The sequence below is a fragment of the Pinus tabuliformis genome, chromosome 9 (genome assembly GCF_031772625.1).
Source record: "Pinus tabuliformis cultivar Carrire ecotype Pingquan chromosome 9, CPIR1, whole genome shotgun sequence".
In the NCBI taxonomy this organism is placed as follows: Eukaryota; Viridiplantae; Streptophyta; class Pinopsida; order Pinales; family Pinaceae; genus Pinus; species Pinus tabuliformis.
The window spans coordinates 1,121,859,608-1,122,003,786 of NC_142307.1; positions in this window are offsets into that span (position 1 = coordinate 1,121,859,608).

The following is a 144,179-nucleotide window of genomic DNA, read 5'->3' on the forward strand; positions in this document are numbered from 1 at the left end:
TTCTTTTTACCATTTCCAGGGAAAATGGTTCTACTTCTCTACATCAGGGCTCTCATGTTTCAACGAGTCTTGCAGTGGATAGTCTCACTACAGTCTTCAATTGGTGCACACCCCTTCTAGCTAATATCAAAAAACAACTTACTTATATCCAGAAGGGTCAGAAAAAGAACTTTAGATACGGAACCATCTTATGTTCCTTCTTCTTTGAGAGAGTACCTGGGCTTCGTCCGAAGGTATTATCCACCATCAGTCACCCAATGGATCCATGAATGGGTAGGTGGGCTCATGTAATGAAATGACTAGGGGGCGGTGAGGTCCCTAGGTATACATTTGATGATGAGTTTTTCCTTTTGTGGGAACAATAGGTCATTGCAATAGAAGGCTACCCTTATGCTGGAATGGATTTTACGGTAGATCCAATCTAGTGTTGACACCAGATGCAGCATGGGGCACCATAGGTACAAATATTTTTTAATTTTTTAATTTTATGATTTTTTAATTTTTTTATTTATTTTAAGTATAAATGAACTAAAAATCTTTTTAATGAGAGAAAATACTTACAAAATTATTGATCATGACATAGATGTTGGACCAGTGAGAACTGATGGTCTACCTCAACATAGGCGTTGTCGAAGAAACACAGAAGGTGTTGTAGCAGAGACTGAGAGGATGCTCCATTGAGTCTAGAGAAACATGGTGAGGTTAACTCACCAAGTACCTATGGTGGCTATAGAGGACCTACCAAAGGAGATGCAAAGACGGATGGTGGGAGTACCATGAGATTGTGTGCGGCTATTTTTGGCGGGTGGAAAATTCCATCATTTTCTTTCTTGCTCCTCATCTCGTGCAAGATCCCTAGATAGATGATCAGATATATTTTCATTATAAATGATGATGGGCATAAGCCCTAATCTTGTAGGACATTTTGTTCTCATTTTGTATATTATTTTGGACACAAAACTCTATCTATGTACAGACAGTTTATCATGATGATCATATATATATAGATGATACTTTGATTACTTTTGCTTTTTTAATGTGATGAATGATTTATATGCCAATATAATGCTTGATTAGCGATATAATCTGCTAATGAATTTTTTGTTTGTGGAATATGAATAAATGTGATATAAACAAATGATATTTGTAATAAATGCACTCTCAGAAATTGGAGATATAAATAAGTATCTCTAACACGATAGATGTTATTCAGTTAAGATACCACCAGTTGTGAATCTAAATAAACTACTATTGAATCAATACGAAGATATATTTCCTCACATAGTAAATTAATAACAACAGTATATTCGATGACATTATTTGAAGCGGGATCGATACATACGCCTCTCAAAACCAGAAACTACCCAGATGGATAATAAATCACCCAAGCTACGGAAGCAAGGTTTTGGGTGTGTCTACTAGCACCATCAATGAACTCTAGATATATCAAATCTTCCATCAATACCTCATAAAGAAGATAAAACATAAATTGACATCACTAGAAAATTGATAGATATATAGATATGCACAAACATACAATATTTACAACCAAGCAAATGCTAGGATGAAGCCTAAGAAAAATACATTCTTAAGATAGAGCCCATTTCTGGGCTCTGCCAACTTGTTTCCCTCGAAATCAATCAACTCATAAGCTCCATTTTTCAAAACGTTTTTGACAATGAAGGGATTGTACCACATAGATTTAAACTTTCCTACTCCCAAGCCATCTTTGTCTTGGTCATAGACCAGGACAAGGTCACCTTCAGAGAAAACTCTAGGATGGAAAACCTTATCATATTGATTTTTTACTCACTTTTCATGAGCTTAGATAATTATGGCCACATATGGACGCTGCTCGTCGAGATGTTGCAAATGAACGAGGAGTTCTTAGAGACTAGACGTATCGGGAAGAAGTTCAACAACTAATTTAAGGGAAGGAATTTCACATTCCACAGGAAAAATGGATTCCAACCCATAAACTAGTTGAAAAGGAGTAAAACCAGTGGCAGTCTTAAATGACATTCAGTATGCCCAAAGTGTCGGATATAACAAAATGTGCCAATTGGGTCGATCTTTAGTAATTGTCCTTTGCAGGATTATTTTTAGGGATTTATTCACAGCTTCAACCTACCCATTGGCCCGAGGAGAATACGAGATGAGTGCTCCTACCGGAAACCCAACTTAAGAGCCAATTCAAACATCATTTGATTTTGGAAATGACTGCCATGGTCAATGAAAATCTCTTTTGGAATACCAAATCAGGAAATAACTTGATTGAAGAGAAGCAAGGTTAATGTTTCACCGTCATTCTTGAAAGTAGGCATAGCCTCAGCCCACTTAGTAAAGTAGTCTACGACTACGATGAGATACTTGTGCTATCCTGCTAAAGGCGGATTACAAGTAGTAAAATCAATACCCCACTTCGTAAAAGAACCGATGGTGATCACAGGGAAAATAAGAGCTAGATATGCGTGCATTTTCTGAGTATACAGCTCACAAGGATGACATGGCTTGACTGATTCAATGCAATCGTTGAAGATCGAAGGCCAAACGTAGCCTGCACACAAAAAAATTTGGGTTGTTGCAAGCCGAGATAGACGATCACCACAAGCTCCACTGTGGAAATCATTAATCATAGAATCATCTTCTTCTAAGGTTAAACAATGTCTAAGGATTGAGTCAACCCCGTGACAATATAAAGTATAGGTGACATAATTTTCTACGTTCATCCTTGAAAATGTGAGTGGAAACTTCGAAGTCTAGAGATATATAATAATATCTACATACCAGAAAATAAGAAAAATATGTTCGTTAGGAAAAGGTTCCTCGTCAATGATTTCTTCCTCACAAGGCAACTCTGAGATCAACTCTGCAAATACTAAATATTTATTAGACTTAGACGACATGAATTCAAGATAGAATTCTTGTAAAATGACAATCCATCTATTGCATTTTCCCCCAATCACTCGCCTCCTGGGAAAAAACTGAAATGGATTGACGGCTGCTAAGATGAAAGTTTTTCGAAGCAGAATATAATGTCTAAGTCATTGGAAAACATGGACATCTACCAAAGCTAATTACTCAATGGGAGAATAGCGCAGTTCAAGACCTACTAAGTTGCGACTTAGATAGTAGATTATGTGCTCACATAAAGCATCATCCTCCTCAACCAGAACCATACCAGTAGTTGATTCTGATGTAGCGAGATATAAAAGGAAGTCTCTGCTATAATCAAGGAGCAAAGGTTAATGCTTTTTTCAAAGCATCAAAGGAGTGTTGCAGGAAATCATCCCATAGAAATGGGACCCCTTTCTTAAGAAATCTCATAAATCCTTTTGTGATCTCGGCATAAGTAGCTATAAGTCTCCTCAAGAAATTGGCATTTCCTTGAAGACTCTGAAATTGACAAATAGAGGATGGGGGAGGAAACTGAGTTTGGATCTATTAGCCTTGATAAGGCATTTGTGGTATAGTAGTTTTACCAACAGGTATTTGTGGAATGCCTTGGAATGGTTGCCGGGATGGATTTTGTATCATCCCAATATTGGGTTGACTAGTTGGTACGTGTGTCATGCCATGCACAGGTTTTTCTAACTGCATATGAGTTACATAATAGCCAAGAAGTGGAGCTTGTAATGCACCCTAGCGAGACTGGGTAGGTGGGATTTGAGAATTCCAAGATACTGTTGGAGTAATTTGTATTTTAGATACAACCTGACCAAGTTGACTCACTTGAGGTGGAACTTAGGGAGGTTAAGATACAAGTTCATCATGTTGGAAAGTAGGAAGCTGGGGCATATCCGAAACAATTTGAGAGGTTGGAATTTGAGTTAAGACCAAACAAGGTTAAACAACAAATGTAGGATTCCAAGGATTAGCAGCCATTCCTAGAAAATAATGACCCATGGGAGGAGGACTCGAATTGGATGGAGCAAAAACTTGTAGCATTTGATTAGTAGATGGGAACATTTCAGTAACATGTTGTCCCCTTGATGGGGAATAAAGAGTACATGGATGCAACTTCCCCCCAGGAAGAGGGTACCCAGTGTAGGACGGAGTAGGTTGTTGTAGATGCCATAATCCACCATGAAATGGGCCATATTGTTGCTCCAAATAAGGTTTGGGTGCAATAGGTGGAATATGTTTTGAGGTGCTCATTAAAGAGATACCAAATAGTATTCCAGATGAAGATGATAAATTAGACATCCGTGGACAAGTCAACGCACAAAAAAATGTTCCACACAATGACTCATAGCTAGGTGGTACTAATGGACCACCATACAAATGAGTTTCTCATGAAGTTAAAAACATATAGTTTGTTGCAAATTCGGTCGACTCACTCATGATATAAGACATGGGTTATTAGGCCATCATTCAATTAGTCATGGTTAAAATTCTCGAAGGATATTTCAAAGGGAAATTCAAAGGTGAAATAAAATTAGGAGTCGTAGGTGAAGGAGCTTGTACTTGAGTATGAGGGGTAAGAAAAGGATGAGCTTAATAAAGAGGAGTCCCTCTTAAATGGATAAGAGGTGAAGGTTAGACCCTTCTTTAATAATTTCCTCAATACTCAAAAGACTAGGTGGAAGTCATTCTCCATCAGGACCAAAATTTACAAGTTGTGATTGAGAGAAATGCTTAGGAAGAGAAGAATCAATCCCTAAAGTAGTCAGTCAGTTACCTAAGGTTCCTCGTGTTGTATGACCTTAGGTTGTAAAGTATATGAATCTGGAAATTTAGTTCAATGACCTCAGATTCTAATGTTTCAAGGGCTTCAGTTTTGACTATGTCAGACCCACCAGCTGGTAAGGATGTAATTTCGGGTTCAATACTTATGGGAAGTGGCGATTTTAGTTAGTTAACTTCAAATTTGGTTCCGGAAGGGGTACCTTCATAAGTACCAATTTCAATAGTTTTCATTTTCTTATTCTTACGACAACCATGAGTTTCCTTTTTCTGTAAAGGAGGAAATATTTGTATTCTACATGAATGATAGGGTTGCTGAGGGTGTTCTTCGACGATGGATTAATAAATTTTAGAAATTAACAACACAAATAAAAAAATAGTGGTAACTAGTAAAAATGATTTACTAAGTAACAGTGGATTGAAATATATGTTTCTTGTATGTGTAGGAAATATCCCTGAATGATTTTTTCAGTGTATCATAGTAGATAAGGTGGTCGAATTGGTTACCTATGGAAGAATAAAAAACCTATAAGGGACTTCCAACATATACCTAGAGGTACATGGAAGTGCAGTTTGTGGTAGTGTTGTCAAATGTTTCCTATGCGATAAGAAGTATTTTAATATACTTTACATATAGGGAGCACCATCTAATGTACCTGAAGGTACATGGAGAACGATTCAATATACTTATGTATGTGGAATAACAACTACCCCTAGAATGTAACACAGACAAATAATTACAACTCCTACATTTAATCACACACGAAGACATCTCTAGCCTAGAAATCTATGTTTGTTGTTAATGTTCCAAATGCACCTTAGGTTAATTGAATAAATTTTAAAGCTTATCTTCAATTAATTTTTTAATTCAAGGCTCATGGTACAAATTCACCTAAACTTCTTATGATGAAAATAACATGATGAAAATAACTCTTTCATTTAGATGAAGATATATCTACAAGAAGGAAGAAACAAAAAATGATGCATCAATCAAAGACACAACAAATAGGAGCTTCCCAAGAAAATATTTCAATGTATTATTCTAATGCAATTTGAAAAACCATATATGTAATGAAAAAAGGGAATTTTTATTTTCTTTTCTTTTCAATTTCAAATGCAATGAAAATGAAAATTAATCTAGATCATTAACCAAAAGAACTTAAACAAACTACAACTGTGGTATGAAAATACTTTTATATAATTAACAATCAATCCAAGTGTTTTCAAACCCTAATTGACAAGAAGAAATAAAAACCAAACAAATTCTCATCAAAAGGTAATCAAACCAAAATGTGAGTAAACTAATGGCTTTTGCAGAGACAATGACTAGTTGAGAGACTCTGGAAAATTCAATGGATAAAATAAAAACTCAGAGCAAGGCATATAAATGCATTTCTTTAATCCTACAAGAACTAGTGTGATGCGTCACACTTACAGAGAGGGATAGGTGCACTGGGTCACTCTATCTCAGACCAAAAAGTGCATTGGGGCCAATTTTATTCAAAAAGTGAAACACAAACCCTACCAAGCTTAGTCTAATAATTTCCCAAGATTAATTACTCTGTAAACAAGTAAATTTCATTCAGATTAAAAGTTCTAAAATAAATAAGCTACGGAAACAACTATAGGAACATCTCGTTCGCTAGTATGGTTGTCAAGTTTCTTCTACGAAAATAAGTGAATCCCCTAGATCTAGTGTCCTGATTTACAAAAATAAATAAAACACTTATTCTTTCATAGACAAAATAGAAAATGGAGCACAATTCCTACCTGGATTCCAATGCAAGTCCTTGTCTTCTCTTAGCTTGTAAACCTTAGCTCCAACTCTAATTACTATAAATGGGACATCGAAACAATTACATAAAGCAAAAAAATGACACTATATACATAACATAGACTAATATCTCTAATAAATGAGCCAAGAGGGCGTTGAAAGACTATGCATCAAATAGACACAAGTATAGGAAAACAAGGATTTTTGTATTAATGAAATGTAGGAGGAGATTACAACCCTTTTGGAGTTTTTGACAATGTAGATGTCTCCCACCAAAACTTTTCCTTCCTTAGCCACAAAAAAATCCTTCAATCACAACTCAAGGACGGTAATGGATCCTTACGTAAAAAGCAATAGCATTAGTGAAAACTTGAAGTATGCAAAATCCAACCTAGGCTCTATGGGAGGCAGTGAATTTATAGGGTAAATAAGGTAGTTTAAGATTTACCAATCTAGGACTTAGATCTACATATGAGGGAGGCTAAGCTCTATGGATAAGAGATAATACCTATAGGATAGGAATTCAATATCTCAATCAATAGTAAATGGTTAAAATCACCTTAGAAGCTTCTAGACAGAGAAGTTTCATAAATTTTTTTCCTTTTCCTCAAATTATAGAACCATCGCACCTGCAAAAAAGGAAACATGCACTCGTCAGTGTTGGTTGAGTTACTAGTCCTAGTAACCCAACCGAAACATGTTTTTGGCGTACACAAGATGTATCTAACACACGATAGAAACCATATGAACCAACTAATAATTAAAGTTGACACAAAGGTGAGGAATCCACCAATAGGGTCAAATGGAAACCAAGGTACTACACGAATTCTAATGTGTGATAATGAAAGCAGATGTCGAACACAAGGGAAACCACTCAATCAAAGACCCATGATATTGATCAATGCTGAGCACAAGGTGACCTATCAATAATGAAGATAGGGCCAAGGTACAGCTCTAGATCTGCTCTCAAAGAAATTTGACGTAGTTAATAAGAGCAAGACCTTCCATCAAGTAGTTAGTGGAGACCTTCTCAAACTAGCATGAGCAAAGGACCAAATAGCTTATGTGATAATGAACATGATGCTGACAACCAGGGACGACCGACTGAAAATAGGTCAAGAGACACTGTAGAAATTCCGACTCAGGTTTACTTCCCTTCAACAAAAGCACGACTCAAATGTGACTACATGGCAGCATATGATAACTTTGTATAAGTTTGTCACACAGGAGGCATAAGAAAACTCTCCATATGATTGGTAGAGGCAACCAATCGGAGGAGTACTGACTTAATAACAAGGTTAAAGCTCTCCTAATTTAAACTAAATCCCATCCCAATGGAGGAAAGACTTATTTTGAGTGCTTTGTTCAAGGGCGACACAAATGACTCTAGTTGCCATTAATCATGGAAATAATGTCCCGTTCCCACTCTTTTTGGAAGGTATAATTTTTTGTATTTTTCATATTTAGAAAGCTTGAAAAATAATAAAAGAATACCTACAGTACATTGGAAAGAATGAGTGTCGAAATACATATGTACTATTTCCTAGGAGGGCAACATTCCTATGCTCAATGCAAGGTGATGACACTGGTTTGTGACACTCAAAGAAATGTTCTTTCCATGGGTAAGATGTTGTCAAGTTGCAGAGGCAAAGTAATTGCAAGGTTGATTTCGCAAAAGACATGGTCAAAAGGTGGCTTAAACATGAGTCCAAGTGAAGTCAGCTTAAGGCCAAAAGGTACAAATGGTGAACATGCAATGCAACAATACAACTCAACACAAAGGAGCCTCTAGGGTATAAAGCTAGAAAAATAGTGGAGAAATAAGAGAATGATTCTTCGTCGCACAAGTCATGGCAAGACTAAAGAGGAATCCTAAGCCTACGCAATATAGTAGCATGGGCAACATATGCTAGCAAGGTTCTAAGTAACATGTCTATGTAAAGGTTGGCTCTACCACTGTATCATGATTTTACAAGTCGGAAAGTGAAAATGGTTTTAGAACCAAGACATGATGGGATCGACCCTATGGCAAAAAATATCGCAGTATGGAGGCTAGTATGCAAAATGCAATAGAAAATGATATCCCTAACGTATATTCCAGTGAAAAAATGATATGTTCCATGATGGTTTTGCAATCATGGAACCGAAGCAATTTCTCAAAAAGTCTCAAAAGTATCCAGTAAAAAAAACCCATCCCAACACTCCAAGCCAAAAAGGTAAAAAATCCCACGAAAAGGAAAATAAACTTTAGAAAAATTAATTTTCATATGTCAACTTATATAAGGAATTTTTGACTCACAATTCTGCATTTGTGTTTTGAGCAATTGGGTGAAGGAGATGTGGAGAAAAAACAAAGCAAGCTTATTCCATCAAATTCATCTGTTCAAACAGCCTCCAATCTTCCAGGTAACCTTCTAACTGAGATTTTAATAAGTTTTAGTGCTTTTTAAATGATTTTGTCACAAAATTGACCACGGGAATTTATTTTAAAAAAATTCACTCTGCATACACGCAGGCTGGACACATGTGAACTACGTATAGAAAGGCCTATACGCAACTATGTTAATACCGAACCCACGTGTGCACGAATTCAAAATTTGAAACACAGTTTTAATGATTCAAAACATCATTTTTTTGTAGAATGTCGATTACTTGGCATGAAATAGAGCATAGAAATATTGATACTGAAGTAATGGAAGATAAAAATGCATTAGATTCCTTACGAGGATGCGGATTGTTAAAAAATTTCAAAATTCTGATTATGAAGGGAAATACCATGTTGCTTGAGATGTTAATCCACTACTAGATTCTAGAAGAAGATGCTTTTGTTATTGATCAGGTGCCCCTGAGGGTTGAAATAGAGGATATCTATTTCATGACAGGTCTTTCCTAGAAATGAAAGAGGGTCCACGGAACATGAAGAACAAGAGGTAGTCTTAGCGTGGAAGACTACATACGCATCCATTGCCCCAGAAACATCAAGAAGATTGGAACCTGGATTCCAATCAAACATGTAAAGAGTCTATCACTGGGAATCCTTATTTTCACCATTTCCAGGGAAAATGGTTCTGCTTCTCTACATCAGGCCTCTCATGTTTCAATGAGTCTTGCAGTGGATAGTCTCACTACAGTCTTCGATTGGTGCACACCCCTTTTAGCTAATATCAGAAAACAACTTACTTATATCCAGAAGGGTCAGACAAAGAACTTTGGATACAGAACCATCTTATGTTCCTTCTTCTTGAGAGAGTACTTGGGCTTCATCCCAAGGTATTGTCCACCATCAGTCACCCAATGGATCCATGAATGGGTAGGTGGGATGATGTAATGAAATGACTAGGGGGCGGTGAGATCCCTAGGAATACATTTGATGATGAGTTTTTCCTTTTGTGGGAACAATAGGTCATTGCAATCAAAGGCTACCCTTATGCTGGAATGGATTTTAGGGGAGATCCAAATCTGGTGTTGACACCAGATGCAGCATGGGGCACCATAGGTACAAATATTTTTTAATTTTTTAATTTTACGATTTTTAATTTTAATTTTCTTTTATTTTAAGTATAAATGAACTAAAAATATTTTTGATGAGAGAAAATACTTACAAAATTATTGATCATGACATAGATGTTGGACCAGTGAGAACTGATGGTCTACCTCAACACAGGTGTTGCTGAAGAAATGCAAAAGGTGTTGTAGCAAAGACTGAGAGGACTCTCCATTGAGTCTAGAGAAACTTGGTGAGGTTAACTCACCAAGTACCTATGGTGGCTATAGAGGACCTACCAGAGTAGATGCAAAGACGCATGGTGGGAGTACCATGAGATTTTGTGCGTTTATTTCGGCGGGTGGAAAATTCCATCATTTTCTTTCTTGCTCCTCATCTGGCGCAGGATCCCTAGATAGATGATCAGATATTTTTTTATTGTACATGATGATGGGCATAAGCCCTAATCTTGTAGGACATTTTGTTCTCATTTTGTATATTATTTTGGACACAAAACTCTATCTATGTACATATGGTTTATCATGATGATCATATATATATAGATGATACTTCGATCACTTTTGATTTTTTAATGTGATGAAATATTTATATGCCAATCTAATGCTTGATTAGCGATATAATCTGCTAATGAATTTTTTTATTGTGGAATATGAATAAATGTGATATAAACAAATGATATTTTTAATAAATGCACTCTCAGAAATTGGCGACATAAATAAGGATCTCTAACACGATAGATGTTACTCATTTGAGATACCACTAGTTGTGAATCCAAATAAACTACTATTGAATCAATACCAAAAGATATTTCCTCACATAGTAAATTAATAACAACAATATATTCGACGACATTATTTGAAGCGGGACTGATAAATATGCCTCTCAAAACCAACAACTACCCAGATGGATAATAAATCACCCAAGCTGCGGAAGCAAGGTTCTGGGTGTGTCTACTAGCACCATCAACGAACCCTAGATATATCAAATCTTCCATCAATACCTCCCAAAGAAGATAAAAAATATTGACATCACTATAAATCTGATAGATATATAGATATGCACAAACATACAATATTTACAACCAAGCAAATGCTAGGCCAAAGCCTAAGCAAAATACATTCTTAAGATAGAGCCCATTTCTGGGCTCTGCCAACTTGTTTCCCTCGAAATCAATCAACTCATAAGCTCCCTTTTTCAAAACTTTTTTGACAATGAAGGGATTGTACCACATAGATTTAAACTTTCCTACTCCCAAGCCATCTTTGTCTTGGTCATAGACCAGGACAAGGTCACCTTCAGAGAAAACTCTAGGATGGAAAACCTTATCATATTGATTTTTTACTCGCTTTTTATGAGCTTCGATAAATATGGCCGCATATGGATGCTGCTCATCGAGATGTTTCAAATGAACGAGGAGTTATTAGAGACTAGAATCATCAGGAAGAAGTTCAACAACTAATTTAAGGGAAGGAATTTCACATTCTCAAGGGAAAATGGATTCCAACCCATAAACTAGTTGAAAAGGAGTAAAACCAGTGGCAGTCTTAAATGATATTCAGCATGCCCAATGTGTCGGATATAACATAATGTGCCAATTGGGTCGATCTTTAGTAATTGTCCTTTGCAGGATTATTTTTAGGGATTTATTCATGACTTCAACCTACCCATTGGCCCGAGGAGAATATGGAAATGAGTGCTCCTACCGGAAAACCAACTTAAGAGCCAATTCAAACATCATTTGATTTTGGAAATGATTGCCATGGTCAGTGACAATCTCTTTTGGAATACCGAATCAGGAAATAACTTGATCGAAGAGAAGCAAGGTTGATGTTTCACCATCATTCTTGAAAGTAGGCATAGCCTCAACCCACTTAGTAAAGTAGACTACGAGTACGATGAGATACTTGTGCTATCCTACTGAAGGCAGATTACAAGTAGTAAAATCTATACCCCACTTCGTGAATGGACCGACGGTGATCACAGGGAAAAGAAGAGCTGGATGTGTGTGCATTTTCTGAGTATACACCTGGCAAGGATGGCATGTCTTGACTGATTCAATGCAATCGTTGAAGATTGAAGGCCAAACGTAGCCTACACGTAAAAACATTTGGGTTGTTGCAAGCCTAGATAGATGACCACCACAAGCTCCACTATGGAAATCATTAATCATAGACTCGACTTCTTCTAAGTTTGAACAATGTCTAAGGATTGAGTCAACCCCGCAACAATATAAAGTGTAGGTGACATAATTTTCTACGTTCATCCTTGAAAATGTGACCAGAAACTTTCGAAGTCTAGAGATATATAATAATATCTACATACCAAGGATCTTGTGAGGAAATAAGAAAAAGATGTTCGTCAGGAAAAGGTTCCTCATTAATGATTTATTCCTCACAAGGCAACTCTGAGATCAACTTTGCAAATACTAAATATTTATTAGACTTAGACGACATGAATTCAAGATAGAATTATTGTAAAATGACAATCCATCTATTGTATTTTCCCCCAATCACTCACCTCCTAGGAACAAACTTAAATGAATTAACGACTGCTAAGATGAAAGTTTTTCGAAGCAGAATATAATGTCTAAGTCGTTGGACAGCATGGACATCTGCCAAAGCTAATTTCTCAATGGGAGAATAGTGCAGTTCAAGACCTACTAAGTTGCGGCTTAGATAGTAGATTATGTGCTCACAAAAAGCATCATCCTCCACAACCAAAACCATACCAGTAGTTGATTCTGATGTAGCGAGATATAAAAGGAAGTCTTTGCTATAATCAAGGAGCAAAGGTTAATGATTTTTTCAAAGCATCAAAGGAGCGTTGCGCGAAATCATCCCATAGAAATGGGACCCCTTTCTTAAGAAATCTCATAAATCCTTTCGTAATCTCGACGTAATTAGCTATAAATCTCCTTAAGAAATTAGCTTTTCCTTGAAGACTCTGAAGTTGACGAATAGAGGATGGGGGAGGAAACTGAGTTTGGATCTATTAGCCTTGATAAGGCATTTGTGGTATAGTAGTTTGACCAACAGGTATTTGTGGAATGCCTTGGAATGGTTGCCCGGATGGATTTTGCATCATCCCAATATTGGGTTGACTAGTTGGTACGTGTGTCATGCCATGCACAGGTTGGTTTAATTGAATATGAGTCACATAATAGCCAAGAATTGGAGCTTGTAATGCACCCTAGCGAGACTGGGTAGGTGGGATTTGAGAATTCCAAGATACCGTTGGAGTAATTTGTATTTGAGATACAACCTGAACAAGTTGACTCACTTGAGGTGGAACTTAGGGAGGTTAAGATACAAGTTCAACAAGTTGGAAAGTAGGGAACTGGGGCATATCCGAAACAAGTTGAGAGGTTGGAATTTGAGTTAAGACCAAACAAGGTTAAATGAAAAATGTAGGATTCTAAGGATTAGCAACCATTCCTAGAGAATAATGACCCATAGGAGGAGGACTCGAATTGGATGGAGAAAAAACTTGTAGCATTTGATTAGTAGATGGGAACATTTCAATAACATGTTGTCGCCTTGATGGAGAATAAAGAGTACATGGATGTAACATCCCCCCAGGAAGAGGGAACCCAGTGTAGGACAAAGTAAGTTGTTGTAGATTCCATAATCCACTATGAAATGGGCCATATTGTTGCTCCAAATAAGGTTTGGGTGTAATAGGTGGAATATGTTTTGAGGTGCTCATTAAAGAGATGCCAAATAGTATTCCAGATGAAGATGATAAATCAAACATCCGTGGACAAGTCAATGCACCAAAAAAGGTTCCACAAAATGACTCATAGCTAGGTGGTACTAATGAACCACCATAAAAATGAGTTTCTCGTGAAGTTAAAAAGATAGAGGTTGTTGCAAATTTGGTCGACTCACTCATGATATAAGACATGGGTTATTAGGCCATCATTCAGTTAGTCATGATTAAACTTCTTGAAGGATATTTCAGAGGGAAATTCAAAGGTGAAATAAAATTAGGAGTCGCAGATGAAGAGGAGTCCCTCTTAAATGGATAAGCGGTGAAGGTTGAGACCCTTCTTTAATAATTTCCTCAATACTCAAAAGACTAGGTGGAAGTTATTCTCCATCAGGACCAAAATTTATAGGTTGTGATTGAGAGAAATGCATAGGAAGAGAAGAAGCAATCCCTAAAGTAGTCAGTTAGTTATCTGAGGATCCTCGTGTTGTATGACCTTAGGTTGTAACGTATCTGAATCTGGAAATTTTGGTTCAATGACCTCAAATTCTATTGTTTCAAGGGCTTTAGTTTTGACTATGTTAGACCCACCAGCTGGTAAGGATGTAATTTCGGGTTCAATACTTATGGGAAGTGACGATTTCGGTTTGTTAACTTCAAATTTGGTTCCAGAAGGGGTACCTTCATAAGTACCAGTTTCAATAGTTTTGATTTTCTTATTCTTACGACAACCATGAGTTTCCTTTGTAGGTAAAGGAGGAAATATTTGTATTCTACGTGAATGATAGGGTTGTTGAGGGTGTTCTTCAACGATGGATTAATAAATTTTAGAAATTAACAACACAAATAAAAAAATAGGGGTAACTAGTAAAAATGATTTACTAAGTAACAATGGATTGAAATATATGTTTCTTGTATGTGTAGGAAATCTCCCTGAACGCTTTTTTCGGTGTATCATAGTAGATAAGGTGATCAAATTGGTTACCTATGGAAGAATAAAAAACCTATAAGGGACTTCCAACATATACCTAGAGGTACATGGAAGTGCAGTTTGTGGTAGTGCTTTCAAATGTTTCCTATACGATAAGAAGTATTCTAATGTACTTTTCATATAGGGAGCGCCATCTAATGTACCTGAAGGTACATAGAGAATGACTCAATATAATTATGTATGTGGAATAACGACTACCCCCAGAATGTAACATAGACAAATAATTACAACTCCTACATTTAATAACACAATAAGACGTCTCTAGCTTAGAAATCTATGTTTGTTGTTAATGTTCCAAATGCACCTTAGGTTAACTGAATAAATTTTAAAGCTTATCTTCAATTAAGTTTTGATTTCAAGGCTCATGGTACAAATTCACCTAAACTTCTTATGATGCAATTAACATGATGAAAATAACTCTTTCATTTAGATGAAGATATATCTATAAGAAGGAAGAAAAAAAATGATGCATCAATCAAAGACACAACAAACAGGAGCTTCCCAAGCAAATATTTCAATGTATTATTCTAATGCAATTCGAAAAACCATATATGTAATGCAAAAATGGAATTTTTATTTTCTTTTCTTTTCAATTTCAAATGCAATGAAAATGAAAATTAATCTAGATCATTAACCAAAAGAACTTAAACAAACTACAGCTGTGGTATGAAAATACTTTTATATAATTAACAATCAATCCAAGTGTTTGCAAACCCTAATTGATAAGAAGAAATAAAAACCAAACAAATTCTCATCAAAAGGTAATCAAACCAAAATGTAAATAGACTAATGCCTTTTTCAGAGACAACGACTAGTTGAGAGACTCTGGAAAATTCAATGGATAAAATAACAACTCAGAGCAAGGCATATAAATGAATTTCTTTAATCCTACAAGAACCATCCCAGGATAAACACAAGAACCAGTGTGATGCATCACACTTATAGAGAGGGACAAGTGCACTGGGTCGCTCTGTCTCAGATCGAAAAGTGCATTGGGGCCAATTTTATTCAAAAAGTGAAACACAAACCCTACCAAGCTCAGACTAATAATTTCCCAAGATTAATTTCTCTATAAACAAGTAAATTTCATTCAGATTAAAAGTTCTAAAATAAATAAGCTAAGGAAACAACTATAGGAACATCTCATTCACTAGTATGGTTGTCAAGTTTCTTCTACGAAAATAAGTGAATCCCCTAGATCTAGTGTGCTGATTTCAAAAAAAGAAAAAGAAAAAAGAACACTTATTCTTTCATAGACAAAATAGAAAATGGAGGACAAATCCTACCTGGATTCCAATGCAAGTCCTCCTCTTCTCTTAGCTTGTAAACCTTAGCTCCAACTCTAATTACTATAAATGGGACATCAAAACAATTACATCAAGCAACAAAACGACACTATATACATAACATAGACCAATATCTCTAATAAATGAGTCAAGAGGGCATTGAAATACTATGCATCAAATAGACACAAGTATAGGAAAACAAAGATTTTTGTATTAATAAAATGTAGGAGGAGATACAACCCTTTTGGAGTTTTTGACAATGTAGATGTCTCCCACCAAAACTTTTCCTTCCTTAGCCACAAAAAAATCCTTCAGTCACAACTCAAGGATGGTAATGGATCCTTAGGTAAAAAGTAGTAGCATAAGTGAAAACTTGAAGTATGCAAAATCCAACCTAGGCTCTATGGGAGGTAGTGAATTTATAGGGTAAATAAGGTAGTTTAAGATTTACCAATCTAGGACTTAGATCTACATATGAGGGAGGCTAAGCTCTAGGGATAAGAGATAATACCTCTAGGATAGGAATTCAATATCTCAATCAATAGTAAATGGTTAAAACCACCTTGGAAGCTTCTAGACAGAGAAGTTTCATATTTTTTTTTCCTTTTCCTCAAATTATAGAACCATTGCACGTGCAAAAAAGGAAACATGCACTAGTCAGTGTTGGTGCACAATTATGAAACATGAAACCATTGTAGGTGGCACAGAATATAGGTTGCAATGGGTCCAAAAAATGATTTTTTAAGATGATAAACCCAAAAATATTATACTTTTTGGAGAGATAGTTCTTGAGGCTTTGTAAAGGGATGATTGCAAGGTGTTAAGGATGTTGACTGATATGGTTTCCAGGCCATTTGAGTGAATGCAAGAAAATGACCTATAACATTTATCTCTACATGCATCTATCAACCTACTTACCTCAAGAGTTAGTTTATCCATAACCATCACCACTAACTCAAGTTCGTCTTTAACAATCATAACATTATTCTCATCTTGACTATTCACCTAAACATGGATATCATCAGATCCACCTAAAACATAACTCAAAAGCAATTCATCTTTACTCATACCTTCAGATCTACCTTCTTGGATCACACTTGGTTTTGTTGAGCCTCCATTTTCTGATTTTTCCTAATCTGTTGTTGAACTGAGACTTGGTGGATGGACCAAATTAAGTTGATAATATTTGTTCTGAGATCCATTTTTATCTTCTTGCTCTTATTCTCTCCATTGGTGTTGATACTATTTTCTCCTGCATATAATATCTGCAATCTGGACCATATCTCTTTAGCAGATGTCTAATCCATATTTTTCTCCAGATCCGCATTGTGAATATTTTCATATATCACACACTTGGCTCTAGCAATCTATTATCACCAAAAATTGATCATCTAGCCATAACCTACTAGATGGATCGAAGTACACCATATAGGGCCAATTTTACCATAGTCAAATTGCTTTCACTATAAGAAATTACTTAATAAACCACATTTGTTAAGTTATTTCTAGTTAAACCCATGAAGAATAATTAAATAAATAATTATTTATTTAATTATCTTCTAGGAATAATTAATTAAACCATTGTTTAACTAATACTTCTTGTCATATTTGACCCAATCATGAGAAATAATTAGATACGTCATTATTTATCTTATTTTTCTCTAGGAATAATTAATTAATCGCTATTTAGTTACTATTCCTTGTCAAGTTTCACTACATCCTCTAGGAATACTTAAACAAATCATTTATTTATTTATTATTTCTAAATAAAAGTATTTGACCAATTTAAATACCTCTTCCCTCCAACCAAATATAATAAAATACTCCAAATGGTTAATTCTAGAATTTGGTTAATAATATTTTATTATTTTCCATTATTCAAGAATAACCTAATATTTTGCTATAAATTGTAGGGTTTTACATCCTTTTTCACTTTGGATCAATTTCATTATTTCACTCACTATTGTAATCTTGATTATCATCATTGTCGCTTACCATTTCCTTTTTTGATTTGAGTTTCCATTGAGCTCAAACATTTTTTGTTGGGTTTACACATTGTAGAGAAGAGGGAGAGTCTAGAAGGTTGAAGACATTGAGGATAGCCAAGAATCCATCCCACAGAGGGGGATTGGTATCATTAATTGTTCCCTTCACAGGTGTCATCTAATAAAATATATTCTTTATATCTGGTTTCCATTGGATTATTCGAGTTATTTTCGCTTATTTTCTTATTCCATTTTGTTGTTTAACTATTTCTGTTGCATAGATCGGGACTTTGGTAGGTTTGTTTCTATCATTTGCTGCAGATCCACACTATTTTACAACCATTTTTACTGTTAAGGTTGTTTTTCTTCCACAGCCTAAAGTGGTTTCTTTTTGCACACCTTCAATAAGAACCCTATCTAACACATTCAGTTGCATCACTTTATCTAGGATAGGATCTTCGACACAACCTTCATACACTAGCTTCCAAACATCATATCCACAAGATATAGCTCATATTTAAATTTTACATGCCATACATTGTACCATTGCAATCATGAGCGGTGATACACTCTAATGATCCATTCAGACTTTTTTTTCAAATTTCCTTAGATATTCCTTCCAACACTCAAACTACACTTGAAAGCACCCACTGTAATACCAATTATTGGGAGCATGACAATAGTAAGAGGGGGGGGGGGTGAATCAATATTGTACCAATGGATAAGTTCTTAAAAATTTTACTCTTTATTTACAAACAAATAACCATGAGAGTAACACACCAACCCAACATCACACATAAGAACACAGGATATAAGGTGGAAACCCTTCTAGGAGAAAAATCACCATATTCTTATACTTTTTTCTTCTTATTATTATAAGTTTTTTTCTTACATCATATCACCAGCTACCACCAGTGTGCAAGAACCAACTTTCAATGCATGTGAGCAATCAATCACATGAGGCCATGACCTAATAGAAGCCACCACTTCCTAAAATTTGCAGGCCAAAACCTACTTGAATCTACCACTCCCTTAATTATGCATCCCACTACCTATTGTAGGCCACCACTTGTTAGATTCCCCAATACCTAATAGTTTCTCCGACCACCACTAGAGGGAAGCCACCACCCTTGAATCAATAATACACCACTAACCAACAAACCACAACTCACCCACTGAAGGCCCTAACCTTTAAGCTCTTATGGACCACATTCCATCCATTTCCAAACTAGGTCCCACTACAATAAAATACAAAAACGGTAGGCTATGTTTGATCTAATTTTCAAACTAGACCCACTAATAACTCAAATCTTAAAAATTGAATACAACAACTCCACTAAATAAAGAATCTATGAAACAAAAGTCTCTCTGAAATCTCAAATAATGTATCAACTCATTAAACCCCCAACATACATACTCTCAATAATACTTTACCAGCAGCATAACCATAGCCATGACAAACATCTTAACCATACCCAAACTCAACACCTCACAACAACAGACAAAATATATTTCATCTCGAATTCAGCCACAAAACTCTAAAAAACAATGGACAACAATATACAAAGCCATATAAACACATGGCATCAATGGATCTCTACAACAAATGACTCCGTGAAAGGCAACAATAAAAAAATATGCCTTTGAGCAAAAACCATGACAACTCATCACCATAACAGTCCCTATAATCACATTGTCAGTGATGAGAAAAATACAATCTACAACCTACATACAAACTCATCCATTAATATTTGCCATATCCACTCCAATGCACATGCTCTGTCATAAATCTGTTACAATATCTTTAACTCTACTCTGTCCGCACTCGAATCGCACTGGTTGATCATCGAGCTCTGTCACAATAAGTGCACACAAGTATACATTACTTCATATATTACTCACAAGATCCATGTGCACAAAACTCTATAGGCCACCAAGTTCTTCCATGCGCACTTCATCAATTATAAATTGTTTTGTCCCTTCATCGCACTGTTTATGATCTTCATCGCATTACCCTATATTTGCTCAGTAAAAAACTTGACCCCCTGTCTCCTACATGTGTGCACAACACTTTTAATTACTCACTCCATACAAAGGTGCCACATTTCATATTTCCTAACCTCATATCACTCGATCCACATATGGAATTTATAATTTTTGTGCCTAGTGGACCAGATCAATCATTAATATATCTCATTAATGTATTCCATTAACGTTGAGACCATATCAATATGATAGATTGTTGAGTGTGTCATGGATTCGAACAACCTAAGATTAAATCAATGTGTTAACTCATACCACTATGCCTTTGAATACATCGATCCACTAAAACTTTAATGCATTCACACTCCTTTTGGACCAAATCAATATGACCATTATGAATGAGGTCAAACAACTTGAGTGCAACCAATTCCATGGCCAATTTCTCTTGATTGGCCTATGGATTTATTTTTCTCCAACTATAGGAGACTTTCATAGGCATAAGCTACATAGGCTACAACAAGTGTTGTGGTCAGGACATAACAAGATTGTAGCACCAAGGTAGTGTCATGTTGTGAGAATGGGTTGCCAACAATGGTGATGTAAAGTTGGTAAACACAAATTATTTTGACCTAGATCTTCAAGCAATGATTTAAGTTGTTTCATGCCAAGTTTGTGTCACCTATACATACCTTTCCAACATATGCAACACTTCTAATCATCAAGACAAGTTCTTCAAACCTTTTGACGTCAATGATAATGCAACTAGCTCCATGGTTGACATCAATTCCAACACCATGCTTCGAAAAATTTAGGGTTCCATTTGGTAATAAGGTCACTTGAACATCTGAAGGCATCTAACTGACAGAAATACTAGGATTTTAATTGTAACAGCCTTGGTTGAATTTCCATATACAAAATATAAGACCAAGGTCATCAGACACGTATTCCAAGTTGAATGTTGGGAAAAAAATCCTAGTGGGAGTTCATTTCGGTTTTGGAAAAGGCATTGCAAAAGGATATGAAAAGGAAGAGAGGCATTAATTGGCATTTATTTTTGAAAATAAAGGAAAATAGGAGAAAAGGAAGTTGATTGGTCACAAATTTGCATGAGAGGGAAATTGAAGGAAAATGAAGGAAAATGAAGAAATTAGAGGCCTCAATGATAAAAAGGCTTATGAGGATCAGTTCATGGCTTTTGTCAGTGTTAGGATTTTGATAGTTTTGAGTTGAGCACACTCTCATTCTCTCTCTCTCTCTTATAATATTGCACCCTTAGAGTATTTTTGGAGCATGCTTGGAGCACTCTAGCATTAACTTGGATTGGAAAAGAAGGCAAAGGAAAGCAGGAAAGTGCAAGGGAATAGTTGGATCAGCAACTACATTGGGATTTCTTTGTAGGTATCAAGTTGCATGTATGGTTTCATTGCTAGTTTTGGCATGCATGTTACATGCATGTGGTTTCTTGGTTATGAGTTGTCATTGGCATGGAGGATTGCCTAGATTGACAGTGGTTTTGCCTAGTGTTTCCATTTCCTAGATACTCATGGTATTGTGGGTTTTCCCATTTTTTTTCTCAGTGGTGCTCGTGATCCTTATTGTTTTACATTGATTTATTACTTCCTATACCCATGGTTGGCAAATTCTCTAGAAGCCTTGGAACATCTTGGGTTGAGTTACTAGTCCTAGAATCCTTAGTTGGACAAATGATTTAGAGCCATTTGTGGGTTGAGTTACTAGTCCTGTCCTAGAGCCTTGATTGGACAAACTCCCTAGATCCATACAACAGTTGTGGGTTGAGTTACTATTCTTGGAGACGGGTTATAAAAAATGCTCTTAAGCCTTAGACAACTTGGGTAGAGACTAATATGGTGATGGTTAGTGATTTCCGACCATGAGGTGGAATCACTAGTTGAGGCTAAGGTGGTTTGGCCTCTAGAAGCACTGGTTTGTTTTTGGTTGGTTTATTCCATGAGATTCCACATTTATGCTTGGAATATAGCACAGGGATGATTGGCTAAAAGAGAGATTTGGTTGAGCCCAATCTATGGTCAGGTGGTACATGGAAGTCCTTGACTTGGTTGGATTTTCATATGTGAATAAGAGTTATTTTACTCTTGTATTTCATGAGTATTTATACTTGTGATTATGTGACTATCATGGATGTCCTATCGTTTTTATTATTTTGGTTATATGTTGATTATAAGTATGCTTTCATGACATATTCTAGTTACATCTCTTAACATACTTTGATTGGTAAATGAATGGCTATTAGGAGTGTTGCAGTGCTTTTTTACCACATGAAGGTTACAAAAAAAATTATAATTTCTAATTGATCTCCTAGCTAAACTTTGAGGTATGTACAAGTTTTTGTCAAGTTCCCATCACCTAAAGCCTTCACTTAACTAATCTTCCAAAATATTCATGCCCTCCATGAGTCAAAATTGGAAAAAATCCCTTTTCATTTCTAGCCTTAATCCAAGCATGTCTATCCCAAACCCATATCTAGCCTTAATTTTTATCTAAATTCCTTGGTCCCATTCTACCTATTCCCAAATTTTATATTTCTTCTAGAAATAATATTTTCATTCCCACCTTTGTTTTACCCATCACTCCATTCACTTTTTACCCTTATTATCATATCCCCATAATTCTTTTTTATATATTTTACTATACCCTACCATTATTTTTATTATTCATCCATTTTTCATTTTTACCATAATCCCACATTAAAATTATTATATTTTACTTTATTCTTTATCTTATTTATTTATCCCATTATTCCATACTCCATGTATTATAAAAATATTATTTTTGTCCATCCAAACCTATGTCACCACCCTGCATTTCACACATTAAAACACCATAATATAGAATGCCTTGAGATGTGTGAAGTAATAATTGATGGTTTGCGGGGGTGCCTATCTAACCTCTACCTACCCCCCTCCTACCGCAATTTTACCACCTTTTACACTTGTCTCCATCTCATATGTTGTAGACCCCCTCTCCCTCTACAATTTTACCATCTTTTATACTTGTCTCCATCTCGTGTATTGTAGAACCCACCACACCCACCCCCCCCGCCCCCCCAACCACCCCCCCTCTTGTCTCCATCTTGTGTATTGTAGACTCCCCCCACAATTTTACTACGTTTTACACTTGTATCCATCTCATGTATTGTGGACACCCCCCTTCTAAACCATTTACCACCTACTAACCCCCCTACAATATCATTGCAATACCATTTACCACATTGGTTTGAATTTATAAATGTGAGGTGGGAATGTCTATGAGGTATGGCGCGAGAAAATTTTAAAATTATAAAGTGTGCATTGAAGGAAATAATGGAGGGAAAATTTTTATAGTTCTATTTATCTGGAATGAGCTTATGGGAAAAAACTTGAGGCAAGAGGAGGTTAGGCCAAAAATTGAAATATATTTTCATGCAGGGAAAATGAGTGTACATGTTCCAGAGGTATATTTCAATACAAATCATGGAGTTTCCAATGTTATGAAGAAATGTTTCCTCCCTATGGAATAATTTTACAGAGGTAAAAATAAATTTTTCCGAGAAGCCAAAAAATTATTTTATGCTATGGGTATAAGGAGGAAAGGAATTATAAAGAGGAAAATTCACGTGAACATAAAATTTGGATAAAGATATTTTCATAGTCTACCAAACATGGGTAAAGACATAGTTTTCAAAACCACATGAAGAAAACAAGTAAACGGGAAAAACAAAATATGGTTTGGGTAAATTGTTTTAAATTTCATTTATGAAATTCATAAACAAATAAATTAAATGCTACAATGGAGAAGTATTACACGACATGGTTTTCTATGGGAGACATGGTTTTTTTAAACCGTATGAACTAATATTTTCTATAGAAATATAGAAATGAAATTTTACAGGTTAAAGAAATATTTGGGAATTATTTTTATCAAAATATTTTATTCCCAAATATTTGAAAATTGATATTTCTGAAATAGACATGGATAAATAAAAATCAGATTTGAAAGGGTACAAGTGGCATTTCAAAGAGCATGTGGCAATCAATGATTTATTTTCCAGATTTAAAGAAATTGAAAAAAAATCCACGCACAAAATCAATCAATTTTAGATTTAAACGCAACAACTAACGAAAAAAATAGATTTTCAGCCATATTTTTTGCAAGCTAAAGACAAAGACAACGTATTTCTATTGCAAAAGGATTTGGTTCCATCTCCAACATTCGAGAGATATAGTGGTTTTTTTCATATTTAGTTTGATTTCATGATTTTTATTAAAATTTGTTTCCAAAGTGAAACCACTGAAACTACTGAAAACATGTATTTTTATTAAAATAGTTCCAGAGGTACATTTCAATACAAATCGTTGAGTTTCCAATGTTATAAAGAAATGTTTCCTCCCTGTGGAATAATTTTGTAGAGGTAAAAATATTTTTTATACAGAGAAGCCGAATAAATATTTTTATGTTATGGGCATAAGGAGGAAATGACTTAGAAAGAGAAAAATGCACATCAGCAGAAAAATTGGATAATTTCTTATCCAAAATTTTTACAAGAGTAAAATGGGGGGATGAAAAAAATATTTTCATAGTTTATCAAACATGGTTGAAGACATGGTTTTCAAAGCCATGGGAGGTAAACGAGTAAATAGTTTTCACAGAAAAATGAAAATTATTTATGAAGTTTCATTACTTCATAAGTATATAAAAAGTGAGCAAAACAAAATATGAAAACATTGGATGGTTTGGGTAAATTATTTTAAAATTCATTTTTGAAATTTATAAATAAATAAATTAAATGTTACCATGGAGAAGTATTACACAACATGGTTTTCTATGGGAGACATGTTTTTTCTTAAATTGTATGCACTAATATTTTCTATAGAAATATAGAAATGGAATTTTATAGGGTAAAAAAATATTTCAGAATTAATTTTATTAAAATATCTTATTCCCAAATATTTGAAAATTGATATTTCTGAAATAGACATAGATAAATAAAAATTAGATTTGAAAGGGTATAAGTGGAATTTCAAAGATCATGTTGCAATCAAGGATTTATTTTCGAGATATAAGGAAATTGAAAAATATTTCAGGCACAAAATTAACCAATCCCAGATTTAGAGACAACACTTGAGGAGGAAATCAAATTTTCAGGCAGATTTTTGGCAAGTCAAAGACAAATGGAAAAATATTTCTATTGAAAGAGGATTTGGTTCCATCTCCAACATTTGAGAGATATACTGGTTTTTTTCCAAATTTAGTTTGATTTCATGATTTTTATTAAAATGTGTTTCTAGAAATCTAGTTAGAGGATAGATTTGTAATTTTCTATTTAAGCTATTAGCTGTAATGAAACAAGGGTTGGCTTTTGATGCCAAAAATCCCCAAAATTTATTTGTAAAGTTTATTATTGCAAAGAGTTAATATTGAAGGTTTTTGGCTTTAGTTTTATGACAGAACTTGTATACATGTATGTCTTTTCCTGTGTCTTCATAATATTTTCTGCATATATTTGAGGTGGTATAGGACATTGGGAAGGACTGGGTTGAGTATCAACCCCTCTGACATCCCTCTGCAAAGTTATTTTCTTTACTGAGTAGATCATGGTGACAATATGTCATTGTTGATCCCTTTGAATCAGTAGATTTCTGCTTCTATACTATATTAAATGTATTGATGTTTTGTTGTAGAGATCCTTCTCCATGCTTCAGTCCTTGATTAGGTAATTTGATATTTAGTGAGGATATTTAAGTATTTAGTTTCTCCTCTATTCCTCCATCAAAATATTTCAAGCTATGTTTTTCTGCTATAGCTGAATGATGGCACTTTAATAAGACCTCTGCAAGAGAGGGCTTTGTTTGTGAGCAGGGATTTGTGACTCATCAACAACCACCTATACAACAAATCCTAGATCTAGTCATTGTGCTTCATAGGTTGCTATCCAATGATAGTGAACAAAATTAAAAATCGTCCTAACACTTGAGGAAACCCCCTCTAATTTGAGGGATAGCTTGAACCTAAAGATTGGTCGAGTTGGTTTCTCGGCATAGATTCACAACCAGGAACTGCCTTCGAGAAACGTTACAATATGGTGTGTGACCTAATAGATTGTTTTACAACTATTAGGAGAGGGCATTAGACCTCCTTGATGATTCTTAAATAAGTATGAGACCCCTATGTTCAGATATGCATTTATGGCCTGTATATTACATGTTCACAATGTGTTTGATGAAATGTTTGTCATGGTTAGGAATTTTTAGGTCAAATTATTGTCTAAATTTTATGTTAATGGCTTTTTCCTTGTGTCATTCATCATTCTGCAAATTTCTATAAAGTTCTAAGCAAAGTTCTGGATCCTTTCCCTAAAAAGTGGCTTAGATTTCGAGATCACATTCATAGAACTAGGGATTTTAGACTACAGATGTTGGGAGGTAGGGTTATCCATGCGACTGGAGGGTTTCATCGATTGGATTTCCTTGTTATGAAAGTCACTCGGAGTGCAGATCACTAAAAAGGAAAGTTAACTCAAGGTTTGGGCACCTCGAGTGGTTGTTTGGCTCCTAGGGGTCCTGTAGCTCCTGAATAAAGTCAATAAAGTTTCATTTTTTTTATTCCACTTCCTTAACTATACCTAGGAGGTTGATTCATATCATAGTAACTCTTCGTCACATGTTTAACCCAGTGGACCGATGAACTAGGTAGATATGGGAGGTTTGGTTACAAAGTGGTATCGGATCTTCCAGGTTCAACACTTGGATTGGATGGGAAGAATGTGTTTGTCATGCATGCATGTTAGTTGTCTAGGTGATTATTATGCATGCATTATGAGAGTCAATGTTGTAGTTTGGGTAATCATGATGTCGATATGTTAGTGAGATAGAGCAGTAGAAGAATATTATTAGATCAAGGTTGCAGCACTAGACCTTGGGGTAAGAGAAAATCGTCATACCTGTTTGTATGTTGGGCATGCAGGTATGTTATGTAATGGTTGTTGTATGCATTATGGTCATGTATGTGTTTGTCATTTTATTTTTCTTATGGTTACATGCATGATATATGTTATTTGTTCATTACGGTCATGCGTATATGCATTGGATAACCATGAATGATAGTAACTTGTTGTTCTATGCATTGTGGTTATATGCATGATGATTATTCTAATTGGAGTTAAGATCTTGATGTTATATGTATCGTGTTAATCTAGGTTTTCCTATGCACATGGATATGGTTATGATACTTATGTTTCAGTCAATATATTTTTGATATTGTATCATACTAATCTGGACTGACTTGTGCAAATGTGATAGACTCCCCTGAGAAGCTTTGAGGTATGAGTTTGATTATGTCATCTATTTATTTTATCTAACCTAGTAGGTTTACAAGTTGTTTGATTGTTTAATTACGTGCATGATATGAGCATGTGTCTATAAGATTGCATGAAGGAATGATCTTGTTTTAAGATTCTTGAACTAACATGATATGTGTTGAGACAACTTGAATGTAACTAGGTGATAGTTGTAGCATTATGACTAATGATTTTAAGTTAATTGTAAGTTAATTGTAAATTATGATATGGGAATTAGTCTTGGTAAGACTGATTCAAAATTAATAGATATGATGTCTTGATCTTTAGAACATGTGACTAACATGTGTGAACAGATGCAGGGCAACATGGTTGGTATTAACATGACAATGTAACAATTAATTTGTTTATACAACTAACATTTTGGTGATGTGATAGCACATAGCAAGACTTAGTTGCAACATGGTAAAAGGTAAAATAAAGGAATTGAGTGAGAATTCCTTTGGATATGTTTGGAAACCGATATTCCAAATCAATGAGTGCTTTGCATAAGTACAAGAAGTCTTCTTAACCTTGAAGTTTTCTGATATAATGTGGATATGTGCTAGATTCATGAACATGTATTTGACATGTATAATAGTTGGTTTCCAGTTATGGTTAGATTCCTTAAGGAACTGGAGTCCCTTGAGAGATGATATATGTACATGTTCAGTTACAAGGATACGTGCTTGGCACATCAAGGTAAGGTAACCGGTATATTGTTATGTTTATTTATGAATTAACAATTAGGTGTTTATGGTAGTATGATAGAGGGGGTTGTATGGAAAAAGTGGTTTCCACATGAAATATTGAAGAAGGCTCAAGTTTAGATTTCCCTTGGAAGCATTGGGAACCATGGGGTTGAGTCATGGTGTTTGTTGCTAGTTTTGTGCTTTTATTGCCTTGTGATTTGTTTGCGCTTGATTTGCAGTTTTGTTTATGTTTGGCGCATGGCCATGCCATTATGTTTGTGGTGCCATATTGCTATTGGTTTTCATGGTTTTCTTATTATTATTATTTCTTTTTCTTTCCTTTTATGTTTTAAAGACCTTGGGAATTGGTTTGGAAAGAGGAAAGTTAATGGAGCTCGGGAAGAGATGTGTGGTACCCAACAAGTATTGTAAGACCCGAATGAAGCTCGGTGCATGAGTAAAGGGCAATGGAAGGTAAGAATATGACAACCAGTTGGATTGGTGGGGTCCATTGGGGTAAATGGACAGTGGTATGACAATCATGAGGAAAGTAACTAGGAAAGGTAAAATAAATGGATTTGAGGCATTAGATGCCTTGGCTATGTTGGGAATTGTTATTCTCAATATTGTGCATGTTGTGCATGGATAAAGGGAGTTGCCTTAACCTTGATCTTATGAGCACTGGTAATTATGTTTTGATCATGATTATGATGATGTCTATACATGTATATATGTATGTACGTATTTTTTTGACTGATAGGGTCATCAGGGATCATGATTGTTTTATGCCAATGTTTATATGTATATATGTATGTATGTATGTATGTATCTTGTTGTCTCGCGGGATCATCAGGGATCATTATTGTGGGTGAATGATTTCTTGTGCAGGTGAATGACATGAAGAGGTTCCTGGTTTATGAGGAATCAAGTGGGCAGAGTAGCCCTGAAAAATCTCTGAGGTTAGTATCATGTGGATATTAATTGATATTACATTATTATATTATGTCTATGTTTATGTTATGGACATGTTATGTTGAGGGATACATCAGCGGAATGAAAGCACTGCGATACATGGCATGTTCGAACAAGCATGAATAGTGGAAAGACACTAGAAGTAAAGTTGCTTGGTAGAGTGAGTGTGTGGTCTTTGGATATGCAATATTACTATGATGTATCTATTGTACATGTTGTACATATAATGTTGTGTTCATGTTGTATATTCGATACTGTGTACATATGGTGTTGTGTGCATGTTGTATGTGTGGTACTATGTACATATAATATTGTGTGCATGTTACATATGAAGTAATGTGTACATATAGTGTTGTGTTCATGTTGGATATGAAGTTCTATGTACACATAGTGTCGTGTGTGTGTGTGCATTGTATATATGGTATTGAGTACATATGGTGTTGTGTTCATGTTGTATGTGTGGTACTATGTACATATAGTGTTGTGTGCATGTTGCATATGTGGTACCGTGTAAATATAGTGTTGTGTGCATATTGTATGTGCAGTACTATGTACATATAGTGTTGTGTGCATGTTGCATATGCAGTATTGTGTACATATACTATGTACATGGTTGAAAGAAAGGCACTAGGTGCTTGTCAGGTTTGGTAACTAGTCTAATGTGTGTGCACAAAGGACAAGGAAAAAGGTAGAAGCAAAGGAATGATTGAAGGATAAGTATCAATATTTTGTTTTAGTTTTATTATGCATATGATATATGAATCTCATTTATAATAGTGACATGTGATCTATGATTTTGAGCTATGATGGTTGTGTTTTGATTTAACTCGATGTGATATGTTTATACATAATCATTTGATCGAAGAGCTAGTTTGACTTGTTGTTATAGGAAGTAAATAGAGATGCAGACGTACCTTGTTGATGAGCTACCAATGAGGTATGATTTGAGTTTATTTCAATTCATTTTTAATCCAATGGAAATTATGTGCTTGGTACAGGAAAGCATGAAAATGCCTGATTTCATTGGTTGAAACTGACTACAAGAATTAGCAGCAGCAACAAAAGGAATTGGAATAGGCAGTAGTATGCTAGTAAAGCACTTCAGGAGTAGGGCCATTATGGGACACTAGTACCCAATAGTTTCCATTGATTACCATGAGCATGCTATGACTAGTATGATGGTTTTGAGGCAGGGATATGTCTTGGTTTTTGGACCTCCTGATGTGAGAAAACCTTGCCAAGGTAGGGATCACCTGAGAGACTATGTAACAGAGAAAGGGATGTCTGTGAAACTTGGAAGGTGTGTGACTGCACAGAATGGGGTGACACGATTCCCCGAGGGACTATGTAGTAGAGAAGGGAATTTTGGGGAATAAGTTTTTTTGGTGATTGTCATTTCTAAATGGAATCAGAAGTACATAGGGAGTCTGTCCTAGAACAACGAGTCCATAATTATTCATAGAGAGAACAAGCAGTGCAAGGATTGTAGTAGTGGACATTGGATGAAGATTTGACTTTGTCAATGGATTCTGAACTTCCTAGGAAGCAGGTGAATCTTGGTACTACTTTTGAGGGTAGAGGCGCGAGCCTATGGATTCCCTTGTTTCTGATGCGAGTATCATATCCTTTTATTTGTTGGTTGAGAAAATGTACATATGTGTCTATTATTTTAAATTATATATCAAGTTGGATTTATAAATCTCCATACACAATATGATTATTTTCTGGTTGAAGCAAATGTGTATGAGAATATATGTGGTTGTTATTGTAAATACCATAATGAGTTGTGTTATAAAGCTTCAGTAAACCGTATGTTTGTCATGTTTCAATAATCGACATTATAAATACTGCAACGCATTGTTTTATAAATCTCCATAGGAAGTATGTTGTATAAGGGAGAGACATAGGAGGAGAATGATAGCATGAGTGAGAACAAGCATGAATTATGTGCTAAGATATGAAGGTAGGGACATATGTTGGGTTGGACAAATAGTCCACCTTATCAATCCCCCAATAATCCATTGAGGTGACCTGAAGGTCATCCTGCATGAAGTTCACACACGTACATAATTTCTTTCATGTTCACCATGTTTATATATATATATATATATATAGAGAGAGAGAGAGAGAGAGAGAGAGAGAGATATTTTAACTTGATATCTATAAGTGTTGAGAGGGATAAAATCTTTAAAGTGCAATTTTTACACTTTAAATTAGGTTTGTAATTCAAGATATTTGATCCCTCTTAGCCCTTGAAAAATCAAATATTAAGATAGATCTAATTTGGTTTTACTTTAAAAAATCATCAAAATTTTATAGAGACTATATAAAATCATTAAATTCCTTAGTATTTCCATACATTTTATAATTTATATTAAGTAAAACGTGTCAAAATTTTTATATATATGAAAAATAACTTAATTTTTATAATAAAAATAGAGCTTAACATATACTTTTATATGATATGATATTATATTAAATACAATATTCATGAGATATAGATTTGTTAGTTGAGAAAAGAAATTGGAAAAACAGTCATGGTGCACACAAAACTATTCATATAATTCCATTGAAAGACAAATTACAAGCCACGTAAATAGTGCTCATGAGATTCAACAGATTCCAAATAAGGAATTTCTTGCTGATAAAACATATCAACAAAACTCAACAACCAACAAACTAATCTTACCTATTTACTAATGTAAGCATTATTTCCAAGTCACCCCTTTAATGCTTACGTTTACATTATTATAAATATTAATAGAAAAAATGACAAATTACAATTCACATGTGAAATAGTTTGACTGGTCTTCCTCGGCACTTATACCCACTTTGAGGTCTCTCAAACAATGCTCTTTTCACCACCACAATCTCCAAGCTTATCATTCAATTCATTTAATACATAACTGTCTCTAACCATTTTTTATGTACCTTGCATAATTGATGCTTCTCGATGTCTCGAAAGACAATCTTGATACTCCACTGTATCCCGCAATCAATTATGCAACTGACCTTTCTACACACATGGATCTATTAACATAATGTGTAACTGATACTGTTGAAGGCCAAAGCACAAAAAGATCCATTAGTATATAATATATTCACACAATTAAGTTAGAAATACATTCTCTTAACATCGAAAAATAAAGAGAACCACTAATTTAATTATATTAATTTGTTGATTAATCAGTTCTGCAATTCCTACAAATAAAACAATAACATGACATACTATAATTTCCATCCCATTCCGACATAACTTTAATTAATGAATAAATAGATTCATTAAACTCATGCTGACCAATGATAAATGTATCACTTGAGCTCCACTATGTAATATCGTGGCATTGATCTGCACATGAATTGGACAAAGAAACTACCTCCAACCATGACTGATTCCCTAAGGTCATAAGAAGCCACCTCCAACCATGACCGATTCCCTGGCGTCATCTTCTTCTCCTCTTCCCTTGCCAACGAAAGCACTCGAGTGGGTGAACAACTTCAACTAGCTAATTCTGTTGGAAACAATGCAGAGGAGCCTTTTGTAGCATAATGGAGAAGAAAGGGCCAAACCTAAACCTCCGTGCAATTGTTATCAGTTCGGAGAAACTATGGAGCCATTTAGTCTTTCTTTACCTTGGCAAATATCAGCTATTTTCCTCCTTCCACATGTTATGAAACTAATAATGTCTGACATTATATGATCCACAAGATCATATCACTGCAAAGACTAGCCATTATCGCAAAACTAGAAACATTTTAATATTGGCATTGATGACAAGTTACGCCAGTGCCGTGGGTCAATGGTTCAAAATGCAACTGTCTGATGTTCTCTACAACTGCAACATTGGTTCATTCTAAGTGTCTCAATTTCATCTTGGTTCAATTTTTTTATCTTGGAGTTTTTTTTTTTTCACGGTCAACTTTAAAAAATTCACGCTCACATATTGGGTTGACTAGACTCAATATATGTCTAAAATACAAACTCAAAAAATTAAAAAACTTGATGTTAGATGGATACCCTCATCTTCGTTCAACAATTAGTGCTTGGTCATGAGTTTACAAGTCCGCTAGCAACATAAGTGATGAGGGTCACTTAGCCCCAACACACGCAACGTCGACAAAACAGGGCACCGTGGGCATAAAGATCATGGAAGTCAGACGATGTTTTGGTATGAAGGTGAGAAAAATGAGACAAGGGAGCAAAAAGGTAAAACAAAAACCTGCAGATCAAGAATCGACTTGAGCGCCCAGGTAATTCAGTTGCAGATCAAGAATCGACTTGAGCGCCTCCAAATAATTGGAGAAGGTGTAGTTGTTCCCAGCAATGGCCTGTACCCAGATGGTTATTATGAACCCCAACCACTTTATAGTAATTAGGCTTACATATCTGTGAGTTCGGGGAGAATCCATATCCATTGTAGGTAGTCAGTCAATCGAAACTTACCTAGTGTTCTTTCCCACCCCGTCTCTGATTTCGAAATTAGAGGAGACGAGTAGAGGTCGAATGTATGTTCTCAAAGCACACTAGTCCACTAATAATGTTTGATATGACCATCAATAAATAAAATCGAATAATCACTTGATAGCCCGACTATTTGACTCGACTTGTAGTCCCCGAAATGAATGTCGCAGTTCATATATTCCCACTAATGACATGTTGTACTCGGATCCTAGTGGGAGTGTTATAAACAGTTTCAGCTCTCACACCAGAGTGATGAACACAAGAGATTAATTGATCACTCACAATGATGAACACATGATCTTAATTGAGCACTTACAACAAATCATTTCTATGTTAATTTATTTACAGAGAGATCAGGAATTTACTACTTTTCCATCTTCCTGCGCTCTCCCTTGAGGGAGTTAGGCCTATATGGGCTCCGATCACAACAAAGAAATTGGAAAAACAATCATGTTACACACAAAACTTAAATTGAAAACCAAATTACAAGCCACATGTATATTGGTCATGAGATTCAATAGATTCCAAAAAAATAATTTCTTATTTAAAAAATATCACAACAAAATTCAACAACCAACAAACCTAATCTTACTATTTACTAATATAAGCATTATTTCCAAATATTGATATGAAATTTAATTTTTATAAAAAATAAATTTATAAAATATAAATGAGTTGAATAATGTGACATCAAATTTTTATGAAATTTACACTTGAATTTATATGATATTATATTAAAAACAATATTCATGATGCATATATTTTTTAGATTTGTTAGCTTATGTGAAGTTTAATTTTATAAAAAATAAATTTATAAAATAAAAATTAGTTGTGAGATTAATATTTTATAAAATTAAGTTTCAAATATTCTAGATAGAAATTAAAAATAAAAAGAATTACATTAAATAAAAAATCTAATCAACCTGAGTTGTGCTCAAGTCAATGCAATGCAATGTATTCAAGATCGAGCAAGTCAATCCACTGCAGTGCGAGTGCACGATCAATCGGAGCAATGATAATATAATGAAATTAATGAAAATTTGAGAAATACCTTAATTATTATAATAAAAATAAATCTCAACATTTAATTTTATATGATATGATATTATATAAAACACAATATTCATGAGTAAAAAGTCCATCAATCGCTTTTGCAGCCAGCTTCCCTTGTGGTGAAGTAAAATTATGGGTGTGGACAAAAACAATTCCTCTAGCTCGATAATTGGTCTAGCCATAACCAATACATTATGTGGAAGATTTCCTTGGGTCAAAACCAATTAAGGGGGCCTACCTCTTAGTACGCTTATCCCGTTTGATGATGACCTTGCTTGCTCACTTTAGCTATCTCTCGTTTCCTTCTTCAAACACCTAAAACAAGTAAACAACAACCATGATAATAGATAAATTGTAATTCAACCTACTTAACAAGTCAATAAACATTAAGCCATAAACATGTGAGATGACACATTAGGTAGTAAATCATTCGATAGTTGCATATATATTGAATCAAGAAGAGATTACAACCATTGTCTTGACGTTGTTGTTCTCCTCTGACAAAACGAGGTTCCCACACACTTCTGTTAGCATTCCATGATGGCCTCAACAATTATAGTTTTAAGGCTCTTCCCTTTAGGATTCACACTAAACCAAATTTACACTTCTCCCTCACACAACTAGAGAGCTACAACTATGAATAGCTTGTTGTTTACTCTAAAATTAATTAGCACTAGCACACCAACCTTAACACTAGCTTGTGTGTGGGAAAAATGGAGATTTATATAGCATGAATGGATGGTAGATGGTTCCTCTTCTCATGGGAGAAGGTATTATCTCTTGAGGTAGTTCCATCATTATGGGGGAAAGGAGCCCAAACTGACATCCTCGACCCCATCCGTCCAAAACATTTACCAAACTTCCGTTACAAAGCTTCTAGAGCTAGAAGCTTCGACTCCTTATTTAAAAAACTATCCATAAGAGGATCGGTACGACTGGAACAAAGCTCAGTCGCTCTGGTCGATGCTAGGGATAGTGTTAAACCCTACATATCGGCGCGAGGAGGACGAGCGCGAGAGACACCACCAATAATGACAATGGTCCTTAAGGTACTATCAGCATAATTCACAGAATGTAAATAGAGGAACTGCAGTCGAACACCCATGAAATCACTTGATCGAAAGTCAATGATGTGAACTCGTCATCGAGTGTGAAGAACTTGCCATTATGGCATGCAAGCTCTAAGGTACTGGAAGGGAGTCTCTCGGTCAACTTCTCGAATAATGAGTTGAAGTCGACAGGAAGCAACTGTGTCGAAAGAGGGCCATAATGTATCCCACATCATCGACATGAGACAAAGGGATGAAAAATGATTTTGGATGATACAAAGAATCAAAGGTAAGTGTAACTATAGAAGGACAACCCTTGAACATATCAACCACATGACTATAAGTTTGGCAGCTTTCAGATCCATAAGATCAGTGTTCATGATGACGTGGCAGAGATCAAATGGAAGGCAAAAATAAATGGCCCAACCCATTAATACAAAGGAGGATATCCCAACCCAACAGGAAGCATAAATTATCATGTTCAAGAGTGAGTTGTCGACACAACTGATTAGATTTCTAAATTTTCCACCACCATTTCTGGTACGTACCCCAATTATTTTTAACTGCAAGCTTGAAGGGGATAGCATATGCTTGCACTGTAAGTTCATCCTTCAAATGAATCCAATTTGGTAAGTTTAACGAGCCCTATCAAGGAGAAGCTCATGTTCGTCATGGTGACAAATCCAATGTCGTTTAACATTTTAATGAGTCTGACAAACATGTAACTCGGTATCTTCTTCATGTTTAGAGAGTTTGAAAAAGGCATGAAAAAGAAAACTCCACATGGTCCATTTTCGTAAATTTGTGTCTCTCCAGCATAAAAAGGTAGAAAACAATACTTGAGAGAACCGCTTGACCATTTCAGTCAAGGAGTACCTTTTCCCTAAATAGTGCATCCCAACTCAAAAAAGGGGTAAACATAAACTGGGCACATGAAGTTTCGCATCTGTTAACGAGTTCGAAACGAGAAGGGCTTGGATACCTTTTCGTTTTTAAAGCATCGGAAAAGAGCTTGAAAGAAGACTCCCCATTTTATTCTGTTTTATGAGTCAAAAGGAAAAATACTCGGCAATCTTTTCATATGAGTTTTATGAGTCAAGAAAAGAGCTGAAACATGAATTGGCATAATTGTCGAGCATCCATCACTTGTCGGTGCGTAAAAAGGTAAAGGGAATTATCCAATTCTTGTGGAAAAATAGGTCAAAACATTTACAAAACCTAGAATATTTCATGAAAAACTTAATAAAAGGGAGTAAAAGTAAATATTTTTTTACCATTTACCATTTTACCTTGTTGTGAAAGACTTTTCACCCACTTTTTCCCTAATTGTTCCAGAGCAGATTGCGGGAGATCCGAGAGGTCATTCGCCAAGCCGCTAGTTGCAGGTAAGAGCCAAAGCCTTAAGCTCCATTTTCATACCATTTAATCCTGTTTTCATCCATTTTTTAGATTTTTGAGGGAGGTTTTGTAAAAAAAAAATTGCCCTCGGTCGACGTGACTTTTGGGCATGGATTCGCGTCAGCCGAGGGTGATTAAAACAGCCTATCGCGTTGTCGGTGCAACTGTTTTTAAAACAGGAGCATCGACACCGTGAATAGGTAAAAAATCAAACTCCCTTCAAAATCACCGTTGGAATCTGAATTTTATGGGCCAAAAATGATTATCGACTTAAATATATGGTTTTTGTAGGAAATAATCGTCGAAAATGGTAGACTGGAAAGAACGTGAGCACGAATATGTGGACACTTAGACACTAAATGATCCAAATTTCCTGAATGCTTTGAGGAGCTGTGGGCTCCTCAAGTTCTTTCTCACACCAGGGATGTGGGCCCAACCTGAGCTACTTCGATACTTGATTAGTCTGTGGGATATAAATCTAGAAATATTCATCATTGGTTACTAGGAGATGGAGTTAGAAACTTCAAACATATATTTCATCACAAGACTGTCTCGGAGAGGGGAACCAGTCAACTTATATGGGTCACAACCAATTGGGGCAAGAATATCCATGTTTCTTATTGAACATTTAACTGAGGCCCTCAAATCCAAGAGTGGCAAGATTGAGATTGCCACCGTGCGAGATCTGACATTGAGAGTGCTACTATTGACTATCAACAAAGTGGCAGGGTCCCAAGCAATGCACGCGACTAATAAGTTGAAATTTCTATATGCCATTGACTACACAGCACCAACGATCTTCAATTGGATGGAAGCCATGAATATCTACATAAAACGCTAGCTGACAAAAGCTAAGGTGGGGAATCTAAAGCAATTTCCATACTAGTGACCTTTTTCTTGGAACGAGTGCCATTTTTCCAATACCAGTTGACTGAGGTAGATCCTTTGATCCCACGTGACCTGCGGATACCCCGCTGGAGTCGTTTGATGCTTAGGATCACTGTGGGCCAACATTTGTCTTACATGACCACCTTCTTTTCATGGCTATGAGGACAACTGATCGTCATGGAGGACTGGCCATACAGTGGCGCTGTGTTAGTTCCCTATACTACTAGTGTAACCCCTTATTGTTATTATTACAACCCCCTTATTATATTGTTGTGCTCGTGTAGTCCCCATATTACTATTATTGTGCCCCATAGAAGCCCACTATTGTTATTATTGTGCCCTTATATTATTATTGTTATGTCAGCTCTGATTATATTATGACCTCTTATACTCCTATATATAGAAATGAGGTCTTGTCATTTATCTCATCCAAGAATTATTCATTTGTGTAATGTAAAGGAGGTTGCCCCCTAAAGGAGGCTGAATTCTAGGGTTTCGCTCCTCCAAATAGGTCATCATGGCATTTTCTCTATAATTGGTTTTATGTGATGTTTCAGAAGCTAAAAAAACCCATTTGAGGAAAAATCTCGCTAAACCTCGGGTACAAATTTCAGATATTGTCTCGCTATATTGTCGAAGATATGATCTGAGGAAGTTAGGGCTTTTGCAAGGTCCACAATTTCATCTAAAACAGGTCATCGTGGAATTTTCACTATAACTTTGTTGATACGAAGTTTCAGAAGCTAAAAAAAAAACCCATTTGAGAATAAATCGATCTAAACCTTGGATCCAAATTTCAAATCTTGTCTCACTATATTTGCGGATATATGATCTGAGGAAGTTAGGGTTTTGGAAGACACTCGAATTACATCCTAAACAGGTGACCTGGGGAAAATCGTCATAACTATCTCTCTGAGCATCAGATTGAAATTTCGTAAGAAGTTACAGAAAAAGGACGGACTGTAGTTTTCTGTGTATATTTTGCAGATCCGAAGGTCAAAACAATGACACATGGCACTTCATACAAGTTCTCTCTTCGGAAAAGGTATATAATCAGGGCATCTTGGGATATTGTGCATAACTCTTTCTTGGAGAATCCAATTTCGATCAGACTAGTGGCATTGGAAGGAGGATGTAGAGGGCTACTGCAGGTCACAATTTCAGAACTGGAAGATCTAATATTACAAAGTTACAGTCGTTTCAAGATCAAACTGACAAAATCAAGAAAAGGCGATATGAGGAAGTTTGATGGCAAAGATCCGGTAAATTGGATACTACAGATGGAGAAATATTTTGATCTACATGGTGTACCATTGTTATAAAAGGTACGTATTGCATCTAATTATTTAGAACTAAACCAATTTTTATGGTATAAAGGGCTTTCTTCTCGTAAACCACTTGTCACATGGTCAATTTTCAAGGAGGAAATGATAGCACATTATGAGGATACCAAGAGAAACACCTTCTTTAGCCAATTGATAAATCTCAAACAAAAGGGTTCAATGGCAGAGAAAATTGGAGACTTTCAAAAATTGAATATAAGGGTAAATATGTTGTAGAGAAGCAAAAGATAAATAGTTTTATCTATACCATGGAAGTTGGTATTAATGATATGAAAGAATATTGGAAGAAAGGCATGGAAGATTTGAAGAAAGGCATAGAAGGTTTGAAGGAAGGTGGGACAAATCTGCTACAAGGAAGGCCTCTTAAGGACGAAAAGGATCAACAAATGTTAAAATAAGAGGATATACACTAGCAACCAACCCTAGAGAAAGAACAAATGAATCAGACCATATCTTGTATTGCAATGGCTGGAATTACCACTCCTCAAACTCTCAAGATAGAAAGACATATCAAGAAGAATAAGGTTCAAGCAGTGAAATATCAGGAAGAAAAGTATCAAGAAACATCAAAAGAAAAGGATACTCACCAGGAACCAACCCTAGAGAAAGAAGAAATGAATCCGACCATATCTTCTAATGCATTGATCAGAATTACCACTCCTCAAACTATAAGGATAGAAGGACATATCAAGAAGAAAAAGGTAATAGTGTTGATTGATTCGGGTAGTACCCATAATTTTATTCATTGTAAGATAGCCAAGGAATTGAATTGCTTCCTATATCTAGCACCAGAGTTTCAAGTGACGATTGTAAGTAAAGGAACCATAAATTGCTCTGGAAAGTGCCATAATATCAAGCTATCCATGGGAGAATATGTTTTGAATAGCCCAATGCTTTCCGTTTCAATGGGTGGTACTGATGTTATTGATGGCGAGGGTGCAGGCGTTAGAGACAATCTCCCTAATTTGCCAGCAAGCTCCTCAATGTCTTGATCAACTTCCCTTTCTTCTGATTTGGGTGCATCAGTCATTAAACTGATATTTCATTTCTTTTAAAAACCTCACTATCAGGCTTTATTAACAAATAGTAGTTCTTCAAGGAGTTCTTAAAAAGAATAGCTAATTGGTGGACTTACGCACGCAGTATATATATATATATATCCACGTTACATACACCCACGGTATGTTCTCCTACCTCATTCGCATCAGCGACGGTTATAGACTGGCTTCACCATGGACAAAGCTTGTATATTATGGACCGACGCTATCTATGTATATCTCTGCTCTCGGCTATATATCCCCGCCTTCTACGTTGGTTTCGGTCAATGTGCATACAAGTCGGCAATCGCTCAACACTAATCCTCTGTCCTCTGCATCAACGGACCCGATGTACTTATACGCAGCCTTTAATATGTCGCCAGTTCCGCTGTTCGCTGGCCGATTCAATTGATAACTCCCCACCTCCGATATGACGGACTTGGCGATATATATATGTTGCAGTTTATATTAAATCAATTCCCAAATTCGGGACTCGGTCCTTGCTGCGCTAAGCTCCCTTTGAACCGAACGGCTTTGTAAACTGAACACACACTTAAAGTCCCAAAGGACCTCTTGACGCCGATATGGTCTCGTACCAAGATGGAAAGAACGTCCAGTTATAAATTTTAGAATGAATGATGGCTCGAGTTAAAACTTTATATACGATCTAGCACCGTCAAATCGACATAAATCACATTATTTGAGAAACGAAGCGAAACTACTAACATCAGGAAACAAATTGATCGGCGAAAACCTCAAAATGGCAATCGCAGGATGAAGAAAGGAATAAATTCGATGTTGCGCCCATAAAACTAAAAGTTGTCGGCAAGCTCAGACTCTTATTGATGAAACTTTGCTGTTCTACTCTGGGAAACGAACACACACAATCGCCGAAGGGAGTCCCGCGCCTCCCGAGCCGTCCTTAAAATAATTAGCTCCTATGCAATTACTCTGCGCCAATATGGTTTGGATCCGCTGAATTCACAACAGCAATGTTCACGCCTGCTATGGTGCCACTTAACTGCATGAATTTTGATTACAAACAGAAAGACGCGCGGCACTTATAAAATATAAACATATTATAACATGAAATCAAAGTATACTGTGATTTAATTGAAAAGGAAACGACTCCAATGTTTAACATGGAAACAGTAAAACGCTTCCACCTCTCAATGCACAGGATAATAGACTACATAAGCAGATTATCAACAACCATTGAACTAAAATCGCCAGAGAAAATTTTCATAGTGATACTTCTGGTATCTCGCCCTCTCCTCTATCCCATGAGAGCTTTGCTGCCTCTTTATTTATAACTAAGGATAGGCTCTCTCGGTCCTTATCCGATACAAAGAAAAGCACGCTTTACAGGATGATTTAAAGCTTGAAAATCTCTATTACAAATAGCATGATTTATTGCTAGAATTTATTCTATTTTTAACTAAGAAAGCATAGAAATTGCAGGCTAAAGGACCCCACTCCCTTGCTTGTAATTTTTTTTTGGATTTTTAAAATAATTTGGAAGATTTTTCCCTCTGAGTCCTATGCTCCCGCATCAGACTCCCAAGGTAGAAAAATTTCATGATCTCCTGATCATGGGTTCAGACCTATGTTTCCCTGGATCCCATATCTTGTGCTGCCATTTTCCACTTTTCACTGCTTCTGTTTGTTGTTCTTCTCTAGGTCTCCACACTTTATGCTGCATCGCCGCACTGACTAAGCCTTCATAATCTTCTTCTATCTTTCTTTTGCTGCTTCTCCTTTGTTTTACTGTTGTTGACCTCTTCTGGGATACTGTCATCATTAGTTTTCTGATGCTTTCAATCTCTTGGTCCAATAAATCTCCCAGCTGTTGATTTCTTGCTGCCTGCTGACTTCTTGCCTCTATGCTGGTCTCTGTTCTGACAGCCACCCGATCATCCACACCCTCTTGTCTTCTGGAACAGAGAACTTCTTTTCCCTTCATTTGACTACTCAACTCAGTCAAATGTTCCTCAGCACCGGCAACAATACCTGCATTCATAGAACAATTTTTAAAATAAAAACCATAAGGCTTCAGTGCCTCTTCTGTTTCTGTCAATGTTGTCTCAACTGTCACCATAACTGCTCTAGCTGTCACTATAGATGTTGCTGCCATTGATGTTGCTATCACTGCTGCCATAGATGTTGCTGCCGCTGCTGCCATAGATGTTGCTGCCGCTGCTGCCATAGATGTTGCTTCCTCCCAAACTTCCTGACCCTCTGCAACATTCTTTGGCTCACCACCTTCTTTGACAATCTTTAGTAATTGTCCAACATCATCTTGATTGATTTTTTCAATCAAATCAAGTTCTTCAAACATTGTAGCCTCATCTTCTAACATTGTAGCAGCTCCAATATTCTGTCCCCCAGTTCTCTCTTGGCTATTTAAGCAAGCCAACTCTTTATTTTCACCCATGGAAACAAGTTTCTGCATATGAGACATGACTGTCTTATCTTCATTCTGCAACAGTTCTTCTTCCCTCAAGACAATTCCAAGTGATGGATTGTCTTCTTCATCACCTGCACTCACAAAACACTTGTTAAAATTAAAAACATAAGGCTGTTGTGCCTTATCTTCTTTTGGCAATAATTCAATTTGCTGCTCTGTTTTCTCCTTCTCCTCTGTCAGCATATCAACATGTTGATTCGAACTCTTAGCAAAATTCATAAGACTGTCCATTAGTCTTTCTTCCACACCATCTGCTCTAATGATGCCTTCTTGCTCTTGTCCATTGTACTGAACTCTTTCATTTGCAATCTCCCTGTCATACTTTGGATTCTCCAACAAGTATTCCAACAATGCAATTTCTCTATGGCATTGTTGCAGCATTTCATCATCACTTATAGTCCCTGCATTCACACACAAACTTTTAGTTTGAAAGTCACAGAGTTCAACAGTCTCAACTGTTGCTTCACTTATTCGTGCTACAGACTGATCTACTTCTTCTGCATCCATAAGAACTTCCTCTTGCGCTGTAGCAGCTTCACAAGATTGCACATCCTCCTTAGTAAAACCTGTAATCACATCACAATTGTCAGCTACAAAAATACACGGTTTTACATTATCCAGCTGATCTGGATTTACCCAATAACTCAAGAAATCATCAATGATCTTCTCCTCTGTTTCGCCAATGGAAACCTCCTCTTCCAATTCAGCTGCTTTGAGTTTTGTACACCCCAACTGTACATCCATCATCTGCTCCAGGTATTCCTTTCCTCCAAGTAACAGGGTTTTTGAATTAGTCTTCTGTCCCGGCTCATCTTATTCTTGCAGAGGCAACAATGTATGATTAACACCATCTTTTCCAAACTTGTAGGTGTTTCTCTTCCCATCATGTATGGCTCCTTTGTCATATTGCCAAGGTCTTCCAAGCAATATGTGACACACATCCATAGGCATCACATCACAAACAATTTCATCTTTGTACTTGCCCACTTGAAATTCCACTTCACACTGTTCACTTATCAACAGTTGATGTCCCTTTTGCAACCATGACACTCTATAAGGTGTTGGATGCTTCCTTATCTTCAGCTTCAATTTCTCCACTACTTCTGTAGAGACCAAATTATCAGTGTTGCCACTATCAATGATCATTTGGCAACATTTCCCTTGGACTTTGCACACTGTCCTGAATAAAGTTTTCCTTTGTGGCAGTTCAACAGCCACCTCCTTCATTGGCTTAAGTAAAACATTATTAACCACCAGAGATTCTCCTCTTTCTGGTGTATTTTCTTCCTCTGCTACTGCTGCCACTGGCATCTCTCCCTCAGTTGGAGCAACAATTGCATTCCTCTGCTTTGTGTCTGCATTCTCTAGACACTCAAAAGCTCTGTGTCCCAGCCTGTTACATCTGTAACATCTTAATTCTCTGCCTCTTCCTCTGCCTCCTCTTCCTCTGGGAAAAATCCCTCTGCCTCTTGCATCACCTCCTGTGGGTGCATGCTGGGTTGAGCTACTGCTAGCTCCTTCTTTAGGTGCTGTAGATCCTCCTCTACCACCTTGACTTCCTTTTCCTTTGAAAGTCTCTCTCCCTCTGGTAGACTGCTTCCTCATGAGTTTTTCCTCAGCTTTCAGCGCTATCTGATAAGCTTCCTCTACTTTTTTAGGAGAAAACAGACTTATCTCATCCTGAATGTCCATCCTGAGGCCATTCATATATCTAGCCACCTTCTCATCTGTGTCTTGGGCTTCTCCAGCTCTTATTCTCACTTTATAAAACTCTTCTGTATATTCTTTTACTGTTAAAGCTCTCTGTCTAAGATTTTGCATTTGTCTAAACAACATTTGCTGATAATTACTTGGCAAGAACTTACCTCTTAACTTTTCTACCATTCGGCTCCAATTCTTGATTGGCTGCTTACCAAGACTATTCCTTTCCGCCTGCACACCATCCCACCAGAGTGCTGCGTGGCCTTTTAACTTGGTGACAGCAAACTTTACTTTCTTCTCATCCTCTGTTTCCTCGTAATCGAAGAATTTCTCCATGCTGTTAATCCATTTGATCAATTCTTCTGGATTCAGTCCTCTTTGGTATACCAGTACTAATTGGTTCCATGGCTTGGCTGTGGATTTTAACACTGACTGAAAGAACCTCGTCTCAGGAGTAACCTGTACAGCTTCCTCCTCTTTAGCAACTTCAATTTCGGGCTCACTGACATCTCCATAATCTATATTTCTATCCGAAGTTAATGCATCCACTCTAGCTCGCAGCTCTTCTACGGTTGCCATTAGTTCAGCATTTGCAGCAGGTCGTCCCCTTCCACCACGTCCTCGTCCTCTTCCAACTCTGAAAGCCATCCTTCTCCCTCTCCTGAGATTCAGTTCAATGTCAGTTGATGGCTCTGATACCACTAATGATGGCGAGGGTGCAGGCGTTAGAGACAATCTCCCTAATCTGCCAGCAAGCTCCTCAATGTCTTGATCAACTTCCCTTTCTTCTGATTTGGGCGCATCAGTCATTAAACTGATATTTCATTTCTTTTAAAAACCTCACTATCAGGCTTTATTAACAAATAGTAGTTCTTCAAGGAGTTCTTAAAAAGAATAGCTAATTGGTGGACTTACGCACGCAGTATATATATATCCACGTTACATACACCCACAGTATGTTCTCCTACCTCATTCGCATCAGCAACGGTTATAGACTGGCTTCACCATGGACAAAGCTCGTATATTATGGACCGACGTTATCTATGTATATCTCTGCTCTCGGCTATATATCCCCGCCTTCTATGTTGGTTTCGGTCAATGTGCATACAAGTCGGTAATCGCTCAACACTAATCCTCTGTCCTCCGCATCAACGGACCCGATGTACTTATACGCAGCCTTTAATATGTCGCCAGTTCCGCTGTTCACCGGCCAATTCAATTGATAACTCCCCACCTCTGATATGACGGACTTAGCGATATATATATGTCGCAGTTTATACTAATTCGATTCCCAAATTCAAGACTCGGTCCTTGCTGCGCTAAGCTCCCTTTGAACCGAATGGCTTTGTAAACTGAACACACACTTAAAGTCCCAAAGGACCTCTTGACGCCGATATGGTCTCGTACCAAGATGGAAAGAACTTCCAGTTATAAATTTTAGAATGAATGATGGCTCGAGTTAAAACTTTATATACGATTTGGCACCGTCAAACTGACATAAATCACATTATTTGAGAAACGAAGCGAAACTACTAACATCAGGAAACAAATTGATCAGCGAAAACCTCAAAATGGCAATCGCAGGTTGAAGAAAGGAATAAATTCGTTGTTGCGTCCATAAAACTGAAAGTTGCCGGCAAGCTCAGACTCTTATTGATGAAACTCTGCTGTTCTACTCTGGGAAATGAACACACACAATCGCCGAAGGGAATCCCGCGCCTCCCGAGCCGTCCTTAAAATAATTAGCTCCTATGCAATTACTCTGCGCCAATATGGTTTGGATCTGTTGAATTCACAACTGCAATGTTCACGCCTACTATGGTGCCACTTAATTGCATGAATTTTGATTACAAACAGAAAGATGCGTTGTGCTTATAAAATATAAGCATATTATAACATGAAATCAAATTATACTGTGATTTAATTGAAAAGGAAACGACTCCAATGTTTAACGTGGAAATAGTAAAACGCTTCCACCTCTCAATGCACAGGATAATAGACTACATAAGCAGATTATCAACAACCATTGAACTAGAATCGCCAGAGAAAATTTTCATAGTGATACTTCTGGCAACTCGCCCTCTCCTCTATCCCATGAGAGCTTTGCCGCCTATTTATTTATAACTAAGGATAGGCCCTCTCGGTCCTTATCCGATACAAAGAAAAGCACGCTTTACAGGATGATTTAAAGCTTGAAAAGCTCTGTTACAAATAGCATGATTTATTGCTAGAATTTATTCTATTTTTAACTAAGAAAGCATAGAAATTGCACGCTAAATGACCCCACTCCCTTGCCTGTAATTTTTTTTTGGATTTTTGGAATAATTTGGAAGATTTTTCCCTCCGAGTCCTATGCTCCCGCATCAGTTATACTAGGAGTCCAATGGCTACAATCCTTGGGTACAATAGCTTTTAATTTTCAAGAAATTTTCATGAAATTTTCTTCGGAAGGAAAGGAACTTGAATTAAGGGTTATCACAGGGAAACCAAGAAAGATAATCAGCTCTAACGGAATGACAAATTTTCTAAAGAAATAACGATGAGGCATAATTGCACAATTGTGTTTGCTAATGGTTCCCACATCAAAATCATATATTTCTCCAGATCTACAAAAAGTATTGGAAAATCATTCCAAGGTATTTCAGACTCCCAAAGGTCTCCCATGTATTCGTGATCATGATCATGCTATTCATTTGATTCCAGAAGTGTTCCTCCAAGCATCAGGCCTTATAGATATCCATATGCCCAAAGGAGTGAAGTTGAACATATGGTTGCAGTAATGGTAGAGGTTGGTACAATTATCCAACCAAATTTGATAAACAAAGCAAGGGATGAATGGAAGAATGGCAAAGCAGGGTGGGAACTCATTCAAAAGTTGTCGAAGATCCCAGTTCCAATAATATTTCCAGAACTTGACAAGGAAGGAAAAATCATATTGGAACCTGAAGCATTCACGTAACCAAGAAGTTGACAACTACGAAATCGATCAATTTCAGAGTATCTCATCAAGTGGAAGAACTCACCCACTGAATATTCCACATGGAAGGATGAGAATTTTATACAGAAGCATTAAGAACTACTCAACCATTGAGGACAAAACTTTTTGAAGAAGAGGGGCATGTCAGGTCCCTATACTACTAGTGTAATCCCTTATTGTTATTAGTACAACCCCCTTATTATATTGTTGTGCCCATGTAATCCCCATATTGTTATTATTGTGCCCCATAGAAGCCCACTATTGTTATTATTGTGCCCTTACATTATTATTGTTATCTCAGCTCTGATTATATTATGACCCCTTAGACTCCTATATAAAAAAGGAGGTCTTGTCATTTGTATCATCCAAGAATTGTTCATTTGCATAATGTAAAGGACGTTGCCCTCTTGAAGAGGCTGAATTATAAGGCGTTTATCTTTCTTTTCTATATTTTTGTGAGTTGGTTTCATAACACACTGACTTCTGTGGAGATTCAGATATGTCGCTATGAGATCGAGAGGATTTCGACGGCGAAGGTAAAAAAATCAATTTTTTAATTTTGTGATTTTTTTATTGTTTTTTATATATATGTGTTTATGACATTCTTTTTTGTCAATGCAGATGTTGGACAGAGGCGTCCTGCTGGGATGTCCCCAATAGCCAGGCATGTCACCTACCAGTTTGATGTTTTCGCTCCTTATCAGGAGGGGAGTGACAATCAGGAGGAGATCGCGAGCAACCTTGAGGGGTTGACTCGTGGTATCACAGAGTATGCTCGGGTGGGAGAGATTCCTCGCCAGTACCAGAGACACACGGTGGGAGTATCAGATCGGATCCGCCAATTGCTGACTTGTGTTGCACAAGTTGTTTCATGCTACCACGACCACCATGCTAGTTAGTTCCTAAGCCCAGCATTTTACATTTTTGAGGCCTGCGAGTAGCTGATGTTATTTTCAACACACATATTATTTTTTTTGGGTTTTTATGTATCAAACATGATCACCATATATATATATGTTGTATTTTCTTACTTAATATGGTACAAATGATTTGTTTTATTTTTTCACATGTTTCGTAGATGTCTATCGAACACATAATTATCTAATGCATCTGTCAATGTATTCATGCGTCTAGGAATATGATGATATGTAATGTAATCAAAATGCCTTTCCAGTAGATGAATACAAATAAACATTCTCAATATCTACAGGTTTCTAACAAAATATTTCCTGTTGAGTTGAAGGATGACAAGCTGTGAATCCAGGTTGACAACCAACTCTCGAATGTCAAGAGCAATGGCTTCTGACAACAATTCAATGACTGCACTGTATTCAACAATGTTATTAGTTGTGCGACCTAAACAAATACCTTGAAGGTCAATTAACTCACCGTGAGGGTCATAAATAGCCCATGCCACGGAGGATAGATTTTGGGTACTATGGAAAGAACCATTAGTGAAACCAATGTGAGGAGTCACAGACATCTGCAAAGCAGGGAAAAACATAGTAAACAGGGAAGTTGTTTGAAAACTAACACACCAAACCACACTGCACAAAAATGAATAACACACTAATGTACTCAAGTACCATGCAAGATGACCTAAGAATAGTACTTCTTAAGGTAAAGCCCATTATGGGGCTTGTCCAAAGGATTTCCTTCATAATCGACAAGCTCATAGGCCCCTTTTTGCAAAACATGTTTTACAATGTAGGGCCCATGCCACATGGGCTCGAACTTGCCTGCCCCCAGCTTGTCATTAGCTTGGTCGTATAGTAAAACCAAATCACCTTCATAGAACGTGTGGGGGAAGACCAACTGATTGAAATGGGACATAGCTCGCTTCTTTTGTTCTTCGATGACCAAAGCAGCAAGATGACGAGTCTGATCCAGCCATTCTAAATATAAGAGGTGGTCTTCTGGAGGCGATGCTTCAGGGAGAAGTGTGAAAACTAGCTTGAGTGAAGGAATCTCACATTCAATTGGTAACGCTGCTTCCAGACCATAGATAAGCTGGAATGGTGTGAAACCAGTTGCATCTTTGGTCGAGGTTCGATAAGCCCACAGAACTGAGAAGAGCATGAGATGCCAATTTGAGTTGTGCATCCCAATAGTACACTAAAGCATTGTAACCAAAATCTTGTTCATAGCTTCCACTTGACCATTGGCTTGAGGGTAATACGGGGTTGAGCCATTGTGGTGCAAACCCAATGTAGAGGTCAGCTCAGCCATCATGTAATCTCGGAAATGGGAGCCATGGTCCGTGACAATGGCTTGAGGTACGCTGAACCTAGAAATAACGTGATTGAAAAGAAATTGAGCCATCGTTTTACCATATGCAGAGTATGTAGGCATCACTTCAGCCCATTTGGTGAAATAATCCATAGCGACGATAATATAACCATGCCCCCCGGCCGAATGAGGGTTACATGTTATATATTTGATGCCCCATTTGAGAAAAGGACCAATGGTAATGACGGGGTGTAGGTGACTAGGTGGGGTGTGCATCTTGTGTTGTTAAATTTGGCATTCATGGCAGTTGCGAATAGTAAGCATGCAGTGCTTGAAAATGGACGACCAAAAATAACTAGCATGAATGATTTTTTGAGCGGTAGCATAGCCAAACATATGACCACCACATGGCTCGAAATGACAGTCATTGAGAACTCTCTCAACCTCCTCGAGAGAAAGGCATCGGCAAAGAACTGAATTGACACCGACACAGTATAAAGTATCACCAATAATATGGTAGGGTTGGGAGTGATGCCGAATCCATTGGAGATCATCCTTAGTCAACACGGACTGGAACGTGGATGTTTGGAGATACACGATTATATCACTATACCAAGGCTCAAGGGTGCTTATGAGGAAAAGAGTCTCGTCTAGAAGTTGTTCATCTGCACCAGTAGGGAGAGACGTAGAAGAAAGGGAACAAATCAACTTGGTGAAAACTAGTGACTTCTTAGATTTGGTAGTGGTAAATACCAAATCGAATTCTTGCAGAATGACAATCCATTTAGAATACTTCCCCCCCAGTAGCTGACGAGTCAGGATGTAGGTCATGGGGTTTTATTCATAAATCATAGTAGTAGTGCATAAGAGCATGTAGTGCCTAAAGTGTTGAATAGCCTGTACGACAACCAAGGCCAACTGCTCGACATGGGCATAACGCATTTTGGTGTTGAGGAGATTATGACTAAGGTAGTATATAACATTTTCATTTCCTTCATCGTCATCTTGGACCAAGACCATAGAAATTGTGCTAGGGGTTGTAGCTAGGTAAAGGAAGTAATCTCAATGATAATCCAAGGGATGCAACAAAGGAACATTTACGAGGACAACCTTGAGGTCATCAAAATAATTTTGGGCAACCTCATCCCATATAAAGGGCGTTCCTTGTTTGAGTAACTGGGTAAATCTTGTAGCTAGCCCAACACAATTGGGTATGAAATGATGGAGGAAATTTTCCTTTCCTTGAAGGATCTAGAGTTGGTGTAATGAAGATGGAGGGGGTAAATTTACAATGGCCTCAACTTTAAGTGGGTCAAGGCAGATACTATCTTTGGAAATGATAAATTTGATGAGTCGTCTAGATTCTACGCTGAAAACACACTTATGCTAGTTTAACTGAATGTTGTAGTGTCTACAACGAATAAAAATCTGCTAAAGATGGTGAGGGTGATCTTGGTGCTTACAAGAATGAGCTGGAAGGTCATTCAAGTAAGGTTGAATGATGTTGTGAATATCATGAAACACATAGGACATCACCCGCTAAAATGTAGCACCAACATTTTTGAGGCCAAAAGGGAGCTTTTTATATGCAAACATACCCCATGGATAGATAAAAGCCGTCTTTTCTTGATCAGCTGGTGCAATGTTAATTTGCTTGTAACCAGAAAAACCATCCACAAAGGAAACAATTTCGCTCCTAGCACATTCATCAATGATCTGATCAATGAAGGGAGTAGGGTAGTTATCCTTAGGATAGGTACAGTTGAGATCATGGTACTCAATGCAAATGTGGATCGTGCCTTGTTTCTTTGTCACCGAGACAATATTTGACACCCAATCAGTAAGAGGGATCAGATAGATGAATCCAGCTTTCAGAAGTTTTTCAACTTCACCCTTGATAGCGGTGACTTTCCTAGGGTGCTTGAGCGGATCCATTGGCGAATGAGCTTCGAGTGAGGATAAGTTGGTATTTCGTGCACAACAATGCTAGGATCAATTCTAGGCATTTCTTCATATGACCACACAAACGGTTCGCGAAATTCTTGAAATATACAAGTATAGGCCTTGATCTCATCTGGAGAACAAGTTACCCCGATATGGATATGTTCAACGATACCAGGCTTGATAGAAATATCAATTGGCATCGTTTGGGTAATATTACCGAAATTTCGTTCCGACCATACTTCATGAGTCAGGGTCGGTGGTAGAAGCAAGAGGGAATGAAACTAAGAAGAGAATTCTTCGAGACAGGCAAACATGACCGTCAGGCAAGGTAGGAATGAGGAATAATGATGAGTATCATTCCAAGGTGGTTCCTTGAGATTCATTACTTCCATGATACTTTTGTTAGTAGGAAAATTCTTGGCTAAGGGATCAGGAGATTCCAAAAGGCCAAGCCATAGGCATTGAGAATACGTATCAAAAGAAGTCCTCGAAGCAAGAGAGTGAAAGGATATAGAACTTGAGGCCAAAACAATCTCCACATAATTGACTTCAGCAGGACTAAGCGGCATAATCTCGCCCCAGGTATCAACAAGATCTGGTGAAGGTATGACCCAAGGATCATATCTGACTGAGATCATGTTTACATAGGCAACATGAGGAGGTGGGAGTGGAAGAATTCCCATCAAGGCAGAATCTTTAAAAAGACCTGGCCCCACACTCTCATAGGGAGCACCAGTGTGCTTGACATACGGAACATTTCCATCCAAGGAGGAAGAGGCAAAGAAGGACAGTTGGTCGACAGTGATGATCTTCCCTTGATGGGGAAAATGAATCACGTGGAACAGGGAGGAGGCTACAACATGCATAGCATGGGTTCAGTGTCATCTGAGTAGAAGATTATAATTGAGATTAGCATCAACAATCTCTACCTCAAATTATATTGTCTTGCCCTATAAAGTAATGGCAAGGATAGGTAAGACACCAAAGGGCCGCAAATCATGCCCGTCGAAAGCTTACAAATTGTTTGGGGATTGGTTCAGAGTAGGGGAACCAATGGCCTTCCAGCATGTAATTAACATGATGCACGTGAAAGCACCTTCATCGATGACAGTCATGTGGATGGTATTTTCATTGATGATTACCTAAATGAGAAACTAAATATGATGAGGCATGCGCAGAACATGGTTCTATAGATCAAAGAATATCAAATTGGAATTGGTAGGATCAATACCCCCAATAGCTGACAGCAAATATTTCCACTGAGACAGACAGCTTTGGAGCACCTTGAGAGCCGACATCGCTGATAGCGCTTAAGCCAAATATTCAACAATATTATAGTGCTAAGCGGCTCGAGTGTTGGGATTGTACGAGGATTTCCTTAACACACCTCAAGAGGGTGGCCGTATAGCAAAATCTAGGTTAGGGCACTCGATATGAAGAGGGCTAGAATCTGGGGCAGAAGAAGAAGGGGTGGCCTCTTTCTCTTTCCTGGTTGTCAGAGAAAGAGTTTGTTAATATTTTCATCTAGTAGCCACATTAATAGGATTACTCATCATGAACACTTGAGATCCTAAGGAAGCATATGATTGAGGTTGGTCTACCATTTGGGTCTGTTAAGATGGAAATGGCTCTTCAGGACAACTGGGGTCCCTTTCAGCAAATGACTAACTTCAGATTGTTGGGGAAAATCCTTGGTATAGTGATCCTCTTGCAAATCAGACACAGATACTTAGGCTTCCGTTGTGAAGAATCACCAGCAAATGACTTAGAAGGACCCTGTTTTGGTGCATCAGCTTTACCTTTGCCTTTTCCTTTCTTCTTACCTTTCGAGGATTTGTCCACTATAGTAGACTAGACAACATGGACATCTGAGGTTTTACCAGGGCCAGGTGGATTCTGGGAGGAACTATTCGAAGCAGTATTTGAGACCAACTTCTGTTTGGAAGAAGATTTAGCAGGGGTCTGGGACACTGAACGAATGACTCCATCAACAGGAGGTGTAGCCTGTGACTTTGATGTCATGGGATCAGATGATGGCCGCAAAGCATTGGTTAATAACTCATATAATGTTCCAGACTAAGAATAAACAAGATCTAAGTACTGGACATGAGCAATGCCTTGTTCTTCAGTAACACATCCACCCATAGCTATATCATGAGAAATTGGAGCTATGAATGACTTAGTGAACCATTCGGTGAGCAACTGATCAGCAATCTCAAATTTGATCAAGTGACATCTACATCCCCATTCATGGATGTGATCGGAGATGTGTGTCACAGTATCTTGCTTAAGTGACGTGAGTAAATAGGTGTTAGTTTCATAGCGAACCGAAAACTAGAAATGCGTGAGGAAATCCATGGCTAAAGGGTTAAAGTCATGGTAAGTACTTCAAGGAGGCTTGATGTACCACTTGGTTACAACACCTGTGATGGTTCGTTTGAAAGGATGGAGATGAATTGAATCATCAACGTAATAATTTGAAGAGCACCAGAGGTGATATGGAATCACATGGGCTTGAGGATATTCTTTTGCTTTCCCATCAAATTTAGGAAAATTGCTTGGGATCTTGGACGAAACCAAAGGGTGGTATGGTAAATGAAGGATTGGATCATTCGTAAGGTGAGACACATCTGGCAACTCTAGTGTGGCAAAGAATGACAATTGAGTATTAAAAGGCATTAGAGGTCGATAAGCGGGTCCAACCGAAGTAGCCCATCCCTGTTGGTAAGGATTTTGGCCCAATAGTGGGGGATTTTGGCCATATGGCATTTGACTCTGCCCCCATTATGGGTTACCTTGGCCATAGGGAGGATTTTGACCTTGAACACCTTGGAACTCTCTGGTCATAGGTTGCTGATAATAAACACATGGGTTAAGAGGTTGTTGAGCCTGTTGACCTTCGACATATGGATATTGTACTTATTGTCCCTGTGCATACGGGTTAAGCACCTGTTGTCCCTGGACAAGAGGATTTTGGACCTGCTGTCCTTGGACATAAGGATTGTACACATGTTTCCCATGGACATAGGGATTTTTTACGTGTTGCACTTGGCCAAAAGGATTTTGTACCTATTGACCTAAGACATTATGATTTTGGTCATGTTGCTACAGGACTTGACCCTGGCCTTGTCCTTGCAAGGGTTGACCCTGCTGATATGTATATAAGGGTTGCTGCTACCTGGGTTGGCTCTGTTACTGCAAGGGTTGATCTTGTGGCTGCAAAAGTTATCCCTGGGGCTGCAGAGGTTGTCCCTGTGAAGACATAGGCTGAGAGGTTTGCGGAGCATATTGCATCTATTGCTGCATGATTTGTTGTAACTATTGCGAGGGTTGCCCCTGTGGTTGTTGCAGTTGACCTGCTGAGGTATCATCTACCCTTTTTATTGCATGGATGACCCTTGCTGCAACAAATTTTTCCCTTATTGCTATAGAGGCTATCCTTGCTATTGCAAGGCTACTTGAACAGTGCCCAGAAAATTTCTGAATTGAATATGGCCATAGCTGCCCTGAAAAGTGGATGAGCCAGGCTAAATGTACTACCCAGACTGAAGGACGTAAGGCTGATTGACCATTCCTTGAGAACCATATGGAATGTAAGGAGTTTGGTACTGAACTTGAGCCTCATAAGGTTGCTGACACTAGAAATTACTTGACCCAGACGAACCAACGGGATTCTCAACCTGTTGGTACTGGACATTGCTCGATCTAGCAAGACCAGCAGGGTTTTGAATAACAGCAAAAGAAGGTTGGTTCATACCAACCATGTGAGCCTGTCAGCTACTCACATTGGTGGCACCTGACACCATAGAAACACTCAGATTCTACCCCCCAGGTAGTCACACAGCCTGGCCACTTACTGGAGGGATTGAAGAACAGACATTAACATTCTTCGAGACCACCAGTTGAACTTGACAGGTGACTGGGACGGACGATACAAGGGGGTTCAGAATGGTGGGTTGCACTAGGACTGAGGTAACAACCTATTGGGAGGTCAAGTTCGCAATGAACGAACCTTTAGTAGGCATGGCGTTAGACGCCCAAATAGGGTTATGGTAAATTGATGAGCACTAGGTGTACCTGAAACCAATTGTGCCAAAGACACATAATTAGGTGGAAATTCCTGATACACACTAATGGAAATTCTCCCTATATAGGGGAAACCTTCAAGAGGAAAAGGATGTTCTTCCTCCTCAATAATGTGTGTTATAGAAACTTCTGACTCATCCGAAGAGGTAAGTGGAGCATGTCCTTCGGGTTCCATAGCTGGGAACAAATGACGGCAAATGACCGAAGAGGTACAAGGGGATAATTCAAAGGAACACCCAGTTGATCGTATGGACTGTACGGATGCTACAATGATATCCCAACAGGGTCGAACAAAGGATTCAAAGGATAGATAACCAGTCCAAGCTGACCGTAAGTGGTCAGCAAACTCTTAGGAGTTTGAATAAGATTGTTCGGAGATTCCAGGCCAAAATCAGCAGGTGACCCAGTATCTGAGGTAGGCGGAGGATGAGATGAAAAAGCTTGAATGATTAGAACGATTCTGAGTTCAGCACCTTGGTCCTTGAGTGGCTCTAATAATTTAGGAAAAGGCTCCTCAGACAATATTTCAAATGGAGGAGTGGAAGATGAACTAGGTGAACTAGATGGTTCAACCACAATGACCTTGTCTTAGTTAACAGGAAAAGAGAGAGATACAATTCAAGGCTTTAAAATTTTCTTTAGGGGAAACTCACGATTTGGTCTAGAAAATACTAATAGGATGCTATAAGATCGTGCGCAATCAAATTTTTAAGAGTCCTAAATATACAAGTGCTCTTTCATGTTTAAGAGTCGAGAAAGAAACAAAGATGACTCTATCACTTTCGATTGGAAACGAGCTCGAAAGGAAAAGAACTCGAATTATCTTTTAAATTTAATGAGTCAAAAAGAATAAATGACTTCTCTGGATGATCTAGGTAAAAAGGATTACCAGGCAACCGTGAACTATAGAATACCTCCTGGTGAACCGAGAGGTACAAGCAAGCAATCTCCTTGAATGTTGTGTTCGGTGTATCACATTTGCAAGGCGACTGACTCGACTTCCTATGGATAAAGGATTGCAGCTTAAAGGGGTCTCTCGTTATATACTCGACAGTACGGGGAACACAAATCTGTACTAGCGCTGTCTAGCGCCAAAGCGAACGACAGCTGCTAGGTTTAAAGATGCTGAAACACGTCTCTAGCATAGACCTTCTAGATGTGATCATTAGATTTCAAATGTGCCTTTGGTTAATTGAGTTCATTTTAAAGTTGATCTTGATTTATATCTCAGTTTTCAGGCCTTAGCGATGTGACTCAAAAACCCTAAATGAAACCAAATGAGACAAGACCCTTTCAATTCAATGAATTGTCTACACTAGAGAGGGTAGAAAACACACAATCAAATTCAAACAACTAAGCAAATGAAAGAAAAATGATTTTTCACTACTTCACTTTTTGAGAAAATAAACTAATGAAAAATACATTCCAATTCCTAATTTCTTGACAAATAAATTTCTAACAGTCCTTTCAAAGAAAAGAGAGTTCTTTTTCTTTTCACATGCTAATGCAATCCTAGTCTTCAATGACGCTAACTACCGTAGCATATTGATGCAACAAACTAGAATTTTATACTTTTCATGAAATGACAAAATGAATTTTCTTATAAAACACTTCAATGGAAAAGTTTTCGACACAATTAGCTCTCAAGAAAATGAAAAACATGAAAAGAGAATCTCTTTCAAACTAACGAAACAATGACTTTACCAAAAACAAGATAAGAAATGTGATCCATGCCGGAAAAGAAACATTTAGACAATCAAACAAAAACTTTTCAAACTTGTGTAATGGAGGTCAAAGTCGTAGAAGGACTGTAAACGAAATGCAAGGAGTAAATGCATCACCAACTCGACTCACTGAGTTCACAACCAGCTAAATGGATGAAATCTAGATGCCCTAGTGCCACTAACCATCCAATGACCCAAGAAATCAAGCAGAAAGATGAAAAATAAGCAAGCAAACAAACTAAATGAAAAGGAGCTTTCTAGTCAGGGAGAAGACAGTCTAAAAGGCTTACAGGGTCGAAATCATAAAAGAAACTCACACTTGCCAAGATTTGGGGCAAACCCTAATGTTCACTTACATGCATCAATGCTACTGCATAACTAACAACAAGCAACAGAAGGGGGTCGGCGCAATTGTTTCTCAGCATATCGCGCTGATCGGAAAGATTGTCAACGAATTAAGCACGTTTGAGCGAGGAAGCTAAGAAAAAAATTAAAAAATTAAAAAGTTGTGACCAGACTTGCTACTATGAATTTCAAAATCATACCAGTAAGCAAAGGAAAACAAACAGAATGAAAGAGAAATGGTGAAATTAGAAAATTTCACACAAAACCATGAAATTCCAAGCAAACAAACAGAAGGATTGGATCGCCAATTTGTGGTGAGGTAAAATTATGAGTGCAAACACAAACAATTCCTCTAGCCGAATAATGGGTCTAGCCACAACCGATACATTCTATGGAATATTTCCTTAGGTTAGAACCAATTAAGAGGGCCTACCTCTTAGTATGCTTATCCCGTTTGATGATGACCTTGCTTGCTCGCTCTAGCTATCTCTCGCTTCCTTCTTCAAACACCTGAAACAAGTAAACAACAACAAAAAACAACCGTGATAATAGACAAATTGTAATTCAACCTACTTAACAAGTCAAGAAGCATTAAGCCATAAACATGTGAGATGACACATTATGTAGGAAATCAATCGGTAGTTGCATATATATTGAATCATGAAGAGATTACAACCATTGTCTTGATGTTGTTGTTCTCCTTCAACAAAACCAAGTTCCCACACACTTTTGTTAGCATTCCATGATGGCCTCAACAATGATAGTTTTAGGGCTCTTCCCTTTAGGCTTCACACAAAACCAAATTCACATTCTCCCTCACACAGCTATGAATTGCTTGTTGTTTACTCCAAACTTAATTAGCACTAGCACACCAACCTTAACACTAGCTTGTGCTTGGGAAAAATGGATATTTAGATAGCATGAATGGAATGTAGATTGTTCATCTTCTCATGGGAGAAGGTCTTATCTCTTGAGGTAGTTCCATCCTTATGGGGAAAGGAGCCCAAACTGACATCCTTGACCCCATCCGACCAAACCATTTACCAGACTTCCGTTACGAAGCTTCTAGAGCTGGAAGCTTCAACTCCTTATTTAAAAAACTTTCCATAGGAGGATCAATGTGACTGGAACAAAGCTCAGTCACTTCGGTCGCGCTAGGGACATTTTTAACCCCTGCATATCGGCATGAGGAGGACAAGGGTCATTAGCGCTAGTCTTGTAAGCTGGGAGAAAACATAAGATTTTGGGGAAATGGTGCAAAAGGGAATTGTTTTGCTCATGAAGAGGGACACAATGGGAGTTTCTTCATGAAGGGAAAGAATGTAGGGTTCATTGTAGAGTTCCTCCAAGATCAAGGGACGGGGAGTACAGTGACAGTGACTAAATGCTATGTAGCATTCCTCCACTTCCTTGTAGCTTTTCATCAAATCAAGACAATCCATAGAATTATACACATAGAAAATTCAGGTAATCACTCACTTTTTCCATCCTTCTTCCTCTCCCCTTGTCTAGGTATCAGTCACTTTTTCAACTACCTTCATTGACTTCTATGTGTTCGTTAGTCAAATAAAGTTGACCCATTGGCTTATCTCCCCGGGAACCATCCTTTTTCCATGCTTCTTCCTCTCCTGCACATCGCTCTTAAATTTCCCACAATTATTCATTTTTTCTTACAAACTCCATTCATTGTTTTTTTTATCTAATCTTCAGTTTTCCTAACAAACTCGATGGTTTGTTTACTTAATCTTCATCTTCAGTGTTCCTTACAATCTCAATTATCTATTTATTTTATCTTTTCTTGAACTTGGGTGTGAAAAAATGAATGACTCCCACTGGGGCATCCTCATCCCTCTCACTATTATCATTATTATGATTCTTCTCACATATATATTTTCCCCTAGCATCATTTGGATTGCCACCCACGATGACTAGGATGTAACACAATATTTTCCATAGTGGTGGTTTCTTGCATACTAGTCCGTCGCTAAATTTTTTGCTGTAAGAACACTGACAATGAGGAGAATCAGAGCATTCATGCGCTTATGGACACCTTGGACTCCAGATCTCCTTCTGTGGAGAATTTCTTAAATTAGATTATGATTTACACAAATCATTTGGTAGACAAGGTGGGTAAAGGAGGTTTTGGAATAGTTTATAAAGGAAAGCTTCCCAGTGGACGTCTTATAGTCGTAAAGATTTTGGATGAATCCAAACAAAGAGAACAACAATTCATTGCTGAAGTGGCAACAGTGGAGATGACCTGTCACGTTAACTTGTTTCACCTCTTGGGTTATTATTCTCAGGGATCCATAAGAGATTTGGTGTATGAATGCATGGTTAATGATTCCCTTGAAAAGTATATCCATGGCGACCATGAGGACGAGTTTGATTGGAAACAATTGTATTCACTTGTGTTCAAATAAAAAAGATCTTACTGCGATAAAAACTCCGTAAGAACTTGTTTTCAGGCGCGCACCAATATTTTCTCCACAATTTTCTCCTCTTTACCTCTCAAACTTGAGTTGGATTCAATTGTTTTAAAATAAAAAAGATCTCACTACGATAAAAACTCCGTAAGAACTTGTTTTCACATGCCCACCAATATTTGCTCCAAAATTTTCTCCTTTTAGTTCTCAAACATACACCCTCTCGAATCTCTCAACAATCCAAAAGGATTTTACATTCATATTTATCTAAATATACATTTTTTTACTCATTAATTTATGTCAGAGAAAATCATTAAGACACAGGATGGGCGATTATACAAAATGAATAATGAATGATTTCCTAAACTTGGAGCGGTTGCAGACTGCAAGTAATAGCTGCGGAGTGAATGCTTGCCCATACATATTTACCAAATTTGTATTAAATACCTTTTGACTTTAATTATCTGATGTGTTTTATGGAATGGAGAACTCATAATCCTGCGTAGAACCTTTGTCCTTTAGCCTGCTAACAAAACCGCAACCTGCAAAAATCCATCTCACAAGTATGGTTGATATCAGTGTGTTTAACGTAGTGGTTGATATTAATTTTTCAACACTCCTCCTTAATCACAGCTACCGCTATTGACAATTCCCAAACAATCTCTGAAATAAACAAAATTTTCATGTGCCAATGGATATGTGAAAATATCAGGAAATTATTCCTGTGACCTGTAGTGCTACAACAAAATTTCACCATTGTTAATTAACTCCCTAATAAAATGATATTTAGCATCAATGTGCTTGGTCCTCTTGTGAAAAACATATTTCTTTGATAGTGAAATTACATAAGTGTTTTTGCAAAAAATAGTTGTTGTTCGCTCTTGTTCATGGCATAGATCCCTCAACATCCTTCTCATCCAAATTGCCTGACTCGTTGTTGTTGTTGCAGAGACTTATTCAGCTTCTACTGTTGACAATGACACTATTTGTTGCTTCTTGGAGGCCCATGAAATGGCTCCTGAACCCAAATGAAAAACATATCCTGATGTGTTATTTCTTTCATCGAAACTTCCTTCCCAATCACTGTCAGTGTAACCAACCAGCCTAAACTCATTTTTTGCGGTGTACAAAATTCCATACTCCTTTGTCCCATTGACATACCTAGATAATTTTCTCTGCTTGCTAATGCATATCCTTGGGGTGTCTCCATGAACCTCGACACCAAACTGACTACATACATTATATCTAACCTGGTGGAAATCAAATACATCAAGATGCCTAGCATAGTTTTGTAAATGTTGGATTGACATTGTTGCTACAATCTTCTTTTGTCAACTGTAACCCCATGACAGTTTAATTTGGTGTGGGATTTTTGTTCTGCATTTTAAACCTCTCCAAAATGTCTACTACATACTTTTCTTGGGAAATAAAAATACCACTTTTTGTTTGCTTCACTTCTATGCCCAAAAAATATCTTAACCCGAAGTTAGTCATTTCAAATTCACTTTTCATGACTTCTTTGAAATCAATAATGAGGAAATTATCACTGCCTATAAAAATAAAATCATGTACATATAATAGAACAATAAGAATCTTACCATCACCCTCTTTGATGTAGAGAGTAGGCTGTCCATCACATTTTTGAAATCCATTGTTGAACACATAAGCATCTATCTTGCTATACCATGCACACGATGCTTGCTTTAGCCCATAAAGATATTTCCTCAACCTATACACCTTGTCTTGTTGGCCTTCTAACTCATAACTATGTCGTTGCACAACATATACTTTGTCTTTCAGAACTCCATTCAAGAACATTGATTTTATGTCCATTTGATACACTTTCCATTTATGTTGTGCGGAAATCGACACCATTGTACGCACTATCTCCATCATCGTGACTGGAGGAAATATATCTGCATAGTCTCTTCCATGTTGCTGCTTGTATTCTTTGAAAACTAGCCTTTCTTTATGTCTCTAAATCTTTCCTTCAATGTTCCTCTTGGTCGTATAGACCCACTTCAATTCAATGATTTCTTTTCCTTGCAGAAGGTTCACTAACTCTCATGTCTTGTTATTTTCTATTACTTCTTTTTCTTCCTCTATTGTCGCAACCCATTTTTCTTCTTTGAATACATCCTCAAAATGGATTGGATCATCTACATGACAAAACAATGCAAATAAGGAATTCAGACCAGTGCTACTAGAAACTTCATATTTCTCATAAATTTCATTTAAAATTCTTAATTTAGGTTTTCTTATGCTTACAGAAGACGAGCTTGACATGTCACATGGTGTTGCACTTTTCAACATTCTTGGAGAAGCACTTGCTTGACTGTGCGACATTGTTCCATTTTTTTTCTTATGGTGTTACTTGATGCCTTCTTTGTTGTGCTTGAATAGAAGTAGAAGGAGTCACTATTGAGGAATTGATTGCTACTATCAATTCCTCTTTGTCCTCATCTGGTATACATGTTTTCACATTAATTGTCTTCTCCAAGCTTCCATCCCATGCTTCCTCTTCTATGAACTACACATCTATGTTAAATATGACCTTCTTGGTTGATGGATTGTAGAGCTTGTATGCCTTGGATTCATCACTATATCCAACATATATATACATTTCTCCTCCTCGTTGTCCAACTTCTTCCTCAACTCATCTAGGACATGTGCATACACCACACATTCAAATACTCTCATGTGAGTGACATCATGCTTTCTTCCACTCCATGCCTCTTCAGTAACTACATTCCTGATACTTTTGGTTGGACACCTATTCATGATATATGTTGCACAAGTGACAACTTATGACCAATAATCATTTGCCAAATTCTTTGCCTTCAACATACTCCTTTCCATTTCCATAATGGTCATATTCTTCCTTTCTGCTACACAATTTTTCTGGGGTGTATACCTTATTGTAAATGGCTTTTGAATTCCATGCTCCCTACAAAAGTGTAGAAAGTCATTTGAGATGTATTCGACACCTCTATTAGTCCTCATGAATTTGATGTAGTGTCCACTTTACTTCTCAACAAGAGATTTATATTGGTGAAAGCATTCAAACACTTCAATTTTTTTTTTCTTCAGAATTAGACCCATGTCTTCCTTGTGTAGTCATCTATGAATTTCAAGAAATATTGGTTGCCACCAATTTATGGTGTTTGTGTTGGTCCATACAAATCTGAATGGACAATCTCCAAAGGTGCCTTTGTTGGAAATAATACTGAGAGGGGGGGTGAATTAGTATTATCAATTTAATAATATTTGATTTCCATGAACAGATTTATATATGCTACTACGGTTAATGAAACTTGTGTATATATGCAACTATGTTTAGAGAAACTAGTGTACAACTTGTAAACTTATAATTTAGTCAGTTGATCTTTAATCTTTGTACCAGAACCATATAAGCAGTAACAGGTAAAGTAAAAAATAGATCATACAATGACACACAAGAACAAAAGATATAAGGTGGAAACCCAATGTGGGTGAAAACCACCTACTGCAATTCGTCTCTATCTTCTTTTAATAAGAAACTTTTTTTTACAATATTTCTGTAATGGTGTAGTCTTATACCAGTATGCAGGCTTCTATCTGCAGAAGGCTACAACCTTGTCTCGTTCTCCAGCTTCCCCTCGAAGGGAGCTACAACCCCCTAGCTCTTGTACTACCGGATATACTAGTATGTAGGTGCTAACCTACAAAAGGCTACAACCTTCTCTTTTCTTCCAGGGACAACGTTTCATAAATTTTCAGACTACATCCATCAATAGCACCAATCAAACATCAAAATATATCTACATCAATCAATCTCCCTTACACTAACCAAAACTGAATCAAACAATCACTTCTCTGAATGCTGTAACCAGAATATAGTAACAGTACCAAAACCAAACCAGAACCCAGAACACTGCAACAGTAAACAGAGGTAGCTAAGACATATTTTATGAGATGTACGCTACTTCAATATGTAGAACCTGCGTGCATACGCTACTATATGAAGGCAAACCTGCATATACGCTATTTTAAATTACCGAACCAGTGTGTATACGCACCTTTGCTATATTGAACCTGCGTACAGATCTGTAAAAGATAATTTACCCTTTTCAACTATTCAGACATCAATTATACCCAGATCATCAAATTTACATATCAAGACATGTGCCAAATATAAAAGATCAAAATCACACAAAGATACTTCTCTTCAAGCCTTAAGATCTTGATCCATCAATAGAACTTTTCCTTCTTCTAGCGCTCAGGTTCCTCCTTGATTCAGATCCAGCTATGCACCATAACCCAATCACTAGTATTCTAGATCTTGATCTTCATTAGATATTCAATACTTGAGTTCTTTTGCCTAATGATCTCGTCCTCCTTTTATAGTGTTAGGCCTTACTCAATACCATGGTCCAAAACCACTTAGAAGCAATACCTTGGACCAAATACCTGGGGTCAACACTTCGGTCAAGATACCTTGGATCAATACCACAGGTCAAAATACCAACGACCAAATACCACAGACCAAAACCAAGTTTTCCAACATGTACACACTTTTCCTTGCGTGAAAGTGCGTGTATACGCATACACGCCCTCTGGACTTCTAACCCACGTGTATACGCGGGAACCTACGTATATCTCTTTTCCTTAATTCTAAGAGCCTGAACTATGATCTATCATCTGAGTGAGTTGCCATTAAGGACAACACCAAGGACAACACCTACGTCATAGCGCCAAACCTATGTCATAATGCCAACAATCTCCCCCTTTGGACTTGATGGCAACCCCAAGTCACTCAAAGTCATTCTCCCCCTTTGTCATCAAGGGCAAAGGGTTATGGTCCCCTTGAGTACCTGTTGAAATTTTCAGAGATGTTGAAGTGTACTGTTCATGCTCCCCCTGACTGAAGGCAAGGTCTGCAAAAAGATGTTCTATAAGAAGAACATGACTCTATACATCATAAATGACCTTCCTATCACCAAATATTCATACATATATCCATCTCCCAACCAAGTGGAGATATACCAAGATTAACTCATCCACCCAACCAAGTGGGGATACACCAAAAAAAGAACCTTACATCATCCATCCCAGGCATAGTGGGGAAACAAAATAGGTCGTTACATGACCTTGATAATAAAATATATACATGACATAGAGACGAAATATCTAAAACAAGATTATGATAGTCATCAACAACTATCATCAGCAACATCTGTCAATCACCATCCAGACCAGCAACCATGATCTCCCTCTGCACCTGTTCCACCTGAATAAAAAACAACTGTGAAATTGTACCAAGATCTTCTAAGGTAATGCCAACAATGATAATGCATTATATGCTCCCCCTGAACCTGTGCCAGATGATCACTGATAGACCCATATCAGACTCTTTTCATCCTGATTCTGGCCCACTGATATTCTTCAAACCAACATATACACGGCTGTATCCATAGAAATCGGCGTATGTACGCGGATACACTTCATGAAACTCACGTACAACCACTGTTCTCTGAAACAGATAAGTGTCAACAGCAAGATGATGCATCAAATACTCCCAGCTTCTGTCTGAGGTATTCAAATGTCTCTCTGGGCAGTGGTTTGGTGAATATATCAGCAACTTGTTCCTTGGAGGGAACATACTCCAATTTGACCTTTTGTTCAAGCACTTGTTCCCAGAGAAAATGATATTTGATAGGTATGTGCTTGGTCTTGGAATGCATGACTGGATTCTTTGAAATACTAATTGCACTTGTATTATCACATAGAATAGAGATGGGTGGAGTACATGTGATTTGAATGTCTTGCAATGTTAGCATCATCCAAAGGAGTTGTGTGCAACAAGATGCAACAACCACATACTCTGCTTCAGTTGTAGATAATGCAATTGAACTTTGTTTCTTGCTGAACCAAGACACTAATCTGGAACCCATATAGAATGCACCACCACTAGTGCTTTTCTATCATCCACGCTTCCTGCCCAATCTACATCTGTGTATGCATGAAGTGTAAGATCTATGTCCCTAGGATACCATAAGCCAAAATTCTAAGTTCCTTGAAGATATTTGAAGATCCTTTTGACTGCCTACAGGTGTGATTCCTTTAGATTTTATTGGGATCTTCCAACTATTCCCACTGCATGCATGATGTCTGGTCGGGTACCTGTTAGATAGAGCAGACTACCAATCATGGATCTATAGGTTGGTTGATGTACTGCTACTGATTCATCATTTGCACTGAGGCTGCATCCTGTTACCATAGGGGTACATACTGGTTTAGAATCTTCCATGCCATATTTCTTCAAGATCTTCTTGAGGTACTTGGTTTGTGATAGAAAGATACCATCTTTATTTTGTTGAACTTGTAAACCAAGAAAATATGTGAGCTCACCAAGCAGGGACATTTCAAATTCTTTCTGCATTACCAAAGCAAAGTTGTGACTCATGGCTTCTTCATTGCTACCAAAAATGATATCATCAACATACACAACAAGTATTAGCAATTTATCATTATCAATTTTTATATATAAATTGCTATCAGCTGATCCTTTTGAAAAACCTTGTTGATGAAGATATTTGTCAAGATGATAATATCAGGCCCTTGGAGCTTGTTTTAGACCATAGAGAGGCTTTCTGAGTCTGCATACAAGTTTTGGATCATTTCCAAGGATGAATCTGTCTGGTTGCTCAATATATATTTCTTCTTCTAGATCTCTATTAAGAAAGGCAGATTTCATATCCATTTGATATACTTTGAACTTCTGAAAGCTAGAAAGAGCAAGGAACATTCTTATGGCTTCAAGTCTAGCAACAGATGCAAAAGTTTCTTCAAAGTCTATACCTTCTTGTTGAGCATACCCTTTACAGACAAGTCTGGCCTTGTTTCTAATTACTTCTCCATTTTCATTCAACTTATTTTTGAATATCCATTTGGTTCCTATGACATTCTTATAATGAGGTCTAGGAACTAATTCGCAAGTATTATTCTTTTCAATTTGCTCAAGCTCTTCATTCATAGCCTTGACCCAACATTCATATTTGCATGCTTCATGTACATTTTGTGGTTCGATGGAGGAAATCAATGCTAGATAGCTTGAAGCTTTTGTAATAGTTCTTCTTTTCTGCACACTTGCCTCTTTCTGTCCCAAAATTTGAGTCTCAGGATCATTTTTCTAAACATATCTGGATGGAGTCTTTTATTCTTCCATTATCTGCTCTTCTGTTGCTTCATTGGTTTCTTTTTCAGCATTAGTCTTATTTGATGTGGAAGGATAATCCTCATCTTCTTCCCACTGTTCAGTTTTTACATGCTTTGGATTTTCGTCTACTTCATCAACGACAACATCAATACTTTCAACAATTTTCCCAAGTCTTTTATTATAACACTTGTATCCTTTACTCCATGAAGAGTAACCAAGGAGAATGCCTTCATCTGCTCTAGGTTCAAACTTGCCAAGTTTTTCATCAGTCCTTTTGATATAAAATTTGCTTCCAAAAACTTTGAATTATTTTACAGTAGGAGTCTTACCATACCAAAGTTCATGAGGAGTTTGAGTGCTGCTTACCCGAACATTCGTTTTGTTGAGAATAGTGACGGCAGCAAATGTAGCTTCACCCCAGAAGGTTGCAGGAGTTCTAGACTCATCTAGCATAGCATGAGCCATTTGTTGAACATTTCTGTTCATCCTTTATACCACTCCATTTTGCTTAGGAGTCCTTGCGGTAGAGAATTCCCTTCTTATTCCATGTTCTTCACAGAAGTCGAAGAATTCATCTGAGGTAAATTCCCCTCTTCGATCAGATCTAAGACATTTGATTTTGATCTGATTCATTTTCAACCAAAGATTTGAAGGCTTTGAACTTTTCAAATGCTTCATCTTTATGCTTTAGAAGTCCTATCCAGGAAATTCTGGAAAAGTTTTCAATGAAAAATATAAAGTATTCTTCTCCACGAGGTGACCTTTTCCTTGATGGACCACATAAATCAGAATGGACAAGTTCAAGCAACTTACTAGCTGATCCTTCTTTCTCAGGGAAATGTATTTTGGTTTGCTTACCAAATTGACATGATTTTCATATTGTACTTTCTGGAATTCTGATGTCAGGAAGATCGCGTACAGCCTGGAATTTGCATTCTTTCCTTATCTGAGGGAAGCTTAGATGCCCCAAGCTTCTGTGCCATAGCCAGTGTTCATAGTTTTTGCTTATATAGCATTGTTGCTGTCCTCCCTTGAGTATGTATAAATTATTTGGAGTTATTATGCCTTTGATCATTGTTTCTCTTGTATCAAGCTCATGAACAACACATCCATTTGATCAAAATACTACCTCATTTCCTTGATCACACATTTGACTAATACTCAATAGATTATGCTTTAAACCCTCAACATACATAACATTCCCAGCTTTGACCTTTTCTTTTTAGAGAACAGAGCCGTTACCTTTTATGACTGTAGGGGTGTCATTTCCAAATGAGACCTTCCTTTCCTTTTCTAAAGAACTATATGACTGAAGTTTTTCTTTATCACCTGTCACGTGTTTCGAGCATCCACTGTCGATGTACCATTGATTTTCTTGTCCTTCTGCATATAAGGCTATACCACATCTTTCGATCTGCGATTCTTTCTTTTTCCAAGTTTTGGAACCCAAGGAATCTTTCTCCTTCTGAGATGTTTGCTGAAATTTACTCCTGCATTCAGAGTCTTCATGACCGAAGTTGTTACAGATAGAGCATTCTATTTCATTTTCAAGAACAGAAAAGTTATTGTAGGTCCTTTTTGTGATCCCAGTCACATTCCTTTGATTTCATGCTTCTCTAGTCATGATGGTCTTGTAAGAAACACATTGAACAGCTTTGTGTCCAAAGTTATGACATGAAAAACATTGGCCATTAAAGAAATTCCTACGATTATCAAATCTACTGACCTGATGATTGTAGTTTTGATTGACATTCATTCTTGAAGAAAATTGAGAATGATTTACCTGTGGTTGGTTATAGCTTCTGTTCATACTTGAAGTATATTGAACCCTATTTACCTGGTGATCTCCTTTAAGCCTCTGCTAACGATTGTCAACCTGTTCATTTCTCCTTGCTGCATCAAGATAGCTTTTGGAGGTTAATGGCTTCTGTGCTTGAGATGGTTCTTCAGTATATCCAAGACCTGTCTTTATCAGAGGAGAAGAATGAACTTTGATAATTTCATCTAAAGTTTCTAATCCTTTAGCAAACTTAAGATTGAGAGCTTTTGTTTTCTCAATTTCTTTTCTTAGACCCACAATTTCACATTCTAACTTTTCATTGTGTTTTTCCCTTTCAGCAAGTTGGAATGTAAGAGTATCTATAATCATACTCTTTTCTTCTAAACATATTTTAAGTTTAGAAATTTATTCATAGAGGCCATCTTCATCTAAATCATCCAAGAAATCATCATCTTCAAAAGCCATCAGAAGTCTATAACCATTACTATTTTCATCTTCATCACTATTTGATAAACCATCACTATATTCATGCGTATAGTAGCTCTTCTTATTTACACTTTGTTTTTTATTCCATTTTGCTGATTCCTTACCTTTATCAAGCTTATCTTTGTGAGGACATTTGGCAGCATAATGACCTACTCTTCCACAAACAAAACATTTGAAAGGTAGTTTACCTCTAAATCTTCCAGAACCCCGTTGAAGGTTCTTGACAAATTTTGATTCTTCCTCTCCTTCTAACGTATGTCCTGACTCATTGAGTTCTCCTTTTCTTGAAGCTTTGAATGCAACTTCTCTCATATTTGATCGACCCCCTTTTCTCATTTCGAAAGTAGTTAGGATTCTGTGCAGCTGTGACATAGTAATACTCTGAAGATCCTAATTTTCTTCTATGTCAAAAAATTTTGATTCAAACTTAGAAGACAAGGATCTTAGAACCTTTTCAACTAAAGTAACTTCTTTTATCTCTTCACCCAAGTTTTTCATGTGATTAACAATCTCATCTATACGTAGGAAATAATTAGCTACACTTTCATCATTATGGATTCTAAGAGTTTCATATTGGATTCTGAGAAATTGTAGTTTTACACGTTTTACCTGATCATCTCCTTCATAGATTAGAATGATCTTGTCCCATATTTCTTTGGCGTTTCTCAGCTGCATAACCTCGATGAATTCTGATTGTGATAGACTCCCCAATAGAGTATTGATAGCCTTTGCATTTGTTCCATACTGCTTTTTACCTGCCGTATCTGTAGGAGTTGCTGCTGGAAATGTGTATCCTCCTTCCACAATATCCCAAACTTTTGTTCCAAGAGATTGAATATAGGTTGTGGTTCTTACCTTCCAATAGACGAAGTTGCTCCCATAAAAAATTGGTGGCCTGATGGATGCCTCTTTTTCGTAGTTGCTCATGATGATAGATCTTCCTTCAAGCGATCAAGCTTCTTCTGAAGGACCTGCTCTGATACCAATTGTTGGAAATAATACTGAGAGGGGGGGGTGAATCAGTATTATCAATTTAATAATATTTCATTTCCATGAACAGATTTATATACGCTACTTCGGTTAATGAAACTTGCGTATATACGCAACTATGTTTAGAGAAACCAACGTACACCTTGTAAACTTATAATTTAGTCAGTTGATCTTTAATCTGTGTATCAGAACCATATAAGCAGTAATAGGTACAGTAAAAAATAGAGCAGACAATGACACACAAGAACACAAGATATAAGGTGGAAACACAATGTGGGTGAAAACCACCTGCTGCAATTCATCTGTATCTTCTTTTAATAAGAAACTTATTTTTACAATATTTCTGTACTGGTGCAGTCTTATACATGTACGCAGGCTTCTACCTACAGAAGGCTACAACCTTCTCTCATTCTCCAGCTTCCCCTGGAAGGGAGCTACAACCCCCTAGCTCTTGTACTAGCGGATGTACTAGTACGTAGGTGCTGACTTACTGAAGGTTACAACCTTCTCTTTTCTTCCAGGGACCACGTTTCATAAATTTTTAGACTGGATCCATCAATAGCATCAATCAAACATCAAAATATATCTACATCAATCAATCTCCCTTGCACTAACCAAAACTGAATCAAACAATCACTTCTTTGAATGTTGTACCCAGAATACAGTAACAGTACCAGAACCCATAACACTGCAATAGTAAACAAAAGTAGCTAAAACATATTTTATGAGATGTACGCTACTTCAATATGTAGAACCTGCATGCATACGCTGCTATATGAAGGCAAACCTGCGTATACACTATTTTGAATTACCGAACCAGCGTGTATACACACCTTTGCTATACTGAACCTTCGTACAGATCTGTAAAATATAATTTACCCTTTTCAACTATTCAGACATCAGTTATACCCAGATAATTAGATTTATAGATCAAGACACGCACCAAACATAAAAGATCAAAATCAGAAAATATACATCTCTTTAAGCCTTAAGATCTTGACCCATCAATAGAACTTATCCTTCTTCTAGCACTCAGGTTCTTCTTTGATTCAGATCCAGCTATGCACCATAACCCAATCACCAGTATTCTAGATCTTGCTCTTCATTAGATATTCAATACTTGAGTGCTTTTGCCTAATGATATCCTCCTTTTATAGTCTTAGGCCTTACTCAATACCATGGTCCAAAACCACTTAGAAGCGATACCTTGGACCAAAAACCTGGGGTCAACACTTCGGTCAAGATACCTTGGATCAATACCATAGGTAAAAATACCAGCGACCAAATACCACGGACCAAAACCAAGTTTTACAACATGTACGTGCTTTTCCTTGCGTGAAAGTGCATGTATACGCATACGCGCCTTCTGGACTTCTAACCTATGTGTATACGTGACTTGGTTAAGGGGAACCTACGTATATCTCTTTTCCTTCATTCTGAGAGACTGAACTGTGATCTTTTATCTGAGTGAGTTTCCATCAAGGACAACACCTATGTCATAATTCCAATAGCCTTTTGCCTTATTAACTTTCCTGATGGAAATGTCTCTCTATGTTGTTTGCTCAAGATGCATCCTTCTCATAGGTTGTCTAGTTTTTCTATGAGTGGTAATCCCTTCACCATGCCTTTCCTATGTAGAAAATTCAAACCTCCAAAGTTGAGACGTCCAAATCTCAAATTACATAACCAATTTTCATCTTTGACCTCTGCCTAAAAGTTTAGTTGTGTGATAGCTGCTACATTTATTTCATTCTTTGTGAGTTCATTAATAGTTGTACTTGTGCACCTCATTCTTTCAATTATTATTTTATATTTATGGGGAACATTCCATTTCTTGTTATTGGAACTTTTGTAATCAACTATCTTCTTGGAGGCTTATCCAAAATTGTGCACTCATCATTTTTGAAAAATACATTGTATCCCTTTTGCATGAGCTATCGAATGCTCATGAGGTTATGCTTCAGACCAAGGACAAAATAAACATCTGACATGAATTTCTTCTCCCCCTTATTTGTTAGAATATTGGCTCTACCTTTTCCCTTGAAAGACACTTTGCTATCAATCCCTAATGGAACTTCATATTTCACACTTTCATCTAGATTGGAAAATATTTCTATGTTCCCTATCATGTGGTTGCTACACCCTGAATCTAGAAACCATATATCACTTGGTTTTTCTTGTGCTACATTACAAGATAAATACATGCTATCATCGTTCTTATTTTCCTTTGTGAAATTTATTCTTGGTTTGTTACTTATGTCATATTGCTTCTTTCTACATTCATTTGCATAATGACCATGATTCTTAGAATAATGACATTGAACTTGATATTTATCATACATCTAATCTTGTGTTTGATTATGGCTTGGGCCTTGACTTGGATTTTGATTGTTTCCCCTTCCACTTGAGGTTGAAGGGCTACCTCTTCCACCTCTATGTGGGCTTTTTCCTCTTCCTCTAGCATTTGATCTTCCTCTACCTCTAGCTTGACCAAATGAAACTTGTGTCTTGAAGGCATGCTCCAATGAGGAGCGTTTTTATCTATTCAGTCTATGTTCATGAGAAATCAATGATGCATGAAGCTCATCCACATAAAACTGTGAGAGGTACTTTGTCTCTTCTATGGCCACCATAATGGCATCAAACCTTATTGGTAGCATTCTCAAAACTTTCTCAACTATTATGCTTTCCTCAAGTATCACACCATGAGACCTGATTTGGGTAATGAGTCCAATTACATGTGTAAAAAGTGAGTCTACATTCTCAAAATCTCTCCTTAGAATTTTTTGCTTTATTGTCTTCACCTTCGCCATGCCTTGGTAGGCTATCTGGAGGGTGTCCCATGCTTACTTGGACTTTGTCGTTGCTGCAATCCTTGGGAAAATACTTTCATGGACTACTTGAAAGATGTAGAAGAGGGATTTCACATCCTTCTTCCTCTTGTCCCTCAAGAAATCCCTTTCTGTTTGTGTCAAAGCATTATATGTTGCTGCTTCTACTGCTTCTTGAAAACCATTCTCCACCAAATCCCAAATGTCTTGAGAAGAAAACATATATTTCACTGTGATAGCCTAGTAGTCATAATTTTTTCCATTAAACTAAGGTATCAGAGGATTAGTCAAGATTTTTCTTGATGCTACCATTTTAATTATAAAACAAACTTTCTCCCTGTTGGTAAATACCTTCCAAAAAAAAATATTTCCTCAAAACAAATTTTAACTCCCAGTAAAAACACTTGTTTTTACAATAACAAAGTTTTAACCTGCTCTAATAACATGTTAAAAAAATTATAGGGGAGAGGGAGAGGATTATTCCTCAACAAATAAATTGCAGAGGTCAAATTTCCAGTTGCGGCAAGAAAATCCAACTGGACAGGGGCTTAAATAACATGGAAATTTAACCGACAGAGGACAGAGTAAAAACAAAAAGTAAAATTTGGAGCAACTAAATGAGACTTTGGATTATAATTCTTAGTGCATGAAATACATTCACATGGATGTTGTGGCTCCTTCAACAAGTAAAATAAAAATATCTTACTGCAATTTACGTTTCACCAGGGGTTGCGGAGTAACTCTCTATAAAACTCCGCAAGAACTTGTTTTCATGCTGCCACCAACATTTTCTCCACCATTTTCTCCTCGTTGCCTCTCAAACGTACACCCTCTTGACTCTCTCAACAATGAAAAAGGCTTTACATTCATATTTATCTAAACATACATTTTTCACTCATTAATTTATGTCAGAGCATATCACTAAGACACGGGATGGGCTATTATACAAAATGAATGATTTTCTGAACTTCCAGAGGTTGTGGACTGCAAATAGTTGTGGAGTGAATGCTTGCCCATAAATATTTAACAAATATGTATTAAATACCGTTTTAACTTTTATTATTTGGTGTATGTTTCAGAATGGAGAACTCGTGCTCCTGCTCAAAACTTATTTCCTTCAGCATGCAAACAAACCTGGAACCTACATAAATCCATCTAACAGGTATGGCTATTTTCAATGTGTTTAACGCAGTGATTGGGATTAATTTTCCAACAAATTTCACTGGTACAGCTCGTGGTATTGGATACCTACATGAAGAGTGTAGAAATCGCATCTTACATTTTGACATAAATCCCCACAATGTTCTTCTTGATAGCATTTTTTTTGCCAAAAGTTGTAGATTTTGGTTTAGCTAAAATTTTTGATATAGAGGAAAGTCACGTCTTTGTGGCTAATAGAGGAACACTAGGTTACACTGCCCCAAAGATGTGATCATGGATATATGGGGTTGTCACTGATAGATCTGGTGTTTATATCTATGGTATGTTGGTGATGGAGATGGTAGGGGGAAGGAAAAACATTGAATTTCATAATAAAGAGAGTAGATCGAGAAAATTCTTTTATTCAGGGTGGGATTTCAAGTAAGTGGTGAAGGGCGAGTTCGATAATCTTATAAAAGGCAACATGTCAGAAGAAGATTAAGGAATAGAATGCAAATTAAGTTTACTTGGACTATTGTGCATCCAATTCATTTCATCTCACTGTCCCTCAATGAGAAAAGTCATACAGATGTTGAAAGAAGGCATTGACATTACAACTCCTTCATTTCCATTCCCTGCTAAAGTACAACCACCCCCACAATAGCCATATGCTTCTAGCCAATCTTCTTCAAGTGTTTCCTTGGAAGTTGAAATGTTAGATCCATATTCACTATTGATCCACAACCACCACCATAAACAGATTCTTTTGGCCAATATTCTTAAATTGTTTCCTTGGAAGTTGAAATGATAGACATCATAAGTATTGACAGTGCTAAAGCATTTCCCGGTAATGTAATATACAACATAGAATAGCAAGAAAGCTATTTGAACACTTTTCAATTGATTCCATTCAGAAATGTTTTATCTTTGTAACATATGTAACATGGAATAAATAAAAATGCTAAATGCGTAGTTTTCAGTTGATTCCATTTGTCTATGTCTTATATGAGCAGGTTCTATGCTTATTAGAATTTTATTGATTTACATGCACTTCTCAATTGATTTCGTTTGTTTATGTGTTATATGAGTAGGTTCATGGCTTATTAGAATTGTGTTTATTCTATATTATTGTTCGCTTGAGGGGGCCTGACCCAGGTTCAATGTTATTTAGCCAAACAAATCCCTACACTATTGGCCTTTTCGGCATGAGCCCATGGAGCACGGACCGAAGTCTCACCCAAACCAGTATAGGGGGATGTTGGAACCAAGTTTTCGCACCCTGAGATGGTCATGATGTCGGTTCATTCCTTCTATTCCTGGTTTCACACAGGTTGTTAAGTTCTGGGGCTCTACCTGTCTAACCCCTTAGTCCTCCCTTCGATACTTTTGCGAAAGTGTACAACTAACCTTTGCATAGCCCTCACCTTCGGTTCAGATACTTTCGTGCTGTTAAGGTAGCGTGTTACATAGATTCCCTAGTTGTCTTAAGGATCTTATCTTATTAAACGATCACAGTTAGCACCGCATAAACAGATTTTCTTACTTGCGTTCACTTAACCAACATAATTACATACATTCACGAATCACATAAGCATTATAAATGAAATTCATACATAACATGTCAAGATGCATTAACAGGAAACAAATACACATAATTGGTAGAGTGCTTATCTTTATTGATATCTTTAGATGATTACAAACGCTATCCACCCTACGCACACAACTGCAAGGATCCACGCACTCAGCTGCGACTTCCACCCTAGGCCTTTGCGCACTCAATTGTAGAGCCTCTACCTACGCTACAACCTGAATCTTAGACTTCTTACTTCAAAGCTATGAATATCTGACTTCTATCGCTACTTAGAGCTTACTTACTTAGCTCTTTTTATACAATCCCGTGGTCCACGAACCATGAGTAGATCTTTTACAGCTGAATTTAGTTTACAAAAATAAGGGAAAACAAACCTTTATGACTCATGACACCTTCGTGCTTCGCGACCACAAAATGCGGAGAATTTACAATTTTATTACAAAATTTGACCCAAACATGGGATTTTAGCCCCACAACTATCCTTGGGGGATCCCGTTCCCAATAAGCCCCCAACACAAACATTGCAACTTGCCCTCGAGTCACTCAGTAGGTGCGGATATCTTGGCATGAAGACCTTCCAGCTCAACCCGTATGACTACAACCTCGATAGTACATTGAGCTGTCGCTTATTTCGCGTCATCGACCATCTACTCAGTTACTGCTCGTGAACTGTCGGCCTGAAGCTTTTGCTGAGTGGCTTGCAGAGACACAAGCTTTCCTTTAATAGAGCTTGCCACCCTGTAAGCCTCAATTAGTCAGGGCTTCATTCTTGCCTTCAGCACTGCTTCCTTGTGTAGCTCTGCATCCACCTATTCTTTCATCTGTTTGGCCTCCTGCAACTTTGCTAGCCTTTGTTTCAGCGCAACGATTCACGCTGTGCGCTTGACCTCATCATAGCATTGTTGTAGCTCATGTGCTTCCAGATTTAGTATCACCACGATCTTTGTGGGATCTACCATCAGTCCTTTCCTACAAACGACATGACCCAAAAGGGTCCTAAAAGAAACATAGAACAAGCATTTCTTCAGATTGAGTGCGATATAGTATCTTCGACAGGTATCCAACGTTAGGTGCAAGCTTGCTACATGGAATTTCATCAACCCAAACATAGTCCAATCATCAAAGTATACTTCCAGGAACTTATGAATAAACTCCTTGAACGTAGCAATGACTACGGGCGAGAAGATTGCAGGCGCATTCTTCAAACCAAACGACACTATAGTGTACTAAAAACACCCCCACTTAGTCGCGAAGGTCGTCTTGTTCCTATCCTCCGCTGCGCTTTTGATTTGATGGTACCAAGAGAACCCATCAATGAAGTAATATGCTTCCTGGCCACCTACATTGTCCAACACTTCATCCGTGAATGGAGTCGGGAAATCATCATGTACGCAAGCATCATTCAACTTTCTGAGATCCTCGCATATCCTTATTTCATGCATCTGCCTTTTCTCTTGTACCACCGTTGGGCTTACCCAGTCAGATTCTTCCACAGGCTCAATGATGCCTACCGTGAGAATCTTGTCTAGCTCTAAGTAGACCTTCTCCTTATACTTCGGATTGAGATGGTAAGGTCTTTTCTTAACCGGCTTCGCGTCGGGTTTCAACGTGATCTTCATAACACCTAGGTCCTTTATTATCCCCTTTAGATCTGTAAACTTACTAGGGAATAATTCCTAGTACTCGTGGAGCAATTTAGTGACCTTATCCACAGTCTTGTCATCCCAGTAATCTCCAATCTTTTCAAATTTGGGCTTTGCCTCCATCCCAATGTTTACATGTATTGTTTTCAATGGTGCAGTTATATCATAATTCTCAATCTGGGGTCCTTCAACCTTACGAAAACCTTCCATTTCAGGGATGTTAACCTTTCATAGATCCTCATCTTCTTCTTCAGCTATTACGTTATAACGTTTCAGCGTGTGACTTAGCTGAGTAGCCCAATTAGGTTGAATCAGGTCCAAAGGATCCTGTGGTATCCTAAAGATTGATGCTTTTACTTCTTGTAACTTTTCTTCGATACGGTCAAAACCGTCTTCAAAGCTGAATGTCATTATGAATCCCTTGCGCAGAACATCCCATTCACTGGTACCATAGCGGAGCTCTGTTTCTATGTACAAATTCATCGGGATGACATACAGGGTGTGACAAAACAAATGCACCTATTTAGGTTGGGGCTTCTCTACATAAGCTTGAGCCCATTTGGCCAAGTGCGCGCACGGATCATCCTGCCCATCATATTTGTATGTCATTCATACCTTCAGCTTCCCAATGCGTGTTCTCATCATCCTCCTACATTCGCACCAATCATAAAAGCTTCCCTTGTGCATACCCCACCACCTTGCGAGCGTAGCGCGTAGTGCCCAAGCCAATGCCTGGAAGCGCTATTTTTTTGGTACCTCCCTCTCAAATGCATTCAAAAATATATCAACATCATTCAAGCCATCATAAGTGGGCATATTTCTTACCTTCGACGACACACAGTGCAGCAACCGGGTCATCATGTTACAGCTCAATGTACTTACTTCATGTAATCGATTCTGCGAGTGCTCTAATTCTTCATGAGAGTCCGAGGTGCATGAAATCTCGCAATCCCATGCAATTCTTCCATCAGCTATTGGATTCACCCAATCTTGGTCTTGCGCTATTATCTTGTAGATATAGTCTAATTTGTTATTGCTCTCATAATTGTGGACTGGTTCAGTATAGCGAGATCCTTTAGCAGGATCTAGGGGTATTATCACATGGAGCAATTTCTTCTCAAATATCATCTTTCGCTTCTTTAGGTTGATTACCCTATTCATATCAGTAGCCCAATCAATGCCAAGGAGCACAGGATAGGGGTGGGTGTCATACATAATTTCTATTACTTCAAATTCAGCTAGCGTGCTCACTCCTCAGTATCTATAGTCACCCCTTGCAGCCACCCCATGGGGATGATATTTTGTTGATTTTCCATCCCTAGCTGAATCGAAGACCATTGCAGCATGGGACACCCCATCTACTCCCAAGTCCGTTTTGATAGGACATTCGCATTTGACCCCAGGTCAAAAATAACCTGATCCATTTCATACTCTCCTATCTGCGTGGTTAGTCTCATCTTCCTTCCTATCCCTATTTTATGCTTACCAATCTTTCGTACTACGTGCAACTCACATGGAGTGTTTCTGGAACATTTGTTTATAAGCTCTCGTAGCCCCTTCACAACCTTACTATCACGCAATAACTTCATGCAGGTCTCTAGGAAGGTTGTAAGCATACAAGGGTCCATCTCTTGATTAGTCTTATCCTTGCTTCCTAAGGTGGAGGCCTCAGCAAAGCTCTTCTTTGCTTCCATGAATGTTTCACGTGCATGTTCCAAATCGAACTCAACCTCCTTCGCTGGAGATTTGCAAACCCATGTGTTGTCTTCAATATTTTTCCCCTTGTCATCTCCTGTCATGATTCCAGTAAGGAGCACTATATTCACATTCGAATCCTCTTCCCGCGGCTCAGACCTCATCATTTGCAGGTTTTGAGTCAACTGAGATGGTAATGCCCCTTTGTCACATATCCTTTCTATCAGCGTAGGATAGTCTTTTGTTTCACGATCAAACAGAGTGCAATACTTACACGATGGATGTGTTGGGTTAGTGCAATCATGGGCATAATGTCTTGATCCTTGGCAATTGTAGTAGATAAGTTGTCCCTGACCTCTGCCAGGTCCTCCTCTACCTCAGCCTCGTCCGTGCCCCTGAAATCTTGTCCGCGCCATCCCTGTGCCCTGTTCAGGGGGTCGTGTTTCTACCTAGACCCTATAGGTGGGTGTTCTATCCATCTGTTAGGGTCTTATAGTAGTAGGATTCATGATTTTGAATTGGCTATGGTTAGTCTTGTAATAGTGTACATACTTTTGCTTTCTGCAAAATGTTTTCCATATTAAAAATTAAAAAATGTAAAGAGGGTATGTCCTAAAAGAATAATCAAAGGACAAAAAGAAAGAAAAAGATCAAAAAAGTGAAAAATATGAACCCCAAAAAGAAATAAAATAGATCATGAAAGTGTGCAAATTCAAATGCCACTACTTTTTACTTTACTATGCAAAATAAGGTTATGTGTAGCTTGTAAGAAATGCCACAATCCATGATGGTCAAATAGCTTAATATTGACTCATTCATGTCTTAAATTTCATGTTAATAAATAGAGAATGAAGATCTAGCCAAACTATTTAACCTTGACAGATCAATTATTAGGTAGAGAATAAAAATGAGCTCATCAGTTTAATCTGAGCCATTGGAAGTTATAAGGTTAGAATTAGATAGTTTTCTTGTCAAAAGAAAAGGAAATAAAGGGTCAGCAAGCTCAAATGCACCCAATGAAATGAAGAAAAAATGTTAGGGTAAATAAAGGGTAGGTAGAAGAAAGGTTGCAAATGCACAAGGTTGCTGAGTCAAAAGCACATTTATCATGCTTAATCCTATGTTTCATGTGTAGGAGGATTTATGAGAAAGAAAGGATATCCACCAAGCTTGTTTAATAATTTCCCCTCATTTCACTACACCCCACATGCTTATTTTCTAATTTCCCCATTATCCCTTCATCACTTATAAATACCCTTTTTTCCCTCATTTTGACCTTTACCCCTTGGTTTCACACATTTCCCTAGAAATTACCCTTCAAAAATCATCCCCCTTCCCAAAACCCCTTTCCCTAGTGTGAAACCCATTCCCCATTACAAATATCACTTCCCCCCTTATTAATTTCTCTTTTCCCCTGGAAAACCCACAAAAACCCCCTTATCCTAACTTTTTATGCCCCCGCATTATGTAATTAACAACCCCACTTTATATTTTCCCCAATACCCTTGTTAACCCACCAACCCTGGTGTGGTTAAAAAACCCTGCCACATAACCCATGGTCCCACCTTATTACTCGCTACTTATATTAAAAAAAAAACATGACATTATGCACTAATTAATTACATTTCTATGTAATCAAACCCCAGGTCCCGCCAAATCACTTTCCCAATTCCATCCATGCAACTAGACTACACGATAGCCCTCCGATCTCCTGGGCCCAGATCTGATGGTGTACATCCATATCGTGCGGAATCATCATCTGATCAATAATAGCCCGAGAGCACGCGAGATTCACGATTTTTCCTGGGCACTTTTCTGCTACACGGAAGCACCAGGCTAGATCGCGTGCTCGTGAAAAATACCAACCGCCCTCCAAAAGTGGTGCAATGGCCCAGAAAACCACCTCCCTGCCTAAACCAAAAACTTCCCATTGTTCATTTATAATTTCCGCACCAAAATGTGACCATTACCCGTTAAAAGGCCGAAAAAGCCCCAATTCGCTCTTTTCTTTCATTTTCACTGTAAACTGTTGCTAAGCCATTTGCGACACCCTGAACCCCTATGAACAATTTGACCACCTTCCACCGCTTGAAGAAGCTCTGGATACCCAATTGAAGCAACCAATTGACAGTTGAAGCCATAGTACCTTTTGCATTCACCACTGAACCTAGTCTGCACGTCAAACCATCAATTTCCAAGTATTCTTGGAAAAACTAGAACGACCCTGTGAATTTGAAAACACACAGTTAAAATTGAATGGTTAATTAATTGAAATTAATTAAGAAACTTTCCTGAATTGAAGAGAAACTTATTTGTATACCCCAAACCCTTCTTTTACAGACTGTAACTACCCTCCCACTCTACCAGAACTTCTAAACCTCACTCCTGAAACCACTACAAGCCTAATTCAAATATGTAAACCCAATTATGGCTTCCCAAACCTCTCTGGATGTGAGACCTCTGAAAACACCTCACCTCGACATTGACCACCTTGCATTAGCAGACAAAGACTTCCAAATAAAGGATACTGCTTCCCCTGCCTACCTTCTAAAGCTCCACTGTTGGAGTAAGGAAAAATTCTTGAACCAGAACGATGACATTCACCTTTGGGAGTCTAATTTTCCCAAGTATTTGTTTCTAGAAGTACACCCATTCCCAGAAATCATCCACTTCTATCATGCTTGCTACATTCCCAGCCAAAGAGCCATTGTCACCCCTGACCAGCAAGTGTTATTTACCATCACTATAGAATCCATTAACCAAATGTTGCAGGTCCAGCCAAGCCCAAATGAGACCCCACTTTCTATTGGAGACTTGCTGGACCTCTATACCAAGGTAGACCTTCCTAGAATAGCCCAAATTTTACAAACTTTGATCATAGAGGAGTGTCATACTCCTATAGAAATTCCTCCATATGCTTCCACCATTTTTTCCGAGAGAGGCAGACAAATCATAACCATGCTCTCCTGTACTCTATGATACACTACAGATGAACATGTGGATGAGGTTGTCCTTTCTTTCCTTTCCATATTTAGCCCAGGCAAGCCTCCTGCTGTAATTTAAAACTATGCTCAGGTCATAGCAAATAGAATGCATGAGCAATTCACCAAACTACAAACTGAGAGAGTTTTCAAGTATTCTTTACTTTTATTCCACATGTTTTTATATTATCAGTCAGACAAATTCCCTGTCAACATTTAGAAATTGGACACCAAAGGCAATCCAAGATTAGTCATATATTGTACACCCTTGATCCAAAAGTACTCCACTATATTTACTTACAAAAACTTCATTGATTCATTTGTCCATCCAGTTATGAATATGCTAACCAGTAGCCCTCAGCCCATAATCAGTCAAGAGATCAAAAGGGTGTTACAGTTGGCAAAGAATAGTAAGGTGGGAGGCTGGTATCTGTACCAGAACCACATAGAGATAAGAATCTATGGATGCTAACTTTCCCCTTACAAACTACCCAAATACCTCCCCATGAAGATATTTGCACTAGAATACTTTAGGTAGATTATAAATTTTGATGAAGTAAATTTCCTAGCAGCTAGGAAGAAAACCCAATTCAAAATGAAAAATCAATTGGGCCCCTTCATTTGTAATACCAGAGAAGCTAGACCAGAGGCAAATAAGATTTTGCAACAAATGAAATTCAAGAACAACTTTATATGGCAGTATGACACTCATGGAGTCATAAATAAGCTAAGGCTCAAGGTCAAATTGGGACCTTTTATCCATCATCCTAGACCAAATATTGAGAGGTTTTCCAACCAATCAGAATGGTTGGAGAACACTCTAGTAGACATGGATAGTATTTTAGTTGATGTAGAAAATACATTTATTGATGTAGAAAAACATATTGATACACGTTCCTTCCTGTAGGTTCCAGAACTAGGAGAACCAATGAATATTCCTCCTACTTTACAGACTCCAGCAAATGAAGACAACAATCCAAAGAGAAATAGGAAAGAAGGCTTTGGTTCAGCTGGAAACCAAAGATGAACAGTTTGAGATCAGTTATAGGAAGAGGCCCAAGCTAAATCCTATAACTGAACAGGAAGACACCATTGACTCAGTGGAAATTATTGACACTGACACAATGGTGGAAAGAAGTAAAGGCCCATCAACTTTAGGAGAAACTCATCAGTCGTCAACATCAAAAACTCAACTTCTTGAGATACAACTCAGTGTTGAGGTTCCTTCATTCACCAAGCCTATGGATAAAGAAAAGGATATCAAAGATAGATACAAGGAAATCAAGTTGAGGAATGAGAAGTTGAAGGCTGAAACTTATGCCCAATACTTCAAGCAGACACCAACAAATCAAAGCAGGTTGATGTCAGCCTTTGACATCAAAACAGGAAAAATGCAGATGTCATTCATGCAACCTACAGTCCAGCAGCCAAAAACATCAGCAAACTATAGAAAATCAGATTTTGAGGTTTTGGCTAGGGATGTTCATCCCATTGACCAAATTGAGTTCCACAAGCAAGCAGGTGAGATGATCTATTCCACCTTGACAGGTAAAGCTATGGCCACACATAAGCTACAAAGTTCATTGGATAATATTACAACACAATACAAATTAGAAAAGGCCTCCTCACAGGCCAAGGACAACAGGATCAAGTCACTGGAGGACTTGGTAATTGAGCTGGGACATGATCCCAATGATATCAAGGTTGCTGAGAAGTTGATAAAGAAAAAGAATGAGGACATTGTTGCTCTCAAAAAACAACTGAAACTTCATCATTCAGAGCATCCACAGACAAAAGAGGTCCTTCAGAGCCAAACGCATCAGGATGAAATGATGGAACTCATTTTAAAATTGAATGATCAGTTAAAAGAGATGGAGAAGGAGTTAGACAGCTTGATACAGTTGAAACAAGCCAGCCTTGAGACTGCCCCAACCACTGTCATTCCAACAGTCATCACAGCAGTACCCTCCACCTTAGCATATTCATTGGCTCCTACAACTCCACTAGCCACAACCCTACCACTTGCCACAACATCTACATCAGCCACAACGTCAACAACAGCAGCAGCTCAGCCAGGTGATGAGGCAAGTAAGTTGGTCAAGGAAATGGAAGACATGTCCATTCAAACCAAAAAGATGAAAAATCTTAAGGAAAAGGTAACCAGTCGAGAGAATGACAATAAGATTTCCCAGATTATGCACAAAGAAGTTTACAGAAGGTAATTAGAATGAATGAAATGATAAAGAGCTTAGGGAAAGAGTTGACATTAAAGGAGCCACTTGGCCAAGCTAAGGAACAATTATGGGCCAATATCATTGACTCTATCAATGATATTTGGCCATCCATTCAAGTAATTTTTTAACAAAGTGACTTAGTGAAAGAGGCTACAAAAGCCATACATAGAGTTAAAACATAACTGGGAGACATGCTAGAGGAAGCCACTAGGATCATTCACTTCCTTAACTCCAAAAATAAATATGAATTACAGGAGGTGGAGATACCTGACAGGATTGGCACAATCCTTGAGGTAAAAAAGGTCCTCACCAAGAGGAATTTGATGATGAACCTTGAGGATAAGTTCCAAACCATGCAGTTGTTTATAGACATATTCATGGTTAAGTTTGATGTTTTGAGGCTGAAAGGTCTGCCAATTCCCTTGGTAATAAATGATAAATTAATGCCACAAGGGGACTACAACGGAAGGATAATAGAGGTGGAAAGGGATCAGATAAATACTTCATCTATGAAGGGGATGCCTGCTGGAAATGTTCTATATCAAACATTTGAGAACCTGTTTTACCTCTAGCATCAGTAAAACACATTTTTATAAACAGGCCAATTTTTCCAAGTACACGGAGGCAAATGAAATTTATAGGAAAATGGTAAATATCCAATTACCAGATGCAGACACATGGGAGAAATTGAATGACTTGCTATAAAAATGCACAGTCAAAGTGAAAAAGCACAGTAAACGAAAAGTAGTAGGCCAACCAGATGAAAGAGTATCAGTTGAAAGTGTATCAGTTGAAAGGTCAAAGTAGAAAGAAGAGCTAGCGTGAAAACCAACAGTAAGGCAGAGAATAAAAGGCAACATATCAGAGCATAAAGACAACACAACATAATAAACAGGGACAACATATAGCATTTGAACATCTGTCTCTATCTTCTTGCATGAAGATATTTCTTTCTCCTAGAATAATTCCTAAGACAGTTTGGGATATTTTGTAAACTATTTTTGTATAAATACTTCATAATTCAAAGTATTGGGGTGGATTGCTATACATTTGTAGAGTTGTATTGATCATAAACCTAAGGGTTATTGTACCAATTGTTTTCAAGTCAGCAGACTGGACTGAGTAATAAAGAGATTCCATTACAGGATTCATGTGTTGAGCTATTACAGTGAAGTATTTTCTTTATCAAATTTGTTATTTTCTTATGTATCTCACAAACTTAAATGTTATCTAAAGTGAACGAATTAACTGGAAATTATTTCTGAATTTGTTTAAGTACACTCTGTCTTGAACAATTAATCATTTTTATGTTTTCTTTTGATATCCGGATCTGAGAATCCTTAATTGCTCTCCTATCCCGATTGACCTCTTTCACTTCATTCAAAATCCGATCTAAGGAACCCTTAATTTCTCCTTGGATCCGATTGAAAACCACTTCACCATCCAGCTTTGAGATCTGAAGAAACCTAGCTACCTTTCCCTCTAGACACTATTTTTAGAACTTGATCCAGTTCTGTTTTCTTGACATTAAACCCCATAACCCAATGGTAAAATACATCCCTCTATCCATCTAATTAAGTGATCCCACCACCAAATCCAAATCAAAGCCCCAGTACAATCATAACTATCCTAAAATCAAATAACTAAAACAAACTTAAGTCATAAAGAGAGAGCCCTCTCTGAGAATTAGGAAGGCTAGATCCTAATCTCCAAAGTTGGTTTGTGGTTACCTCTAATCATTTCTTTCTTAACAAATCTAGAGAAATATTGGAGCGATAACAACATCATCAATTCATATAAGTTGTAGAACAGTTGTTGCGGTGTCTGTACAAATTTTTGAAGCAAATGCTAGTTATTCGTGGAATGTTTTCCTGCTACCTGACATATAGCGCACCACAATGCAGGCCCTGTGCTTGGTCCTGCTTGAGCTTCCAGCCTCAAAGGCAATGGTCCTCCTCCGGGAATATAGTTTGCAAAGACTGGGCAACGGTCTTTGTCATGCCCCTGACCCTTGCATTTCAGGCACATTACCTCTTCACGCACCTCTGGTCAAACTATTTTGTCCTGCTTCAAAATTTACATCTCAAGGAAAAGAATTTTAAACTGTGCATGAACCTGTTGAACCCCCAAATTTGGATCTTGCATCAGTGTTTCATGCAGTCTCATTGCAATTTCCAAGTCCTTTGCCTGAGTCATTATCTTCTGTTGTGACAGTGAAGCCCTAAGGTGTGGGAGGAGCAAAGCCACAAACCATTCACGATGCTTTTTGTTTGTTAAGCTCATGTTAGCTTTGTAGATTTTACACTTCAAACTTTGATCTAATTCCAAAGGTGTCTCGCCTGGTTACATCACGAATTCCTTGAACCCCACAATTGACTGTGCCTCAGATTTAGGCTTACTGAATTCTTTATTTAGTGTTGTCTAGATGTCTACCACTCTAGCATTCAGGTTATCATTAGAGTACTTGATGTACCAGGTTAGCGCATGATCCTGCAGAGCACTAACCAGTGTTGCCTTCTTCATGTGATCATATGTAATGCCTTGAGCTTCCCACACAGCTTTCAAAATGAACTAGAACTAGTCTGAACCCTCATTTCCCAAGCTTTTGAACAAAGGAAGCTTCATTGAGTGTTCCATATTGAACTGCGGTGGAGGCGGAGGGGGTACAGGTGAAATTGCTGGTGATGATGGTGAAGTTGGAGGGGGTGTGGGTCGAGGTGGCAGTCATGGGAATCCTTGTCTTATTAAATGAATAGCACTTCATGGAGAAGCCTGCGCTACTCCTTCTTCATCACCTCGTGGAGGTGAAATTAATGGACTATATTCAGGACCCTTTCTCCCTTCGTTCCTGTAAGTTTTTCCACTTCGCGTAGCCCCAAACATCATGGTAGCTGCATAAACTGTTTTTCGCACAATAACATTTTAATCCAGGTATTCAAAGCTTTCAAGTACTTACCTCGCGGACCTTTGAAGAAGCGTTGCTCTACCTTGCTGTCGTTGATTGAGGTGTCGACCATGAATTCAGTTACAAATCCCCCTATGACATGATCGAGCTAATCATCGATAACGCGGGTGATCTTATTCTCAGATGCTTCCAATTTCTTTACTAGCTCCAGTGTCCAAACAATAGGACTGTTAAGTTTCCACCTTCCTTGGCTATCTGATAGCTTCACGATCCATTCGTATAGCTCAACCAGAAAGGAACAGAAAAATATACCGTGGATCTCTATATATAGGTACCTGTCCAGCCACTGTTCCTTTGTTAGTCGCAGACTTCTGTTCTACTGCCCCACGAATTCGTGGATCTTCCTATCTAGCCAGTCTTCGATATCTTTCTTAGTCAGATTCTAGTTATACAACATCACACATATCTTATGCAGATTCTGGTCCCGGCAACAGAACCATTTGTTAGCTTGAGGGGGCCTGACCCAGGTTTAGCGTTAGTTAGCCAAACAAATCCCTACACTACTGGCCCTTTCGGCATAAGCTCACAAAGCATGGTTCGAACTCTCACTCGAAGTAGTGTAGGGGATGCTGGAACCAAGTTTTCGCACCCTAAGATGGTTGTGATGTCGGTTTATTCCTTCTATTCCTTCTTTCATGTAGGTCGTTAAGTTACGGGGCTTTGTCTGCCTAACCCCTTATTCCTCCCTTTGATACCTCTGCAAAAGGGTACAATTGACCTTTAAGCAGCCCTAACCTTCAGTTCATATACTTTCACACTGTTAAGGCAACGTATTGCACAGATTCCCTAGTTATCTTAAGGATCTTACTTATCTTATTAAACAATCACAGTTAGCACTGCATAAACAGATGTTCTTACTTGCATTCACTTAACCAACATAATTACATACATTCACACATCACATAAGCATTATAAATGAATTTCATACATAACATGTCAAGATGCATTAACAGGAAACAAATACACATAATTCGTAGAAAGCTTCTCTTTATTAGTATATTTAGATGATTACAGACTCTATCCGCCCTGTGCACACAGCTGCAAGGTTCCGCGCACTCAGTTGTAGACTTCCACACTAGGCCTCTGTGCACTCAGCTGAAAAGCCTCTACCTATGCTACGACCTGAAACTTAGACTTCTTACTTAAAAGCTATGAATATCTAACATCTATCGCTACTTAGAGCTTACTTACTTAGCTCTTTTTATACAATCCCATGGTCTGTGGACCATGGGTAAATTTTTTACAGCTGACTTTACTTTACAAAAATAAGGGCAGACAACCCTTTATGAATCATGACACCTTCGTACTCCATGACCACAAAATTTGGAGACTTTACAATTTTATTACAAAATTTGACCCAAACATGGGCTTTTAGCCCCAAAACTATCCTTGGGGGATCCTGTTCGTAACAATTCTCTTGGCTTATTAGTTTCAAACATTGTGTGGAAGTAATAGAAATTGTATTTTTAGCAATTTTCTCAAACTTAGAGAGGATATTGCTACTTGTCAAATTCCTACTATTTATTTTATATATGTGATCTAAAATTGATCCAAGACAATTAATAAGGTATTACAGACTCATGTGCATGGATGTGCCTATGTTATTTTATGCAACGGATCAATAAGATAGTGAAATACATAGGCAATGAAGTAGTTAAAGAAAACATAATAAGAAAACATATAAACACAACAATTTTAATAAGGAGTTCACCCAATACTCCTGCGCTACGTCTCCGGTCTAGCCTTCAGTGGTGGCCTCTCTATTATGTTTTCAAAGCAGAGCTTTTACAACAGTGAGTTCAATTTGAGTCTCACTCAACATATACAAATTAGTAATACTGTACTTGGATTCCCCAAGTCTCTGGAGTACATAGACTCTCCTCACTGAACTCTTGACCTCTATTGCTCACAGTAGTATGAGTCCAATCTTAGACTGGTACATGACAAGAATTACAAAGGAGTGTGCTTGAACCTCTCAAGCCTTCTCTGGAGTACACAAACTCTTTGACTCTCTCTGTCTTTGTCTTAACTTTGGCTCAATGCTGCCTTTGCTTCTATAGTTTAGCTCAGCTTCTTCTCTCTACTTTCGACTTACTGCCTACTGCTCTCTTTGCTTTTTTCTCTCTCTGTCAGTTTATGGCTTTTAAGCCAATATGCTTCCTAACTGTTCGTTTCTGATTCCCGAATTTCTAGTTCCCTTGCCTCTATCCATTTGAATCCCTCTGTCCTGTGCAATCAGTCACTATATAATGCCTCACAGGGAGGTGGCCACCTATTTAATAACGGATAAGTGTCAGTTCTCTTGGACATATTTGAAATGACCTTTTTTTCCGTTAACTCCAAGAATGCCTGCGAAACACGACCTTCTGCCAACACGTCGTCCATATCGGACTTCAATTCCTATGTGACCTCGCTTCATAATCTCGTTAAATCCGGTCATCCATTGGAATGTGTCTCCTCCGTTGATCTGGGGGGCCCAGATCTAATGGTCATTATTCATATCGGGCGGCTAAGTAACATGATGTTTAACCATTCGATGTGACTGGTACTCTCTTTCTTCCTCAGAACGGGTGGTGATCGCTGTGTGGCATCGGGCGGAACTCAGTCGAAAACGCTTACTACTCAAAGCCCCTCTGATATTCTACTAGTTTTGTGGAATCCCGCTCCGACAAAACCGAAACAATATTTTCCTCATTTTATAATTATTTTGGGTCCAGGTGCTCAGGGCTTCTCTTCACTGAGAGGTTTGCCCTATGATATGCGATTAGCGACTTGTTGCTAATCGCATATCCGAAACTACCTCTGTTGCTTAAAATTATCCCTGCATTTGCTGGTTGGGGTCAACGCGCATTACCATGGTCCCCCGCTCTATGCGCTAGATCGATGACCCTCGTTGATCCACGCTGATCACCATTGCAACTGTCTCAGGATTCCCTCTGATAGCTTGATCTTTATCACACCTTTAATCTTTGGCATGATTTTTAGAGAGTTCATGAAAACTTAGAGAGTGTTCTAGGATCCATTTGGATCACTACTTCCCACTGAAAAATCTTTTTGACCACCAAAATTTGACTTTTAAGCATCAATCAATTGAGGATATATATTCCTCAATTGCCCAATTTCTATCCATCTTGCACTGCTTGGTTTTGAACCTTTGAGTCTAATCCTAAGGTACTCAACATCCCCTCTACGCATGGTTCTCACCTTCTTGTCCAAAACTATATCTTCCTGCAATTAATTGAGATATTTAGGCAACTGATCATCAATGGAAGGCAATTGACTCTACTCTTCAAGATCTTCAATCAATGAAGGCCCAAACAATCTCAAGCTTTCTGCATTAACTACTAAATAGATGTGCATGTAAGATGGCAAATCAAGGGGAAAAGCATTCTCACTGATTTTCTCAAGTATCTTGAAAGGTCCATACCTTATTGGCTTCAAATTCTTACCTTCACTTTGCATTCTGTCTTTGTTGATATACAACCAGACTTGATCACCAACTTGGAAACTATTCTCAATCCGATGCTTATCATGCCTTGCCTTGTACTTGGCTTGGCTCTTTTCTAGCTGTTCCTGTACTGCGTGGTGAATCTCTTGGATTTGTTCAATGAACTTGGTTGCCTTGTCCACATCACTTTTTCCATCAACCGTGATGTCTTTACCAAAGACAAAATCCAAGGGAGACCATGGTATGAAACCAAAACAAGTCTCAAAAGGAGATCTCTGTGTAGAATAATGTTTAGCATGGTTGTAAGCATGTTGCACATAACACAAATGTTCATCCCAAAGCTTGGGATGCTTGCTGCAATAGCCTCTGATCAACTGGATCACTGTCTTGTTGACCACCTCTGTTTGGCCATCTGTTTATGGATGAAAGGTTGTGATCTTCTTTAGTCTGTTGTCCATCAATTCCCATAGACTTGACCAAAACTTGCCAACAAATCGGGAATCTCAATCAAATACAATGGAAGTGGGTAATCCAAAATGAACCCATACATGCTGAAAGAAAAACTTTGTTGTTTGTTCAGCTATAATATGTTTGTTACAAGGTATTAAAATACACATTTTGTTGAACCTATCCACAATAACATATAAATAGTCATTATCTTTTCTAGATTTAGGAAATCCCCCAACAAAGTCTGTGGAAATACTTTCCCAAGGATGAGAAGGAACTGGTAGTGGAGTGTAAAAGCCTAGTTTTCTATTGCTGGGCTTGCTTTTAGCACACATGGTACACCCTCTTATATATCTAGAAACTGTCTCATTCATTTTTGGCCAATAACAAAATCTTTGCAGCTGTGCAACTGTTTTACTTACACCAAAGTGACCTGATATTAGAGAAGTGTGTGCTTCTCGAATTATCTTTACTCTTTCAGTTTGAGGAATGCATAACTTTCCAAAATGATACAAGAGTTGGTCCTTAACATGATAATCCAATTCTTCTACTTGTTTTCCATGAATTAAAGTTGCATATACATCTTTGAAATCTATATCTTGAGCATATTGTTCAATGTAGCTTTCATGCAATACTAAATTATGCTTAAGTATAGTAGATGCATTTATGATTGGTCTGGACAACATATCTGCAACTTTATTGTGTATGCCCTTTTTATATCTGATGACAAGATGAAATTGTTGTAGAAAACCCATCCACCTATAGTTTCTTGATTGTTGCAACTTAGTTTGTGAGTGTAAATATCGAAGTGGTTGATTATCAGTATGTATAATTGTCTCTTTGCCCATTAAATAATGTTTCCACTTTTCACACTCTGTACTAATGCATACAATTCTTTATCATATGTGGGATAATTAACTACTACAAAATTAAATGTCTTAAAATGATAACATATGGGTTTACTGTGCTGCATCAACACTGCTTCCATGGCATAATCACTGGCATTTGTTTCAATCTCAAAGGGTCTTTGAAGATCAGGCAGTGCTAGTACTAGTGCTGTACTAATCTTTCCTTTTAAGGTGTTGAAGGCTTTCTGCTGCTTGCCTCCCCACTAAAACACCTTGTTCAATCCTATTAAAGCATGTAAGGGAGTTGCAATCAAGGAAAAGTTAGCAATAAACTTTCTCCAATACTATGTTGCTCCTAGGAAGCTTCTAACTTCTGCAGCAGATTTGGTTTTAGGCCAGTTTACAATGACTGCAACCTTAGAGGTATCTATCTTCAATTCACCACCCCCTACAATATGACCCAAATAATTCAAAGATGTTTTGCCAAATTCATATTTTGATAGCTTAACATAAATATTTTTTCTTTTCAAAACATCTAGAGTCTTCTTTACATGCTTCAAATGTTCTTCCCATTTTTTACTAAATACAATAATGTCATCTAGATATATAATGAAAAAATCATCAATAAAAGGCTTGAGTACATCATTCATTACTCTCATGAAAGTAGCAGGAGCATTAGTTAAGCCAAAAGGCATAACTAACCACTCATACAATCCCTTGTCTGTTTTCAAAGCAGTCTTCCATGCATCTTTCTCTGCAACTCTGACCTGATGGTAGCCACTATGCAAGTCCAAATTGGAAAAGTAAATAACTTCTTTCAACTAGTCTAATAGATCATCTATGCGAGGAAGGGGATAACTATTTTTGATCGTTATCTTATTCAGTGCTTGGTAATCAATGCACATTCTCCATGAGCCATCTTTATTTCTCACCAAGACAATTAGAGGCCCACATGGTGATATGCTAGGTCTTATGAACCCTTTCTCGAGAAGCTCCTGTACTTGCTTCTTGATTTCTACATTCTCTAAAGCAGACAACCTATACATTCCGATGTTAGGCAATGGAGCATCTTGCTACAAATTAATATCATGTACTGTTTCCTTTTTGGGTGGCAGACCTTTAGGTTCTTGAAACAACATATCATATTCCGAAACAAATTTTTCTAAATTAGCTTGCTGTTTAGCATCACAGTCGTCAAATACATTGGTTTTATCAGGTTTTTTTTCCTTTACAACCATCAGTAAAAAGTGTTTGCATGAATTTACAATTCTTTTCATCTGTTGTGAGTTTATGAGAGTATAATTATTCTTGAGTTTATGAGCTCTTACAATATATTCGATTCCATCTTTAATGAGTTGATACTTGTTTTCAGCTCTATAGAAAATGGTTTTTGTATCATACAAGTAAGGACTTCCTAAAGCAATTTCACATATATCCAAGGGAACAATATCTAACTCAACCTCATCTACAAATGCTGACCCAAAAGAAAACCTAAGTTTACATTGTCTAGTCACTTGTAGCTTTGCTTTATCACATAACCAACCCAATGGATATGGCTTCTTGTGAGGTGTGGTTAGTAATCCCAGTTTCTTTACAATTTCTTCAGAAATTAAGTTTACTTGTGAGCCACTATCAAACAAAGTATCAATCTTTTGATGCTTGGAAATAACTCTAATATGAAAAAGCTCATGTCTTTTCCTCTCATTTTCTTCATTATTAGTAGATTGTGTAGAATTACTAGTAGATGCTTCATAATTTTTACCTTTTATACTTGGGGTTGTGATTGTTGTTTCATCCCATGAGTCTGACCCCAAATCCTCCTGAATAGCGGCAACAGTCTTCTTCTTTTTTCCATCGTACTTCTTGGGCCTCAGCTCCAGATGCAGAATCAAGCAATGTTCATCATCATGCCCATCCTTCTTGCAGTGAGTGCATGAAGGTTTGGTCTTTTTTACAACATTTGTCTTCCTCTCTTTCCATTTCTTCTTTCTCTTTTCCTTGTTCTTGCTTGCAATGGGTTTTGATGATCCCCCAACTTCTGGGTTCACATTCTTACCTCTAGCCTCTAGATGTGTAGCCTGAACAGATACCTCATCTATGCTAGTAGGATTAAACATGATAATGGTATGCTTTAAATAGCTATGTATACCACCTATATACTTCAGCAGAGTTTCAGGTGAGTCTAAAGAAATGCCTACAATCAAAGCTCTTTTTCTAAATTCTTGGGTGTAGCTTTGTACACTTTGCCCTTTTGATTGGCAAAGGGTTTGCCAAATAATCATAGCTTGCTTCATATAAGCTAGTGGATAGAATTATTTTTTAATGGCAGAAACAAATTCATTCCAAGTAGAAAGAATTTTACCATGATTCTTCAAATCAGCTTGTGTCCTGCCTTCCCACCATACCAGGGTGGTGCCTCCAAGGCATAGGCTAGCCAGCTGAATCTTTCTCCTTTCTGAATCGATGTTCTACACTCTGCAATATACATCAATCTGTCTAATCCAGTTATCTAGCTTTTCTGCATTCAATTCTCTGTCATAAACTAGCAAATCAGACTTCACATCTAATTTAATCAAAGAATGTTTCTTCTTTTTCTTTTCAGGGTTTTCTTTATCTGAAGAAGATGATGATGAAGGTGATGATGGGGGATATGGTGGAGAGGGCTTCTCTTCTTTTCCTTTGCCTTCTAGGTGGGCAACTAGAAGAGGTTCTTCTACTCCTTTATCTTGTCTGGAGGTTGATGACTCTTCACCTCTACCTCTCTTAAATTCTCTATACATTTCTTCTACCATGGCTCTCATGGTCACAAAACTGTCCATGAACTGGGAGTCTGATTCCAAGGGACTTTCTTCTGCCATTTTCCTCCTAGGATAGACTCTTCCAATTTCTGGGTTAGCTTCAACCAACTCTCCTTCTCCTAATTTAAGCTTTGTTCTAGTTAGCATTCAACAAAAAAAGAATCTAGCACAAGCTTGTCTAACCTTAACAACCTAGAGCTCTAATACCACTTAATCTAAAATTGATCCAAGACAATTAATAAGGTATTACAGACTCATGTGCATGGATGTCCCTATGTTATTTAATGCAACGGATCAATAAGATTGTGAAATACACAGGCAATGAAGCAGTTAAAGAAAACATAACATGCAAACATATAAACACAACAAGTTTAATAAGGAGTTCAACCAATACTCCTGGGCTACATTTCTCAGTCCAATGATCAGTGGTGGCCTCTCTATTATGTTTTCAAAGAAGAGTTTCTACAACAATGAGCTCAATTTGAGTCTCACTCAACAAATACAAATCAGTAAGACTGTACTTGCATTCCCCAAGTCTCTAAAGTACACAGACTCTCCTCACTGAACTCTTGACCTCTATTGGTCACAGTAGCATGAGCCCAATCTGAGACTCATACATGACAGGCATTACAGAGGATTGCGCTTGAACCTATCAAGCCTTCTTGGGAGTACACAGACTCTCTAACTCTCCTTGTCTCTGTCTTAACTCTAGCTCGATGCTGCCTTTGCTTCTGTAGGTCAGATCGGCTTCTTCTCTCTGCTTTCGCCTTACTGCCTACTACTCTCTTCGCTTTTTTCTCTCTCTATCAGTTCGTGGCTTTTAAGCCAATCTGCTTCCTGACTGTTAGTTTCTGCTTCTTGGCTTTCCGGTTGGCCTGCCTCTATCCATTTGAATCCCTCTGTCCTTCGCAATCAGTCACTATATAATGCCTCACAGGGAGCTGGCAACCTATTTCATAACGGATGAGTGTCAGTTCTCTTGGACATATTTGAAATGACCGTTTTTTCCGTTAACTCCAAGAATGTTCAGGAAACATGACCTTCTACCAATGAATCATCCATATCGGACTTCAAATCTTATGTGACCTAGCTTCATAATCTTGTCAAATCCAGTCATCCATCGGAATGCATCTACGCCGTTGATCTGGGGGCACCAGATTCGACGGTCATCATTCATATCGGGCAGCTAAGTAACATGATGTTTACATGTCTGATGTGAGCGGTTCGCTCTCTCTTCCCCGGGACGCGTGGCAATTGCTGTGTGGCATTGGGCGGAACTCAGTCGAAACCACTTACTGCTTGAAGCCCCTCCGATATTCTGTCGGTTTTGTGGAATCCCGCTCTGACGGAACCGAAACAATATTTTTTGCATTTTATAATTATTTCAGGTCCGGGTGCTCGGGGCTTCTCTTCACTGAGAGGTTTGCCTTGTGATATGTGATTAGTGACTTGTCGCTAATCGGATATCGGAAACTACCTCCATTGATTAAAATTATCCCTGCATTTGCTGGTTGGGGTCAGTGCGCATTACCATGGTCCGCCACTCTGCACGCTAGATCGATGGCCCTCGTTAATCCACACTGATCGCCACTGCAACTGTCTGAGGATTCCTCCGATAGCTTGATCTTTATAAGACTTTTAATATTTGGCATGATTTTTAGAGAGTTCATGAAAACTTAGAGAGTGTTCGAGGATCCATTTGGATCAATATGGGAAAATTATGCAATAATCTCATTTGAAGCGTGTTTATTCTTCTTTATGATATGTGTAACATTTACATATTTCTTTCATGTCTTTCAAAAATAGAGCCTGAAATCTGTATGTTTGAAAATGTTTGTATCTATACTTTTGAAAATGCAAGGCAATCAATTCAAAAATAAGTAAAATAATGCGCCATCACGATGTACTCTTGCCATTCCATCTTTCTAAGAAAGTTTATTTCTTCGTATCTATTTGGAATATTCAAACAAACTGTATGTTAGAAATATAAATATCTTCGCTTACATTATATATTTCGCAAATAGTTATATATATTTCGTAGAGATGTATATATATTTTCTTATATATATATATATATATATATATATAATTGGATGTGCAAGATTAAATATGGGTTGAATATGCCTAGAATGGGCTTCATATGAGTGATTCCAAAGAATGCCACAGTTGAGTTGTGCAGAGACTGTTTACGAGTCACCGGTGAGATTTCAAACTCACCCATCTCTGCATCCCATGAAGAGAAAGTAGACTAAGAAGCCCATTAGGGTCTATGGGATGGAATTTACGATTTTCTTCACTTTGACCATGGGTGATCACTGGAGCAGGCCAAGAAACTCTTAGTATTCATTTGACAATCTTGCATCATTGTTTTTATTATGTTTTAAGCTCACGCAATATATTTTTGGTGTGACCATTATGTTAAAAAATGATTTATTCAAACATTGGATTCAATTGTAACCCCTTTATGGTGATCTGTAGTTCCTTAGGAGGGTTTTCAGCATTGAGACCTCTTCGCCTCTTCCTGCTCCGCTGGAATAGAGCGTTGCACATAATTTGGGATTTTTTATTAAGTCGTACATCCACTGGTTTGCATTTTTCTTGAGAAGTGAACCAGTGCTTGGAATCTGTTATTTATTTATTTATTTTTTCTGCATTCATAAAATATTTCTACATATTTGTTGAGTCGTAAATAATGGGCGTCAACTTAGTTGTTTCATCTTTGTAACATTTCAGGTGATTCTTGAAATTTGTATTAAAATATATGAATAGGACCTACTTTTGATGGTGATGAAAAGGATTAGTTCCAATTTGGTGTCGTCATTTATTAGAATGAAAATGATTTTTTATTTTTTTACTAAAGTTTTCATTTATGTTTAATGCCACCCCCTAATTTTGGTGTTTTGCGGGATTTTTTTTGCACATTGAGCCCATAATGAATCCTTAAATTTATCCATCTATGAATAAAAAATGGTTGTTCTTTATTTGACCATACATTCGTACCTTTAGTCGATCGGTGCTTTTTAAAGATAATTTTCATTTTAGAGGCAATAATGTTGAAACTTGTTTAAAGCTTCTCGGTATTTGTCGATATGATCACTTATTTCCTGTTCCTGAAGAGGTTTGGAAGTTTTTGTCAGACCAGGCAATAACTCCTCAAAGGAAAACTGATTCGTATGTCTATTCCTTCAGGGTGGCCTTATTATATACATGAGGGAGAGACTTTTCAGTTCATCTCCCGATGACTGTTCAGTTCATCTCCCGATGGCTGTTCACATTACTTATTTATTTATTTACATTACGTTCACCCAATCATGATGATTAGGTGTCAACATTCCCCCCCTTAATCTGAAGGGATGTTGGTGAGTCCAAGCATCATTCTGAATCGTTCAAGTTTTTCTCTTCCAAGCGCTTTGGTGAAGATGTCTGCAATTTGCTCATTAGTGGAACAATGACGGAGATGGGTTGTTTTGGCCTCAACATGATGTCGAATCAGATGATATTTAGTATTGACGTTCTTCTTTCGATCATGGAACTTTGGGTTCTTGGCCAAATTTATTGCAGAGGTATTGTAAATCATGATAGGAGTTGATTCTACTTGTTTTACCTGCAAATCTTCAAGAATTTTCCTGAGCCACACAATTCCTTTTGTTGCTTCAACTGCTGCCACGTATTCTGCTTCTGTTTTGGAATCTGCTAGAACTGATTGTTTGTGTGATCTCTAGGAGATAGATACTGATCCAAGACTCATAGCATATCCTGAAGTAGATACCCCAGTTTCTTTGTCTCCATCGAAGTCTGAATCAGAGTATCCAATCAAGCTGAAGTCGTCCACCTGTGTATACTTGATTCCAAAGTATTGAGTTCCCTTCAAGTATCTTAGAACTCTTTTTGCAGTAGACCAATGTCCCTCACAAGGCTTTTGCATAAACCTGGAGAGGATTCCAACAACAAATGAAATGTCTGGTCTAGTAGTAGTTAGGTAGTTGAGACTTCCTACAAGCTGTCTGTACTTTGTTGCATCCTCAAATTCTTTTCCTTCAATAGATGTGAGCTTTAAGTTTTATTCCATTGGAGTAGTAAGAGGATTGAATTCTGTCATGCCAAACCTGTTCAACAGCTCTCCAATGTATTTCTTTTGAGAAAGAAATATGGACTTCGGATGTTGGGTTACTTCAATACCAAGATAGTAATGAACATAGCCCAAATCAGTCATTTCAAAGCTTTTTCCCAATTCCTTCTTTATGGATGCAATGTACCTTTCATTGTTCCCTGTAATTAAAAGATCATCTAAATATACCAAAAGATATACAATTGTTTTGCCAACTTTCTTGACAAATAAAGTTGCATCATCAAGATCATAATGTTTGAAATTGAGTTTCAGAAGATGCTCAATTAGTTTTTCATACCAGGCTCACGGTGCTTGTTTGAGGCCATACAAGGGCTTCACTAGTTTGCATACTTTATGTTCATGTCCTTTCATAGCAAATCCTTCAAGATGGGACATAAAAACATTCTCTTTTAGATCTCCATTCAAGAAAGCAGTTTTTACATCCATTTGATGGACTTTCCAACCATTCTGAGCTGCTAGGGAAAAGAGTGTCTCGATGGTAGCCCATTTTGTTGTGGGGGAAAAAGTCTCCTCATAATCGACCCCTTCCTTCTATGCAAAACCTTTTGCCAAAAGCCTAGCTTTGTGCTTGTAAAGTGAGCCATCAGCTTTATACTTGTTCTTGTAGACCCAGTTGCAGCTAATTGGTTTGGTTCCTAATGGAGGATCAACCAGCTTCCAAGTGTCATTCTTTATGAGGGCATCATACTCCTTTTGCATCGCTTCTTTCCATTCATCATGAGAAGCAGCTTCTTTGAAGGAAGTTGGTTCAAATTGTGTAGACAAGTTCAATTCACAATCATAAGAAACATCCATATCAACATGTGAATTAGAGTCATCCACATCACCTCCATTTTGCTAGTTTGAATTTCTAGTTCCTGTCTTTCCAACCTCATCAGGATGAACACTTTCAAGTGTCTTTGTCAGCCACTTTGGGGGACCTTTCTCAGATGGTCCAGGCTTCTCCATTGATTGAGTTGGGACTGAATCAAGATTGAGTCTCCCAATTCTATCAATCACATCACTTAAAGCATCATCTGTTGTTGGAGTTTCATGCGGGGGAGAGTGTTCCTCAAAAGAAGATTCCACATGTTGATCTAGTATAGGAATCCCCCCTTCAAGATGTGGAATCTGATTATCAAATTCTTGAAATGATTTTGCTTTTGCGAATCTATCCAAGAGATCAAGTTGCCGCTCAACAACATTGTCAGTTTTGGATGATTCAAGAAAAATTACATCTCTAGATACAACAAACTTTTTATTTACTTCATCAAAGAGATGGTATGCTTTGGAGGTGTTTGAATACCCCAAGAAGATACACTTATGACTTCTAGCACCAAGTTTGTTTCTATGTACCTTTGGTATCAAGGTATAACAGGTGGAACCAAAGACCCTGAAATGCTTTACCGAAGGAAAATGTCCATACCACATTTCATATGGAGTCTTGTTTCTAATAGCATTAGATGGACATCTATTCTTTATATATGCAGCACATAGAACAGCATCAGCCCAAAACATTATCCTTACATTTTTGAAGAAGAGCATGGATCATTCCATATTTAAGATTGTCCTATTCATTCTTTCAGCTACACCATTCTGTTGGGGATTATAAGGCACACTTGTTTGATGTTTGATCCCATGTTGGCGAAGATAGTTTTCAAATTCATTTGATGTGTATTCTTTTCCATTATCAGTGCGAATAGACCCAATATGATATTGTGCATCATTTTCAATCCATTTATGAAAGTTCTTGAATGTTTGAAAATCATCAGATTTGTTCTTCAATAAAATAAACCCAACACATTCTTGTGTAGTCATCAATAAATGTCATTATATATTTGTTTCCATTTGCAGAAGGAACAAGCATTGGACCACATAAATCTGAATGAATGAGTTCAAGTTTTCTATGTGCTCTTGAATGTGAATCATGAAAAGACTGTTTGTTATGCTTTCCTAGGATGCAAGCATCACATTGCTTAAGTTTCCTAGGAATTGTAGGCAAACCAACAACACCATTTTTCTTCAACAAGCAGAGACTGTCATAGTTCAAATGTCCAAATCTAGCATGCCATAATAAACTTGATGGAAGTGTACCTTCTTCATGATGAGAATTGTATGAGAAATGTTGTGCGCGAGCAAAGGTTCCTTGCAGCTTGAGAAGCCTTTCTTCTTCTATTCCCCTCATGAAAAGTTAGTGGTCAGATGCTTTTCTTACCTCAAGCTTGCCATCAAACATATGAATGGAGTGACCTTGTTGGCGGATGTGGACCAAGGACAACAAGTTTCTCTTGAGCTGTGGGAGATATAGAACATGATGCAGAAGAAATTATGGAAGACCAGGCAGTTTAAGCCTGATTGTGCCAAGCCCTAATGGCTTGATTTTTGATTGGTCTGCAAAGTATACTGCTCCATCAACATTGTTAGTAAATTCTTCAAAAAAATCTTTTCTATGAGTCATGTGGTAGGTTTCTCCTGAATCAAGCAACCAATCATTTTTCCAAGAAGCAAGTGAAGCATTAAATAAATCTTCATTTACTCCAATGTTACATTGCGCCACAACATAGTGAGCAGATTCAGGTGCTTTACCTTTGTCTGTATCATCAGTTTTACCTTTCTGTTGGCTTCTTTGCTGCTCAATTTTGTCCCATGGTAACTTGCATATAGAGGCATCATGTGATCCATTTCTCTTGCAGCGTATGCACTGCAAATCTACCTTTTCTCCTTGAGAGTGTCTTCCCCCCCTACCTCTGAAATATCTTCCTCTTCCTCTTCGACCACCTCTTCCTATTGAATGCATATTGTAACAAAAAAATTCTGCTGCAAAACTTTTACTCTTAATGGGAAAAATAAGATGGGACAGCAAATTCAAATGTCAATTGGCATTCATCTGGACAGCGTTAAAGTATAGAATATATGGGTGAGACAGCCGAAATATGAGTGACTGTGTGTGTGTATGTATATATATATATATATATATATATATATATATATATATATATATATATATATATGGCAGCCTAAATATACCATAAATATATATAAAAAACTGTGCAGCGCTAGACACAAAGCTTTACAAAGCATACAACAAGGTTTATATCAAAGTTCCAACAACGTGATAGTGGCCCTTCACATAGTACTCCCAACTTAAATTCACCGCATATCAATCCAATACCATGTACATTCACCAATCCAATGCAGAAAATAGCCCATACAACCAACATTCAACAAGCACGAGCTTTCCAAACTTTAGACGATGGTCAACACAAGTTAAATTGAAATGAAATCAATCCAAACTCATGCTCAATATTTAATACACGTACTCAATGTACAGAGACTATATTAACCAACCTCCAAAGGTTGAACGATATAGCGCAAAGTGCATGGACTCAGTGCTCAATTCAACCAACAGATAACGCGCATATAATACAATAGAGAAAGTTGGGGCTTCGATGGTGGCTGCTCAACTTGGAATAAAGACAATGCTTTCAGTGTTCAATGTATACCATCATTTAATATATGCCATTTAACAAAGGCCACTAGGTCATAAAATTAGACTTTAGCACTTCATCTATATATCACAACAGTCACAGTCCTTTACACGGCTTTATAAAAAATAATTACAAATCTTGAAGGACCATCACGGTTTTCAAAAAGCAACTGAACAGTAGTGTCAAGAACTGTGTACCAGAAGAGGCCTATCTTCGTAAATGAGTGCAACAAAGTGATACTGTACCAGCGCTGTTAGCGTTCAAAACAGTGTAAATACCATATCAAATAGCCTTAATACAACAGCGTGAATACCATACCAAACAACATTAATACAGTAGTAAAACAGTGTTAATACAATGGTAAAATAGTGTTCAACTTATGGCATTAACTTCAACGTTTTCCCTTCATAAACCAGTGAACACCACACTTGTATACTAACGTATGGCCAAAAATCTTCAACGCATAGCCAGAAACTTCAATAGATTGCCAAAGAAACTTCAACGCATAGCCATACCAGCGTAAATACCATGATTGCAAGTCGTCTAGCTGATCTCTAAATCTTCAAAAAAAAATTGTAGATAGAGGCTTTGATTCACGTAGTGAACATGGTCATGGAGTAGATTCATGCACTAGCAATGTTTCACTGCTCCTCTGCATAGCTACTTGGACCATTCAACGCAGTAGCATGGCCTCAAGGGCATTCAACTCAGCGATTCAGAGGATTTTCAGGTCTGAGGCTATCAGGTCAGATAATTCAAAGTTAATTATGGCAGACATAGCGCACAGGGGCAGTGGACAGTGGACAGAGAGCAGTAGGCAGAAGGGAGTTACAACTATTTTGGGAGCTGGCTCTGATACCATGTCAGACCAGGCAGTAACTCCTCAAAGCAAAACTGATTCGTATGTTTATTCCTTCAGGGTGGCCTTATTATATACATGAGGGAGAGATTGTTCAGTTCATCTCCCGATGACTGTTCACATTACTTATTTATTTATTTACATTATGTTCACCCAATCTTGATGATTAGGTGTCAACAATTTTCTTCAGATATATGCCATTTTCTTTAACATATGGATAGTAGCTTAAGAACATGTATCTCTAAATTGTTTTTAGGAAAACAATTAATAGAGATGTGATGTCGATCTAATATATGGCAATTGAACAATCCCTTCCCAATTAAGTTTCAATAGTCTTTCCATTACTACACCAACGACACTTTTAAGACATTATTTTTAAGACAAAACAAATATTTTGTCTTAAAAAGTCACTTTTTATTTTAGTTATTTTACGTTAAAATGTAGTATCAATTGAATTGTCTTAATTATAAAATTTAACACAAAAAATAGTTTGAGACAAAAAATATTTTAAGACAAAACTTTATATTTAAGACAAAAACAGTTTAAGACAAAAATATTTTAAGACGACTTTATATTTAAGACAAAAACAGTTTGAGACAAATATATTTTAAGACAAAACTTTATATTTAAGACAAAAACAATTTAAGACAAAAGTATTTTGAGACAAAACTTTATATTTAAGATAAAAAAAATTGAGACAAAACTTTATATTTAAGACAATGGCCACTTAAAATGAAATCCATTTAAGACAACTAACAATTAAGGCAAAAACATATCAATTTAAGAAAATATTATCTAACAACTACAAGATTGACTCTAACAGTATGCCCTAAGTCTGCCATCTTGCAAGCTACTACTATCTTACGCCTATAACAAGGTTGTTATTTCACTTAACATTCATGTTATCTTATATAAATACAACAATTTTTTGGGTTGTTCATTTTGTGGGGGTAGCCAACTCTGAAGAACTTGACAACCTTTCCTAGCAAGATTTAGTGGACATCATTTCCTCTTCTGTCCCTTCAATATTTGCTGATACAATTAGAGACAGCTTTCCCGTCGTTGCATTTGGCACTACTACATGGAGGGGGATTTTAAAACAATTTTTTAAGACAAAAGAAATATTTTGTCTCAAAATTTAATTTTGTCTTAATTTTTTCAATATGAGGCACTAGTAAAAAAGGTAAAGGTAAAGGATTAGGGGTCTGCCTTTATGTTGTTGATCGGTTCTTCAAGAAGTGGAGCAATGCAGGTCGACAACAACTGATGGGATTTAGGGCGATGGAGGCTGAAAACAGAGGGGTGCTTCGTGAAAGGAACGATGGAGGCACTTTCGCTGAATGTGGATTGGCAATAACACAGTTGGATTAATTTTCGGGGTCTCCATCAATTGTGTTTTAATATTATGTGTTTTTTAGCTGTTTCATTTATTTTGAATTCTACTTCTATCGGCTGGTTGCTATTATCAACACGTTGTTGTGCTGTAACTTCTAGCTGTCATTGCAAATAATTTATCAACTTGATTTTGCCTTCATTAAATTGAGAAAAAATAAATTTCCACATTAGCAGACAACTTGGATGCAATTAACTTGTGCGACATGGCTTGTGTCACCTAGTTTACTTAATAAATTTGAGTTGGAGGAGTTAGAGTTTAGTTAAGAATGTGTGATTGCTACTTTCTAGCAATAAATGTGAGTTATCTCAAGTTGTATTCAGTTAAACTAGTTCTAATGTTGGACGAACTAGTGGAAGGCCAGTTATGGAGTGGGACTTCAGTCAAACTCAGTGATCATCTAGTTAACTGATCAATCATCCCAAAATAGCTAGTGCATGGAAAGAATTTGAGTTCCCCAGTTGTCGTGGAGATTTCAAGGTAGTGTAACATCAATTATAGATTAGTCTTGAGTGTATAGGTGTTGCATACAGTCAGATGATCAACCTTCGAAATTGCGCAATCCATTTTGGAAAAATTCCTAAATAGGGGCCTAATTTCTCAAGAAATTGGACAAGGAAATAGGGGCTCAAGCAGAAGCATAAATTGACTAAGTCTACATCATAGCTTCTCAATGCGTGAGAGATACATTATTCACTTGCAGGTTGTACTCAGTTGAGCAAAGAAATTGTAATACTTCTCTATTCATCATATTAATGCAAGAAAACATTGGGGTTTTTAGCATATTTTTTTCCCCAGGAAAAATACTATGTGCGTGCGTGTTATTTCTTATTGCATGTCTGAATTTTTTGCTCTAAATTGGGAATTAACTTCCACAGAGTAGTAGAGTAGGTTTTTGTCTTTTGCTTTTGATTACAACTTCATGAGCAGTTGAAAATATACACCATAATTTCTACATCTTATTGGAGAAAGATTCACATTAGAGTAGGAATTTCAAAGCTGTTTCTCAGGATGTTCGAATTTGTAGTTCAATGTAGCGGGATCTCTTCATACCTAAGAAGATGACCTTCAACGGGTTGAGGCTAGAGTATGCCTTGAAGGTAAACTCTAATTTAATCGCATGGAAGGATTGCATGGAGGAGGTATTTGATGACAATGGATTGCTAGAATACATCAAGAGAGATTTTGCAAAACCAACGGAATCTGATGCCCATAACCTTGCTCAGTGGAGGAAAGATGAAGCCAAGGTGAGGAGAATAATATTGGATGGATTATGATATCTATTATAAGGAGTATAGGACCACATTGTCACCAATCTCCATTAGAAATAAAATCCTTATGCAATGTGGTACGTGTTAACAAATCCATTCCATAATAGTAGTGACCATGGGAAGTTGGTGCTCAAGGATAAACTTTAATATATCAAGATGTTGAGGAATGACACTATCGCATAGTATCTAAGAATGTTCACACAAGTTAGTGATAATCTTGTAGGAGTTGGTGTTACTGTTTCACTGGATGACTTGGTTACCCTAGACATTATGGGCCTTCCAAAGAGCTGGCATAACTATCAAGTTTCAGTGAACGGGAGGGAGAAACCCCTGAATTGGGAAACCTTATGTTCTGATTTGGTACAGGAGGAATAAGGTGGAATGCTAGATATGGGACCTCATCCAAGGGTGATGATGAAGAAAAATTTACATTCGTTGGAAAGGGAAATAAGGGAAAAGGGAATAAATCTCAAACCAAACCAGAATCCATCGAAGGCGAAAAGAAGAAATATCTATCAAAAATTAAATGCTTCCATTGTCATGAATACGTGCACTATGCCATGAAGTGTCCACACAAAAAGGCAAGAAATAATACATTAGGAGGAGCAACAGGTCAATCCTTGGCTTCATGTTTCGAGCTTGACTTTACCCTTATCACATGCATGTCCAACACAGTGATGGAGAACATGTGGTACTTGGACTCTAGCGCATCGTTCGAGATGACAAGGTGTAAATATTTTTTCAGTAACCTAGAGGAGAAATTTATCTAGATTCACATCAAACTAGGGGATGACGAAAGGTAAAGCGTGAATGGTATTGGTACAATCGCCTTTTAGAGGGACTCAGGCTCCCCTCTCAGGCTCAAGGATGTCATCTTTGTTCTAGGCCTAAAGTAAAATATCATCATTGTTGCAATTTTTGAAGACCATGGTTATGATGTCACATTCAGCAAAGGAAAATCATTCCTCAGACACATAGCAATGGGATAGGTAAAGCAGATCAGGGTTCGTGTGAAGAACATATATAAGCTAGATGTGGAAGGTTGTGTTGCATTAAGCACTAAGGTGAAAAAAGTGTGGGCCATGATGTCGGTGAAATTTTGCACATAATACTTGGCCATTTGCATCATGAAACCTCGAATATTATACAACAAATGACCATTGGCCTCCCTAAATGAGCACTTAAGTAGTAGGATGTATGAAAAGGATGTATGTTGGGGAAGTACATAAAATCCACATTCCATGATCAGTATGACAAAGCACATTCACTCCTAGAAAGGATCCACTCTAATGTCTGTGTACCTTTCTCAATAGGCTCCACTGCCAGACACAAATATTTTGTCATTTTTATTGATGACTTCTCACGAAAGTGTTGGATCTTGTTCTTGTAGAAGAAAGATGATACATTCTCCAAGTTTGAAGAATTCAAGGGACTGGTTGAGAAAGAAACTAGAAAGAAGGTGAAGACTCTTAGGAGTGATAATGGAGGTGAGTACGTGTTGAATGAATTTAAAAATTTATGTGCGAAAGAAGCCATTCGACAAGAGTTGACAACAACCCACAATGAACAACAGGATGGGGTGGATGAGAGAAATAACCATAGCATTATGGGAGCAGTGAGGGTGATGTTGCATGACCAAGGCTTACCTCTGCGTTTATGGGCTGAGGCATGCAACACAACAGTATATTTGCAGAACCGGAGTCCTCATCAGATTCTTGGAATGATTACACTAGAGGAGGGTTTATTGGTGAAAACGTTGGATGTGTCACACTTTAGGATTCTTGGAGCCTCTATTTACTGCCATATCTCCAAAGACTCAAGGAATAAGATCAAGTCGACAGCAAAATTGGGGGTATTTGTGGGTTATGGAGAACCCCCCACAACTACCATGTGTATTTTCCATCCCTCAGAATGACAATTGTGCAAAGGGATGTAAAGTTTTAAGCCGCGAAAGTGATGTGGTACTCTCTTTAAAGGGAGCTTTAGATCCCACTAGAAGATCGACTTTTAGCTCCAAAGGAGGAGCCTCAGGAAGTTGTGGAGCAATGATAAATTGACGAGAAGAGAGTGGGTATATTCACTCAAGCAGAACCATCTAGAGAAGGCATAAAAAGAACCAGGGATGTTGATAGACTTGTGCAGGTTGTGAGGGAGAGTGTGATCCAAGTGGATGTTGGTGGCCACCCACCTATCCTATTTGGACCCCCACAACTGTCTCTTTCAGTCTTTTCAGTTTCCTAAATTGTAGCACAGTTTACTATTTTTAGCAGTTTTTTGGGTCCTAAACTTCCGGAGCCGTTTTGAGGCCCTAAACGACGTTTTTTTGGGAATCTGGGGCAACATGGGTCCATGGACCCATGTTGCCTCCCAAAGTGGTAGTACTCGGATAGATCTTTCTAACGAGCTATCGTACGCGTCAAACAGAGATCGTATGCCAAAGTTACGACCCCGGGAAATTGATGTACCAATTTACCCAAACGGGGCCCACAATTTGGCGTTTCATCTTTCCGGGTTAGGTTTCGGGATGTGAAGGGTTTTCCATTGTTTCTCAACAATAAATAGGCCTTCGAGCCTCATTGTAACACAGTTCGTAACAGTTCAGAGGCATGTAGCCACACATCTCTTCTCAGAGATAAGCTACCATCGCCCTAGCTGGTTTATTTCCATTTCTGGTTGTAAGCATATTTCAGTATTTTCCATTAATGAAATGAAGTATTATTTCCGCTGCATCTCTGTATTTATGGTTATCGCATCTCTGTATTTATGGTTCTCTATAATCTATTGCGTTCCTGTCTAAATCCGAATCAGTGGTATCAGAGCGGTCTGCTTTTTCTCTCTTTTTCTTTGCATGTCCCCAACGAGATCGGGATATAAGGAGTTAGGGCTTGAACTGGTCGAACCTTTGCAAGACCAGCCTCGCAAATCCCGACGGTCTCCCATGGCGGATGAGAAGAAAGACGAGGGGGTAGGAGATCCTATCAAAATCTTGCTCGAAGAAGTGCTCGAGAGGCAAAGGAACGCGATGATGGATAGCTTTGCGCAGATCCTTCAGCGGCTACCCAGAGGCGACGCATCGACTTCCAACAGCGACTCTGGAAACGCCACACCGTTTAAGGTACAAGTTAATTTTGAAATCCCCATCTTCGAGGGTCAAATAGACGCAGATGCCGTAGATAAATGGTTAAATCTGCTAGATGGGTATTTTTCTGTTCATGAATTTTCAAATCGGGAAAAGATTGTTTTCGCTCTTCTCAAAGCAGCCCCCCACATCAAGGACTGGTGGGAAACCTACTGCGAGCAGAAGGATGAAAATACAGGCTCACTATTTTCAGCCGCACCAACTTGGAATGACTTTCGGGATGCCATGAAGGAGCAGTACTACCCTGTCGGAAGCTATGAGGACAAATACATCAAATGGACCACACTGCGGCAGGGACGAGACCAAGATGTGCCGGAGTTCACAAACATTTTTCATACCCTTTGCACACAGTTGGGTATCAAAGATTCTGAGCTGCATCTGGTACTCAAATACCGTGGCTGCCTACACAGATACATCCAGGAAGAGATGGGGTTCTTGAACATCTCCTCACTCGGCACAGCATATCGATACGCTGTCAAAATCGAGCAAAAGTTCAAACAGAAGAAGCGAGACTTTGGATCTGCAAATCCGAAGCCCAAAGGACAAAGCCAAGGCGGGGTGACCCAAGAAAACCCGTCGAAGCCACAAGAAAAGAACAACACCACGAAGCCGAAGAAGGACACAGGAAAGTGGTGTGAGTTTCACAAGAGTCCCACTCATAACACAAGTGAGTGTCGAACCAAGCAGTCGCTGGTGGCTGAGTTGAAGGCTTCCGAATCAGATGCATGTTCCGATCCTTAGCCAGAACCGGACAAGGGGAATGGCAAAGGGAAGCAGATCATTGATGCAGATCCCAGTGCCACTGTTGCCACCGCCAAGATCCAGAAAGATGAGCCCGAAAATCCAGAGGAAGGGGAGCGTCTTTTCCACTCACAGATGTGGGTGAAGGGTTCGCCGCTACAATTCATTGTCGACAGTGGCAGCCAAAAGAACCTCATTTCAGCAGAGGTCATGAAGCAGTTGGGCCTACCAACTACACCACACCCACAGCCGTACAGTATCGGGTGGCTTCATGAAGGACGAGATCTCAAAGTTCGCCAGCAGTGCTGCCTTCCCTACAACATCAAGCCCTTCACTGACGAGGTATTATGTGATGTTACACCTCTGGATGTTTGTGATGTACTATTAGGCCAGCCATACTTGTGGAGGCGACATGCTGTGTATGAGTCAAGGCCTCGTGATGTCATTATTTCTTTGAACAATTCATTATACAGGATACCAGAGGTAGCCCCACCTACTGCCACATCCTTGATCACTACCAAGAAAGGCAGCAAGCTCATATCACAGACTAGGAAATTCATATGTCTGGTTCACTCCCAAAGTAAGGGGAAGATCGTTGCTACATCCATGACCCCTGCAAAGGGTTCCTCCATGCAGCAGCAGCAGCAAAGGGATACGGTCATGGCAGAACACAGGAACAACTTCTCCTCACCCACAGGGGTACCACACAAGTTTCAGGTGGGCGACAAAGTCTGGTTGCATCGACAGAAAGAACGCCTTACCAGAACCCATCAGAAGCTCAGACCACTCCGACACGGTCCTTGCAACAGTACCAAGCCTATGGGGAACAATGCTTTGGATCACATCATACCTCCATTCCTTCGCCTTCACAAAATGTTCAATGTGGACCATCGTCGACCATGCTTCCCACCATCACTGGACACATCAGAGATTGCAAGACAAGTTCAGCAGATGGAGGAACTCAACACAATGGGGACCATTGCTTCCTAAGGGGGGAGGAATGATCCAGGTGGATGTTGGTGGCCACCCACCTATCCCATTTGGACCCCCACAACTGTCTCTTTCAGTCTTTTCAGTTTCCTAAATTGTAGCACAGTTTACTATTTTTAGCAGTTTTTCGGGTCCTGAACTTCCGGAGCCGTTTTGAGGCCCCAAAAGACGTTTTTTTGGGAATCTGGGGAAACATGGGTCCATGGACGAATGTTGCCTCCCAAAGTGGTAGTACTCAGATAGATCTTTCTAACGAGCTATCGTACGCGTCAAACGGAGATCGTATGCCAAAGTTACGACCCCGGGAAATTGATGTACCAATTTACCCAAACGGGGCCCACAATTTGGCGTTTCATCTTCTCGGGTTAGGTTTCGGGATGTGAAGGGTTTTCCATTGTTTCTCAACAATAAATAGGCCTTTGAGCCTCATTGTAACACAGTTCGGAACAGTTCAGAGGCATGTAGCCACACATCTCTTCTCAGAGATAAGCTACCATCGCCCTAGCTGGTTTATTTCCATTTCTGGTTGTAAGCATATTTCAATATTTTCCATTAATGAAATGAAGTATTTTCCACTGCATCTCTGTATTTATGGTTATCGCATCTCTGTATTTATGGTTATCTCTGTAATCTATTGCGTTCCTGTCTAAATCTGGATCAGAGTGTGGGAGCTCCTTCAAATTTGCATAGGAAAAGGAGGTCACCTGAGAGGTACACTAGCTACATGGCACTAATGACTAATATTATAGAGACTAGGCCATCCTCTTTCGAGGAATCAGTAGAAAAACCTGTATGGGTTGATGCAATGGTGGAGGAATACAAATCCATTCTAAAGAAAAGTGTTTGGGAAGTGGTCCCAAGACTAGTAGATAAATCAATAGTGGGTTCAAGATGGATCTTCAAGGTGAAGCAAATGACATATGAAAGCATAGAGAAGAATAAGGCCAAATTTGTGGCCAAGGGGTACTCTCAAGTTGAGGGAATTTACTATGAGAATACCTTTTCTCCTGTAGCAAGGTAGTCATCCATTAGATCAATTATTGCTCTAGCTACACAAATGGGGTGAAAGATCACCAAATGGATGTAAAAACAATGTTTCTCAATGGGGTTATTGAGGAGGAGGTGTACATCCAGTAACCAAAAGGTTTGGAGACATTTGGTCAGGAGTCTCATGTGTGCAAACTCAAGCGAGAATTGTACAGTATCAAACAAGCACCCTATGCATGGTACACTAGGATCGATATCTATCTCACAGGTTTGGGCTTTGTTGGGAGCGGGTCCCCTAGAGTAAATTTTAGGGTTAAAAGCCCAATTTTTGTGTGTAAAAGTGTAAAGTGTCCACATTTTGTGGTCGCAGAGCTCGAAGAGGTAAAGTTTCATAAAGGGTTTCTTCCCTTCTTTTATGTACATCATGTCAACTTTAGGAGATTTAGCCATGGTCCACGAACCATGGGATTGTATAAAAAGGAGAGTCTCAGAAGAGTCTAAGACATTACTTAGTAGATTTTGGTAATTGAGGTGGATGTAATAGGTTTGTGAGACCTAAGAGTGAAGAGTCTTAGCATAGGAAAGAGGCTGTGTAGCTGTGTGCACAGAGGCCTAGGGTAGAGGTGTGCAGCTGAGTGTGCGGACCCCTGCAGCTATGTGTGCAGCGCAATTAGAGTCTGTAAGGAATATCTGAAGCATTAATAAAGAGAATTATTCTGGAATCATATGTGTTCGATCTATTTACTTCTGTTATGAATGCATGAATTCATGTTATGATGAATATTGGGTTCATGTTTGAAAGCTATATTGATGCATGAATCTGTATGTTTTAGTTTGTTGTAAGAACGCAAGTAATAATATCTGTTTACATGAAGACTTCTTAATGCATGTTGAAGTTATGAGATACTTAAGCTAATCACGGTAAATATAGAAGTAAGAATAATTATAGAGACCCATAAGTGGTTGATTCACCTATTTAGGGTATGCGAAGGACAATCATAGACCTTCGTGAAGGTCTAGAGACCGAATAAGAGAAGTACATCGATAAGCCCTAAAAGGCTTATCAATCTACGCAAAGGAAGGTTTAGCGCATAAAATGACATCACTACCATCTCTGGGTGTGGAAACTTGGTTCCTGCATCCCCCCATATTGCTTCGGGTGAGATTTCAGTCTGTGCTCCATGGATGGATGATGAAAGGGCCAGTAGTGTAGGGATTTGCTTGGCTAATTAACATTGAAGCTAGGTCAGGGCCCACTAAGCCAACAAATGGTTCTATTACTGGGAACGAGATCTACATAAAGATATGTGTGATGTCACATCATTGGAATCCAACTAATAAAGGAATTGAATATTGCATGGATAGAAAGATCCAAAAATTCGCGGTGCAAGAGAACAGGAATCTGCGATTGACGAAAGAACAGTGGTTGGACAGATATTTGTAAACAGAGATACAAGAAATGTTCTTATGTTCCTTTCAAGGAAGGTGGAGGCTTGACGGTCTGATATTCTAGACCCTAGAGTCAGTGCAGATATTATAAGCCTCTGAAGATAACATCACACGTGCTATCAATCATTGGCTCAATCATATCATAGGAGAATTTGTGACAGAGTTCATGGTTGATACTTCTATCAGTTACAGTGAAGTAGAGCAAGGCTTATTCAAGGGGCCACGAGGTAAGTATTTAAGGTCTTTAAATACTTGTATTAAGATGATCTTGCGTGAAAAGCGGGTTATGCAGTTACCTTGATGTTTGGAGCTACGCGAAGTTGAAAGATCTTCAGGGACAGAGGGAAAATAGGCCCTAAATATAGCCCGTTGATTGGACCTCCTCTAAGTGATAATGAGGAAGTAGCACAAGCTTCTCTACAGAACGTTGTTTAGTTGATAAGACAAGGATTCCTGTGAATAACCCACCCACCCACACCACCTCCATCTTCACCTCCGCTGCATACACCTTCGCCCACACCACTGCCACCCCCGGCACTGTTCAGTATGGCGAATTCAGTAAAGTTTCCTATGTTCAAGGGCTTTGGAAATGAGGATCCGGACCAAGTTTCTTGTGTTCGTCGCGAAGCTTGTATGGGAATCTTAGGGTATTACATATGATTAGATGAAGAAAGAAACATTGGTTACTACTTTATAGGAACGCACACTAACATGGTATATTAAGTACTACACTGATAACATGATGGCTTCATTAGAAGATATTCAGACCGCGTTGAATGAGGAATTTAGTAGGCCCAAGTCTGAAGCACAATCTATTATGGGATTCAAGGAGATCATGATGAAGCCTGGTGAAACACGCTGGGACCTGGATCAGAGATAGAAATGCACAATTCGCAAAGCTAACATGAATCTTATGGATGGGTAGCACCACAAATGGTTTGTGGCTTCATTACTGCCTCATCTAAGGGTTTCTTTATCATAGCAGAAGATTGGGACCAAGGCAGAAGCCTTGGATATTGTGATGATATTGCATGGGACACTGATGCAAGATGCTAACTTCGGATTTCAGCAGATTCACACACAGTTGCAGAACCTTTTCCTATAATTTCAGAGTCTAAAGAATGATAGATCAATTCGGCTAGAGGTGTGCGAATAATTTTGGTGCCTAAAATTCAAAAGTCAGGGGCATGACAAATATCACTGTCCATTCCTTACAAACTATTTTGCAACAGGAGGGCCGATGCCTCTTAGGCTGGAAGCTCAAGCAGGGCCAAGTATAGGGCCTGCGCTATGGTGTGCTATCTGTTAGAGAGCTAGAAAACATGTCACAGACATTTTCCATTTGCTGTAGAAATTTGTACAGACACCGCGACATCTCTTCTGCAAATTCTATCAATCGGTAGGTCATGATGAGCGCGATTGTCGTAGCTACGAGTTAATGATTGATAGAACACTCGCATATAGAGTATAGGAAAAAACTCGGACTCCGGATCAGGGCGTTGGGGGAGCGCGAGGATGATATCAAGGGCACAAATGAGGACAAGGTGGAGGAGGACCTGGTAGAGGTCGGGTTTAGGTGATTTGTTACAATTATGGAGGACCAGGACACTATGCACAAGAATGCACGAACTCGACACGTTTGTCATGTCGATATTGTACTCAGTTTGACCACGCGACAGAAGATTGCCTTGTATTATTAGCTAAGATACGCGAAAAGGGGGTGCAGCCTCAGCAGCCGACTCAGAACCTGCAAATGATTAGGGCTGAGCCTTGGGAAGAGGATTCTAATGTGAATATTGTGCTGACAAGTGGAGTGATGACTGGTGAAGATAAGGGAGAGCAGCCTGAATAAAGTGAGTGGGTCCGCAAAGTTGTAGAAAAGGAGGTTGGGTTTGATCTAGAGCACATGAGGGAAACATTTATGGAAGCGAAGAAAATATTTGTTGAGGCCTCTACCTCAGGAAGTTAGGATAAGTGAGCTGAAGAGATGGACCCTTCTATGCTTACCACTTTCTTGGTGACTTGTATGAAACTGTTGCATGATAGCAAGGCTGTGAAGGGATTGCAGGAAGTAATAAATAAGTGTGTCAGAAAAGAAAATGCTCCTAATGGACTGCGTGTAATCCGGAAGATTGGTAAACATAAGGCATGGACAGGGTGTGAGATGAGGCCCACTACGCAGATAGGAGAGTATGAAATGGATCAAGTTATTTTGGATCTAGGGTCAAATGTGAATGTTTTGACTAAACAGAAGTGGGATCAAATGGGAAGACCTGTGCTGCAATGGTATCTGATTCAGTTACATATGGAAAATCAATAGAAGATCATCCCCATGGGAAGATTTCAGGGAGTAACAGTAGATATTGAAGGCGCGAACGCGTTGACAAACTTTGAAGTGATATAAATTGTGGATGACAACAATCCCTACCCCACGCTCCTTGGGATTGATTGGGCCACTAATATGAATGGGGTAATCAATATAAAGAAATGGAAGATGACATTTGAGAAGAAATCCCTCCACGTAGTAGTACCCCTAGACCCTGCAGAAGGACTGCGCTATACTGAACCAGTCCACGATTATGAAAGTGATGATGATTTGGACTAGATCTATAAGATAACGATGCGAGATCAAGATTGGGTGAATCTGATAGTGGATGGACGTATTGCATGTGACCGCGAAAGTTCCTACACTTCAGATTCAGATGAGGAGTTGGAACACTAGAAGAATCAATTGGAGGAAGTGTCTATGTTGTGTTGTAATATAATGACTAAATCGTTGCGTTGTGTCTCATCAGAGATAAGAAGTCTTCCCTATCATGATGGTTTGACTGATGTTGATAATTTCTTGGATGCATTTGAAAGGGAAGTTCTAGAGAATCATTTCTTCCAGGCCCTGGATTTGGCATTGTGCGCTATGCCCGCAAGATGGTGGGGTATGCACAAGGATAGTTTTGATGATTGGCACAAATACAAAAAGATGATGAGAATAAGATTTGGTCATCCAAAAGTATGAACAACAGAGAAATATGATCAGAGAAATGATCTACACAATCACTTGGCCAAATGGACTAAATTTTATGGAGTGGAGCCTCAGCCTCAATGGGTGCATTTATTCTGTCATACCTTAGACGTAATATCGATGAACTGGTACTTGAAAACAGAGGTCCACCATGGCACTGAAGAATGGGATGTTTTGCAACAGGGATTCTTGATGATATTCAGCTTTGAGCATGATTTGAATATATTTATGAGGCGTTGTAGGAGCTTAAGGCAGCAATCTTCCGAATACTGCAGGATCCTTTAGATTTGATTTAACCAGGTTGGACCACCGAGCTATGACACACGCTGGAGTGCTACAATTTGACTGCTAAAGAAGAGCATGCGGATCCAAGGAACATTAATATCCCAGAGACTGAAGATCACCACGAAGTTGAGGGACTGCAAATAGAGAATACATATATCACTGTGATGCTCAAAACTAGACAGGTGAACATTGGCACAGAAGTGAAGCCGAAATTTGAAAAAATTGGGGACTACTGGGATGATGCCATAGTAGATAATGTCATTGAGTTGCTTCGCGAGTATCAAGACTTGCTCCCTATAGATTTTTTAGATTTAAAAGGGATAATAGGGGACTTGGTTGTTATGAAGATTACTTTAAAACCGGATGCGAAGCCGATTAAGAAAAGGCCTTACTACCTCAATCCCAAGTATAAAGAAAAGTTCCTCTTAGAGTTGGATAAAATTCTTGCAGTAAGCATTATTGAGCTGATGGAAGAATCTAATTGGGTGATCCCAATGTTAGTTCACGAAAAGAAGTAGAAGGATGAAATAAGGATATGTGTAGATCTCAGGAAGTTGAATGACGCTTGCGTGCATGACCCCTTTCTAACTCCATTCACAGATGAAGTGCTGGATAATGTAGGAGGATAGGAAGCATATTCATTCACTGATGGGTTCTCCAGGTACCACCATATCAAGATCACACCGGAGGATAGAAGTAATACAACCTTCGTGACTGAATGGGGATGCTTTCAATATACTGCGATGCCTCGATCCCCAAAAATATATTTAATTGAAATTTTGATTTATTCACTGTTAGAAAGTGTTATGATTTAAAAACACCATTAAATACATAAGCATGGAGAACTAAATAATAATATCACAGCAATTTAGAACAGAAAACCATAAGAAGAAAAGTGACGCAAGAGATTGATAATGAAGTTCAGTTATCTCAAAGCCTACATCTCCTCGCCCATTCTTCAATGGGGAGGCCTTTATATTAGAAATAAAAAGCCAAAAAAATACATCAAAGTTACATCAAAAAGATCCTTGGTTGGTCCAGTTGTGTTATGCTCGACTTCAGAAATCCGATGCAACCGACGGCGCTGAAAAAGACACCCTACAACTCCCGGAATAAAGCTACAAAGTTTTGCCTCCAAATATTCAAAGCTACACAAACATTCTCCTCTATTGTACAAAATGTCACAACTCTCCCATTTTACCTAGAATTGCATTACCATATTTATAAAGCTTTTGGCTTAACCAAATATAGTAAATGAATTAAATTACATATCACCTTTGTAACCATATAACAATATGGCTCTATAGTTAACATATTGTTTAGAACCGCACCATAAAATGTTACATTCGGTGCAATGGAAATTATACACATAAAAACCACATAATACATTAAACCCTGGCGCAATCCAATGTTATACATGGCATACGATATTATGCAACCAACCTTATAAATATAACATAAATATGATGGCCGCATAAACTATCAACCCGTGGCATAAATCATTACAACCACATATCAAATATAGTATGTCACATGTGAATGGTGGTTTCAAGACGGTGCCAAATCCTTTGTGGTCATGGTGAAGTGGTGGCTCCCATGGCATAAAATGGTTTACATCCATAGCGTATATTCCTCTGATAGTGATGCCACATTCGTTGTTGTCGCACCATAAACTATATCGTTATACCATAACTCTACACCATATTATATGCATTCAACCATATTAATGTACCCACCTTATGTGTTCAACCATGTAATGTACCGACCTTATATATGGGTTTAACCATATTAATGTATGTTCACCATTTTGTAATGTGTATACTTACACTTAAGAAACTTTATTAACATGGCTTCTGTTTTAATATATGGTTTAATATATGGTGTGTGGTTTAAACTTTAATACCATAACATATTTTAATATATGTTTTCTTTACACCACATGTTATATATTTCATAAACCATGTTTGTGCTATGAGACTTGATACCTTAATGAAGACCTGCACCCAAATTGAAGATGTTGCACTTATAACTGTAAATGCCATGTGTCAAGAGGTGAAAATTCGACGTGCACTGATTCATCACAAACTTCAACAAGTAGTTTCTCATTCATCCAGAGGCCAAATTCACCCGTTCGATTTGCGTTGGTCGTTTCTGCAAGCTCTACGCAATGAGGCTGCTTCCACTTATCCAATAACTTTGATTTTTAGCCTTTTTCTATGTCCTTGATCAATTTCGGATCATTTCCTCCCTGCTTAGACCTTTTGGACCACCAAAAGGCTTAAGTACCATAAAACAAATGTGGGTTCCATTTTCCCACTTGGCTGGTATCTGTCCACTCTGTTCTGAACCTGTACACTTTACTCATCCATGCAATCATCAGCAAAACACACGAACTGCAGAATATATCAAGTCCTTTTTCATCCATATCCACATCCATATTTGCTATTAATATCTAGGAACCACTAAACAGTAATAAACCCATTAAAAACATTGAAAGTATCAACAAAGCTAAAACCATACCCTGCTTTTCATTCATAGCTGAAACAAAACTCAATTTATCATGCTACAACTCTTGTTGATATACAATTTTGGATTCCTTAAGCATATCTATCTGTTTGTAATTAAATTTAACGATCTCTTGCTTAGGTTCTTTAGATTGTACAACAACATCTTTATTAGCAGAAGCTGCTTGTTTTAACTATTCAACTATAAAAAAAGATTTATCTGCTTTTGTGTGATGAGAATGTACAACATATTCAATTCCTTTTTTGAACAAGTGATATTGATTATGTTCCCTGTAAGAGATTGTTTTTCTATCATATAAATACGGGTTGCCCAAGACCATCCCACATGTATCTAGTTTTACCACATCACACATCACCTTATCCTTAAATTGAGAAGTTATTGCAAATGGTAACATGCATTGCTTAGTTACTCATAATTTATGATTTCTTCTCATCCAAATTAAAGTATATGGTTTACGATGCTTTATGGTTTTCAATCCCAATTTCTTAACCACTTTTTCTGAAATTATATTAACTTGAGATCCACTATCTAATAATGTGTCGACCTTTGTATATTTCATAACAACCCTTATATGGAATAACTTGCCTCTGGAACTGTTATAATCATTACTTTCATCGGATTTACCAGTCATAATCAATGATGTGATCTGCGTCTCATCGCCTGAATCTGACCCTAGGTCCAACAGTTTCGCTGTTGCTACAACCTTTTGCTTCCCTTTTTTTATCCACTTTGGTTTCATTTCGGGATGCAATTTCCAACAGTGATCCTTGTCGTGGCCCTCTTTCGTGTAATGCTTATAAGAGATATCTTCAACCTCGTTCTTACCAAATTTTACTTTCTTCACTTTCCCTTTTCATTTTCTCTTCATTCTCGCTGTCGATTCTGATGATACCCCAACTCCCAACTTACCTGCTTTAGTGTAAGTCGCTTGTACTGCCACTTCATCCAGGTTAGTATGACTGAACATAAATAAAGTATTACGAATATACTCATGTAATCCTCATATGTATTTCATTAGAGTTTCTTGAGTATACAAAGGAATATCTAACATCAACGCCTTCTTACGAAACTCATCTATATATTCCTGCATTAATTGACCTTTCCTAACTTTTAGTCCTTTCCATTCTATTAAATCTTTTTCCTTATATCCCAATGGATAAAATTGCTTTCTAAGTAGAGTAATAAAATCAAAACATGATGGAAAAATCTTACCGATATGCTTAGTACCTTTCTGTAACTTACTCTGCCACCAGATCAATGATGTGCCTGTTAAACAAAGCGATGCTAGTCTGATTTTGACTTTATCTTCATCGATCTGTTGCACGCTACAATATACCTCCATTTGCCTGACCGAGATGTCAAGCTTCTCAGCATCAACTTCTCCATTGTACATTGGTAACTCAAACTTAACATCGAGATTCAACAACAGTTACGAAGTTTTAAATGGATTTAAGGGAAAAGTGATAGGGTCTATTTTATTGCTTTCATCTTATTTTCCAGATTGTGATGGCTACCCTTCTTCGTCTTTATAATTTATTGTCTTAAACTCTCGATACATTTCTTTGACCATGGATCGTAAGGTCGTGAAAGAATCTACGAAGACTACATCAAATCCAAACGAATGATCACTGCTTCCTTCTTCAGCCATTTTGTCTCCTCGAGTTGTCTTTCTTCTCAAGCCAATTTCTAGATCTCCTGCAACAAGTTCTCCTTAACCAAGCTTAGATTTCCTCATGGTGATCATGCACACTCCAAATCACGGTTAACAACAACCTCCTCTGATACCAAATGATCACCAAAAAGATCTTTAATTGAAATTGTGATTTATTCGCTGTTAGAAAGTGTTAATGCATCATTTTGAAGCACGATTAAATACACAACCATCGAGAACTGAATAATACTATTGCAGCAAATTAGAATAGCAAACCATAAGAATAAAAGTGACACAAGAGATTGATAACAGAGTTCGGCTATCTCAAAGCCTACATCTTCAGGCCCAATCTTCAACGGGGAGGCTTTTATATTAGAAATTCAAAGCACAAAAAGTACATTAAAGTTACATCAATAAGATCCTTGGCTGGTCCAGTTGTGTTCTTCTCAACCTCAAAAATCCAACGCAACTGATGGCGCTGAAATAGACCCCCTACAACTCCCAAAATAAACCTGCAAAGTCTGCCTCCAAATATTCAAAGCTACACAAAAATTCTTCTCTATTGTACAAAATGTCACAACTCTCCCCTTTTACCTGGAATCACATTACCATATTTATAAAGCTTTTGGCTTAACCAAATATAGCAAATGGATTAAATTACATATCATCTTCGTAACCATATAAAAATATGGCACTATAGTTAACATATTGTTTAGAACCGCACCATAAAATATTACATTCGGTGCAATTGAAAGTATACACATAAAAATCACATAATACATTAAACCCTGGTGCAATCCAATGTTATACATGGCATACGATATTATGCAACCAACCTTATAAATATAACATAAATATGATGGCCACATAAACTATCGACCCGTGGCATAAATCGTTACAACCACATATCAAATATGCATTTCACATGTGAATGGTGGTTTCAAGATGGTGTCGAATCCTTGATGGTCATGGTGGAGTAGTGGCTCCCGTGGCATAAAACAGTTTACATGCACAACATATATTCCTCCGAGGGTGATGCCACATTCGTTGTTGTCGCACCATAAACTATATTGTTATACCATAACTCAGCACCATATTATATGCATTTAACCATATTAATGTACCCACCTTATGCGTTCAGCCATGTAATGTACCCACCTTATATATGGGTTTAACCATATTAATGTACGTTCACCATTTTGTAATGTGTATACTTGCGCTTAAGAAACTTTATTAACATGTCTTATGTTTTAATATATGGTGTGTGGTTTAAACTTTAATACCATAACATATTTTAATATATGTTTTCTTTACACCACATGTTATATATTTCATAAACCATGTTTGTGCTATGAGACTTGATACCTTAATGAAGACCTGCACCCAAACTGAAGTTGTTGCACCTATAATTGTAACTGCCATGTGTCGAGCACTAAAAATGTGACATGCATTGATTCATCACAAACTTCAACAAGTAGTTTCTCATTCATCCGGAGGCCAAATGCACCTGTTCGAGTTGCGTTGGAGTCATTTCTGTGAGCTCTATGCAATGACTCTGCTTCCACTTGAATCCAGTTACCTTTATTTTTAGGATTTTTCTAGATCCTTGATCAATTTCAGATCATTTCCTCCCTGTTTAGACCCTTTGGACCACCAAAAGGCTTAAGTTCCATAAAAAAAATGTTGGTTCCATCTTTCCACATGGCTGGTATCTGTCCACATCGTTATGCACATGTACACTTTACTCATCCATGCAATCGTCAGGAAAACACACAAACTACAGAATATATCAAGTCATTTTTCATCCATATCCACATTCACATTTGCTGTTAATATCCAGGCACCACTAAACAGTAATAAACCCATTAACAACATTGAAAGTATCGACATATCTGAAACCATACCTTACTTTCCTTTCATAGCGGAAACAAAACTCAATTTATCATGCTGCAGCTCTTGTTGATGTACAATTTTGGATTCCTTAAGCAAAGCTATCTGTTTCTAATTAACTTTAATGATCTCTTGCTTAGGTTCTTTAGATTCTACAACAACATCTTTATTAGCATACACTGCTTGTTTTAATTGTTCAATTATAAAAAGAGATTTATCTACTTTTGTGTGATGAAAATGTACAACATATTCAATTCCTTTTTTGAACAAGTGATATTGATTATGTTCCTTGTAAAATATTATTTTTCTATCATATAAATACAGGCTACCGAAGAGCATCCCAGATATATCTAGTTTTACCACATAAGACATCACTTTATCCTTAAATTGAGAAGTTATTGTAAACGGTAACATGCGTTGCTCAGTTACTCATAATTTGTGATTTCTTCTCATCTGAATTAAAGTATACGGTTTACGATGCTTTATGGTTTTCAATCCCAATTTCTTAACCACTTTCTCTGAAATTAGATTAACTTGATATCCATTATCTAATAATGTGTCGATCTTTTTATGTTTCATAACAACCCCTATATGGAATAACTTGCCTCTAGAACTGTTAGAATCATTACTTTCATCGGATTTACCAGTCATAATCAATGATGTGATCTTGCGTCTCATCGCCTGAATCTGACCCTAGGTCTAAGGGTTTCGTTGTTGTTGCAACCTTTTGCTTCCATTTTTTGATCCACTTTGGTTTCATTTCGAGATGCAATTACCAACAGTGATCCTCGTCGTGACCAACTTTCTTACAATGCTTACAAGAGAGATTTTCAAACTCCTTCTTTCCGAAGTTTACTTTCTTCACTTTCCCTTTTCCCTTGCTCTCCATTCTGGATGTCGATTCTGATGATACCCCAACTCCCAACTTACCTGCTTCAATGTAAGTCACTTGTACTACCGCTTCATCCAGGTTAGTACGACTGAACATAAATACAATATTACGAACATACTCAGGTAATCCTCCTATGTATTTCATTAGAGTTTCTTGAGTATACAAAGGAATATCTAACATCAATGCCTTCTTACGAAACTCATCTATATATTCCTGCACTGATTGACCTTTCCTAACTTTTAGTCATTTCCATTTTATTAAATATTTTTCCTTATATCCCAATGGATAAAATTGCTTTCTAAGTGCAGTAATAAAATCAAACCATGATGGAAAAATATTACCGATATGCTCAGTACCTTTCTGTAACTTACTCTGCCACCAGATCAATGTTGTGCCCATTAAACGAAGTGATGCTAGTATGATTTTGACTTCATCTTCAGCGATCTATTGCACGCTACAATATACCTCCATTTTCCTGACCTATTTGTGAAGCTTCTTGGCATCAACTCATCCATTTTACATGGGTAACTCGAACTTAACATCGAGTTTCAACAACGGTTTTGAAGTTTTAAATGGATTCAAGAGAGAAGTGATAAGGTCTTTTTGATCACTTTCATCTTCTTTTCCAGATTATGATGGCTGCCCTTCTTCATCTTTAGACTTTACTGTCTTAAAATCTCGATAAATTTCTTCAACCATGGCTCGCAAGGTCATGAAAGCATATACGAAGCCTGCATCAGATCCAAATGGATGATCATTGCTTCCTTCTTCATCCATTTCGTCTCCTCGAGTTGTCCTTCTTCTCGAGCCAATTTTTGGATCTCCTGCAACATGTTCTCCTTCACCAAGCTTCGATTTTCTCCTAGTCATCATGCACACTCCAAATCATAGTTAACAACAACCTCCTCTTATATCAAATGATCCCAAAAAAGATATTTAATTGAAATTGTGATTTATTCGTTGTTAGAAAGTGTTAATGCATGCTTTTAAAACACCATTAAATACATAAGCATGGAGAACTGAATAATAATATTGTAGCAAATTAGAATAGCAAACCATAAGAAGAAAAGTGACACAAGAGGTTGATAACAGAGTTCGACAATCTCAAAGCCTACATCTCCGGGCTAAGTCTTCAACGAGGAGGCCCTTATATTAGAAATTCAAACCCTAAAAAATACATCAAAGTTACATCAATAAGATCCTTGGCTGGTCTAGTTTTGTTCTTCTCAACCTCAGAAATCTGACGCAACTGACGGAGCTGATAAAAACCACCTACAACTCCCAGAATAAACCTGCAAAGTTCTGCCTCCAAATCTTCAAAGCTACACAAAAATTCTTCTCTATTGTACAAAATGTCACAACTCTCCCCTTTTACCTGGAATTACATTACCATGTTTATAAAGCTTTTATGCTTAACCAAATATAGCAAATGAATTAAATTACATATCACCTTTGTAACCGTATAACAATATGGCTCTATAGTTAACTTATTGTTTAGAACCGCACCATAAAATATTACATTCGGTGCAATGGCAATTATACACATAACAACCACATAATACATTAAACCCTGGCGCAATCCAATGTTATACATGGCATACGATATTATGCAACCAACCCTATAAATATAACATAAATATGATGGCTGCATAAACTATCTTCCCGTGGCATAAAACGTTACAACCACATATCAAATATAGTATGTCACATGTGAATGGTGGTTCAAGACGGTGCCAAATCCTTTGTGGTCATGGTGGAGTGGTGGCTCCCATGGCATAAAATGGTTTACATCCACAGCGTATATGCCTTCGACAGTGATGCCACATTCGTTGTTGTCACACCACAAACTATATCGGTATACCATAACTCTGCACCATATTATATGAATTCAACCATATTAATGTACCCACCTTATGTGTTCAACCATGTAATGTACCCACCTTATATATGGGTTTAACCATATTAATGTGCGTTCACCATTTTGTAATGTGTATACTTGCACTTAACAAACTTTATTAACATGGCTTATGTTTTAATATATGGTTTCTTTACACCACATTTTATATATTTCATAAACCATGTTTGTGCTATGAGACTTGATACCTTAATGAAGACCTGCACCCAAACTGAAGTTGTTGCACCAATAACTATAAATGCCATGTGTCGAGAAGTAAAAATGTGACATGCACTGATTCATCACAATCTTCAACAAGTAGTTGCTCATTCATCCGGAGGCCATATGCACCCGTTCAAGTTGCATTGGAGTCATTTCTGCGAGCTATACGCAATGACGTTGCTTCCAGTTGAATCTAGTAACTTTGATTTTTAGGCTTTTTCTAGATCCTTGATCAATTTCGGATCATGCCTTTTGGACTGAAGAACGTGCCAGTGATTTTTTCATGCATAGTCATCGCGGCATTCAAAGACTTCATTCACAAGTTTTTGGAAGTATACTTCGATGATTGGATGGTGTTTGGACTAGTAAAGTGCCACGTAGCTAGTCTACACTTGATGTTGGATACATGTCAGAGGTATCAGATAGTTCTCAATTTGAAGAAAAGTTTGTTTTTGTCCCTTTCGGGATCTTGTTGGATCATGTGGTATGAAAACAAGGCTTGATGGTACACCCTGCTAAGATCGTGGTCATAATCAACTTGGAGACGCCGAGAAGTGTGAAACAACTGCGCACAAAGTTGGGGCATATAAGATAGTATAGGAAGTTCATCAAGGGTTATGCCTAGATCACCGTGCCAATGGAAAATCTATTGAAGAAGGATGCTACATTCTGTTGGAATGAAGAATGTCAGCAGAGCCTTGATGTGTTAAAGGACAAAATGGTCATCGTGCCTATCCTAGTCTTCCCAGATTGGAAGAAGGAATTTCATATGCAGGTGGATGCGTCATGTATTACGCTGGGGGAAGTACTGCCACAGGCTGGTGAGGGAGAATTGGATAATCCTATAGTGTCCACAAGTAGGAAGTTGTCTAAATCTGAGAATAATTATTCGACGAAAGAGTGCGAAGGGTTGGCTATGGTGTACGCGCTTCAGAAATTCAGACACTACCTATTAGGCGGACACTTAAAAGATGTATATAGACCATTCTGTGTTGAAATACCTGGTCAACAAGCCTGTGTTGGGGGGGAATATATGCAGATGGCTGTTGTTGTTCCAGGAATATGATTTTGAGGTAATTGTGAAGCCAAGATGATTGAATGTAGGGCCAGATCATCTATCGCACATTGAAATAGGAGAGGAACCTACTAATCTGGAGGAAGGACTGCTTGACGCATAACTTTTTGCAGTGCGCGTCACAGATAATCACTTTGAAGATATTATACACTTCCTAACAACCAGAACGACTCAAGAAGGATATACTAGTCAACAAAAGAAGGAATTGGTGGTGCAAGTGACATACTTTTCTATCATTGCAAGACATTTGTATAAAATGGGATCAGATGAAATACTACGACACTATGTGTCTGATTTTGAACAGAATAGCATCCTTGCTGAAGCTCATGGAGGAGCTGCTGGAGGACATTATGTAGGAAAAGAAATAGCGCAGAAGATTTTATGCATTGGGTTGTGGTGGCCGACATTGCATAAGGATTCAAAAGCCTATTGTAGGGCATGTGATGCATGTCAAAAAACCCGCAGTCCATCATGGAGGTATGAGCTGCCTTTGAATCCGCAAATGTCATTACAGCCTTTTGAGAAGTGGGTGATTGACTTTGTAGGACTGATTCATCCTCCAAGAAAGAAGACGGGCGCATGGTACATCATCACCGTGACTAAGTATTTGACCAGATGAGTGGAGGCGCAGTGTGTGAAGGACTGAACAGGGGCAACAACAACAAAATTCCTCTTTGATTATGTGCTGACGAGGTTTAGTTTCTCAAAGATTTTGATGAGCTATTGCGATACGCATTTCCTAAATGAAACAATTAGCGCACTGATGGAGGAATTCCAGGTTTCTCATCAAAAGAGTATGCCATATCATCCGCAAACTAATGGGATGGTGGAAGCATTTAATAAGATATTGGAGAACACGCTGAAAAATGTCTGCATTCCACAAAGCAATGATTCGGATGTGCGCGTACCCGCAGTGCTATGGGCTTACAGAACGACTTGCAAAAAGCTGACTGGACAAACGCCTTTCAGGATGGTTTATGGCATAGAAGCTGTGATGTCAATGGAGTATATTGTACCTAGTTTACGGATAGCAGCATTCACAAGAATGGCGGATCGCAGAGCCTTGCAAGAGAGGCTCGTGCAACTAACACAACTTGAAGAGGATAGATTTTTGGATAGATTCGATCAGCAAGTTCAAAATGAGCACGAAAATGCATGGCACAATCGGCACATCAAACTGCACACTTTCAAGGTAAATGATTTAGTTTTATTATATGACAACAAGGTTGATAAATTTCTAGGAAAATTTTGAATGCATTGGTTGGGGCCATATGTCATCAAGGAGATTACCAATGGTGGAGCAATCCAGCTGGTGAAATTGAATGGAGGTCCCTTTCTGAGAAAGGTAAATGGAAACCGATTGAAGCCATATACCGGGGATCTGCCAAATGACTATATGAGGGAAGCACAACCTTAACGCTCCAGGCAGTTGAAAGGAGGCGTAGGACTATAAACTACACTGCCCGGGTTGTTGAGCTGTGTGACTGGGGAACTGTGTGAAATGGAGGAATGTCACATCGTCAACAGAAGCGCGAGGGGAGTTATGGTCACTGTTCATTATTTGACAGTTAGAAAATGGCTAAAAGGAGCAAGGGGCCAGCATTTAAGGCAAAACTTAAATGCAAGATATTTGAAAATCTGCAGCCAACCTAACATTTATGAGTGGATTTTGGGGGGAACGGTCAGATTTGAATTCGAATTTTCCTATAAATTATAGATGGTCACCCAACGAAAAACACTTTGCATTTTGAGAATTGAGGTCTCGAGCTATCGGTTGCACATGAACCCTATGATTGTTTAGGCTTTGGTGGCTAGTTCAGTGTTTGACAAGTTACCTAATGAAACCTAGGAGCTCCTTAATAGCCTCATTTCAACATTCGTGGAAAATGCAAGTGCTGAAGGATCGATGGCCTCTAAGTGAGTTTCCCCTAAGGTCGTAAGTGTGGAGGTGCTCGCAGACAAGCCAAAATCACTGAGGTTGCCTAGGCTGAGGCCTACACCGACCAGAGAGGGTCCTATGATGAAGAAGGATAAACAAAAAATGGTACAACTAGTGCATGAGTCGCCAAGGAAGCACCAGAAGAAAGAGAAACCCACCGCACAAGAGAAAGGAAAAGTGGTAAACCTAGAATCCGATGAGAGCGTAGAAGAAACTGGTATGGGCACAAAGGATATTGATATTGCGGTAGTATAACCTATCTCAAAACTACCAGAATACATCCCTCCATGCCAAGGTAAGGTGAAGGTCCCGAAGGACCCAGATGAGGGGAAATTTATGCTTAATACACCTTTGCTGCCAGAAAAGATCACGTTTGAAGGACTGTGCCTAGCACCCGTCCCCCATTTAAATCTTGAGGAATGGGACTTGGCAGACATAGAGCGGCTCCCCCACCTGGCTACTGATAATTTAATGCAGAGAGTATTCTACAAGGACTCGGGTGTCACCATGCTGGAGCCGGTGAAGTGGATTCATGGGGTCAAAAAGGCAGGGTTGTTGAATCTTCTATGGGTACCGCATTACCATCGCGCCCCCATAACCATGATAGTTATCAAACAGTTGATGCTCTTGGTGCATGAAGGGTGCCTGTGGTTGGAGGAGCCAATCCCTATAACTGATATGCTAATCCATAGGATCAATTTGTTGCCACATTTAGGGTTGAATCCAGCCAAAGCATTTGGCTGAAAGGTGAGCGAGCACGACCTCGCTGAGCGAATGAAGGAGAAGTTCAAGATTGCCAAGAAGTCGCACAGATATTCCATTTCAAGCATAACCAAACCCGCAGTTAACGTAGCCACTGAGATCTTTGCTGAGAAGATAATGCGAAAGTGTCGTGCAGATGAGGTGCCATCACCAGTAGTTCCATTAGCGGCCCAGTGCGCAGAGGGCGTACAATTCAATTGGGTGTGCTACCTATGTAGCGAGTTCCTAGTGAACTACAGGGAGGCATAGGACCAGAGTAAGATGTTTCATTACTCTTGGCTGTTGTTATCAAATTTGTTGGTTGCGTGGTAGTTACTGGAGGACAATCAATTTCCTCTGATTGCTTCGTTGTCGGCCATGAAGGACACTGCAGGGATCCACGAGAGCAAGGTATTTTGGGTTTTGATGGAGATGAGCATCAATATGGCCATGAACAAGAAACCACGATTGTCACCAACTATCTTCAAGTAACTGTCAGGATACGCAAAGTTCAAAGCAGAATTCCACTATATCTCTTTCTGGGCGAGGAAGGACCTAGAGCATAATTGGTATTATCTCCCATACCTCGAAACAGGTGATGCAATCGCAGTGGTCCTTGATCGTTGGCTAACAAAGTAGTGCACAGTCTCATATTTGTCAGTCGGCTCTAGTAAGTCCATAGGAAAGTAGAAGAAGGAAGAGGCATGGTTGAAAATGCAGCAGTTGGCTGAAAGTTGGAAAAAGGAGGTTGAGGAAAAAGCCAGAGCAAAAGCAAGGGGCGCCACTAAGGAGCATGCAGAAGAGAAGGAAGGGGAGGAAGAGTGCAACTTTGACAGAATTCAGAGGTCTCCTTTGCCACAGATAGAGGACGAGCTGCAATCTGAACAGGATGGCGGATACTAGGAGAGCACTCCCTTCTTGGTGTAGTGTACTCGAGAACAAGAGAAATAAGGGCCGCGGAAGAAGTCCAAGGCCAGTAAATCGTCGCTCAACCCGATCACCTTGAGAGAAGGTGACTTATATGACATTGATGATAAGTTCAGGGGTGCAACCATGGAACTGTTGCAGTAGCAGAAACAAACCTTGGTCGCCATTGAGATAGGTCTGCGTGAGCTGCAGGTCCAAACTACTCAACTACAGGCCAGTGTAGGACAAAGCAATGTGGCGTTGACTAGTTTGGCACCAGGAACCTCAGAAGTGCGGAGATGGTTCGCTCTTTGGATCCTTGGGCTGTCACACTACCAAATGGAGCTTTGACTGTAGAATTGGAAGTTGACATCGCTACTGTCAGTGCTGTCAAGAAGATTGGGTTGAAATTGGTTGTGCTGTCGAGTGAAGCCCTTCACATCCTAGAAGCAAGTGTGATTGCATAACTTCAGGCTCGAGAGCAATGGGCGCTGAGTGTGATCAACGAACAGAAGGTCAATAATGCACAGATGTTCGTCGAGAAGAATTCTAAAATTGACACATGGAAGAAGGTGTAGCAAAAGAATGAGCACACTGTGACAGTGGTCGCTGAAGCATGCAGAACCATTCTGGAGCTGCATATGGAGCTGTATATCCCCGAAGAAGCATTGGTGGAGGCCAAAATTCATAAATTGGTTGTAGGTATGTGTGATGCCAAGATAGAGCTAGCCAAGGTTTAGTTTGAGCTGAACCTTAAAATTATAGAGCTTGAGTTGAAGGCCCAGCCTTTGACTCCACCAAAGGTAAAAGAACAATGCGAGGCAGTTTTCAAGGATGCAGTCACTGCAGTAGATGCCGCAGTGATAGATTGCACCACGCTCTTCAAGCAAATGTTGGAGGCACTTACGAGTTTGTAGGAATATCCTAACCTACAGAGGTTAGAAACTAAGGTGAGGGAATTGCAGCAGTAGTACGATGAGGTCAGAGCAACGGCATGCACCATTGTCATCACACTGAGATTGACGAAGCTACAAGATGGAAGGGAACTGAAGGAACAGGCAGACGGAGCACAACGAGGAGAGGCAGTACTCAAGGCTAGGTTGGGGCCTTAGTTGGATGAGGCTTATCCACTCAACACCACCATTGAAGGAAAGCTAGCTAGCCTACAGACAGTACAACAGAAGATCCAAGTAGATGGTGCAAGACTAGCAACAGAGCAACTGGTAGAGCAGGTTAAACAGGCAGTGACATAGTGTACCACTGAAGTTGTAGTAGTGAAAGTGGAGCTAGGAGGTCTTCGCGACAAGATCTCCATGCCAGCAGAGTGATTCGGGGTGAATCACCATAATTATTTTGGGGGCCTGTTGGGAATGGGTCCTCTAGAGTCAATTTTAGGGTCAAAAGCCCAAGATTTGGGGCAGAAAGCCCAAGTTTTCTCTGTAAAAGTGTAAAGTCTCTGCATTTTATGGTCGTGGAGTGAAAAGAGGTAAAGTTTCATAAAGGGTTTTTTCCCTTCTTTTATGTAAGTTATGTTGGCTTTAGGAGATCTACCCATGGTCCGCGGACCATGGGATTGTATAAAAAGGAGACTCTTAGAAGAGTCTAAGGTAGTTCTTAGTAGATTTTGGTAATTGAGATGGATGTAATAGGTTTGTGAGAGGTTAGAGTGAAGAGTATTAGCGTAGGAAAGAGGATCTGCAGCTATGTGCACAGAGGCCTAGGGTAGAAGTCTGCAACTAAGTGTACATACCCCTGTAGATGTGTTCGCAGGGCAGTTAGACTCTGTAAGGAAGATCTGAAGCATTAATAAAAAGAATTATTTTGGAACCACATGTGTTCGACCTATTTACTTTTGTTATGAATGCATGTGTTTGTGTGATGATGAATATTGGGTTCATGTTTTAATGCTATATTGATGCGCGAATCTATATGTTTTACTTTGTTGTATGAATGCAAGTAATAATATATGTTTACGTGAAGACTTCTTAATGCATGTTGAAGTCATTAGATACTTAAACTAATCAAGGTAAATATAGAAGTAAGAATAATTACAGAGTTGCGTAAGTGGCTGATTCACCTATTTAGGGTATGCGAAGTACGGTCGTAGACCTTTGCAAAGGTCTAGAGGCTGAATAACATAATTATATCGATAAGCCCTAAAATACTTATCAATCTACGTGAAGGAAGGTTTAGGGTATAAAACGATGTCACTACCATCTCTGGGTGCGGAAACTTGGTTCTTGCATCCCCCCATACTTCTTCGAGTGAGATTTTAGTTTGTGCTCCGTGGATTGAAGCCAAAAGGGCTAGTAGTGTAGGGAGTTTCTTGGCTAGTTAATGGAAAACCTAGGTTAGGGCCCACTAAGCCAACAGGTTTCACTAAAAGTGAAGCGAATGCCAACCTCTATCACATCTTGGTAGAAGGAAAATTTCTTATTATTGTCTTATATGTTGATTATTTGATTTTAATTAGTGATGTGCAACTGGCCATATCTTGCAAGGGAATTTGAAATGGACATGATTTTCATGCACTATTTCCTTGAGTTGGAAGTATGGTAAGGCGATGGGGAACTGTTTGTCTCTCAAGGCAAGTATGCAAATGAGATACTACAAATATTTTGCATGGAGAGTCATAAATCCATGGAGATGCGTCTAGTGACCAACTTGAGGAAGAAGGATGCCACTTCACGTGAAGAAGTGGATGCTACCATTTATCGGTAGCTGGTGTGTTCACTCATGTATTTTGTGAACACATGACCAGATATGTGCTATGCAGTCACCCAATGAAGCCAAGCTATGTTTAGTCCAACAAAATTATTTTGGAAGGAAGCTCAGAATGTTCTACGATACCTCAGTGGCACTACCCAGTTTGGACTATGGTACAAATAGGAAGAGTTAGTGAAGCTGTGTGGATTCACAGATGCAGATTGGGCGTGAAGTCCATTACACCGAAAGAGTACATCAAGTGGAATTTTTAGTGTTGGGTCCACAACTATTTCTTGGTACAACGTGAAGAAAATACCTATGGCACTCAACTCGGAAGAAGAAGAATACATGGTTGCAATTCAAGTAGCATGTGAGACGATATGGATGAGAAAGATACTTGTTGGAATGTTTGGTCAGATGATGGATCCAACTGTGATCCACTGTTATAGTCAGAGTTGTATCAAGATCTCTTAGAATCCTATATTTTACGATTGATCCAAGCCTATAAATATTTGGTATCACCATTTACAGGACTGTATGCATAGGTGGATAATGTTGCTACACTACATTCCGATAGAGGAACAAGATGCTGACATTTTGACAAAATATTTTTCAAGAGGGAAGTTCAAGTTCCATCTTGCTGAGATAGAGTATTTAAAAATGTAGTAAGAAATTCTCAATTTAATTTTTCCTTGATTAAATTGAGAAAATTTGAATTTCCACATCACCAAACAACTTGGATGCAGTTAACCTGTGTGACATTTCTTGTGTCACCCTGTTTACTCAGTAAATTTGAGTTGGAGGAGTTAGATTCCAATTAAGCATGCATGATTTCTAATTGGTAGCAATCAAAGTCAATTATCTCAAGTTGTTTTCAGTTAAGCTTGTTCCAACTATTGAAGGAACTAGTGGAAGATCAGTTGTGCTGTGAGACTTCATTCAAACTCAGTGATCATCCAATTAACTAATCAATCAACCTAAAATAACTAGTGCATGCAGAGAATTTGAGTTCCTTAGCCATGGTGGAGATTCCAAGGCAGTGTAGCATTATTTGTAGACTAGTCTTTAGTGTACAGGTCTTGCATTCAGTCAGATGATCAACCTTGGGAATTGCGCAATACATTTTTTAGAAATTTCTAAATAATAAGGGCCGAATTTCTCAAGGAATTACACAATGAAATATGGGCTCAAGAAAAGGAAAAAATTGACCAAGTATGAGTCAGAGCTTCTCAGCGTGTAAAGAGATAGGTTATTCACTTGTAGGTTGTGCTTAGTTGAGAAAAGCAGTTGTAATACATCTATATTCATTAGATTAATGCAAGCAGGCATTGGGGTTTTTAGCATATTTCTTTTCACATGAAAAATAGTGTGTGCATGTGTGTTATTTCTTATTGCATGTCTGAAATTCTTGTTCTAAATTGTGAATTGACTTCTGCGGATTAGTAGAGTAGGATTTTTTCTTGTGCTTTTGATTAAAAATTCATGAGTAGATGAAAATCTACATCAGACTTTCTACAAGAATGGTGGAGGAAAATTATAGAATATCCGTTGGAAGACAATATTCCTACTTCAAAATATCTACGACAACTTTTGTGAGAACCAGACACTGCAGATGAAATATTGGATTGTGGAAGCATTAGTCACAAAATTCACAAGGGCAGTGATTTTGGTTGCAGGTGTGGAGGTAGATGGATTAAATGTACCCTTCCTTGGTGAAGTTTCTTTTCCTATTGGGTGAAATATGTCTAAGCATAATTATCTAACCTAGATTCACTTTTTATCTAGATTCTGGATGATGTTAGGGATCTCTATGGGTTTTTTTGTTTCAAGTTATGCTAATAACAATCTGTTTTCCACTCTAGCCATTGGTCTACTGTGTGGTCTATTTGAGATGCACTAGATAGTTGTTTACTTGGTCTTTCTTCTAAACCTTTCCTCTTGTGGATCTTCCTGCTCCTTCTCTCGTTTGGGATTTGTCGATCAAGGGATTTCCTAGGATCTTAGTTATTACTTGTTGGTCTTCTTTGTGATATATCTACGACACATTAGCTGCTTGTTTTACGTGATATTTCTTTTGAACCTTTTCTCCTGTGGATTTTCCTACTCCTCTCTGGTTTGGGAATGGTCGATCAAGGGATTTCTGAGGATCTTTACTACTACATAAGTGCATTCATTTTGGTTGGTGGAGCTGGTAACATATTTGAATTTTGAATTTGATCACGAAGGAGTCTCTTGGGGTCATTAATTGGTCTAGCGAGATATTTATTTTCCAAGTTCGACATTGATTATATGAGGGAAAATCCATTAATGGGTTGCACCGTCATTGAAGATCGTTGTCGCTTGTGTGCTTGATGATATTTTTTGAAGGAAATTGGTTAACAATGATTGGTAAGTCTATTGTATTTGAAAGGGTTTCCTAGTGGATTGGGCTAGTGACGACCTACATTGAGTGGGGTCTATAATTGATAAGTGAAATTAATTTACCTTGTGTACATATTTTATTAAGCTTTTTTCAGACACTACTACATAAGGTTTTTTTTTGGTAATTCTCTCTACTTTTTTAAACATATAGGTAGGATTACAGAGTGTGGGTGGTGTCAGCTATACAACTGACCTTTACATCTATCAGTAGGTTTTCACTTGATACTAAAGGAAAATGGGGCGGTGATGTGCCATTATTCGATGCGTTGGTACATGTGACTATTGAGGTGGAGATTCATGGCTTCCCCAAGTTGGTAGTCCATCTTCTTCTTGCTAGGGAAAATTTCCATATTATTGATTAAACATAGCTTAGAAGATGAAGAGTATTTCCACTTGTTTATTGAAGCTATCGAGGTTGTGACCATGTTGATCTTATCACTAACTAGGCACTATGTAAGGCATCCTAAGTGGAATGACATATGTTTGATGATATGGATATAGTCAGTACACTCCTTTGAATTAAGCCTTGCTCTGTATCTTACTGCTTGTCATCTTTGGCTTCTTGTTGCTAGTAAAACTCTTGGGGCCTAGCTAAGAGGTCTGACCATGTTAAGCCCCTGAAATTGACCCTAGATAAAAAATATGTAATTTGAATTTATTTTTGTCCATTTCAATTTAAATATAGCAGATTAGTTGCTAGTGAAACTTACTATGCGCCTAGTTCATCATAAATGTATGTAATATTTCCATCTAAAGTGAGAAAAAATTACAATAAAAGATAGAATAGTAAAAACTTATCAAACTCAGTTAAACCTTGATAGTAAGGCTAATACAACCCTATAACAATAGTAAATGTCTTTATCCTACTAGTTAGGGAAAAACAAGGAGGTAAGGCACCTAGGTTAAATAGGGCTAGAATTCAGTATTTTAGGTTTTGATAGTATTTAAGGGTTTTTCTATTGCTTAGGGTCAAACCCTAGATAAACTGTTACCTAAGATGAGGCTTTGGGTTTTTTGAAAAGGATAAAATTTATGTTAAGACTAGTGCCTTACTCTAATCTGAGGTTAGGGAAAATGGAGTCAAAGAAACCCTAGGGCTAAGACTTGAGGTTACTCAAGGAAGGAGAGTTAAGTCTAGCAAGCACAACTCCAAAAATAATAAAATGGTTATCATAGATTAGGGTTTTATAAGGATGAGGTCTCACACTAGGGCATCAATCAACCGGGTTTTCAAAACTAGGGTTTGGCTTTAATAAACTATGAGGCCGCTTAACCAATACAAGAGAGAGGATCAAGCATCACTAAAATGAGAATAGCTATCATTTGTTATGGGTGGAGAGAGCCAATAGATTGCATCCTATTCGTGCGAAAGTTATTCTTCTCCGTCAAACACCACAACCTCTATGATGGAACCATCTATAGGGATACTTGTGATCTAGTCTACATCCTCTAGTTTAGGTGTCATCTTTCCCAACAAGAACACAAATGTGTGTCTACTAAGATTCCAATATGAAATTACCTATACTAACTACATATGAGATGTATAGATAGTTTGTACTTGGATGGCCCTCCCCTAGCATATCTTTTGTCTCATCCTTCATAGTGTGATCCTGATCAATTTTTTCCCTAATCTTGATATACTCTAACTAGCCACTAGCCAAGATGGCATTAACTCTCTACCTGGTTTCTCCAAGATCAGTGGAAAAGAGGTGTGTGTATTGATGAGCCTCACTATTGCAACAAGAATGCTGCAACTCCCAAGGCTATCGACTTTAATTATCAACCCAGGGTTCGTACAAACTTAAGAGGTGTCGGCACTATATGTGCAACATACAATGTGTCTTTCCTTTGTTGTCATGATGTAATGGACTGCATGTATTGAAACCAAATCCTAAACTAATTACAGAAAACGAAATACTCGAAATGGAAACCTTAACCTATTGCAAGAAAAAAAGTACAAGGAAAGAAACATATTATAATTGCATAAAGATCATGAACTAAATGTAAAATAAACCTAACTTAACCCTATTCATCACATGTGATTATTTAAAATAACTGAACATGGAGTTTGATCTAGGGAGTATTAACTGCTATGTTCATGTGTGAATATAAAGGAACTCTTTTTTTAATCTCTTTGTTTTATAAATGCAAATGTTAATCCTCACTTGTTCTTTGGTAGGGGAGACAGGTATGGAGGAAGAGGGTTAAAATGGTATTGATGGCATTGAGGTAAAGTAGAGGCCTTATCCTAGTTTCAATGATGATTTTTCTCAAATCAGGCTCAAAACAAGCCACTATAGTATTTCCTACATGATGTACTAGTTCTCCTACAGGATCCCCTATTTTACTACAGGATGTTATAGATTTACTATATGAAATTATAATTCATCGAGTGACCAAGCAAATCAAATCCAAATTGGATGGAACAAATTTTTTTATTGACTGAGAAGTCTTAGGTCCCCATTCCAAGTGGAATCACTCAAAAAGACCTCTTTTAACCCATGCTAAAAAATAGTAGAAAATTAATAGTCGAAAATCTAAAAATTCGAGAACTAGTGAGCTAGTAAATCTATAAAATGCCTAACCTAATCAAGTGAAAATGCAATGGGGTAAAAAAAAATTTGAACTAGAATTTTTTTTTTGATCTAATTCAAGTGGAACCAACTCAACTGAAGCTCGTTAGAATGCTCTAAAAAATAGCAGAAATTTATTGTTCTTTGCCACAAAGGAGTTCCAGAAATCTAGATATGGGAATAAGAAACTAATCCAAGTAGCTCAATGATTACTATGACCTTCCAAAGCTTTTCTAAGGATGAAATGATGCATGTGATCGTACAAAATAAATCACATCAGCCATTTAACCCAATCCTACAACAAGAAATCATTAATACTAAATGTCGAAATAGAAATAAATAAAAACAAGATATGCATGTGAATACGAAGTGAAAAGAAGGAAATAAAATGACACAAAAGGGATCTGAGGCTCCTGGGATGGCCAAGCCCAATGAAACATAGAGAATTATGGAAGAGAACAATATTTAGAAGATGAACATGACACCAATCTTCATTATTTCATCAATACAATTACATCCCTGCAAGAAAATGCACTGCAACTGCAGAAATACGAGTTATCTGCATAAGAACACTAATCAAAATCTCCGCCTAGAGGAAAATTCGACTTGGTAATTATAAAAAATGATTAGGAATCATTCCCCATGAAAGGAGGAATCTTTCCCCACCAAAATCCCTTGATTAGTGGATTTGGTTCCCAATACAAGGAATCTGCATTAAATGGAAGGGAACACATTCCTAGATTTTATCAATCATTGGAGTTCCACAATCTGTGCCATAATTCCATAATATCTTGTTGATTTATTATTTAGTGATCCTCTTGTATTAGGGAGAAAGTCCCTAAATTATCTCCTCCTCCAAATCTTCATAATCTGCCCAATATTCTCATAATATTCCACAAAAATAAATAATATTAGTCACAAATATGAAATTATTCATAAACCTTCCTAATGAATATATTAAAGTTACAAATTATACATTATCTAATGCAAAAAGAGAGGTTTAATATGATGAAGGATGGTTGTAGGCCTTAATTTATGTTTAATTAGAGGCATGGACCTTAATTTATGTCAAATTTAGAGGCCCGTCATAACCCCCTACTAAAAGTGTTTCTCATCCTCTGATAAACTTAGTGACCTCATTGTGCCTAATTCATGACCCTGGTGGCCTCTCTCTTGTGTATTAAGAATCTTGGCTGTAAGTTCTGCAAGGACAAGCCCAAAAACATATTTGTGCAAATAAAAATCCTTGTTCCTTGAGATCATTAGTTTTCATTATTCCCCTTATTCAAGATGATTCTTGATTATTTTTCATTTTGGCAAGGTCATCCACAACCTTATCAACCTTCTGCTACCTTGTTCCAACATTTGGAAACCTCTGAAACCTTCAAAATGTCTTTAGATGCGAACTAGGACATCCTGTAGTAATTCCTGTCAAAACTACATGAAACCAGTTTTGAGCATAAATGTTATTCAGAGGTTAGGGAAGGCCCTAAACTTAACTCCCATGCCTTTCTCCCATTTTTAGGCCCTGGACGAAAGCTAGAAAGAGATTGGAGACCTCTTGGAAAACCTATTTTCATCAATGTAGCTTGAATTCTATTTTGATGGTGAATGCCTTATTTCCTTTTTTTACCTTCTTCTTCTATTTTGTGGCCTAGGTGATTGCCTAATGCCCTTGGAATTCTCTGTTTTGATTAGTTCTCTCTTAGGCACTGCCATTTTTGGTTTTAGCACAATTTGTTCATTTAGTCCTTCTTGTAGCAACATTTTGTCTTCCTGTAACAATCATTCCTTCTCTTTCAAAGTCTTTTAATTGTATGATAGTGACAAGAAATGATGTAGAGGGTTTGGAGGATGGTGCTAGGGCTCAGACGAAGTAGTGTAGGTTTGTGAAATTGGAGAGGATGCTCTGTTTGTTTTCTTTCAAGATTTTTTTTACGGTGAGACAGAGTGTAGGGTTTGTTCTTGAAAATATGAAATGGGATGGATGAATGATGGATAGATAAGGAATATGAAGTGGATGGAGGTCTTAGAGTGTTGTGGTGACTTGGCCTTTGCAAGAATTTCTTCTTCTTACCACTGTCCTCATTCCTTGAAATCATCACCCTTCATAATTTGACTTTTCAACATTTCATGAATGAAGGATTGAGCTGCAATTAAGTAGTTGAAGGTGGCTGAGATTGTTGACCCATCCTTAGCTTATAAACCTTATCTCTCATGCATTGACAATAAATTTCTAACTATAATATGCTCAATAGAAGAGGTCAAGAGTATTGCATACTTGTACTTACCTGATGGTTGTTGGAGAGACATGCATGCTGTTGTTGAGTTGATGTTGTTGTGCTTCTCATGGCTCAGGTACATCTTCTTGACTACCTTTTTCTTTTTTGTTGATCTTATTTTGTTGATGGGTTGTCTTCTTGTTGATGTGCAGGTGATGGCTTCCTCTATTGCTGTTGAGCTCTGGAAGAGTTTCATTGTGCCTATAGTTATGCTTCTCCTCTTCCAATCATGGTGTAAAAGGTTATGCTTGGAGCCTACTATTACTTCTAAATAGGCTTCTATAGCTGCCCCTATTTTTTTAATGTTTGTGTCATTTCTCTGTTGGAGGGTAAATAGGTATTGGAATGAGCGGAAGGTGTGGCCATAGAGTGACATGATCACGATGGGTGTTGGATGAGATTTGGTGAAGTCAATGTCCTTTTTTCCTATCCCAAAATAGGCCTGCATCATAATTTTTCCATCGAACTGCCTTTCCTGTAGATTTTTCAAAACTTCCTGTAGTACTACAGGAAACTCCAGTAGTACTACAGGAAACTCCAGTAGTAATTCAAGATAACCTCTTGTAGCCTTCTTGTTTTGTCCATATCTTCCAAATGGTAGAACGGATTGACCTGAAACTTTTTGAGCATATTTCCATCATCATTATACACCTCCCCATACAAAACAATTGGTCAATGGATGCACGAATCTCAAGAAAAACTAAAAATGGCTGAAGGTTATGGAGGTTAATTTCTTAGAAACCGTGCACTCGAATTTGCTGAAATTGCTTGGGCATGTTAGCATCATCCATATGCATCTTCCCATGAAACAAATTTTTAAATGGAAGCATGTTTTTCAAGTTATGGCAAAAAAAAATTTATGCTCTATGTATTTTTGTTTCCTGTAGTAAAACAAAGCCTTCATGTAGTTTTTTAGGAAAACAAGCAAACTAAATGGGAAAAGCTTGAGAATGATGGGTGGATGATGGAAATAGACGAGGGTTATGGATTGGCATGGACTTGGCCTTGTTGGATCATTTGAGCAAAGGGGGAGAAAGTCAAAATTTGACTTCTTTTGACTAGGTTTGACCTATTTTTTATTTCTTTGGTGGCAACTTGTTTTTGTTCCTTGTAGATGTTGGAGAGAACCTACATTCATTAAAGAGATACATGGAGCAAGGATTTTTTTCTTTTTTTTCTTTTTTGTCTAGGCCTACTAGCTGTCTCAATGAGGTTTTCAACTAGTAGGTCTGCCTAGGTGCCTCAAAGGAGGTTTTCACCTAGGATCTTTTCGTTTTTCTCTTTTTTTATTTTTTCCCAACCCATTGACCATCTTATGGAGGTTTTCAATCAATGAGCCAATCTGAGGTGCCTCAAAGGAGGTTTTCACCTGAGATTTTTATTTTTTCTCTTATTTTTCATTTTTTTTCTACCCTACCCTACTTGAAAAACAAAATCACTTTCAACTATAAGAATACTTTCAATGGAGCCATGTGCACATCAAGATGATAGACAAAATGATGTGTAGGCTTGAAATGTATTCTTTGACATGTACCTCGATTCCAGAGACCAAATTATTTGACTTTGAAAGGATCAAGCATAGTTGGAGAAGAGAGTGATGCTCCATCTTGTTGATTTTCTAGAACCAAACCTTAATATAACTTTGATGTCATTGGTTTTTTTGCTTATCTGGGTCATTCTTCATGTCTTCTTCTACCAAGACCTTCAAATCTTCCTCTTTTTTCTCATTGTTCTCTTGAATACATGGAGGATTTGATAGTAACCATGAGGGAGCTCTCTCATTTGAATCTTCTTCATCTGGATGTGGTCCTTCAATTATATCAAGATAATCCCTTTTTTGCAATACTCTTCCCGAGCTATGGTGAATACCATTTATCTCAATAGGAGATGTTTGGAAGTGTTGTACCTCAGCATTGTAATTTGGTTGAGCTACTTCAATGTGTGGGTTTGGAAATGGTGGTACAGGTAGTTGAGTGGGAGTGGATATTTGAGATGGATGTGGTTGGAGTTGTGGTTGTGGTGGAGATGAATGGTAGAGATAACATGGATTTGGGTATGGAGGATATTAAGAAAAATATTGAGGATATTGTGGATGGCTCCCATAAGTTCCTTGCCAACCTTATTGCCAAGATTGGTTCTGGGGTTGAGATGGCCAATGTTGCCAAGGAAAGGGTGTGTTCCAATTACTTTGAGGTGGATACGCATAACCTTGAAATTGTGAATTAAGCTCTTGCATCATACTAGTTTGACTAGGCTGCCATGGTCCTCTTGGAGCTACATAACATAGCTGCATTGGAAATTGACTTGCTCCATTGTCCTCTTGGTGAACTTCCTTCAACCTTGGTAATGAGGAGAAATAGTTAACATCATGTGATTCTGCATGGACAAGATGAATATCAACATCTTCTTTTTATCATTATATTCTTAACATTTCTACTTGGTCATTTAGATTACTAAGAATTTATGTTTTAAAGTTATCAAGCAAATTTCCAAGTTTAGCTTGACTTACCGATCTTGATGTTGATTTAACTACTCTTGCCCTTCCTCTTGATATGTGTTTGCATGTTTCAGAAATTTCTTCAAATGATAATTGGTATTCATCACCTCTACTCATGAGATCAAGGAGATCAATCCACTCATCCCTATTCATTCTAAGTAAGAGGGTTTTTAGTGTGTTAGATCCTAAATGATGTAGTTTTTCCCTCTTAACATTATACATGAACCTCTCTATTAGATCCTCAAGACTCTCATCTTCTCTTTGATTCATTCTAAATATTTATTCCTTAAGATCATGATCTTTATATTTTTCTAGAAATATATTTTTCATATCATTCAATGATCTTATTGAATTAGTCCCTAAACTCATGAACCATTTAAGAGCTCTATCCTTCAATGTTTCCAGAAAAAATATCAGTTTTTGAGTTTTTAATAAGTAACCATAACATCTACAAACAATTTCAAATTCAAAGCGAAAGGTTTCCAGATCCTTTGACTTTAGGCCATGAAATTTGGGAAGAAAAGATGGAGGGATGTTCTTCATGTGCACACTACCATCAGTATCTTCAATGGAAAATCCGAGAGTATCTTCCTCATTGTCATCATCTCCCTCCATTTCTTCTACATTCTTTGTCATCTTCTTCTTCTACCTGCAAAAGTGAATGGTGATGTGACTCTTACTGCACCATGTGATCAAATAGGCGGGGTGGGTTGGTGTTGGAGATTTTTTTTGTTTTCATGATTTAATGAAAACACTAATGCAATGCACTTTTCTATTTTTGAAATGAAATATGCCTAATGCGATTACTTTTTTGTTTTTGAAAAAAAAGTAAAAAGAAATTAATCAACTAGGGAAGAAAACAATGCATACTTTGACACCTCCCGGCAACAACGCCAAAAATTGATGAGCCTCGATATTGCAACAAGAATGTTGCAACTCCGAAGGCTACCGACTTTAATTATCAACCCAGGGTTCGTACAAACTTAAGAGGTTTCGGCACTATATGTGCAGCATACAATGTGTCCTTCATTTGCTGTCATGATGTAATGGAGTGCATGTACTGAAACCAAATACTAAACTAATTGCAGAAAACGAAAT